At 42.9% G+C, this 144,179-nt stretch overlaps 3 protein-coding genes across 3 annotated transcripts; all 3 read left to right on the top strand.

Moving 5' to 3' along the window:
• The first annotated feature begins 35,858 nt into the window (after positions 1–35,858).
• Positions 35,859–63,744, top strand: PRPS2 (phosphoribosyl pyrophosphate synthetase 2). The gene is made up of 7 exons (XM_081126478.1): positions 35,859–36,080; positions 41,972–42,155; positions 50,976–51,074; positions 51,755–51,879; positions 59,855–60,028; positions 60,744–60,903; positions 61,014–63,744. The coding sequence occupies exons 1-7, from the start codon at positions 35,959–35,961 to the stop codon at positions 61,104–61,106; spliced, it is 957 nt and encodes a 318-aa protein (XP_080982604.1). The 5' UTR covers positions 35,859–35,958; the 3' UTR covers positions 61,107–63,744.
• A 12,088-nt stretch (positions 63,745–75,832) lies between these two features.
• On the top strand, positions 75,833–99,510 carry TLR7 (toll like receptor 7). The gene is made up of 3 exons (XM_081125349.1): positions 75,833–75,917; positions 76,261–76,361; positions 96,310–99,510. Exons 2-3 carry the CDS (start codon positions 76,359–76,361, stop codon positions 99,454–99,456), a joined length of 3,150 nt encoding a protein of 1,049 aa, XP_080981475.1. The 5' UTR covers positions 75,833–75,917; positions 76,261–76,358; the 3' UTR covers positions 99,457–99,510.
• A 31,024-nt stretch (positions 99,511–130,534) lies between these two features.
• Positions 130,535–144,058, top strand: TLR8 (toll like receptor 8). Its single transcript, XM_081125335.1, has 2 exons — positions 130,535–130,591; positions 137,066–144,058. Exon 2 carries the CDS (start codon positions 137,072–137,074, stop codon positions 140,186–140,188), a length of 3,117 nt encoding a protein of 1,038 aa, XP_080981461.1. The 5' UTR covers positions 130,535–130,591; positions 137,066–137,071; the 3' UTR covers positions 140,189–144,058.
• The last annotated feature ends 121 nt before the right edge of the window (positions 144,059–144,179 follow it).

Raw genomic sequence — 144,179 nt, 5'->3', positions numbered from 1 at the left:
CAGGTGTGATTAATGGGTAAGCATCTTACTGGGGAGGTGTCTAAACTACCTTTGTCTAGTCCCTTCCCCCATCAATCATCAGGGAACAGACTTGGAAAGTGTTAAATGCAGGCTTTTTGGCAAAGATGTATAAATGGCATGTCTATATCTGGTCTTCCCCTTCTTTCCTATTAAATAGTAAACAGGTTACTGCAATGGCATCAATAACATGTGGGCAAATGATGGATGTAAACATGTTTCCCAATGTAAAAATTCACATATTGACTAATATCCCTCATTTGAATCCACCAAAATTTCCTCTGTAGTTTTCTTCACTTACTGCATGGTAAGAGGCAAGTGGGGAGAGGAGAGAGGAAGGTCAGGAAGCCAGGCTGGGTAGAATGGAATTAAGGACTAAAGGGGGTGGTTGCAGCTAACCTAATAGTCAGTCTGAGCCCCACAAATTAAGGGAAGTGGGTAGCCTTGTAGCCTGCAGGTTGGGGCTTTGGCTACACTTGTGTGGCTAGGTGGTGTTGGCTTCCGTCATTAGGAACACTGCCTCCTGGGGCTGCATGGCTTAAGGCCAGGAGCAGTTGCCAAAAGTGCACAGGCAGACAAAGGAAGGAAAACCAGCTAGAAGCACATGCTGCCTGAAAACGCTGTATCCTGCAGGTCAGATGTGTTTTTCAGATTCAAGGGGTTGCCATGGTGGGTAATTAGATAATGAAGAAATGAAGCTAATGGAAAACCAGAGATGAAGACCCAGGAGACAGCAGTGACAACAGAGAAGAGAAGGCTGCCCGCAGGCTAAATAGTTAGGGCATGGGAAATCTCAGACAAGCCTGCTAGGTGAGGGGACTCAGGGCCTAGTTGCCCCCAACACCCCACCCAGCTCATGGCCAGGCAACCTGCAGAACCAGAAAGGCCCAGCCGACCTGTGGCTGACCAAAGCTTCACGAGAGAACCCAACTGAAGCCATAACTGCCCAGCCCAGCCTACAGCGCGAAACTGGAGACTCATGAGCTAAGTAAACAACTGTGACGTGAACACACTAAATTTTGGGGTGGGCAACTTATACAGGGAATAGTTATGGTAATTCACATACGGACTAGATATAATATATTAGGATGTTATTAATTTTAAGTGTGATAATGCTATTGTGATTACATATAAATATGTTCTTATTTTCAGAAGATATAGATGTTATAACATTTGCAACTTTCAAAAGATTCAGCAAAATATGTAGGTAGCTTGATAAATAGATAAAGCAAACATGAAAAAATGTGATCAATTGTTGAATCTAGATGATGAGTATAATGGTGATCATTGCACTATTTTTTCAAGTTTCCTATATATTTGAAAATTTCATAGTAAAAGTTGGAAAATTTTTAAAAATTACCCAGAGGAAACAAGATGGCAGCGTAGGTCACAGCCGCACCCGCCGCCTCCCGCAACCGCATCACAATCACAACTAAAACCCAGAACCACCATCGCTCAGAGCCTCCTGAGATCCGGCTGCACAGAAGCCCCGCAACCAGGGAGCTGAGGCAGCACCGAGACGGGAGGAGGGGGAGACGCGGGCGGGTCGGGGCTGATTCAGAGACACGGCCGGGCCCACACCCGGGGCCGCGGGGAAACCCGGGAGGGAATCTCGGCGGCGGGGGTTTCCCGGAGGAGCAGGGGTCCCAGCCCCACAGCAGGCCCCAGCCCAGGGCTCCAGGCCGGGAAGAGACGTCCCCACAACTCCGGGCTGTGAAACCAGCGGGGACTGTCCCTGAGGGTCGCGGAGGCCGCGGGAGCCCCAGCAGCTCCTCTCAAGGGCCCGGCGCGGACTCACTCGGACGCTCCCTCTGAGCCCAGCGCCGGGCAGCAGCCGGAAAGGACCTGGGACACTCGGGGAGGGACTGACCTGCCTGAGATCCGGGCGACAGGCGGAGGGCGGCTTCCTCCCGGGCAGAAGGGCTGGCAGAGGCCATGGCTCCTGTGGCGAGTCCTCCCCACAGCCGACAGGCGCCATGTTTGAATCGCCAGCACCTGACTCACCTTTGGCCCCGCCCCGTGATTCCCGGAGGCCCCGCCCTCCCCGCCTGCAGCTCATCCGGGCCCTTTCCAGGGGCTTTTCTGTGCAAGTGGCCTCTCCAGCCTCATGCTTAGGACTTTCCTAAAATCTCTCAGACAAGCAGCAGCTGCCCCATGCGGCTTGATAAGCGGCCCCAGGCCTGGCTCTAGCGGCAGCTGCACTGGCTCATAGCTGGGCCTCTCCTGGGCTCCTCCAAGCCCAGCACAAGGAGCAGCCAACTACGGTTTGCTGAGTAGCTCATGCTGGGTGGCCCTGGGCAAGGCACTGGCACAGGCTGACTGTGCACCTCCCGGGAGGCCCCAGGGACAGTGCACCTGGTGGTCAGACTCGACCACGCTGGATTACAATCCTACCACATCCACGAGTGACACTCAAGGGGCGCCCTTGGTGAACACCAAAGCCCCACTGAAGTAAATCCTGCTCCATGGGGGTGTCTCCGGCACAGCAGCTCTCTGGCTGTAGTTGCAGCGGGTCCTCACAGCCGATTGTCCTGGGGGTCAGTTCCTCCCAGGGACACCAACAGCAACCAAGGCTCAACTACAACAGGACAGTGCACAGCCCACACAGGGGAGCCCCTAGAAGGCCCAGCTCAGGGGACTGGGGAGGCTGAGCCACCGCACCCTACAGGACACCTACTACACAAAGCCACTATACAAATTCCAGGAGACATAGCAGCTCTACCTAATACATAGAAACAAACACCTGGAAGCAGCCAAAATGGGGAGGCAAAGAAACATGTCACAAAGGAAAGAACAGGAGAAATCTCTAGAAGAGGAACTAAATGAAATAGATCCAAGCAAGCTAACAGATACAGAGTTCAGAATAATGGTTATAAGGATGCTCAAGGATATTAGTAAGAGTATGACGAAAATAATTGAGAAAATCGATGACATAATAAAGTACCAATTTGAAATGAAGGCTACACGAACTGAAATGAAGAATAATTTATAGGGAATCAACAGTAGAATAGAGAACGCTGAGAATCAAATCAGCAATTTGGAACATGAGGAAACAAAAAACACCCAACCAGAAGAGCAAAAAGAAAAAAGAATCCAGAAATATGAAGATAGCATAAGGAGCCTCGGGGACAACTTCAAGAGGCCCAACATTCGTATTATTGGGGTGCCAGAAGGAGAGGAAAGAGACCAAGAAGTTGAAAACCTATTTGAATAAACAATGACAGAAAACTTCCCCTACCTGGGGAAAGAAATGGACTTACAGTAAAGGAAGCACAGAGGGTCCCAAACAAGAGGAACCCAAAGAGGCCCACAGCAAGACACATCATAATTAAAATGACAAAGGTGAAAGACAAAGAGAGAATCTTAAAAGCAGCAGGAAAAAAGCAGTTAGTTCCCTACAAGGGAGCCCCCATACGACTGTCAGCTGATTTCTCAACAGAAACCTTGCAGGCCGGAAGGGAGTGGCAAGAAATATTCAAAGTGATGAAAAACATGGAACTACAACCAAGATTGCTCTACCCAGCAAAGCTATCATTTAGAATTGAAGGTCAGATAAAGAGCTTCTCAGACAAGGAAAAGCTAGAGTTCATCACCACCAGACCAGCACTACAGGAAATGTTGAAGGGTCTTCTTTAAGAAGAAGCTAATGAGGAAAAGAATCTGATGAACTAAATAGATCCAAAGACATTGACACAGGCAACAGATGATCATATTTCAGAGGGAAGAGGGAAGGGGGTGGAGGGTGGGAAGAGATTAACCAAAGAAGTTATATGCATATATGCATAACCCATGGACACAGACAATGATGGGGTGAAGGCCTGGGGAGGGGATGGGAGCGAGGTGAAGGGGGTCAATTGGGAGGAAAAAAATGGGACATCTGTAATACTTTCAACAATAAAGGTAAATTTTTAAAAATTACCCATATCCCACAGTAAACATATATTTATATTTAAAATAACATTTTTAATAATTTTCTTTTGAAATTAATTAGCTATGAGTAATCATTTAATCAGCTTTTGGCTATGACTTCTTGACTCTTCTCATGAACATGCAGGAGTTTCATGAAGAATAAAATTCAATTTATAAATTGTTTCCAAATATATAGGAATTTCTACAAAATATATGAATTTTTATGAATTTTTGAGCTCTAAATTTGTTTACCAAGTTTAACAATGTATAAAGTTAGCATATTAAATCTCACAGCCATTTAACAAGACACTTATTGATGAATTAAATTTTTTTTTGGCAGCTTTGTTTTTCCATTTATGGCCCAGTAATTTTCCCTCAGACCTCTAATGCTTTCATAGGCTATGTATGAATAGTGGTTAAAGGATAAATAAAACAACCAGTTCTGCTCCTTCATCTTGACCCAGGTAGTAAAGAGAGTCATTCCTTGTCGGGGAACTGTGGTCATGGGAATTTGGTCGTGGGAGCCAGAGAGACCTGAGTTCAAATCCCAGTGATGACATTTTTCAAGCAACCACTCAACTACTCTGAGCCTCAACCACTCTGAAGTTTGGAATGGAGATACTATTGACTATGTGACTAGATTGTCATGATGACAAAATGAGGGAATCACATGTAATCCTGGTGCCACTGTTATTGGACCTCATGGTTTTATTCCTCTGAAATCAAATGACTGCAGAGAAGGAAGGCATCAGGTAGGGCTTTCAGCTTGGCCCTACATGGGTCTTGGTGAGCTTGCCGCAGAGCCCAGCAAGAGGATGTGCGACTTTGCCTTCCAGGTCACTGCATGTCCAACTCAGAACAGTGGGCCCACTCCTTGGGAGAACCTCAATAAATGGGTGTAAAAGAAATTAATGGGACTTGTCGCTATACTCTACATTCCTTAGAGGGAGTGTCGTATTTGAGGGATGATCGAGAGGCAAGAGCAGAAGTAGCTAAAGCACAACCACTTAATTAACCCAGTGACCGCTAAAATTGCCATTAGTCCATATGACATCTTTGTGCAAATTAGAAAAAGGTATTACCTCCTGAGATACTTTAGGTGTTGGAAATTTGCTGAAATATACTGAATTTTTTTTTTTTAGACCAAGACAATTTATTATTGTCTGCTGGAAAATTGTCATAATAAATATACAAATTAATTATATCCATCTCGTGAGTTATACATAGAAATGATGCTTACTTTTTTGTGGCAATTACTAGGTATTCAAAGTTGGAACACACACACACACACACACACCCCACTATGCTCAAGAGTGAAAGTGAAATTTAATTCATGGTCAGCTCTTCCCTGAGCAGCTGGGAAAGTATAAAAAGCTCAATCTCAGTAAAAGAGGTTTGGGGTACTAAATCCAGAGTAAAAAAAAACAAAATCAATTTTTAAAAAAATACTGCATTTGTTATGAAATTATTCTTTGTTGAACATTTTTGAGCACAGACCAGCATTTGTTCCTGGTTTTATTTTTAACCTTCCTGAAAAAATATGTTTTAGTTTTCATTCCTATTAAGCTGTGATCATTCACAAAAAACATCAGAAAGCAGTCTAATCTAGGCCAGTAGTTTTCCAAAGTGACTAAACATCATAATCACCTGGAAAAGTATAGAAGAAAAAAAAAAAGGTACAGCAAAGAAAGAAATACATACACACAAAAAGAAAGAAATACACAGGCCCAAGCTTCTCACTTCAGCTAGGTTTGGGACCCATTGGTCTCATCAAAGAATAAAATATGAAGAGATAAGATGGTGATGTCAACTGGAGACCCCGAGTCCTTCCTCTCCCAATTCTCATTCAGTTTCCTCTCTAGATCCAGCAGGCTGCTGTAGAATCAGGAGGAGCCAATGTCCAGTTCAAAGGCCAGCAGGCAGAAAGAGCCCCTGTTCTAGTTTGAAGACCATCAGGAGAGAGAGGTCTCTCTTATTTGGGGTGGGTCAGCCTTTTGTTCCATTCAGGCCTTCAACTGATTAGATGAAGTGCACCCGCATTAGGGAGGACAATCCGCTTTACTTAGTCTACCCATTCAAATGTTAATGTCACCCCAAAAACACCTACACAAAAACACCCAGAATAATGTCTGACCAAAGGTCTGGGCACTGCATGGCTCAGTCTGGTTGACACATTAAAATAACCATCATAGGACGCTGCAGGGATGGGCTGAGCCCTTCCAATGGGGTTGCTTCCAGTTATGGCACTTCCATTCCCAAGTACCAATTTAAGCTTCTGTGATCATCATTGTTTTAATCCTCACCTGAGGAGTGAGGATATTTTTCCATTGGTTTTTAGAGCGAGTGGAAGGGAAGTGGGAGGGGGAGAGAGAGAGGAGAGAGAGAGAGAGAACATCATTGTTGAGAGACACATTGACTGGTTGCCTCCCACTTGTGCCCTGACCAGGGCCAGGGGATGAAGCCTGCAACCCAGGTACATGCCCTTGAACAAGAATCGAACCCAAGACCCTTAGGTGCCTGGGTTGAGGCTCTAACCACTGAGCCACACAGGCCAGGGTGTGATCACCATTTTTAATTGCTTCTGCCATTGTTAGTCCTACTCCTTTTCAGCCCCCCAAGTGGCCACAGTTCAAGTCCTGCTGTCTCTCACTGAAAAGTGAGACTAAAGAGAACTTATCCATAAACAATGGGTTAAATTTTTGAATTGCCTAAAGGTTTTAGCTTATTTTAGAGCCAGCTTTTGCAGCATTTCACACAACTTTTCTTATCAGGAACAGAATGAGCACAATATGTTCTAACGGAGAATGCAGAGGTAGTAAATGTAACTAAATCTTCTACAGTTGCTGGTGCGTGGATCCCCCCAGTAAGCGTGTTATCTGCCTCTGCGTATTAACCTAGAGAGGCCTCTGGCCCTTCTCCCAAAGGCACAGCCGGTGCTAGCTGCGCAGTTGAGCCTGTGTGCCCCTATTTCTGAGCTGAGGAAAACAACGAAACAATCGGCAGAAAGACCGCAACAGCAGCAACTGGAAAGAGCTGGGAACAGAAAGGCTTTCTCTCCCAGTGGCTGACCTGAGGGTCAGCATTATCCCGAAAGAGCGGAGGCTTGGCTGCATGACCTGAGCTCTCGGCAACTGGAGCCCAGTAGCCAGGGAGAGGGAAGCCAAGCAGACATCCTAGAACAGGGAGCTTCTGGGGAACAATAATAGGTGGGAGAGACACCACCTCCAACCGAAAAGAAAAGGAAAGCGAAGGCCTAAGGAAATTCAATTTCAGCATTAGAAAAAGACTTTCTGGAGCTAAAATTAAACAAAACAAATGACTTCCAAGTTTTAAAAGAGAATCTGTAGGTTTTATTCACTGCTCCATGTCCTTATTCATTACACATTCACACAAATATTCAATGAATAGATAAAATTCAAAGGATAAAATAGAAGAGGCAATGGGAACCGATGATCACAGAATTAGTGGCCTCGAAGTGGACTAAAGATACTAAAACAATTAAGGAAACAAAAATCAAAACCACAATGAGATACCACTTCATACCCATTAGGATGATGGCTATTATTAAAAAATAAAACAAGACAGAAGACACCAAGTATTGATGAGGATATGGATAAATTGGAATCCTTCTGCATTGATGGTGGGAACATAAAATGGCACAGCTACTGTGGAAAACAGCAGGGGGTTCCTTAAAAAACTAAACATAGAAATACCATATGATCCAGCAATTCCACTTCTGGGTATGCAACCAAAATAAATAAAGGCAGGGACTCAAACAGGTATATGTACACCAATGTTCAAAGCAGTGTTATTCACAATAGTCCAATGGTGGAAACAACACAACTGTCTGTGGACAGACAAATGGATAACCAGGTGTTATCTGATTGTATGAGGCCCACCCAGATTAGGGAGGACAATCTGTGTGCATCCTATCAATACAGTGGAATATTGCTCTGTTTTAAAAAGGAGGGAAATATAACACATGCTACTACATGGATGAACCATGAGGATGTTACACTAATCAAAATAAGCAGACACAAAAGGACAAATACTGTATGATTCCACTTAACATGAGGTATCAAGAATAGTCAAATTCATAGAGACAGAAAGTAGAATAGGGCTGGAGGTGCAGGGGATTGTTCAATGGGCATAGAGTTTCAGTTTGGGAAGATTAAATCATTCTCCAGAAAAGGTATCAAAGCAGAATTTATGAGGAACAAAATAAGACACATGAAGACAAGAGATTGGGAAAACAATATGTAAGTAACAGGAGTTCTGAAGGAGAAAAAGAACAAAAGGAAGGTGAATAATTAAAGATATAATAGAAGGATGGCTTTCCTTGTCTGAAGAAAGACAAGTCTGAAGATTGAAAGGGCCCAGGGGGTCCAGGTAGGATTAATGAAAAATCAAAGGTCCTTGCTTCCTGGACTTGTAAGTCAATTTCTTTCCCCAGGTAGGGGAAGTTTCCTGTCATTATTTTTTTAAATTGGTTTTTGATTTCTTGGTCTCTTTCCTCTCCTTCTGGCACCCCAATAATACAAATGCTGGGCCTCTTCTTGAAGTTGTCCCCGAGGCTCCTTATGCTATCTTCATATTTCTGGATTCTTTTTTCTTTTTGCTCTTCTGGTTGGGTGTTTTTTGTTTCTTCATGTTCCAAATTGCTGATTTGATTCTCAGCGTCCTCTACTCTGCAGTTGATTCCCTGTAAATTATTCTTCATTTCAGTTCATGTAGCCTTCATTTCAAATTGGTCCTTTATTATATCCTCGATTTTCTCAATTATTTTCATCATACTCTTACTAATGTCCTTGAGCATCCTTATAACCATTATTCTGAACTCTGTATCTGTTAGCTTGCTTGGATCTATTTCATTTAGTTCCTCTTCTAGAGATTTCTCCTGTTCTTTCCTTTGTGACATGTTTCTTTGCCTCCGCATTTTGGCTGCTTCCAGGTGTTTGTTTCTATGCATTAGGTAGAGCTGCTATGTCTCCTGGAATTTGTAGAGTGGCTTTGTGTAGTAGGTGTCCCGTAGGGTGCAGTGGCTCAGCCTCCCCAGTCCCCTGAGCTGGGCCCTCTACGGGCTCCCCTGTGTGGGCTGTGTGCACTGTCCTGTTGTAGTTGAGCCTTGGTTGCTGTTGGTGTCCCTGGGAGGAACTGACCCCCAGGACAATCGGCTGTGAGGACCCGCTGCAACTACAGCCAGAGAGCTGCTGTGCCGGAGACACCCCCATGGAGCAGGATTTACTTCAGTGGGGCTTGGTGTTCACCAAGGGCGCCCCTTGAGTGTCACTCGTGGCTGTGGCAGGGTTGTAATCCAGGGTGGTCGAGTCTGACCACCAGGTGCACTGTCCCTGGGGCCTCCCGGGAGGGCACAGTCAGCCTGTGCCAGTGCCTTGCCCGGGGCCACCCAGCATGAGCTACTCAGCAAACCGTAGTTGGCTGCTCCTTGTGCTGGGCCTGGAGGTGCCCAGGAGAGGCCCAGCTATGAGCCAGTGCAGCTGCCGCTAGTGCCAGGCCTGGGGCCGCTTATCAAGCCGCATGGGGCAGCTGCTGCTTGTTTGAGAGATTTTAGGAGAGTCCTAAGCATGAGGCTGGAGAGGCCACTTGCACAGAAAAGCCCCTGGAAAGGGCCCGGATGAGCTGCAGGCGGGGGGGCGGGGCCTCCGGGAATCACGGGGCGGGGCCAAGGGTGTGGGTCAGGTGCTGGCGATTCAAACATGGCGCCTGCCTGCGGGCTGTGCGGGGAGGACTCGCCACAGGAGCCATGGCCTCCGCCAGCCCTTCTGCCCGGGAGGAAGCCGCCCTCCGCCTGTCGCCCGGATCTCAGGCAGGTCAGTCCCTCCCCGAGTGTCCCGGGTCCTTTCAGGCTGCTGCCCGGCGCTGGGCTCAGAGGGAGCGTCCGAGTGAGTCCGCGCCGGGCCCTTGAGAGGAGCTGCCGGGGCTCCCGCGGCCTCCGCGACCCTCAGGGACAGTCCCCGCTGGTTTCACAGCCCGGAGTGTGGGGACGTCTCTTCCCGGCCTGGAGCCCTGGGCTGGGGCCTGCTGTGGGGCTGGGACCCCTGCTCCTCCGGGAAACCCCTGCCGCCGAGATTCCCTCCCGGGTTTCCCCGCGGAATCGGGTGTGGGCCCGGCCGCGTCTCTGATTCAGCCCCGCCCCGCCCGCGTCTCCCCCTCCTCCCGTCTCGGTGCTGCCTCAGCTCCCTGGTTGCGGGGCTTCTGTGCAGCCAGATCTCAGGAGGCTCTGAGGGATGGTGGTTCTGGGTTTTAGCTGTGATTGTGATGCGGTTGCGGGAGGCGGCGGGGCAGCTGTTTCCGGCGCCGCCATCTTGTTTCTCCCTTAATATCTTGATACTCTGAGTTCCAGAGGTACAGAGAAAATCTTATAAGCATTGTTCTGACTGAAATAATACATTACTTACAAAGGCAAAAGAATCAGACAAGCATCAGACTTCTCATAAACATTAAAAATTAGAAGGAAGTGAAATAGTGTCCATAAACCACTAATGAAATGGAAGGAAGGGGGGGAAGGGAGGGAGGGAGGGAGGGAGGGCTGTAGTTGAAGAACCCAATAGCCAGCCAAGATTGCACTGAACTGTCAGGGTGAAATATACATAGCAATAGGTAATATATAAATAGCAAGTGCACTGAGCACTTCCTATGTTCCAGGTACTCTTGCATCAGCAGTATAGATGATACTCATTTCAGTCTCAGAACAATCCTATGAGGTAAACACTTTTATAATGATCCCAATATTACAGATGAGGAAATGGAAAAGGAATGAAGTAAGTTGCCTGAGATCACACAAGCCCAGAAGTAGCAGAGCTAAAACTCAAATTCTGGTTTTCACGTGCTCACAGCATTGTACCATTTCTAAAATTAGTTGTCTTCATGAGAGGTAGAGAAAGGGCAGAAAAAGGAAGATTTGCAGAGTTGAGGATTGTGAGAGAAGACCAGCAGATGGAAGAAAATGCATGTTGTAATGCACATAGTATATATCAAACATAAAATGTTATAAGGCATTTTATTGCAAATATATAAAAATTGCATGTACATATTGAGAAGTAGAAGGTAATAAGGCATATGAAGACATGGATTTGATCCTGACCAGTCAATGAGTCATTTAATTCTTGGATTTCTGTTATTTCAATATTTTGTCTATAATCAAGAGTTCAGAAAGAATCGAGTGCTGACTTGGGGGACAGGCTACCTGGGTTCCAATTCTCATTCTAGTTCCTTAGTTGCTGAGTGATCTTGGGGGAGCTCTGGGGTATAAATATCACCTTGGGGTTTGTTCCACTTTGAGGGAAAGGCGTTAGGTCCTCAGACTCCTGCTGCCACCCATCACTCATTAGCTGTGGCTGCCCGAGAGGCATGTCTGTTATAATGTCTCTTGTGGTCAAGCTGCTAGGGCTCCAGTAGCCTTATTGGTAGACATCAAAAAGAGGTCACAGGTATGAATAGTGAGAGGCAACGTGCACCAAAACTGGAGAAGTAGCCTTAGAACCAAGAAAGTGTATCCAAGGAAATATGAGCAGAATACTATAGCATCCATATGCTGTTTATTTTTCTCCCATAGCAAAAACGACAGAGGGAAGCAGTTGGAAGAGTGGGATTAGGGGGGTGGTAATGCTAGCAAGAAACAAAGCGCTTTTAATGTGGTGGTTCCCCCATGCTTAGTATGTTGGCGTTTTGCTTTAGGGGTTGAGATGCTGCTCAACCTCCAGACATAATGTGCATGTTTCAAGCAGGAAAAAGTGAGAAAGAGTGACAGCCTTTTAAAAGGTCTTCCCTGCTAAGGCTTTTACATTTTTGTAATTTCTTTATATGGAAAGGAAAGCTCCCCGCTTCAGCTCATTAGCCAGAACTGGGAGAAAAGCTTACCCCAAAGCAATCACTGGCCAAAGGAATGAGAACCCATTTTGATTTAGACTAATCATGATCAGTCCCTGGTTCAGGGGTAGGAACCCACCCTCATTGAGATCAAGGGCTGCCACCAGCAACCTGAACATGTCACTGTTCTATCAGCACCACTGATGGCCAATGGGTTGGCTCTCAGCAGTACCTGCCACCACCCTGTACCTTAATTGAGGTCATGTGAGTCATGGGAATTACCCAATCCAGGGAAAGGGCAAAGAGTGGAAAGAATAGAAGATGGGAGCTTGAAGAAGCAGGCTATGGAGAGACTGGCAGAGGAAGAAGTACCCATAGAGGAGTCTGGAAGAGGAGCCACACGGAGGAGGAGAACCCGAGGAGTCTGATCTCACACGAGGCAAGAGACAAAAAATGTCCCACTCATGCTGCACTTATGCCACGTAACAGACCACCCAAACTTTGTGCCTCAGTCAGCACCCACGTATTATTACAATCTCTCATGGTCAGGGGGACTGACTGGGTTCAGCTGGGTGATTCTAGCTGAGGTTTCCCATGTTGTTACCAGGAAGCCCCCGGTGGGGCTGGGGGCTGCCTGTCGCTGTGTCCAATTCAGTGGAGGCAGGGTTGAATCATATAAGGTGTTTATTGAGAAGGCCAGCCAACCAAGAAGACAGAGAGCATATGAGCATCCAAACTCTGTCTTAGGGAGTGGCCTGAGGGATCAGGTTATATGGGGCAAACTGAGGCTGGGAATGGATTGCAGCTACGTGCAATCCTGGAAGTCATTCTTTTGATCCTGGTGTCTGGGGATGTCTTGATAAGGTGATATCTTAACCCATTGTTCACAGCTTCCCCACCTCCTTAATTGCTTCAGTCCTGGATCAAGGGGAGTGCAGGGTGCAAAGGCCTAGGAGAAAGAAGCCTAAGGAAAAATTAATTTAAATCCTTGTTTACATAACTATATGTGTTGTACAATTTTATAAGTAATATAATTATATTTCGGATTTATTCAGGTACTCAATCTTTAAAATTATAAGTGCCCCTATCAGTGTGACTTCAGTCAGCCAGTGGCTGAGGCTGGAGTTGTCTCAAAGGCTTCCTCACTCCCACATCTGGTGCTGGGGCTGGGAAGATGCAAACAGTTGGAGCCTGGAAAAGCTGAGCAAGCATCTCTGTCTCTGTGGTCTTTCTGCAGTCTCCTCCCCGTGACTGCTTCACAGTAGCCCAACCTCTGACACCTTCCTAAAGTGTGGGGTCCAAGGACAGAACCGGGTAGAGGTAGTATCAAGTTTTATGACCTAGCCTCAGAAATCATGAAGCGTCACCTCCTGTTGCATTCTTACGAGAGGCAAGTGGCAAAGGCCCACCTCTATTCAGTGGCTCTTGATGGGAACCAAAACCAAGAATTTCCAGGTGTGTTTTAAAACCCCATCTCAGTCATTTTTGTTTTAAACTACTGCTTGCTTATCACAAGAGGACAAAGATACAATTGCTGGAAAGGTCCCAGGCCAAGGATACAAGTTTCTTCAATGTAGCTACAGGATATAAAAAAATCCAAGAGTAATCTACCCACAGGAGCCCGGGCACACCTCCCCCTGGAGGGACGAGTGTCTCACTAAGCTTTCCAGTCCCCAAGTCGCCCAGCTGATCACGTGCTCATGAAGTTCAGGTTTGCCATTCCCTCAAGGATTTTCATGCTCTCTTGCTTGCACCCCTGTCTCACCAAACCTTCTGGAGTCCTAGCCAAGCTGCCCAGCTCTCAGATGCAAGCTACTGATAATAACCCCACACATTGCTTTCTTGTCAGTGCTTACAGCAAGCCTGAGTGATCAAAGGTTACTTCTCCAGTCCGGCTTCCACTAGCTTCCCCTGGTGTGCAGCCCTCCTAGCCCCTTCTTATCTAAAATCTCTACCCTGCCTGATTCCAAAGGTTCACGCTACTCCCATGATCAAGCAAAAGGCAAGTGGGATAATTAGTGAGCAAAGACGCCCAAGTGAAGAGCACAAAGCGAGCAGAGAATCACCTGCAGCTCTCAGCTTCCTGATAGTGAAGCCAAAAGGCAAATCTTGCCTTGTGTGTGTTTTTCATTCCTCTGCAAAGACACACTTTTTCCTAAAGTAAGCTCATTTATCATAGCATGGTCATGAATAAGTGGACACTTGGTTACTAAGTCCATGTAACACCTTTAACTACAGTTATGCAAGAGTCATTGGCTGTCCGAATGACAGATTCTTCTATTGATCCTTTATAAAGATTAAAGATATACCATGTCCATTAGGCTGTCTTTTCCAATATTAAGTGTCTTAAGTAAGTCTTTTTTGGTTCCTTCTCTGAAAAATTGACTGAGTGTCTTCAATATGTCAGAAACGGTGCCCGGTGCTAAAAAGGCAGTCAATTTATTCTGAGGTCCTTCTGCCAGGACAGTACTTCTCAAACTTGAGTGGGCAGCACCATCTCCTGGGGAGCTTGCTAAAACTCTAGGCCCCACCCCCAAGGTTTCTGATTCCCTCGGTCTGGGCAAGGCCCAGGAATAAGCATTTCTTTTTTAAAAAATATGTTTTTATTGATTTTAGAGAGAAAGGAAGGGAAAGGGATAGAGAGATAGAAATATTGATTGGTTGCACACCCCCTACTGGGGATTGAGCCCACAACCCAAGCATATGCCCTAACCGGGAATCAAACCGGTAACCTCTTGGTTCATGGGTCAACGTTCAACCACCGAGCCACACTGGCTGGGCTGGAATTTGCATTTCTAACACATTCCCAGGGCCCACATTTGAGAACCACTACTCTAAGAGTCACTGTACAGATAGGTATTCTAAAATGGGTTTATGTTTGTTTCATGCTTTGGATGTGAGATTTGAGAGGGAAGGAGTGGTAGAATACACATGCATCTGAGAAAGATTAAGAATCAGGCTTTATTTCCAGCTACAAGGAATAGCAATTCACTTCATGAAAAGCATAGGAAATAGTAGGGCACTTTATAAGAGCTGCAGGAATTTTTCTCAACCAAGAACTTGGGATCTTTTTAAAAAATAAGTAAGGCCCTAAAGTTACTGCCAAACAGAATGGAAGAGATGCTATTTGGGCAGAAAAGCATTTGAAACATCTGTTTCCTTCTCATAGCTTGGTCCATACAAGAACCCCAGTGTTACCTGTAAGAATATTCTAGCTTTTTGGAGAGTATCATCTTGATGAATTTGTGAGACTGAATTAAGTGCAAAATGCTATCTGAAGCATGTGAAATTGTCATCCTAGGGTCAAAGACAAGCTTTCAGAGAGGGAAAGCAGAGAAGAAGCAACCTCATACAAAAGAATAGGAATTGAAATAATTTGAATATCTAACAGAGTAATGAAAGCTAGAAGTATATAGAATAAAGCCTTTAAAATGTTGAGACAAAACGATTTCCAATTAGGAATTCTGCAACCAGCCAAGTCGAAGTTAAGTGTAAATGTATAGTAAAGACATTTATAGACTTCAGAACTGCAAAATTGTTCTTCCTATACCCCATTTCTCAGGAAGTGCCTGGAAGAGGGACTCCCCCCAAATGAGGGAGTGAGTCCAAAAGAAAAACAGATGTGGTTCCAGGAAAATGTTGAACTGGTGGTAAAGGTGAGGCTGGGAACAGGAAGACTGTGCTTAAGACAAAGCAAATATATTTTAAAATAATATTCTTCATATATTTTAAGTAACAGAGAAAATCCTCTGGAGCCAGGGTCTCAAACTTTAATGTGAATCACCTAGAGGGCTAGTTGAATCAGTGCAGGCTTACTGGGCCGAAATTGTTCAGTATCACATTGTTGTGAGATATAGAGGTTAATTCTGAAAAAAGGGAAGTGCTGAAAGGTGTATTGAAGGAGGAAAAACTGGGGCCACAGGTGGTGGGGACTTGGGGGAGGGGTGTCCGGTGCAGGATGCTATTGTAACTAACCATTGTAGGCAATTGCAGAAAAAGATTTTGCCCTAGCCCTGGCCAGTGTGGCTCAGTGGTAGAGCAATGGCCTATGCACTGAAGGGTCTTGGGTTGGATTTCTGGTCAAGGACACCTACCTGGGTTGCGGGTTCACTCCCTGTCCCTGGTCAGGGCTCATGTGGGAGGCAACCAATCAATGTGTCTCTCTCACATCTCTCTCTCCCTCTCCCTCTCCCTCTCCCTCTCCCTCTCCCTCTCCCTCTCCCTCTCCCTCTCCCTCTCCCTCTCCCTCTCCCTCTCCCTCTCCCTCTCCCTCTCCCTCCCCCTCCCCCTCCCCCTCCCCCTCCCCCTCCCCCCCTCCCCCTCCCCCTCCCCCTCCCTCCCCCTCCCCCTCCCCCTCCCTCCCTCTCCCTTCCCCCTCCCTCCCTTTCTTCTACTCTCTCTGAAAAGCAACGGAGGGAATATCCTCTGGTGAGGTTTAACCTAAATAAATTAATTAATTAAAGATTTGGCCCTTTAAAGCAGGCATCAGCAATTATGACCAGACAGCCAGCTGCTTATTATTGTAAATAAGGTGGGATTTTTTTGTTAATCCTACCCAAGGATATTTTTTCCATTGATTTTTAGAGAGACTGGAAGGGATAGAGGGAGGGAGAGAGAGAGAAACATCGATGTGAGAGAGACACACATCAATTGGCTGCCTCCCGCACACAGCCCAACTGGAGCCTGGGATTGAACCTGCAACCCAGGTACACGCCCTTGACAAGTAATCCAGCCCACGACCCTTTGGTGCGCAGGCTCATGCTCTAACCACTGAGCAACACTGGCCAGGGCTGTAAATAAGGTTTTATTGGCACGTTCTCTGGCTACTTTCCCACTACAAGGACAGAGTTAAGCAGTTGGGGCAGAGTCCCTGTGGCTCGCGAAGCCTAAAATATGTACTAGCTGGTCCTCTGCAGGAAAAGTTGGCCAAGCCCTGTTTTAAACCATCAGTGTTTAGCTGATAAAAATAAAAACTGAATGAAAAAAAAGTAAAACCCCAAAATGACTGACTATAGAATCATAAAATGTGAGAGCTAGGAAAGATCACCTGCAGTTGCATTGATTTACCGGTGAGGAGATAGGTTCAGGGAGGTGAACTAGCTTGTCCAAGGGCCAGAGATCACGGGAAATCTGGAGTATTCTCCAGGCCACTGATTCCCCTCTCAGAGCCATGCTGCTATCTCCCTCTAATCTAGTGCTGTGTTTCAATGTTTTCCATTAGGTGAGTCATAAAAAGTTAGTAAGGTAAGGTATTCATGAACTAAAATCAGCATGGGACTAGGCTTCACCAGGAGTTCTAATTCAGTATTCTACGGTGAAAGCTGTGGACCATACAGCTCCCATAGAGCTGAAATTCCCAAATAACTTTCAGGAACTTTGATTTGAGTCCACAGTGTTGCCTTGGGTATGACTTTCAATTGCTTTGCATAGTGAAACATTACTCTAGCTTGTGAGTTATTTCATCAACCCAAGCATATTTGCCAATTGGGGACCTATAATCTTCCCAAAGTAAGATTTAAGGTGCCTAAGATTGAGAGTTCATATATGAATCAGACACATGCTTTGTTATAAGCTAAACTGCTGTAACAGGTAGATCCAACAATGCAATGGCTCCCACTCAAATTTCTGATTCACATAACACTTTGAAGGCATAGGAGTTGGGGGGACACAGTATATAAGGTGAGTGAGGAGAGGAAGGAGGGGCTTTGCTCCACAGTCATTCAGGGACCCCGACTGATGGCAGCTCTGCCATCTTTCAACATTTGACTTCCAGTTGCACTCTATCACCATCATTCCAGCCAGCAGGAAGCAAGGAAGACCATGGAGGAGTATGTGAGGTTTCATGTCACTTCCACTCAAGTTCCACTGCTAGGACTCAGCCGCATGCCCACAAAGGCAACTGAGAAATTTATAGGTACCTGAAAAATCAGGAAACATATGATGAACTTATTTTAAAACAATGTTTTATATGCATTTTCAAATAACATGCTCAAACTCTTTTCTAACATCCAAACACCTTTTTATGTGTGTGGCCATGGGCCCGGGAAAGGATAGGTGGATTTTGGTGGTCTTCACCATTCCTGTCGCCAAACAGGAGGTTTATAGCCAAAACTGCTTATCAAGCCACATCCCATTGTCATCACTTAACATCTTTTCTCCATTGGAAAGTGGGATGAGTCAGACAGGTGTCCTCCAGGCATCTTTTGTCCCACCAACTATCCAAAACATTGCTATAGAAGAGCAGTTTCGGTCTATAATTCAGTGACTGAAAATTAGGTGGTGGGGATTTTAGTTGAGACCAAAAAAAGAAAGTCTCCCCAGGGACTTAGGTTTCAGGAGAGGGCCTATCTGACCTGAGGCTGAACAAAGCTCAAGCAGAAAAAGCCATATTCACCTGTGAGAACTAACAAGTAATAATTTGTAACAAGTAATATCTTATATAGCTGTTTCAACCTGGAGACAATCCATAATCCCAGCTAAAGCACCCAAGCCAGCACCCCTCATGGACTAGGGTCCCACAGGCCTGTGGTTTTGTCTGTGGATCAGGTCAACATGGGTCTTAAATCCTATAGCAGCATACCCACGTTTCCTTCCTTATTCCACCACATGCATTGTGGCCTGAAAGAAACTACGGACTGGGAAAAGGTAAAATCTCACTGTTCAGGTCTTGTATAAATGCGTCTGGGATTGGCATAATCCATATGGTCTGCCATTTAGTTTGCCCTCCCAGCCCTTCCTGATCACCCAGAGAGATGGAGCTCACAGTGGGAGCAGCAGAATAGGAATGCACACACCAAGGTGGGAGCTGGCAGTGCCTGATGGGAACAGAGCCACCCAAACAAATGGGGGAAGGCATAGGAATTGAAGAACATGGTGTACAGGAGTAGTGAAGAGAGGAAAAAGGGGCTCTGTCCAGGGGCATCAAAGATAAACTGCACTTCCCTTAACATACTACCTAAGCCTGTCCAATCCTCGCCTACGGGCCATTTATTTTTGTCGTCAGGATACATAGATTTAGTATGAGCGTTGGATTTGTATTCATTTTGATTTACAAATTCCTACCATCTAGTGGCAAAATTAAAATGTGTCTTCTCTTTTAACATGCCAATATTTGCTCAGGACTCAATGATCTGATCCTTAAAATGTGATTTTTTAAATAAATGCCTTATGCAGAGCAGATGTTTGAAAATACTTGATGCAAAAATGAAATATAATTTAACCAAAAGTTTCAAGATCTAGTATATGACACACACACGAGGAAATGAAAGAAAACACACCAGACAAAATTGATGGCTGAGCTCTATTGCCAGTGTGTTAAAATCTAGTCAGGCTCTCTCGTAAGAGTGGACAGCGAGTATCATGAATTATCTATGTACCATCATCACTGTGCCCATCTGACCAGCAGCAGGTTTGCCTGGAGCAAGGGGTGGAATGGACTACAGCAGTAGTTTTCACATCCATCTGCGCATTAGCATCACCTGGGGAGTTTTTTAAAAATGCTAAAGCCTAGTGACGTCCCAGACCAATGAACTACTCACCCCATCAGAATTTTGGAATCTCCCCCAGGGTTCTACTGTGCAGGCACACATGGGGACCACTAGCCTGTGGGTATTTAGCACTTAATTCCTGGTGCCTTAGGCAAGGTACTTCACAATTTACAAGACCACTTTGGCATAGATTATCTCATCTCATTCATGTGTAATCAGCCCGATCATCTCCTTGGCTGCTCTTAAGCTTCTGCAGAGGAAGGTGTAGGAGTGGCGAGCCAGATGGTGGGGACCTTGGGGCATGTGTGGAAGCTAAGTGTACAGAGCAAGCCCACTCCTTTTCCCTACACTGTGTGGTTATCCAGAGTGGCTGGGGGGTGGGGGTGGAGAGCTGGTGGAGAGTGTGGGAGCCTACGGTCTCCTCCCCAACTCCATGCCCCACTCAATGATTATCTCTACTTTCTAGACAAGGCAACAGAGAGTCCTGTTTCCTTAAAATCAGCACAAATGGTCCATTGCAGAACCAGCAGTGCGACAGGCTGAGAGAATGGGGGTGTGAGTGTGATCTTGGATGTAGAGGAAAGAGCACAGGGCTCATGTGTGTTTTACGCTCACAGAGCAGGTATGAGCATTTCAGTGTCCTTCATTTTAAGCAAATTAAATGTGGGAAAATATGATTGTTTTCTAACTATACAAGATGATTATTTACTTTGTGAAAGCCTTCTCTCTTTTTTAAAATTTTTTTAAAATTGATTTTAAAGAGAGGAAGGGAGAGGGAGAGAGAAATGGAAACATCAATGATGAGAGAGAGTCATTGATTGGCTGCCTCCTGTACACCCCCGACTGGGGATCGAGCCCGCAACCCGGCCATGTGCCCTGACTGGGAATCAAACCGAGATCTCCTTGATCATAGGGCAATGCTCAGCCACTGAACCATGCTGGCTGGGTGAAAGGCTTCCTCTCTTTATGAAAAAAATCACCCCAGGAGTTCTTAAGATAACTGACTCCTTTTCTATATTTTATTTATTTACTTATTTAAAATATTTTTTTGTTTTTAAATTATAGTTTATCTACAATATTATATTAGTTTCAGGTATACAATCCCATGATTAGACATTCATATAACTTAAGAAGTGATCACCCCAATAATCTAGTACCAATCTGACACCATATATACTTATTATAATATTATTGACTATATTCCATATGTTGCACTTTACATCCCATGACTATTTTGCAACAACAAATTTGTATTTCTTAATCCCTTTACCTTTTTCACCTAGCCCCCTTCAGTGCCTCCTCCCATCTGGCAAACCCCACTGTGTTCTCTGTCTCTAAGTGTTTCGGTTCTGCTTGTTCATTTATTTTGTTTTTTAGATTCCACATATAAGTAAAATCATCTAGCATTTGTCTTTCTGTCTGATATATTTCACTCAGCACAATACCCTCTAGGTCTATCCTTTTTTATGTTCATTCTTTTTTGTGGCTGAGTAATATTCCATTGTATATATGCACCACTTCTTTATTCATCTATCGATGATCACTTTGGTTGCTTCATATCTTGACTATTGAAAATAATGCTGCAATAAACATATGGATGTATATATCTTTTCAATTTAGTGTTTTGCGTTTCCAGAAGTGGAATTGCTGGGTTCTTATTTGTCTCTTCTTATAGCCTTTGTTTTAGGTCTGTTTTGTCTGGTATAAGTATTGCTACCCCAGATTTTTTTTTTCCAGTGCCATTTTCATGAAATATCTTTTTCCATCCCTTTACTTTCAGTCTGTGTGTGTCTTTTGTTCTGAAGTGATTCTCTTATAGACAGCATATGGAAGGGTCTTGTTTTCTTATCCATTCTTAGCCACTGTATGTCTTTTGATTACAGCATTTAATCCATTTGTATTTAAAGTAACTGTTGATAGATATGTATTTATTGTTGATAGATACGCCATTTTATTATTCATATTTATAATCTCTTCTCCTCCCCCTTCCCCTCCTCCTCCTCCTCCTCCTCCTCCTCCTCCTCCTCCTCCTCCTCCTTCTTCTTCTTCTTCTTCTTCTACAAGAAGACCCTTTAACATTTCTTGTCATACTGATTTGGTGGTGATGAACTTCATTAGCTTTTTCTTGTATGGGAAGTTCTTCCTTCAATTCTAAATGAAGGCCTTACTGGGTGGAGTAATCTTGGTTGTAGGTCCTTGCTTTTCATCACTTTGAATATTTTATACCAATTCCTTCTGGCCTGCAAAGTTTCTGTTGAGAAATCAGCTGACAGTCTTATGGGAGCTCCCTTGAAGGTAACTAACTGCTTCTCTCTTGCTGCTTTTAAGATTCTCTCTTTGTCTTTAACCTTTGGCATTTTAATTATGATGTATCTTGGTGTGGGCCTCTTTGGGTTCCTATTCTTTGAGATTCTCTGTGCTCTTGGACTTCCGTTCAGTTTCTTGCTCCCTCTCTTTTTCTTCCTGCTTCCCTATGATATGAATGTTGGTACACTTGACGTTATGCCAGGGATCCTTATACTATCCTCCTTTTTTTAGATTCCTTTTTCTTTTTGTTGTTCTGATTGGGAGTGTTCTGCTTCCTTATCATCCAAAATACTGATTTGATTCTCTGCTTCATCTATTCTACTGTTGATCCCCTCTAATGTATTCTTCATTTTAGTTAGTGTGTTCTTCATTTCTGACTGGTTCTTTTTATGTTTCTACCTCCATTTTTATGTTTCCTACGTCTTTGTTGAAGTTCTCACTAGGTTTCTCTACTCTTGCCCTAAGTTCATTGAACTCTGCATCTGGTAGGTTGCTTGTCTCCATTTTGTTTAGTTCTTCTTCTGGAGTTTTGTTCTGTTCTTTCATTTGGAACATGTTTGTTTGTCTCAATGTCTCTCAGTCTTGGTAGAGTAGCCTTATGTAGTAGGTGCTCTGTAGGGACCAGTGACACAGCCTCTCCATTCATCCAAGTTGGGCACTCCAGGTTTCCCCTCCCCCCCAATGTCAACTGTGTGCACCCTCCTGTTATAGCTGAGTCTTGATTGCTGTTGGTACATCAGTGGGAGGGATTGACTGTCAAGCTGATTGGCTGTGAGGACTGGCCTTGACCACTGTGAAGGATCTGCTGTGCAGGGGCTGACCCCACTGAGAAGAACTCACTTCAGTGGGACTCAGGTCCCCACCAAGTCCACCCCTTGAGTGTGTCACTTGTGGAGGTGGTTGGGTGGTGCTTTGGCATAGTCTGAATCTGTCTACTGGATGCACCAGCTCTGGTGTTTCCCAGGAAGTGCAGGCCAAGATCAGCCACCACCTGTGCCCTGCCCAGGAGCATCCAGCATGAGCTACACATGATCTGCAGATGGCTGCTACTTGTGCTGGACTTGGAGGTGCCTGGGAGAGGCCAAGTTGTGAATCAAGGCTGGCTGCTGCTAGTGCTAGGCCCGGGGCCATTTAGCAAAAGGTACAGGGCACGCTGACGCCAGATGCTGCTTGTCTGAGAGATTTTAGGAAAGTAAGCAGCATCAGTCAAGATAGGCTGTTTGTATAAAAAGCCAGTGGAAACAGCTTGGGTGGGCCCATAAGTTTGGGAGGTGTCTCGGGGAATCACTAGGGTGCGGTAAACAATGAGAGCCAGGTTGATGAGGACTTAGATATGGTTCCTGCTTACTGGCTTTGTGGGGGAAGTGCTTAGCCAAGGAACAATGACCTCTGCCAGCACATCTGTCTGGGAGAAAGCTGCCCCTCCTGCTCTCACCCTGGTGCCAAACAATTCAGTTCCTCCCTTTGTGTCCCTGGTGCCTTCTCAGCTCCTGCCCCAGTGCTGGAGCTTAGAGCAAGTGAGTCTGAGTAACTCTGTGTATGGGCCCTTTAAGAGGAAGCCTGAGGCTCCAGTAACTTCAGTCTTACTCAGCCTCAATCCCTGCGGGCTTTCACAGCCAGAAGTTGTGAGGACTTCTCTTCCCAGCCCTAGAATCCTGGGCTGGGAGTTCTGATTTGGGGCTGGGACCTCTCACTCTTCAGGCGGACCTCCACATCTGAGGTATCCCTCCTGATTTTTATCCACCAAATGTGAGTGTGGGACCAACACATTCCTCATCTCCCCCCTCCTACCAATTTTAATGTAACTTCTTCTTTATATCCTTGTTATAGGACTTCTGTGCAAGTAGAATTCAGGCAGTTCTGAATGATGGTTGTTCTGTAGTTTAGTTGTAATTTTGATGTGGTTGTGGGAAGATGCGAATATTGCATTTACCTATGCCACCAACTTGACTGGAAGCTTCTTGACTCCCTTTTTTATATTTTAAATTATGCAGTTAAAAAACCCAATTCTATATTCACCTACTTTGCAATCCTTTTTTTTTTTTTTTTTAGTTCAAGCTAAGCAAAGTGAAATATTTGTCCAAGTCATTTTTATACTTGTCCATCCAGCATACAGTAAAACAGAAAGGGAAACCTTGTAAAACCCAAAGAAATTCCTCTCTCTCAGGGCTGCCATGTATGGAAGCACAGATTATACACTGCACAACTGCAAGAGGTCAGGCCATGTGGACAGTGATATGAATCACAGCTCCTTGTTTGTGCAGCAGGGTGGGGCTGCTCTGATGCTAGGTGTTGCAGAAGAAATAGAGATCCCTGAGATGTGTTTGTGACATGAGAGGTGGTGCCCCACCAGCTCAGTCTCGAAAGACCCCACTGCCAAACCTAATGGTTGTCACTTCAAAGTCAGTGCTTTCTCCTGGGAAAGCTACATTCTGGTCCTTGGTTATTTCTCGGGCATCTGAAGAACATTTCTTTTTTTGTTTAATACATTCTCTGAGAACATCTTTTTTAAAAACATGTTTAGATTGATTTTTTTTTTTTTTTTTAGAGAGAGAGGAAGGGAGATGGAGAGAGAGAGAAATATCGATGATAGAGAAACATTGATCAGATGTCTCCTGTACACCCCCCACTGGAGACTGAGCCCACAACCCAGGCATGTGCCCTGACCAGGAATCGAACCAGTGACCTCTTGGTACATGAGATGATTCTCAACAAACTGAGCCACAATGGCCAGTCTCTGAGAATTTTTTTTAAAAAGATTTGTTCCAGCTCATTCATATTTAAGAGAACTTTATGCCTTGTATTCTAAACATGAAGAATTCAGAAAATAGAAATATCTTGTTTACTCCTCTGAACATATATCATGACTCTTTATGGACCTCCAGTGTCATTTTACCTTTATTCTCTTGAGCAAATGCTGATTCCCCTTGTATTCAAATGCAAGTTTGACCTCTTCTCAAATATATTATCAGTCTTGTGTTTCAAATGGCCTTTGAAGTATGTTTACTAGTGAGTGTAAGCCTCCCTCAGCTGGGCATCACAAAGCAGGTGCTTGGAGGAAAGATGGGGATTTTTCTTGATGGCATAGATAACCTGGCTGCAGGTATAACAGAGAACTCCTAAAATTGATATATTAAGAGCAGAGGTGCTGACCTCCTCCAGCTTCCAGACAATGGCCCTTTCATTTCTTCCTGCAACCAGGTCTTCAGTAAATGTCAAAATCCATCTTTCAGAATCCTGAGTCTGGGGCTCTCCCCTTACCCACCTAGTGTTCCCCTAGGAATCTTATAAACTACTTTGCCTTCTTTGCATCTCTTGGCTGCCTGGAAGCTCAGAGCTATTTGGAATTTCAAATGTTCTCTGTTAATTTGGCTTAGTAATACAATTCTTCCAGATCCATTAGGTCTTTTGAATCTTGTGTTTGGATGTTGGGTTTTATTATTTCTGTGCTTTTTCTCTTCAAACTGTCCCAAATCCCTCTAGGAAGACTAGAGTAAACAAACATGTGAATTGGACATATGCATTTCTAGCTCTGAGTCTGAGAGCTGGTCAGGAAGCAGGTGCTTGGAAAGCCAGAGGCCAGGTGACCCCTGAGCCCTGCTTCCTGCTCATGGAAATGGCTGTGGTGGCTGGGGACAAAAATCTGTGTTTGCTCTCCTTTTTCTTAACACCTAGGAATCACGGGACATAAAGCTGTAGCAGTAAGCAGGGACAGTGTGTACAGCAGTTCAGGTGACTGGCTCCGGAGATCAGATGCCTCTGAGTTCAAACCCCAGTTCTGCCACTTGCTGTTGTCCATTGTGGTACTTATTCTCTCCGCTCTTCGGTTTATTCCTTTGTAAAATGGGGATAGTAATTCATGCTTCTTCAGCTTTTGTAAGGAGTAATTGAAGTCATGAATGCAAATGCTTAGCACAGTGCTTGGAGAATACATCATATGGGCTTAGTATGTATTATAGCCAAATACAAAAAGTATAGTTTTAAAATTTTGTTTCCCATAGAAAGTGAGATAACAGTATATGACTGGCTAGTTCATTAGTCATCATTCTAAATAACAGGCAGAAGTCAAATTATTCTCCTTTTTAAAATGGTGGGGGAGCTATGGAAAGAAAAACTTCTAGGAAAAATCTTATTTCTCTCTTCAGAAGTTTCCCTAGGATTTTTTCCAAATTTTTATATCTTTATAAAGTAACTGTTTTCAAACATTAGTTTATTAAGATAGCTAAAGGTTTGATTTACACACAGTAATCTTTAATTCAAGACAACAAAATGCTGTTCCTTTGAAGTTTTTTCCAAATTTGAAAATTAACAATATATGATCTCAGCACACATGTCAATAAAATAACCAAGACCTTCATCAGTAAAATGGAAATAGCAGTAGTAGAATTTAAATGGAAAACAGTAATAAGTCAGGAAGCATTAGTTACTATTATTCAGGGCATGTCTGAATATTATTCTCACCAACTTCCTGCTGGCCTCCCTGCCTCTGGTCTTGCCTTTCTCCACATCACAGCCAGAGAATTTCTTCTCTAACATGCAAATCTGATCATGTCCTAAATTCTCTGTATCCAAACTCTACAGCCATGTGTGACCCTTTGCATGGATGTCAGTAAATGAGTCTTAATTGTCCTTCACTGTTAGAAAAGCAAGTTGCTCTCTTTCAGAAATGAAAATACTGAGTTCTAGTTCCTTTCTTTCTACTTGCTTCACCATGAGACCTATATAATATCCATATTTTATTTTTTTCAAATTGTATATAAAGTGCACAATAAAAAAACTGAAGTATTACCAAAACAATGATGATGCAATAACAGCCTTTCTCTGGAAAAGAATTAAAATAGAAACCTATTTCTAAAATAAGTACTAATGGGGGAGTTAAGCTAAACCTGCAAATCTCATGCTACATATGCATACAATTCAAATCAAAAGGAAAATTGCCGACCAGTAGTATCTGAAACAAAAATCTAAATTTAAATCTAAAAGTTCACTGTTACCTGTTGTATTAGGGATGCATCATTCATTGTAAAACCGGCTCTTTATTTATATTTCTAAAAGTACAAGGCAGGGTGCAGATTCTTTGTCATGAGAAGCACATGACCTCTGATCATTGGGGTCCCAATTCTCCCACCTCACCCCGACTACAGGGCTCTGTGAGGTGAGTGCAGACTCACCCACTTAACAATAGACTCCATACTAAGGCAACATTTACACAAACCTATTCGATGTAGTCTTTACTGTTTTTTTCTTCAACAGTGAAAGCACACTTCCTCTCCAGGAGGGTAATTAAATTTTTCTAGGTGCATGCACATCCTGAGCAGCAGGCCCAGGATAATTGGAGGCAGGTAGCTATTTGCCCTCCAATTTAAATGGGTTCTGAGGCTCCAAGGTAGACAAGTAAAAATCAGCCACCTGCAAGAGCTGAGGCAGCAATAGAAATGTGTGACTAGGGCATGTCGTAAGGACAATCAGAAGCACAATTGTGATGAAAAATTACACCTGAGCCCTGGCTGATGTGACTCACTGGTTAGAGCATCGGTCCGTGGACTAAAGGGCCATGGGCTTGATTCCCAGTCAAGGGCAAGTACCTGGGTTGCAGGTTCGATCCCCAGCCCCGGTCGGGGTGCGTTGCAGGAGGCAACCAATTGATATGTCTCTCTCACATCGATGTCTCCCTCTCTCTTGCTGTGTCTCCCCACTCCCTCCCTTCCTTCCACTCTCTCTTTAAAAAAAAAAAAAAGAAAGAAATCAATGGAAAAAATATCCTTGAGTGAGAACTAACAACAACAACAAAAGGCAGTTAATATTTGGCCTCCCTGAGAATAAAATAGAGGCTGCAGGGGCCTATGGCAGAGGGGAGATCATCGTCCTCCCAAAAGGGGGCAGCCTCAACATGGAGACAAACAGTGGTGTCTTGATGCAGTACTACCAGATATCTTCCAAGTTTTCAAGAGAAGTCAAAGATCTGGCTTTTATATGAAATATTCTATATATTTTTTTCAATGAAATCTTCAATGAATATTTTAAAAGTTATCAAGTCATTCAAGTGAAAGGCAACAACCCAACAACCTCACTAGGATAACACAGGGAAACAGGACTGCAAAATCCTAGTTTCCTCATTTTGGCTGAGAGCATGAAGTTTTCTTCAGGGCTACATTTTCTTTGAAATATAAATTGAGACAAATGCTATTCTTCTCTTCTGTCTAGAAGAGATGTGGGGGAAAAAAAAACAAAAAACCCACACTAACTGCAGTGTGGTATCCTGGCTTGGATCCTGGAACAGAAACAAACAACCCCCCCAAAACTATGGTGGTAAAGTAGTAAAATCAGATCAAGCCTGGAGCTTAGTTTGTAGCATTGGACCAATGTTAATTTCTTAGTTTTGACAAATGGATGGCGGTTCTGTAAGATCTGAATGTGAGGGGTATATAGGAACTTTCTGTAGGAGCTCGGCAACTTTTCTATAGATGTGAAATTATTCCACAGTACAAAGTTCACTTAAAAATAAATGCCCAGCCCTGGCCAGTGTGTCTCAGTGGCTGCGCATCGTCCCAAGCACTAAAGGGTTGCTGGTTCAATTCCAGGTCAGGGCGCATGCCCAGGTTGGGGGTTTGGTCCCCAGTGGAGGTACAGGAGGCAACCAATCAATGTTTCTCTCTCACATTGATGTTTCTCTCTCTCCCTCTCCCTTCCTCTCTCTAAAATCACTGAAAACATATTTAAAACAATAAAAAATGATTTAGAAATTATCAGAATATTCAATGAAAAATATGCTACCACTTAAATTACTTGGTAAGCAGTTTTGGATTGATGCATTTTAGTTTATTTAGAGCATAAAAGAGAGCACATTCATAATTTTACATATATATCAATTTTTATGTTCCCATTGCAATTGTAAATATATTTATTTCACTGGTGGTCTATCATCAAAAGTCTAGAATCCTACTGGTTGCCAAAGGAGAGCTCACCACATCCAGTATTGAAGTGTGAGCAATTATCTTCTGTGTTTCAACATCAAAAAATAAAAAAGGCATAAACAGAACAGAGAAGAGAGTTTAAATCCTTGCCTACCACTAACTTGGATGACTTACGAACTATCTCCGAGCCTCAGTTTTCTTATCTGTGCTATTTGGAGCCAGAGCCACCACCGTTGCTTTGAAAACTAAATATGACTCTGAGACAGATTGTGGCACACAGGAGGGACTCATATTCCCTTCCACACTTCCCACTAATGAATGAATGAATTAACGAGCAATTTTTTTTATATAAAACTATGATTTGTGCTTAATGCTTTGTATTTCACACAACAAGGATGTTTATTAAATGTATCTTATTGACTTGATTTAAAACACTGGGAATGTAAGGGCCTAAACACTCCAGAGGAGTGTGTTTGCACTAAAATTTCTGGTTGTGCCTTGTTACAGCTCTTCTCTTACCTATGATAGTATAACCTTGAATGAGTGCCAGTGGAGTTAATAATTTATAAAGTGTGGCTTTCCCCCCAAACACCCTTGAGCTGAGGCTTTTCCAAGTCTGAATAAGGTCACATTCTTATTATAAAGATCAAGAAAATCACAGCATGCTTTGTGAACTGATATGTAAGTTGACATTCAAGGAAATGAACTTTTTTTGTTAAAATGCTGTGCTTATAAATCAGATTCTTATATATGATAAATCTTCTGAAAGTACGTGCTGAACTCTTTTTACCTCCTTTACAGTTCTATACTGGAGAAAAAGTTTTCAAAATTTATTCATTTTATCTTTTTTAATAACATTTTTAAAATAAACAGTTTTTAAGAAACCACTAAGAAAACATCGATTTCATCATTTCCCTACGCCTTTGATAAATTAGTTAGGTGGCATAAACAGTTTGTATCTTTTTAACTGGCACCTCTGATCCTGAGGAACAAAAGTTCTTTAACACAGGAGAATAAATAGAAATTATGTTACCATCCCAGCCCTAACGACCTGAATAGTGATGGGAAAAGAGACCAGTGGCTTAAAGAACTAAGTCAAGGATAAAATGACCACAACTAAGAGCACACAGTCCACTAAGTTGGGTGATATTCTCAGGTTCATTACCAGTTCCCCCAATGAAAAGTGTGTCAATATTCTGGAGAAAGAGAAGAAAATGATGGAACAACTCAGAATCCAGAGGGACAAAACTGGAAAGATTAAGGGAGTATGTGTTCACCTCTGTGTGTGTGTGTGTCCCTCATACAATGATCAGTACAACAGACTTTGTTAGTTATTCCTCATGGCTCTAAGAAGTTTCTAGGGGTCACTTGATACTAATTCCTATTGTCACCACAATATCAGAGTGGCTGTGTCTGCACAGCATAAAGAGAAATGGATCCTTAGAAAGATAAAGGTACTTTTGGCTGCTGTCTACATTGATCATCTCAATTGCAAAATAATTGCATTTTCATTTAACCATGTGTTGTGCCCTTTCTGAATGCAAATTTAAAGAGTATTGGTTGGAGAACATTTCTCATTTTTAAGTTCTTCCCTCCATGTCTTCTTTATTTCAAAAAAAGGGGGGGGGGGAGAAAAAATTGTAAGAATTGGCCAAGCAATGTGCTGGATGAGGGATTGGCAAACTATTGATGGCTTACAGGCCAAATCTTAACCACCTCCCTGTTTCTGGAAAAAGAAAATACACACACACACACACACACACAAGAATATTATTCAGCCATGAGAAGAAAATCCTGCTGTTTGCAACAACTTGGATGAACTTTGAAGTGAAATAAGTCAGAGAAAGACAAATACTGTATGATCACACATACATGGAATCTAAAAAAGCTGAACTCTTACAGAGAGTAGAACAGTGGTTGCCAGGGACTGGGGGTAGGGAGTGGTAAATGGGGAGATATTGGTCAAAGGGTACAAAGTTCTAGTTATAAGATTAACAAGCTCTGGGGATCTAACATACAGCATGGTGATTATAGCTAACAATACTGTCTTGTATATTGAAAGTTGTCAAGAGAGTAGATCTTAATTATTTTCATTACAAAAAAAGACATGGTAATACTGTGAAGTGATGGAGTGTTAGCTAACGCTATGGTAGTATTTATTTTGCACTATGTGTGTATCAATTCAACACTTTGTCCGTCTTAAACTGACAATGTTATATGTCAATTATATCTCAATAAAGCTGAAAAAAGAAAGACTTCTCAATGGAGTAAATATTTAGGCTTTAAAGCCACATGCTCTCTGCCATAACTCCTCAACCCTGTGACACAGAGCAGCCATAGAGAGTGTATAAATGAATGGGCGTGTGAATGTGTAAAACTGTATTTCCAAAGCAGGCTGTGAACAGAATTTGGCCTTAGCTTAGTGAGCCAGGCCCTGAGCCAGGAGACAGGTCTGAACTGGAGATATAAACATGTAAACTATCAGGATTCAGTCACGGGCCTGGATGACAGCAAGGAGAGTTTGTAAAAAGAACAAAGATCCCGGCAGGTGTAGCTCAGCGGTTGAGCATCGACCTAGGATCCAGAAGATCGCTGTTTGATTCCTGGTCAGGGCATGTGCCTGGGTTGCGGGCAGATCCCCAGCAGGGGGCGTGCAGGAGGCAGCCGATCAATAACTCTCTCATCATTGACGTTTCTCTCTCCCTCCCTCTCCCTTCCTCTCTCTGAAATCAATAAAGACATATTTTTTAAAAAAAGAAAAAAGACAAGAAAGCCCAGGATCGTGTTTGGAGGCATTTCAACAACATTCCGAGAAATGTTGGGTGAGCGGGATAATCCTTATCCAAATCATAGGATTACTTAAAGGCGGGGAAACATTATCATAAGGAAGGAGAAATGCTCTTTTTATCCATCACATTAATCTCAAGTGGAAAGCCTTCTTCAACTGCTCCCAGTTCCATGGTGGAGTGAAGTAGGAGGCAGTGGTGCATCTGAACATAACCGCTCCTCCTCACAGCCATGCAGGTCCTCTGTCCCCTTTTCAGAACCCTGCAGGTTCGCGCTACAAAACTTCCTCAGGCTCCCATCTGTCCCTGGCTGGGACTTCCTACGCCGCTTGTCTTGTCTCCAGCCTCAGCTGGAATGATGCATGCCATCTCTGACTCTCAGATTCGCTGAGGGCCCGGGAGTCTGTCTGTGACCTAATTTCCAGAACTGACCAGTGTGGCCCACAGAAAAGGGACATTTCCCTGGGCAGTATCAGATTAGATGTAGTAACCCAAGAAATCTGTTAATTCCACCTTCACCTTGCCTATCAAGAAAATTTACTCTTTAGTGACTGATTTTCATGGGAAGGAGTTACTTTAATATCCATCTTCATTCGAGTCCAGTAAAGTTTGCTTCTGTTCCTGTTTTGTTCTGGTTTTCATTTTAGTGAGTATCATCAGGGACTCACTGATTTTATACATTTGGTGCATTTCCGGCAGTTATCGCTCCGTGGCTTTTTGATGGTCGCACTTCCCTATTTTTGATAAGCAGCAGGCGCTTTAAGCTGGCTGCTTTATACTGCAGGCGTCCGCCTCCTGCCCTTTGGTACAGCGGCACAAGAAGGCTCCCGTTGTTCGTTCCCACCCCAGAGCTTGGATCTGCCCCACCCCCAAGGAGCCCTGGATAACTTGTAGCGGGAGGTAGAATTTATACAAGCTCCCTATTCTGCAAATTGGTGATAAAAAAGAAAGAAAATGAGATTTCGTCCTGATTTCCAGTACAAAGTGCATTTGAGTAACCAAGTAGTTCCAGAAGATCACAGTGTGCTCTTCTTTACTGGAGAATTTGGCTAATATTTGTAGACAGCAAGGGTGACAGAACCAGAAAAGTTAGCATTTGCAAGGGTAGAAAACAGTCATAATGGAGGAATGAGACCATCACCACCTTAAATCAGTGACTGATCTCTATATCACTAATAGGAGGAGACCGTGACATGTTAATATCTTAGACATGATCGTGGTATTGGATTCAAGAAGAAAAAATTCTTTATCTTCTGTTAAAATAGCTCTTATTGAGATGTAATTCACTTACCATTCAATCCACCCATTTTAAGCATAGAATTCAATGGCTTTAGTGTATTAACAGAGTTGTGCCTCTGCCTCCACAATCAATTTGAGGACACTTTCACTACCCCCAAAGAAATTCCATACCCCTTAGCAGTTACCCTCTAGTCTCTCTACCCTCCCATCCCCCAGCCCCAGGCAACCCCTAACTTACTTTCTGTCTATAGATTTGTATGTTCTGAGCATGGAATCATGCAATATGTGGTCCTTTGTGACTGGCTTCTTTCACTTGGCATACTGTTTACAAGGTTCATCCATGTCATAGTATGTATCAGAACTTCATTCCTTTTTATGACTGAATAATATTCCATTGTGTGGAGCGACCACATTTTATTTATCCATCCATCAGTTGATGGACACCTGAGTTGTTTACATCTTTTGGCTATTGTGGATGATGCCACTATGAATATTCATGTAAACTATGCATTTGAATACCTGTTTTCAATTGTTTTGTCTATACATCTAGGAGTGGAATTGCTGGGTCATATGCTAATTCTATGTTTAACTGTTTTGAGGAACTGCCAGACTATTTTCCAAAGCAGCTGCACTATTTTAAATTCCCACCAGCAGTATATGAAGGTTCCAGTTTCTCTACATTCTCAACAACATGTCATTATGTCTTTTTAATGATAGCCATCAGAGTAGGTGTGAAGTGGTATCTCACTGTGGCTTTCATTTGCCTTTCCTTGATGGCTAATGATGCTGATCATATCTTCATGTGTTTATTAGCGATTTGTGTGTCTTCTTTGGAGAAATATATATTCAGATCCTTTGCCTCCTTTCTTTGTTTTTTAATGGACTTTATTTTTTTAGATCCATTTTGGGTTCTCAACAAAATTGAGTGGAATGTACAGAGCATTCTCACATACCCTCTACCTCCACATACACACAGTCTTCCCCACTATGAACATCCTGTACCAGTGGGGTACATTCTTTACTATTGATCAACCAAGATCGACACATCATATTGACCAAAGTTCATAGCTTACATTAGGGTTCACTGTTGGTGTTGTATATTCTATGGGTTTGGACAAGTGTATAATGACATGTATCCATCATTACAATATCATACAGAATAGCTTTATTGCCCTAAAAATCCTCTCTGTTCCCTTATTTGTCCCTCCCTCCCCACAACCCTTGGCAACCATTCATTTTTTTTACTGTCTCGGTAGTTTTACCTTTCCCAGAATGTCATAGAGTTGAAATCATATACTATGTAACCCTTTCATATTGGATTCTTTCACTTAACAATATGCATTTAAGGTTCCTGTGTGTCTTTTCATGGCTCCATAGCTCATTTCTTTTTAGCACTGCAAAATATTCCATTGTCTGGATGGACCACAGTTTATTTATCCATTCACCTATTGAAGGACATCTTGGTTGTTTCCAACAAACATCCACGTGCAGCTTCCTCCTTTGCCCATTTTAATGTTGCCTTTTTTTTTTTTTTTTTTTTTTTTTAGTTGTGGTCACTTATACACATTCTAAATATGAGTCCCTCGTCGGCTATATGAATTGCAAACATTTTCTCCCATGCTTTGTCTTTTCACTTTCTCATTGGTATCTTTCTTTTGAAACACAACATTTTTTCATTTTGATGTTTAGTTCATCTATTTTTGCTGTTGCTTGTGCTTTTGGTGTCATATTAAAGAAATCATTGTCTAATCCAAGGTCATGAAGATTTATACTGTGTTTCTTCTGAGAGTTTTATGGTTTTAGCTCTTACATTAAGGTCTTTCATCCATTTTGAATTTTTGTATATCCTTATGTTTTAATAGATGCAGACTAAAGAATTTAGGTGTGGATATATGTTGACTGTGATTCAAAATCCTTCAGAAAAATAGCTGAAGCAAATATGACAAAACTTTGACAGCTGCTAAGTCTAAAGTGATGGGTTTATGGGTGCTCATTATACACTCTGTGTTTGTTTGTTTTTTAATTGTCACCGGAGGACATGTTTTTCATTGATTTCAAAGAGAGAAAGGTGTGAGAGAGAGAAAAAGAGAGAGAGAGAGAGAGAGAGAGAGAGAGATCTGGTTGCCTCTCATGCTAACCCCTACTGTGCTGACCACGGATTGAAGCTGCAACCTTTCAGTGCATTGGATGATGCGCCAACCTACTGAGCCATACTGGCCGGGGCTCTGTATTTTTTTTAAATTCTTTAAATAGAAGCTAAAAGGAAAAGATATAGAAATAAAAATCAGAAAAAAATAATTTATTAGTGAAAATGTAACCATAGAAGCATAACTTGCATTTATTTTAACTTATATTTTAAAGTAAATCATTTATAAAGTTTAGCATTTTATAATTAGTTGTCAATTATTTATCGCATTGCTAATAAAAACACACAATAGAACGGATGACTCGGGGTGTCTTGGTACTGCTTTTAGGGTGCAGTGTTCTAGAGCTTCTTGCTCTACTATGGCAACTCCTAGCCACGTGTGGCTGTTGAGCACTTGAAACATGGAGAGTCCAAATTGAAATGTGTTGTAGGTATAAAGTATACATTGGCAAAATTGGTTTGGGACTAGATGGTAAATAATTCGGGCTTTGTGGGCCAATAGGCAAAATGGAGAGGAAATTATGTAGATACTTATATAAGAAGAGAGAAACCAAATTTTCACGTTTTTGTTGATGAAATCGCAAATATAGTAATAATTGAGTACAATTTCTTGCAGTACCCACCTATGAGAGGAAAGGAGTTCTTTCCGGGGGATATACAGCATTTCTCTTAATGGGAGTTCAAAGTACTGTAGCCATGATCGCCTTGATTGCAAATGTTCATGTGTGCAAACAATGCTTGGCTCTGAGGTTCAAAGAGGCGGCGCTGTGGATCTGGCCCTGGACCACAGTTTGCAGACCCCTGTAGTGCAACAGCAGGCGCTGGTAATGAGTTTGGGGGTATTCCGGGTTGAGGGATCGCTCCAGGTTGCGGGGCACGTCCATCACCTCTACCAGTGCCCAGTTAACCTGGTTCGTTGCCTTTCCCCCACGAGGCAGGACCGCAAGGTCAAGATTTGTGGTCTGGAGCTCTCAGTGGGAGGAAACACCTGAGTGCTTCAGGACCACCCGGGGCTCCAGAGCCCACAGCCCTGGGGCAGCCCCTGCCTCCCAGCACCCTCCCGCTCCCGCCGCGCGGCCCCCCACCCTCTCCAGCTCCCTTTCTCCTCCCCTTCCCACGTTGCTCCTCCCCACCTCGCGGCCTCCGCCAACCGGGCCCCACCCCGCGCAGCTCCGCCCACCCCAGCTCCGCCTCCCGTGGCTCCGCCCCCGCGGCTACTCCCCGCCGGTTCGTCGGTAGCACGGCAGCGCGCTTTCCAGCTCCCGCCGCAGGCTCTGGTGCCAAGGCTGCCTCTGTCCCCGCCGCAACCGTCGAGCCTCAGGATGACCAACATCGTGCTGTTCAGCGGCAGCTCGCACCAAGACCTGTCCCAGCGTGTGGCCGACCGGCTGGGCCTGGAGCTGGGCAAGGTGGTCACCAAGAAGTTCAGCAACCAGGAGACCAGGTGGGGACCCCGCCAGGCCGGGGAGGGCGCCGGACGCTCGGCTGCGGGGCCCGGCCAGGCGCTCCCCCTTCCGGGGCGGGCAGGCCACGACGCGGCCTTCGCGCCACCGCCGCGGCGCCCCGGAAAACCGAGGAGGGCGGCCCCAGCCCGGAAGGGCGACCTGGGGGCGGTCACAGCGTCTCAGGGCGCGGTGGGCACCGCCGGCGGGAACCGCCCGGGTGCCGGGCACGCGGGGAGGGCCGCCCTGGCTCTGCTCGCCGGGTTCGTGACCCTGCCGGGCTAATCCCAAACCCCGCGTGCTCGGGAAGGTTCCGCTCCCGCCCCCCACCCGGGCTGCGCACCCGGTTCATCTAGGGCAGTGTAAAACGCCGCTTCCCCACCCTGTCCTGGGGGGTCTGAGCCCACGGTCTGTGGAGCAACGCGGTGAACGCTACCAGGTGACTCCCGAGCAGTCAGACTGCAACCCTTTGGGTTAACCAGCAGGTGCGGTTGTGCAAAGGGTTTAAAAAGCGTGGGAACTCCGAGTGCGCACGTGCTGGGTTTCCCTGTGCTTCCTCCAATTTTTCTGCCTCAGAGATGATGGACTTTCAGCCCCTTCACAGTTCTGAGACTTTGCTGTGTCCAGCAACCGTCCCTGGCTGGAGTGCAAGTGCCAACCTTGTCTCAGGTCCACCAGAAGCTGGCACCTCTGCTCAGTGAGGCCAGGGCCAGAGGCTCCCTTTTCCACTGCCCGAGTCCTCCTAGCTCTGTGAATTTCAAGTTGCTCTCATTCCCCCGCCCCTCCCTTTAAATGTCTAGCGCCCCACACGGTTACTGATCATTTCTTATCTTTGGCCAAGACCCACTTCAGCATTTTCAGCAAGTGGTACTGGAACAGTTGGTGCCAGCTGGGAAAAACAAAAAAAAAGAACCTCTATCCATACTTCCTGCTGTTTCAAAAAATTAACTTGAAATAGATCATAGATCTAAATGTAAAATCTAGAACTAAAATTTTCTAGCTGAAAACATGGGAGAAAATCTTGATGACCTTATGTTAGGCAAAATGTTTCTTAGATACTGAGGTGTTATATTAATACATTATGGGGAAGATGGTGTTTCTTGTCAGCTTTTTAGGAGAGGTGAACCCTTTCTTCCTGGTGGGAAATAATAATTACACAGCCCTGATGATAATATAAGTGAAGAAAGATTTGTGACTGAATAGCAGGTAGTATTAATGCTGGGATTCCTTCAGCTAAAGAATTCGTCTTTGCAGAGTTAATAAAGAGGACCAGGAGGATGTCAAGGGCTCAGGGGAAAGATAGTATAGCTAGGTTTGAATGTTGCAATATTTTGCCAATCCTATTCAAGTTGCAGTAGCATTAAGAATACAAGAAGAATGGGATAATAGGTTTTGTTCAGGAAGTGGCATCATACAAGTAAAGGAGAAATTTCTGAATGAAGTGAATTTTGAAAATGAATATGTCACTCTTACATGTTATCTCAGTACAGCCCAATCCTTTCCTGCTAAAGAACGTGGGTAATCTAGATCAGAAGTCCACTGTGAAGTCAGGGTTGGATTTCTGTTGAGTGACACTTACTCAGACATTTAAGTACTTATTAAAGCACACTCAATTTTATTTAGTTTTGAGTATTTTATAACTACCACTTGATAATTAGAAATCATGAAGTCTCAAAATGCACTCTACTTGAAGTCTTGGAATTGCTTATATAGTTACATTTTATGTTTTTTTAATATCTAGACTCTAAAAGGTTAACTTCTTGACTTTTCTCTCCTGTGAACTGTGTAGATCCAGAGATTGATTTCTACCAACAGCCCTCTCTGTACCAGGTACTGTGCTAGTGATCCAATTTTTACTGTGTGTTCCTAAGACCAGAAACAGAAGGGCAAAAGGAAGAGAGAATTGATTCAATTCATGTAAGGGGCCCCTTCCTGAATCTCTTACTTAGCCAGGACCAGAAACCTTGTTCACTGTCTCCTGGTCATCACTGCTCCCATTCCCCATTTTTCAAACACTACTGAATTGGACACAGAGCCTTTTAATTATACCTTCTCATCTCTAAATCATTTCACATGTGAGGGAGATGGCTGTCTCAGCTTTACTATAGGCCACTGAGATGCCATGATGACGTCCTAGGACAGCCCTGATGATGGTGTCTGAACGTCTGTTGTAACATTTTATCCTGGTCTGTTAAGCCCACAGAGTCGTTAGCTGTGTTGTAAGACACAAAGTTCCGGTTATCTCTTGTTGTGTAACAAATCACCCCAGAACTTCATGGCTTAAAACCATAATTATTTCTTTGACTCTCAAATCTGCAATTTGGGCAGGTTTCAGCAAGGAAGGCTTATTTCTGCCCCATGTGGCATCTGAGACAATCAACTGGGGCTGGAGGATTCACTTCTAAGATGGCTTACTCACGTGGCTGTTAATTTAGTACTAGTTTCTGCCTTGGAGGTTGGTTAGGAACCTCAGTACCTCTCCATGGGGCTGCTCGAGCTTCTTTCTCATGGCATGGAAGCCAGGTGCCAAGAGTGAGTATTCCAAAAGGCAGGATATGGGCATCCTCAACTTCTGTCACATTCTCTTGTCAAGCAGAATCCTCCCAGATCTAAGGGGAATCTTCTTGATGAGAAAAGTGCTAAAGAGTCTGAGGCCATCTTTTAATTAATACATCCATTTATTGTTGACTCAGATAAACTCATCAGCCTTCTTCTTTCAGGATCAGTAAAGATCCTTTATCTGAAGAGCAAATAGATGCTGCCTTCTGGCCACAATTTTTAAAAGTCCTAGAATAGCCTTGGCCAGTGTGGCTCAGTTGGTTGGGCGTCATCCTGTGCACTGAAAGGTTGCTGGTTCAATTCCTGGTCAGGGCTCATGCCTGGGTTATGAGCTCGATACCCAATAGGGGGCGTGCAGGAGGCAGCCAATCGATGTTTCGCTCTCACAATGATGTTTCTCCCTTCCTCTCTCTCTCTTAAAAAAAAAAAAAATCTTTAAAAGAAACCCTAGAATAAAGATCAGTCATGATGATCTTTATGAGTAGAAGCAGGAGTAGCTTTAGAGAAAAAGTTGCCATGGTAATAGTACTTTCTGTCCTTCTCTGGACTGCTAGTAATATGAGGTTTAGGTTCCTGAGGAAGATTAAGCCAAAGAGGCTAAAATTTGGGGATAAACAGTTATTACACCAGGAATTGGCAAACTTTTTCTTTCAAGGGCCAGATAGTGAATATTTTAGGCTTGCAGGCCCCTGTCGTGTCGGTAGCATGGTACCATTCTGTAGGCTAGAAGTCCATCATGGGTCACTACGTTCTTTCCGGAGGCTCTAGAGGAGAACTCATTCCCTGGCCTTTCCCAGCTTTTAGAGGCTGCCCACATTCCTTGCTCTTGGCCCCTTCTTCCATCTTCAAAGCCAGCAATGCAGTATCTCTTTGACCCCACTTTAGTCTTCACACCTTTCTCAGACCTCTTCTTTCTCTCTCTTCTATTTTCAAGGACCCTTGTGATTATATTGGTCAACTAGAACAATCCAGAATGGTCTCCCTATTTTAAGGTCAGCTAATTATTACCTTAATTTCATCAGCCACCTTGCTTCCCCTTTGCCATGTAAACTTACAGATTCAAAGGTTCAGGGGATTAAGATGAAGATGTCTTTAGGAGGCCATTGTTCTTCCTACCACATCATTCTCAGCCCATGAGCTGGAGATTCTCAGCCCATGAGCTATATAATACTGTGACTTCCTAAGTGACTTCATCCACAGTTGATGTGATATTCACAAAGGAATTCCATTTATCTCCTTTGTACTTGAGATCGGAGGGAGTACATAGAATTCTGCTGTTCCTCCCATCTTAAGGTTGTCATTGAACTGTTTTTATTCTATAGCCGAGCACATGCAAGAATATGACCCACTATTACCAAAACTCACTTTCAGATCATGTCAACTGGGAAAACTTCATTTTTGTCTTCTAATCACTTGAGGTTGGTAGAAGCTCCTGTTGATTCAGGTAGGCTACTATATGGTCTCCCAAAAGTCACTTGTTTAAAAAATGCATAAATACTACAATAAATATGACACTTTCTGTTGAAAAAGACCTTCAGCTTCCTTGATGAAGTGGGTCTTGGAAGGGTTGCAGCTTGAGTTGCGAGGAGCTCAAAGGAGGGTGGTAAGAATTGGCGGGGAAAGTTGTGACAGCAGATGTGGGTGGGTATGGCTGCTGTTGTTGTAAGGGGTATGGGGGGCGGGGGGTGTTTGAAGTATTTCTCAGTGTCTCCATTTAGCTGAGTGCAGTCTTTTGTATTATCTCAGGATGAGAAGTCATGGGAAAGCAATTGCAAAACTCATGTCATACTCAAATTGTTTCTCATATATCAATCACTGGAACAGATTTGCCTTTTGAAAACATTGCAGCAGAGCTGACGCTGTCCTGGGTTCTTGGCAGCACTCCATGAAGGATCAGCCTGAGCATGCAGCACCATTTTGCTTCCCTTCCCATGGAAGGCACGTGCGAGCGATGGGCAGGCTGCCTCTTCGGCTGAACACTCAGAATTCTGTACCCAAAATACAGACATTTTCCAACATTCAATTCTTTAAGACTTTCAAAGCTCCTATTTACTCTTCTCAAGAAACTACCAGAGAGTGCCAGTTAGCAAAACAAGGAAGTATACGCTGAGAAAGAGTACAGAAAGTGGGAAATGGGGAGTGGCAGAGGGGTGGAGGGAACCCCCTGGGGGCAGCTGAGCCCTGGCTGTGAGGCCCAGGTCTGACAGCCATGGGCGAGGCGAAGTAGGCCAACGAGTGGAGACTGACCTCGAGGCCTCTGACCTCATGGGATTTAGATTGTTAGCCAAGTGTTTAGGCTGGAATTTGTATTGAGTACTTAGAACACTTAGCAGATGAAAAGATAGGATAATTTCCTCCAAGGAGAACAAACCCCCAAAAACTGCATAAAAGGGAAATACTATAAACTGCTTTAAGTTTACTGGATGGGCTCAGCTCTGAGCAGCCTTTACACCGTTATGTAGTGCTCATGTTTGGTTAGAATATTGATCTATATTGGGACGACAGCTGGGGGAGGTGGGGAGGCTGCACATGAAGCTGGCGATGGGACAAGCAGGAAAGAGCTAAATCAGCGTCTTCACAGGGAGGAGTCACCACGTGAGGCCTAGAATAAAATGGAGTGAAGCAGCGCAAACATTAGCTAGAGGCTTGAAGATAAACATCAAAAAACATATCAAGAGTTGAAATTGGTAGCCTCTGGGCTATTTGTTACAAGCCTTACCGAATGATTTGAATTTTTTAAAGCAATGTGCATATGTAACTTTAATAAATATACATAATTAAATATATTTAGCAGAAAAGCGTTAACCTGGCAAGACCGAGACAAATTTCTAAGGAGCATGTAAGAGTCCCCTTATATATGTAAGAGGCCTGCTTGCAAGGTGGCCCTAGGCTGGCCTCTGGGAACTTAGCTTTTGCAAGGGTTCCCTCCATTCCCTGATAGGAAAGGTTTACAGCATGAACAGTGCGGTTAATGGTGAGTGCCTGGGAGCCTGGAATTTTTGTGTGTCAGACAGAAGGTGCCCACGTGACCAGCCCCCCCAGTAAAACCCCCCAGACACTGAGTCTCTAATGAGCCTCCTTGGTAGACAGCAAGCACTTCACACGTTGTCACAGCTCATTGCTGGGGGAATTAGGCTCAGCCTGTGTGACTCCACCGGGGCCATCTCTTGGAAGCTTGCACCGGGATTCGCCTGTGTTCTTTTCCCCTTGGCCCCCTGTGCTGTCTGCTCTTGCTGTAATACATCTTAGCCGTGAGTACACTGTCTGCTCAGTCCTGGCCAGTCTTCAGACACACATGCTTTCGGATTAATGGGTGGCATCTGTCCTCTCCTAGCGTGGAGATTGGTGAAAGTGTGAGAGGGGAAGATGTCTACATCATCCAGAGTGGCTGTGGAGAGATCAATGACAACTTGATGGAGCTTCTCATCATGATCAACGCCTGCAAGATTGCATCGTCTTCCAGGGTGACCGCGGTGATCCCGTGCTTTCCGTACGCCCGCCAGGATAAAAAGGACAGGGTACGAGCGCTGCGTCCTGCTGGGGGAACCTGCTCTGGGTGAACGTTGACTGTTTTCCTCATGTTACCTTAGAATATCTAGAAAATATTTGCCTTCTATTTTAATGATCGAGTAAACATGCTTTTTCACCTTGGCTTTTCCAAAGGTTTGTCTTTGAACCTGTCATCATGTTAATATTTATAGATATAGAAACAGATAAAGCATATTTTTGCAGGTATTAAAATAGCATTGTAGCCCTGGCTGGTGTGCTCAGTGGTTAGAGAGTCAGCCCACGCACTGAAGGGTTGCAGGTTTGATCCCCAGCCTTATTGGGACACATGTGGCAGGCAACCAATTGATGTGTCTCTCTTGTGTATGGCCATACCACCCTGAACACGCCTGATCTCGTCTGATGTTTCTCTCTCTCTCTCTCTTTCCCGCTTCCACTTTCTCTAAAAATCAATGGGAAAAATATCCTTGAGTGAGCACACACACACACATACACCATTATAGTCCTATAGCAGTGATTTTCAACCTTTTTTCATCTCTTGGCACACATAAACTAATTACTAAAATTCTGCAGCACACCAAAAAATATATTTTTTGCTGATCTGACAAAAAAAAAAGGCATAATTTTGATTCATTCACACCAAATGGCTGTTGTTGTGTTGGCTGTTGTCATTTTTTTGTTTGACAATCTAAGGGAAAAGAGGTCAGTGCCCGTGACTAAATAGTCAGGTATTGCAGGTTTTAAGTATTCTTGTGGCACACCACTTGAAGATCACTGTCCTATAGTGATGAAATGGTTGTGTATCTTTGTGGTGGTGGATAGAACTCAATACCCACTCCCTTGCTCACCTAGTGAGCACAGAAAACTGGAGGAGTGGGAATCAGGGCACTGGACTGTATCAGGGCCAGTATCCTGGCTGGGATATCGTACCGTAGTTTTTCAAAACGTTACCATGAGAAACTGGGTGAAGGACACACCAGATCTCTACATGTTTTTGGTTTTTGATTTTGGTTTTTTCTTCTCTTAATCCTCAGCCAAGGATATGTTTTTATTGATTTTTATAGAACATGGAAGGGGGAGAGAAAGAGAGAAACATCTATCAATTGCCTCCTGTATGTGCCCTGCCCAGGAGTTGAACCCACAACCTTTTGGTGCATGGGACAACACTCCAACCAGCTGAGCCACCCAGCCAGCGCTGCATTGTTTCTTCATCTTATCTCTTTTTAACCTTTCAAGAGAATGAAGCTAATGTTGAATTATTCTTTTAGCAACACTAGTATGATAGGAATGAAGATGGAGTTGGAGGGGAACTTTAAAGGGGATTGTATTAGTTTCCTAGGGCTGCCGTTGTGAATTGCCATAAACTGGGTAGCTTACAAGAACAGAAACGTAGTCTCTCCCTGTTCTGGAGGCCAGACGTCAGGAATCAAGGTGTGGGCAGGGCTGCACTTCCTCTCAAGATGCTAGGGGTTAGCCGCCTTTGCCTCTTCTGGTTTCTGATGGCTCCTGGCATTCCTTGGCTTCTCATAGCATCACTCCCATCTCTGCCTCTGTCTTCACATGGCTTTCTTCCCTGTGTCTCTGTGTGTCCCTGCCTGTTTTATAAAAGGACAGTCATTGGATTTAGGGCCCACCCTAATCCAGAATGATCTCATCTTGCTCTTTACCTTCATTATATCTATAAAGATCCCATTTCCAAATGAGGTCAAATCCTGAGGTTCTGGGTAGACATGAGTTTAGGGGGATACCATTCAGCCCACTACAGGGATCAACTTTTAAGCTGTTATCCACTCTACGTCCTATGAATGGCTGTTCGGTCAGGTTCCACATGAATCCGTCCACTTTATAAGAAACAGTGCTATTCAGTGATATGGTAACTGATTGTGAGAAAATTTTTCCCCAGTACACCTCCATTTATCTTCGTAATTCATTTTCTGAAACAACACAAATTTCTAAACACACAAGATCCCCTCATGTATGAAAAAATTTCCTTTATAAATTTGAATTCATATACCAAGGTAGTGTGGTTTCCCCATCCTATGCTGAACACAGCCTAATTAATATTCACTGGAATCTTGATCTCTGAAACTCCATTCTGCACTTGACATCTGATTAGATTAGAGGGGGTCAGCCAACTTTTTCTGTACAAGGCTGTATGTGTCTGTGGTAACTACTGAACTCTGGTTGTATATCAGACAGAGACAGACAATATATGATTGGTGTGGCTGGATTCCAATAAAACTTGTATTTATGGACACTGAAATGTGAATTTCATATAATTGTCACATGCCATAAAATGTCCTTGTTTTGATTTTGCTTTCAGTTATTTAGTCATATAAAAGCCATTAACTCACAAGCAATACAAAAACAAGTTGCTGGATTTTGCCAACAGCCCATAGTTTGCAGACCCTGGATTAGAGCATCCATTGGTTGTGTGTTTGTCTGTCACATCGTGACTTAGCTTTAGCTCAGGGCATCCAAAACCTTAAGTCACATATACTACTGTGGAGCCTATGACCTCCCACTTGTTATTTATGGAGCTTCTAGACTTTATTTGCAAGTTTCATGTGCATTTTTAGCTGCTACATTCTAATTTATTAATTTTGTCCCATCAATGTAGTCTGTTTACCTCTTCCTCCCATCTGTGCTTCCACGGGATGGTTTAGCACCACATCCTTGTCTGTATCATAAAGGAACTAATATTCTGCCACTGGTATCTTCCATGTGGCAAGCGGTTTAGTAAATTACATATTATGTAATTTGTAGTCTGGTCTCCTTTCACTTCTAGTAGCTTTTGCATTTGGGGCTAAGATATTTGATAATTGTATCTTCTTGAATAAATGGTTCCTTTTATTATTACAGGACCCTTTCCCACTGATTTGTAGCCTAACTTCCTCTTTAACTGATAAAAATATTGAGACTCCCACATTCTTTGTTTGCAGTATTCCATTGGCCACTGTTTCCAAAGTTGCATTTTCAGGCTTTGTTTCTTATGTGCATTGATAATGCAGTCTTTGTTGTATAGAGAAGCGAGCACTGGCTGGTCTCCTGTCTCACAGGGGATGTGACGTGCTCCTGGCCTCTGGTCTCTGATGGCCAGCAGTGGCCCTTGCCATTGTGCAGACAAAAAGAGCACCACAGAATTCTGAAAACCCTGGTGGCTTTAGCTGTTCTATGGAACTTCATCTTCTGTCAGTGCTTCCTCCCTCTTCCCATGGTGGGGCGTGTTCACAGTTTTGCTGTTTGGAGCCATTTCAAGCACCCATTTCTTTCCTCCCCTTCACCCTTTCTTCATCACTGTGTTATAATTGTGTTTCCTGTTAGAGAAACTGATAGAATAGAAGGACTCATGGAGGGCTGTATGAATTGCCTGTTGCTGCCATAATCAATTGCCACAAACTGAGTAGATTAAAACAACAGAAGTATATTCTCTCACACTTCTTTTTTTTTTTTTTTTAATGTGTTTTTATTGATTTCAGAGAGAAGGAAGAGAGATAGATATAGAAAATCATCAATGATGAGAGAGAGAGTCATTGATCGGCCGCCTCCTGCATGCCCCCTACTGGGGATGGAACCCACAACCCGGCATGTGTCCTGACCAGGAATCAAACCCTGACCACCTGGTTCATGGGTTGACGCTCAACCACTGAGCCACTCTGGTCAGGCTCTCTTAAACTTCTGAGGCTAGAAGTAAAAAATCAAGGTGGGACAGCGGTCTGTCCAGAAGCTCCAGGGGAGGGTCCTTCCTGACCTGTTCCAGCTCCTGGCTTGAGGCCACATCACTCACTCCTCTGCTTCCATGTTCACATGGCCTTCGTCTTATCTCCATCATATCTCCCTCTTTAAGGGTACATGTGATAGCATTCCGGCCCTCCAGGATAACTGCCATCTCAGAACCCTTCACTCAATCACATATGCAAAGACCCTCTTTCCAAATAATGTAGCAGTTACCCAGGTTCCAGGGATTAGGACCTGATGTCTTTGGGACATGTTGAAGGAAGTCATTGATGTGTTAATATGTGGACATTTTAAGGACAGTTCAAGCTTTGAGATAGTGTTATATATTTTATCATCTAAGCCAAGACACTCGAGCTTGAAGGGAGCTCTGTGAATAATTATATCAGGAAACAAGTGTCTACCCCGGCTGCCTGGGTGAATCTGACACACGGCCACCCTTTTGTAGGCCTTTAGCTTTGGGACTGACCTTGGAGCTGGCCAAGACATACAGATTGTTCTGGCACCATTAACTGTCATGTCTGTGTAGTCAGTGTGACTCATGTTATAATAAGTAGGAAAACAGTTTCATTCTTTCACCAAACTGGTCGAAAGGGCAATCCTTTTTTTTTCTTTTCAATTTATCTTTATTATTGAAAGTATTACAGATACCACCCCCTTTTTTCTCCATTGATCCCCTCTACCCTGCATCCGCCCCTCCCAGGCCTTCCCCACACTATTGTCTGTGTCCATGGGTTATGTATTTATGCATAGAAGTTCTTTGATTACTCTCTCCCACCCACTCCCCCACCCCCACCTTCCCTCTGAGATCCCTCAGTCTGTTCCATGCTTCTATGTCTCTGGATCTATTTTGTTCCTCAGTCTATTTTGTTTATTAGATTCCACATATGAGTGAGATTATATAAAACTAAATCAGGAAGAATCAGAAAACCTGAATAGGCCAATAAGAACTGATGAAATTGAAGCAGTAATAAAAAAAAAAAAAAAGCCTCTCAGCAAACAAAAGGAAAGGGCAATTCTTAATTTTGTCTGTCATTTGAGGTATACTTTTGTGTTTTTAATATTGCTGGTAATAGCTATGAATAATTTTTCTAATCATTTCTCAGATCAAATGGATTGGCTTTGTATTGGGAAACTGCATCAAAGTGGAGGTAACAAGGGCTTGAGAGAAATAGCCTGAGCCTCTGAGCAGACTTTACCTATAAGGGTGAGCGATGAGGAAACCCTGAGTGATGGGGGAAACACTTCTTCCTTTTTTTGGCTTCACTTAGGTAGGCTAAATGTCATGTGGTGTTTGAGGGCCATGGGAAAGCATGGGCCACACTTGCTCTCTGGGCTCAGAAAGAAAATTCTCCCGCTGGGTAGCCCTCCTCTTATCTTTTCCCTCCCAGAGAACTGTGTTGCCTGTGACATCTAAGCCAAAGAAGTTCCAAGTAATTGATCTACTTTGAGGTACCTGCAAAGGAGCCCAGAAAAAGCTAGAGCATTTTAACCATATTCAAAGCTTGTTTGTCATTTTTCAACCTCACTGGTTCTTTTTGAGCAAGCCCTGCATACCTGCAAAGTTTGATTTTTGGTTTTATTTATGTGTGCAAGAAACCAGGGCCAAGTTCTGACAGTGAAGGAAGGGTTTCATGAATTTGGCACTTTAGCACAATGTAACACCACCATGGGAAATGATGATGATACAGTATTAATTGTAGAAGGAGTAGTCTCAGCTCTGGGGTTCCAACTTCAGAATTGGGTGGACTTGGGTTTGAATTTCAGTGCCATTAGTCACTCAGTTTGTCCTTCGTAAGGGTAGCTGGAACTCTTTGTGCCCTTAGTTTCCTAATCCGTAAATTCAGGATAATATTTGCTACTATATATAAAGTGCTTAGCAGACATTTTCCAAAAAGAACCAGGTGTTGCCCTGGCCGGTTTGGCTCAGTGGTTAGAGCGTCAGCCTGCCCACCAAAGGGTCCTGGCTTTGATTTCGATCAAGGGCATGTGCTTCGGTTGCAGGCTCAGTCCCCCACCCCGGCCGGGCGCATTTGGGAGGAAACCAATCGATGTGTCTCTCTCATATCCATGTTTCTCTCTCTCTCCCCTTTCTCCCTCCCTTCTACTCTCTCTAAAAAAATCAATGGAAAAAATATCCTTGGGTGAGGATTTAAAAAAAAGAACCGGTATCAAATTTTTTAGGCTTTGTGGACCACAAGCGGCTCAACGCCACTGTTTTCCCATGGAAGCAGCCGTATATCATATGGCGCTGAAGGAGTGTGGCCATGTCCCAGTATAATTTTCTGGTCATAGAAATATGAATTGCGTATACTTTTCAAATGTCACCATCTATTGTTCTTTGTTTGCTTGTTTTTCAACCACTTAAAAATGTAAAATCCATCCTCAGCTCACAGGTTGTACAAAACCAGGTCACAGGGCCTTGGTTCGCTGGCGCCTGCTCTAGGGAACACTCGGTAATTGTTAGCTTCCTTTCCCAGCAAACGCGGCCTGACGCGGGCAAGGCTGCAGATAATTACTTTGCAGGTGATAGAAGACTTGTAGCTTTTTTCAAAACTATTTCCAAGGTTCCGTTCTCTTTTCAATTATGAAACTGTTTCTTTTTATTTCTTAACTGAAAAAATGAGGACTGTTGTCCTGACATGAATTTCTACAAACTTGTCCATTTTTCAAGGTTGTCAAATTTATACTTTTAGCAGGTTGGCATCTGCTACATTGAATAAGATCTGAAATAGCCAGAGAATCTTGGATGTGTTTTTTTATTAGGATAGGCGAATATTTTATTTTTGATGACTGGATTTTGACTCTACCTTTGTTGAAATGTCATACTAATTTTCCTTTTTATTGGCTGTAAAGACAGTTAACTTGTAAATCATTTTTCCTGCAAGATTCAGTTGGTTATTGAGCCAAATTATGAAATGCAGTGCAAAACCCAAATTTGTAAATGAGGTCCTGTGGTTTGGATCTGAAAAGTAACAAATGCTCGATGCCACTGAGAGAGATGAACAGAAGAATATTTTTGCCGGTTATAAAATTATAGGAAGAGCCCCAAATCAACTAGTGTTGCAAGTCAGATTCTATTACAATGAAGTCCCAGTGATCAGTTTACTATTTTAATTGTCCTGGGATTTTGTTAAGCTAAATAATTTTCACAGTATGTGAGGCTAATGATGAAATCTTGGATACTTGTTGTTATAGAGATTCTACTGTGAAATATTTATCAAACATAAATTTCGTATGCAAGGTGTGTGATATGAAAATCTCCAAAACCAATTCTTTGTCTTTGAGGACTGCATGGTCTGGTTGTGAACCCTGACATCCGTACATATAATATCTTCTCATGTCAGTCTTTCAGCAGGTGGTCCCAAATAGTGGGGGCCAGATGCTCAGCCAGTGCCATGTCCCTTTAGAAGGGACAGATCATTTAGTTCTGGAGTTCTCAGAGTGCCTTAAAGTTTGGAGATTTGAACCAGATCTGGAGGGTCAGACACATTGGCTCAGTGGAGATGGAGTGGAATGGAGGTGTGGTGGGTGTATGGGTGTAGACAGCACTGAGGTGTCCTCCAGAAGAGAGAGAGGCCCAGGACAGAGTGCAGGAGGACCCATGTGGCAGAGGCACGTGTGTGCGAGGACCAGCTCTCGGTAGCTAGAGCCAGGCTGACCGGCGGGCTTCTTAACCCGAAGGTAATGTGGAACAGAACAGGGGAGTAAACAGTGAAAACATGAGTGATAATATATAGTTAGTTGAGAAGATTGAAAATTTTAAAGAAATGAGAAAAAGATTTTCCCATTATCTCACTATCTAGAAAAATCTATTAAAATTATGGGGTAGTTCTTCTAATTCTTTGTTGAAAAAAATTTGTGTGTGTGTATATTTGCATATATATTTATATTGTTTTAAAGTAATGTTTCTTTTTTAAAAACAATAATAGTGTATTAGAGAAAATACAAATTATCTGTTGACATTGTGATGTAATTCCTTTGTGTTTTACATGAATATGTATGTGTGTATGTGTATTTAACAGGGATCATTGATTTTTTTTTTACTCTTGTGAATGAAGTCTTTTTCAGCTTTATTGAGAGATAAATGACATATAATATTGTCTAAGTTTGAATGAAATCTTTTAAGCTTATATTTTCTTTTTTGTGGCTGGTATATTGGAATACTATTGTTTACAGCAAAATACTGAACTTTTTTCCTAGGGTCTAATCATGTCTGTATAATCTCTTGGATTTTTTTTTTTAATGTGGGCAGAGTTACTATCCATAGTTAATGATGTGGAAGCTGAAGCTCTAGAGAAGTTAGCTCACTTTAAGGAGGACACACAGTCAGTAAACAACAATGCATCTGCTTCTCTAAATGTTGTCAATCACCTTAAGGTGTTCTTTCTTCAACCTGTTTTCTGTTTAATTTGTAACATTAAACATTAGCTCCCAGCTGCAGAACATAAACTCTTCTTTGAGAGCTGGCCTTGGCCTTCGAGGCTGTGCAGGAGGTAGCCCTACCTCCCCGTGCAGCGTTTACACTCTCCCCTGGGCCACTGCCTGTGACCACACTGGACTTAGTTCAGTTCCTGGGTGTGATATCTCAGCCCGGTGATGTCACACATGCTGCTCTTTCCGGAACGCTGGTCTCCCTGCCTCTGCCCGTCTTAGAGCCGCTTCCTCGGAGGGCCTCTGACAACCAGCCTGTTTCAACTTGATGTCCCCCGTGCTGTTGCCTCTCTCGGTATCTATTCCACACACTGGTCACGATGTGAATTGCTCAAATAGTGCTGTTACACGTCAACAGGTTAATTATTGGCTTCTTTAACATTTGTCCTCTACACCCAGTGTCAAGCACATTATTTTGCAATAGTATATGTAAATGGTAAATATTTGGTGAATAAAATGGAATGGATACTTTTTGTTGTTATAACATGTAACTTTCTTCATTATTATTAAATAATACTTTACAATTATTGTTAATTTTCTTTATGAACATGTTGTAAATCAGCTGTGATTTATCTTTCTCATGTAAACCTTAGTGGGAAGAACCTGAAGGTATCCATCTCTTCCCTTTTCCCTCTTATAAAATCCATGTCTTTATGTTTTAGAGTCGTGCTCCAATTTCTGCGAAACTTGTGGCCAATATGCTCTCGGTCGCTGGCGCAGATCACATCATCACCATGGACCTGCATGCCTCTCAGATCCAGGTGCTGGCATTTTCTTTCTTGCCCTCGGTTGTCATTGGGGGCTTAATGCAAGTTAAATCCTAACTGTTAAGTTAAATAATTTGTGAAAGAGGTAATGTGACTCGTGTTTGAATTTGTATATGACGACTCTCCTGGCTTTTCATCTTGACTGAACTTGGAAATGTAATTTCATGTTGATATTGCCTACCCCCAGCCCCCCCCCCCCCGTGTCCAGTCAGTTTTGGAGGAGTGGGAATATCTTCCTGGTAGTAAATGCTATAATGCCATTGCAACTTTGGTAAAATAATTAGAATGGCAGAGTCGTAATGTCTTAACCTCTTCGTAACTTAGCTCCTTCATCTAGCAAACAGGCCCAATTATCCTGTGCCTACTCTGTGGTACAGTGAATGTGAGGTATTTTGGGCTTATCATAAGAAGCAACAAATCTCCCCCACTGCTCTGTACCCATTCTGTATTCCTTAGAATATAGGTGATCATAAGGTAATAGAATGTGTCCCCACAGATAACAGATGGAACTGAAATATGCTCCTAGAACATATGTGTCTTTTTATTTAATTCTGTTAAAATTAAGAAAAAGGAGTCTGTTGAAAAGGCTTCCTTTGGATAAAAAAGTCAAATTTTTTTAACGAAAGATCATCTTTTCAAAAAGCATGCAGCATGACACTGACTTCTCCCCGCAGGGGTTCTTCGACATTCCTGTGGATAATTTGTACGCGGAGCCGGCGGTCCTGCAGTGGATTCGGGAGAACATCACAGATTGGAAGAATTGTATCATTGTTTCCCCCGACGCGGGCGGAGCCAAAAGGTAGGCACCTGCCACACCAAGCAGATTAGGAAGGGATGCCCTGGCCGTTGTGACTCTGGTTGGGTGTCGACCTGTGCACCGAAAGGCTGCTGGTTCGATTCCCGGGCAGGGCACATGCCCAGGTTGCAGGCTCAGTCCCCAGTAGGAGGCGTGCAGGAGGCAGCTGATAGATGTTTCTCTCTCATCATTGATGTTCCTGTCTCTCTTTCTCTCCCTCTCCTTTCCTCTCTCTGAAATCAATAAAGAGATATTAAAAAAAAAAAAAAGGAAGGGAGGAAGGGAGGAAGGGAGCTATCTGGGGCCAAGAAATAAAGAAGGGCTGAAAGCCATGCTCTGGTGACTGGGGGGGGGGGGTGTGTGTCATGTGTCAGATCCAGGAAGAAGCTCGTGGCTGGGGTGTTAGCACCCACATAGGAGCCTCCAGAGAGAAGGGGGTGAAAGGGGGACCTCTCCCCTACAGTCCAGGGAGAATGCCAGGCTTTACCAGGGCCTTCGAATGGGAAAAAATAGGCATCCTCAAGATATCAAACTGAAGGCCTATGCCACGTGTAAATGTACAATGGGATATCTACTCTGTCCCCATGGTGCGGGAACCCTTACGGTGCGAAAATTCCCATTAAAATTGGTCCCGGACTGCAAAGCAACAATTCCACAGGTCCTGCTGTGCCGTCAGCACTCCCCGCTGAAGTCGGCCTCATTGTGCCTGCTGATCCAGGTCACCGGGCAGCAGTCAGCCAGCTCCGTGGGGTGACAGAAAAGTTACTAGCTCTAACATGAGTAAGTTGCACAGAGACTGGCATGGCACTGATAGCATCAGAGTGGAGCACACTGAATGGCATAGGAAAATGGTACCAAGCAGCAAGTCAGGAAGGCTTTGCAGGGACTCGAGGAACTAAGGAGCAATAGGTACAGGTAGTGCTCTACTGCATGCTGGGGCGTGGTGACTCAGAGTGACCTTGTAGAACTGTGCAGCTGCTGTCTGGGAAGGAAGAAAACATGGAATGGAGTTTTAATGCCCAGGTAGGTGCCTCCATCTGGAAGGGAGAGGTAAAAGAGACCTCTGTCCACCAGCCCAGTGAGAAAGCAAGGAAGCTAAACCAGTGACCATCAAGCTTTGGGACATCTTTAAAATGCAAATGCTTGTCACCTCATTTGGCTCCCTCATCCACCTACAGCCCAGCTAGGGACCTAGAATTGAACTTAAAATCTGAGTAGCCCAGAAAGTGAGGTCCTGATTCTTACAAGAGCCCCGTTGTGCGCTCAGCTGCTGTGTGCTGTCGATACTGCTTAGGTTCCTAGCACAGAAAAGGAGGAAGAGTGGGGCACAGCTGGAGATGGGTCTCTGACAGCAGCAGGAAACGGCCATTGAAGGACGTCACAAATATATAAAAGAGAGAAACAGAAAGTTAACTTGCAAAGACCCCAGCTGGGCAGCAACAGGGCGAGGAGCAGCACCGTGTCAGCCCAGCACAGAGTGTGATGCTCCCAAATGTGCCCGCAGCCAGGCCCTCCAGGGGCAAGATACTCTAAGTGTTGTGGGTAAGAAGACGGAAATGTGAGCAACATACTGGAATAATTTCTAGTGTAAATGCTTGTAACTTACTTGGAATTTACTTAAGTCACACAGTGGAATCTGTATTCAATATGGCAAGTCCATTTGCGCTGGCTGGTTTGGCTCAGTGGTTAGAGCCTTGGCCTGTGCACCAAAGGGTTACAGGTTCGATCCCCAGCCCCAGTCAGGGCGCAAACAGGAGGCAACTAATTGATGTCTTTCTGTTCCATGTCTCTCTCTCTCTCTCTCTCTCTCTCTCTCTCTCTCTCTCCCCCCCCCTCCCCCCCCTCCCCCCCTTCCCACCCCTCCTCCCTCCCTTTCACTCTCTCTAAAAACAATGGAAAAAATATCCTCAGGTGAGGATTAAAAAAAAAAACCCTTAAATTTGTTCCATTGTTTTTTTACAGCTGGGTTACATTCCATTGTATGTGTATGTTCTGGTTCCTTTAACCAGTTCCCTTTCCTCACTCATGTGCACTGTTGTTTGTACTGTCACGGTTGCTTACCGGTGGGAATATGTTCTGAGAAATACGTCCTTAGGCAATGTTGTCACTGTGTGAACATCGCAGAATGCGCTTGCAGGAACCTAGATGGCGCAGCCTCCTGCACACCCGCTTACGCGCTGTAGCCCGGTGCTCCTAAGCTGCAAGCCTGGGCGGCATGTTAGTGTACTGAGCGCTGCAGGCAACTGCAACACAACGGTGAGTGTTTACATATCTAAACGCAGAGAAGACACAGTGAAAACACAGCATGAGAGATACAGGACAGACCCCTGGACAGGGCGCTTCCCGTGGATGGGCTTGCAGGCCCAGCAGCTGTTCTGGCGACTCGGGGAGGGAGGGGTAGTGCGTGAGGAGGCCTCGGACGTTACTGGACACTACCGTGGTCCACTGCACACCTACATTTATTGTAACAATATCTTCAATAATAAATTAACCTTAGCTTAGTTAACTTGCTGTTTTTTTCTTTATAAACTTTAAAATTCTTTTTAACTACTTGACTTTTTTATATTAACACTTAGCTTAAAACAAACACATTATACAGGTGTACAAAAATATAGGATGCCCCCCAAAATGTACACACACCTTGAATAATTATAAAGGCAGGGTTTATTAAAATACATTTCATTTTCAAAATTGAGCTATCAACTGTTAGTGTGTGTACATTTTTTGGGACACCGTATATTTTTTTACAACCTTATTCTATGAGGATTTTACTACTTTAATTTTTTCTTTTACCTTTTAAACTTTTTTGTTAAAAACTGAGACACACACACACACACACACACACACACATTAGCTTAGGCCTGCACAGGGTCAGGATCATCAATATCACTGTCTTCCACCTTCACATCCTGCTCCACTACTGGAAGGTCTTCATCTCTCATGATAACAATGCCTTCTTCTGGAACACCTCCTGAATGGCCTGCCTGAGGCTCTTCTTGAGGCTCAGAGACATGTTCCAGGCTGTTTGCTTTGGTTTGTTTCCTCTTTTTCATCATAGACTTACTTGTGAGCGCCTAAAACCGCATGAACATTCGTCTCGATCAATGAAAACCTTTTGATGTTGGGTTGCTGTGTATAAGGTCGAGCACTCTTTCAGGCATGTTTATTTTCCATGAAGGTCTTCTATTCTTACCTTTTGCCTATTGTTCTGTTGGCTAGAGGCCTTTTAGTTTGGATTGTAAGGAGTGGCACCCAGGCAAGAGGTCACACCTTCCTTTCTCGTGTGCTTGGGGGGGGGGGTGCAGAAATTTCCCCAAGTTTTTCATTTCTTCCCTTTGTATATTTTGATTCTCTGCAGGACTTTTAAAACATTCTTATATAATCCTATCTATCTATCCTTCACATTATGACTTCTTGGTTTCTGAAGGATTCACCTTCTCTCAACATTTTTCTTCTCTCATGATTTTGTTTATTTTCAGGATTGCTCTTTTCTTTTTTTTCTTTTTTATTGAATTTATTGGAGTGACATTGGTTAATAAAATTATATAGGTTTCAGGTGTACAATTCTAGAATACATCATCTGAATATTGTACTGTGTGTTCACCACCCCAAGTTGTTCTTTTCTTTTGTAATGTTCCAATTTTCTTTGACATGAAAATTGTTTTGGAATAAAGACTAAAATAAGAGTCCACTCTTTTCCCCTCAGCCACCTAGTCATTCCAAAACTACTTATTAAATAATTCATCTCCCCCTTATTTACACAAAATACCATCTTTTATGAAAAGTTTCCCTGTCAACTCCTGCTTTAAAAAGTACAGAATCGACTGTCAGAGTAAGTTGTTGGCATTGAGATGCTATTTGCTCAGAGCCCCTTGGCATTGAAATGCTGTTTGCTCAGAGCCCTTTCGGAGCAGTCCCACCCCTGCTCCCTCTGCCAGGAAAGTCAGAGGTTTTCAGGGGTGTTCCTTTTGAAATTTTTGCCACTCCTTTTTCCCTTTCCCCAGTTTCTGCTACACTTTCACATCCTCATATTCTAGAATTCAGCTACTTCCCAACTGACAGAACAGTGTCATAGGTAACACATGATATGTGTAGTTTACATTATCTGTGACTTCTTTGCTTGATACAAAAAGTCATATTTCACTAAAGAATATATTATTTATCTCACAAATTGGAGCTTGCTGCCTTAGAAAAAGCTTTGAGACTTGACTCATTCCCAGTCCAAAAAATGCTTAATGTCGCCACAAGAGGTCACTCTTGGGTAGTTTTTGAAGCTTGATTGGGTTGACAGCTAAGAGCAAATAAACCTTAGAAGGAAACACACCTGCCACTGTTGAGATAGTCAATATTAACCAAAACTGGCACAAGAAGTTGGTGAAACTACGTAATTCAGATTTAATTTTTATTGGTTTTCTATTGGAAAGAATGTAAACGTGTCCTGAAGAAATGGAAATCAAACTATGTACTATTTTCCTTCTAGCTTTTTCTTCTTAAGATTTCTGTGTGATACATTGTCTCAACATTATTAGTTAGGATTATATATTACGTCTCAGTTATATACATGCAAAGGAAGAGTTGTAGACTATTTAGGAATAGGAATGTTTTGTCAACCCAGGGGGATTTTTGCATGGGTATTTTCCTTTATTTCCTGCTTCTGGCATTAACATTGGGTACCTGAAGTGATTGGGGTTCCCCACTCATGTCCCATGCTCAACCCCACCCCCACAAAGCCACATAGCTCAGTTTCTTTTCCACCCCACCTCTGGGCCCCCCTGCTGGTCTGCTTGTTCACAGTAGATGAGTGGGATCACCTGGTAGAGGTGTGCCTGCAGGTTATACTTGGACTTCACAACTGCGCACACATGGAACTTAGGCCACATTGGTGGTGGCTGTGGCCCAGAGCCCTGCCATGCTGAAATCTTCCTGGTCCTTACAAATAAACCAATGCTGTAATATACATACACATTGTATATAAGGTGTTCAAGAGTCTTTTCTTGGGAAAATCTGTCTTGTTTTCTGAGAAACTAGCTTTCTTGAATTAGAGCTTAAATGGCTTCTCCTTTATGAAACTGGCATATAGATAGTAGATGTGTTTTAAGGTGATTATGAGGCAAAATTTTTGTCAGTATTCAAAATTATTATTATTATTTTTTTGCTCAGTTCCTTAAGTTGGGAAACCAGTGATAAATAGATTTAGAAATGAAGGGTGGAGCTAGAGCAGCTTGGTTTTGGTTGGAGGCGGAAGGATGCATATTTTGGTGGTAGGAAGAACATTGACCTCATCATAGTAACACTTCCCTTTGCTTCATGGACTTTGGAGATCTGAAGTTGGTGTCTTCTCTTAGCACATCTAACAGCCTTTGTCTTTAACTGGAAAATTCGGTCCTTTTTTTGTTACGATTACTGACATTTTGATTTGTGACCACCATCTTTTGTGCTTTAAAGCTGTTGTCCAGTGTAGTTTTTTCTTTTCCACAAGTTAGATATTATCATTGTAGTTTTATGTAATCAACATTTATTTACATTTGTCCACATACTGCCTGACGTCTTTGCTTGCCTTTCTCCACCCCCTCTCCCCACGGCATCCCAATGCATCTCTTATCATTTCCCTTTTCCTTGGAGTGCCTGCCCAAAGTATCACTTTGAATTAAATTCTCCACTTGGGGGTGTTCATCATACACAATGTAGGGGTTTGGACGAATAACCCTCAGGAGCACCTACATGTAGTTTGCAGCTCTTGAGAGAGAACTAACCCCCTCCACTAAGCATGGAGCTTGCTGCAGACACATGTGCCCCTGCCCCGCCTGGGCAGCAGATTTACTTTTCACTCACTGTTCTGAAGAGCGAGCCTTCAGCATCCCTGTTACACTCTGGTCCCAGCTGGGCCCAGCTTCCTCCCATCCCCCAGATCTCCGCCATCATGTAAGGCCCTTGGAAACCCTCAGGGCAAGAACTTAGCTGCATACCAGCTTCTACTTTTACACCCTGCCTCTGAAGATTCCTGCTGCTCCTGCAGCTCAGTGATGCATTTATAAAGATATTTCCCTTTGTCACCGAGCATTGCAGCTGTTTCCATCATGGAGTAAAGGTGGCCTTGCCTTAGGTTCATTTATGTTCCTTGCTTGAGGCAACTGATGTCCCTGCTAATTTCAGTATAGAAAAAATATTACGATCTGAAACAGTTGGCTGTAGTCTTTGACCAAGTTGGAAGCTGGTAAAATACTGGCCAAATAAGTTATACACAGACTTACCATGTGACCCAGCAATTCTTCCCCTACGTATGTACCCAAAAGACTTGAAAGCAGGGATTCAAACATACTTGTGTGCCACCATTCATAGCAGCACAGTTCACAAGAGCCAAAAGGCGAAAGCAACCCAAGTGCCCATCAGCACATGAGTAGATAGTCAGAATGTGCTATATCCTTACAATGGAATATTATTCATCCATAAAAAGGAATAAAATACTGACACATGCTACAATATGGACAAACCTAGTAAACATCATGCTACGTGAAAGAAGCCAGCTATAAAAGGCCACACGTTGTATGATTCCATTCCTATGAAAATTTCCGAATAGGTAAATGCATAGAGATAAAGTAGGTTCATAGTTGCCAGGGCCAGGACTGGGGCTGGGGGGAGTGGGGAGTCACAGCTTAATGGGTACAGGGTTTCCTTTTGGGGTGATGAACATGGTCTGTAAGTTAGAGGTGGTGGTTGTATAATAGGATGTGTGCATTTAATGCCACTGAATTGTATACTTTAAAATGGTTAAATTGATAAATTCAATTTTATATGTATTTTACCACAATTAAAAAATTCTGGTCATTAAACATTCTCAGAAACAGGCAAGGGAATCCTGGGGCATAGAGACTTGCCTACTCTGTCCTTGATCAGAGCACCCATGAGCACCATTCCTGGTTGCCATCTGCCATCTGAGGATAGTGCAGTGAACAGGATCAGGACTTTACCAATTTACGGAGCTAGGGTCCTCCATTCACTGCATACTAGATTGGGGTGGGGGGGTGAGTGTATGTGAATTCTTCCATCAGTAGTATTTTTTCAACTGAATTGCATAATGATTGATTGTTACTCTAAAAACTAAAATAGTAAAATCTTATTTCATGTCACATTATATCTATGGCATTATTTTGTGGTCAGTTTTCATCATTTAAGCCCACTTTTCCTGGGAAAAATCCAGAATGTCCCGGGCTTACTGATAGCCTGGGCCTGTCACCTTCTCTTTCTGTGACCAGCTCAGCCCTTTCTGAGCTGATGGCTTTTAAGCATTCTCAGTTGATGGGCAGAGAAGCCAGACCCATGATTTACAGTCTCCCAAGGCCTCGAGTGTAGTGGAGCCCATTTTCCTAAGCCTGTGTGTTCCATGGCTGCATAAACCAGGACTTTGTCCCCACCAGCTGCACCCAATGTGCAAATGGCAGTTTCCAAGTAACTTGCTTTAACTTGTGCCTGTGATTTTATTTTATTTTTAAATGTTTTTATTGATTTTTAGAGAGAGGAAAAGGAGAGGAAGAGAGAGAAACATTAATGAGAGTCATTGATCTGCTACCTCCTGCATGCCCCCTACTGGGGATTAAGCCCACAACCTGGGCATGTGCCCTGATCAGGAATCGAACCGGCAACCATGGTGCATGGGACAACACTCAGCCAACTGAGCCACACTGGCCAAGACTGTGCCTGTGATTTTAAACATTACCATGTAACACTAACAAATTGAATATCAGTTTCTTATCCAGTAGTTTTATCCAGTGATCAGGCACCCTGACATTCATCACCAGCTGCCACAAATGCAGGGCCACGTCACTAGCACATTTCTCCCAGCGGTTGCTCAGGCATATCCCAGACCAGGCGTGGCCTTACCAGTGAGACCTGATTCTCTCATTGTCTCGAGTGTGGTTGGTTACTATATTCCTAACATACAACTTGAACATATTTAACAAGCCCTTTTGTGTCTGCGCAGGGTCACGTCGATAGCGGACAGGTTGAATGTGGAATTTGCCTTGATTCACAAAGAGAGGAAGAAGGCGAATGAAGTGGACCGGATGGTCCTGGTGGGCGACGTGAAGAACCGTGTGGCCATCCTCGTGGATGACATGGCTGACACGTGTGGTACCATCTGCCATGCTGCCGACAAGTACGAGGGACAGTTTGGGAAAGTGTTAGGATATCATTAAGAAGGGGAAAATGTCAGCATTTAAAAACGGGGCCTATTTTTCCTCATTATTGCTGTTTGCTTAGCAGTTGCTTTTCAGACCAAAGGCAGTTGTAGCCCATTTATTTTTCCTTGGTAGGAAGAAAACCATGGTCCTTTATGGCCTGATTGTCATTTTCAAGGTTGAACTGTCAGTGGATTTTATAAAGGGTCCAAGGAAGAGTGTTCCCTGAAACTGAGCACAGAAGGGAAGGGACCATCTTGCGGGCTTCCTTCTGTTCGGCCTTCACTCCAGCCTTCAAAGACAGTATAAAACAAAGAACATAAAAATCTATCAATGATTTTTTTCTATTGATATGTCAGAATGATTGTCTTCTGGCTGTTTTGGTTTAAAGCAGTGGCTCTCAACCAAGGGCAGCTTTGCTTCCTGGGGGGACATTGGACAGTATTTGGAGACATTTTGGGTCATCACAGCTGAGGGGAGGGAGGAATTGCCACAGCACAATAAAGAATGCCCTGCACCCGGGGCCAAAGTCAGTGGTCCTGGATTTAATGGCGTACAGAGTATGCTGGCAGCGCGTACCTTAAAGATCCTGGTTTTGGCTAATGAACGTGAGTGGAATTGGCTTCGTGTTTTCCTTTTAAATTCACACTAAGAGGAGACTGATTTGTTTTTGTTTTCTCTTCTGTTTTACAGGCTTATCTCAGCCGGAGCCACCAAAGTTTATGCTATCCTTACCCATGGGATCTTCTCGGGGCCAGCTATTTCCAGGATAAATAGTGCCTCCTTTGAGGCTGTTGTTGTCACAAACACAATTCCACAAGAAGACAAAATGATTCACTGCTCCAAGATCCAGGTACCGTCTACACTCCAGGCAGAGCCAAGCAGTGAGGCTTTTATGTTTTTAATTAAATATCATTAAGATGCCTCACTTTCCTCACCCCTTTTCTATTTTCTGGCGTTTAGGTGATTGACATTTCGATGATCTTGGCCGAGGCGATCCGCAGGACCCACAACGGTGAATCCGTGTCTTACCTGTTCAGCCACGTCCCACTGTAAACCCAGGATCCCGGTGCGGAGCAAGCCTGCTGGCTTCTGACTAGTGTGTTTTTATCTGATTTTTTAGCTTTAGGACTCAGTAATTAGAATGCAAAAGCATCAGATCTTTGTATCCTCCAAGATCCACTGTTTCCCCCTTCTATAGCTCGAGTCCATTTATTTCCAGTTTGCGGGGAGGGTGGTGGTTATTTAATCTGTGAACTGTTATAAGTCAGAAATAGTTTTGTCATCTTGACCGGTTCTGATAGGTGACTTTGTCCTTTGGCCTGTCAGTATTTTGAGGCTACTACTTTCAAGTATATAATTCCAATGTGGAAGTTCCTAATTTATATATTTCAGGGTTGCCAAAGGTGACTTTAGGATAAAGACTTCTATGTAGATATATAATGATAATGCCTATGGACATTTGGGTAAAACCTTGTATAGATTGAGCCCTTCTAAGAAAACTTTAGAAAATTAATAATACCATGATATATATATATTTTTTTGGTTATTGTACTTAATTTTTTTTTTTAATCCTAACCCAATATTTTTTCCATTGATTTTTTTTAGAGAGACTGGAAGGGAGGGAGGGTAGAGGGAGAGAGAGAAATATCACCGTGAGAGACACATCGATTGGTTGCCTCCCACACGCGCCCCAACCAGGGCCAGGGATTGAACCCAAGACCCTTTGGGCTTCAGGCTGATGCTCTAACCACTGAGCAAAACTGGTTAGGGCTGTGCTTAATTTGGACCAAATTTTATGTAGTTTAAGATGGCCACTCACACATTTTTGGGTAAACAGTAGACATATTAGATGCCATATAGTTCAGTATTTTTTTATTACCACTTCTGAAAAAACTTTATAACTATCACTTCCATGAAATGTCATGTTCTAAAATTCCAAAATGATGTTCAGTGATAGATCTGATTTAGAAACTGTTTTGTAGATCAAGTCTCTGCTCACTGTCATATTCATGCTTGCCCCTGTCCATCCCAGATGGACAGTTCGTAGGGCACTTTTTGTCCCGTCTCCTTGGTTTAGCTCTAGCTTTTATTTTGCCTTTTTTCCAATAATTTTATGTTGGGGATTTCCACCAAAATGAAACTTCTAAGTCCCTCAAATTGACTAATCTGATCATAATTTTGCTTTTCACGTAAATAAAAAAGTGGATTTTGGTGAGTTAACACCAAATGCATATTTAAACATCATTTAGCTTTGAGCTTTAATGTTCTTTTGCTTTTTGTAATCAGAAGTAGCAAGTCTAGGCAACTGATTTTTTCAGCTAAAGCCACTACATGAAAAATGTGGTTAAGAAAGGCCTACAAAAAAAGTGCAAATAATTAAGCATTAGCTGCTTCATTAAAATAATATTCAAATAGGGGCCCCAGAGTGATCATGGAGGGAAGACTGCTTTCTCCACCCTTGATAGCACCCTCCCGTGTGAGGTGCCTCCCTGACTATGGCAGAGGGCATGCCTTAATTCTTTGTGAATTTTATTATATGCACCTTGGTGCACAATCAACTGAATTCTTCAGCCCGAGAAGAGGAGAATTTGCCTGCATAGAATAATCAGCAATATCTCTCCCTTCTGCTGAATCTTAAAACTTGAAGGTCAGAATAAATTCCTTAAATTCTGCAGGTGCAAAAGTAAAATCTATTGAAGTCATTAATGAATAGGACAGTGTTGAAGGTCTCAAGCTTCACTACAGCAGAGGTGGAATGGAAGTTAAAAAGTGTCACTTGGTCATTGTAGAAATGAGCATTTTGTTGTACCTTAAAATGGTTTTGGAGATAAAATGATATGGCCTGGTCAAACCAGCTATGCAATACAGATTGACTTGTATCTAAAAAGAGCTGACTTGAGATATGTAAAGGGTTTATTTAGATGGTATGTAATTTTAATTTTTGATAAATGAGTGATACCTGTATTTCTTGGAATTTCTATGCATAGAGAAATGGAAATGTAGTTTTGAACACACATAGACAGCTTGGCATACAAGTGTAGACACACTGACATGACTAAAACCAATTGATTTAAAAGGGATCATTTCATCTAACATTTATAGTAAAATAGAGATGATTTTAAAATAATGATCTGAAGATAAAAAATGACAGAAAATTTATTGTAATGCTCTGAATTAAGAACTGATTGTTACATTACTTAGCACCACATGTGTTGTTTTTAAAGTACTTCTAATACGTTGATTAACTTATTAGACTAGACTCAGCCAGACACAGTGGCGGTGTGGACCTGAGCTATTTGGTTTCAGTTCAACGAACATGAGGAAGACAGTGTCTGAGCAGCTTCATCCCACACCTCGAGCTTTTATTGCTGCTGGTGTGGAAACATTTAAGCAAAACCACTGAAGACGTTGGTCCTGTCCAGTTCTGCTGAATGGAAGCAGACTTGGTGTACATCTAGCCAAAAAGGGAGCCAGAGAAATGTGAACATACCAAAAGCACTCAGCCTCCAAATTAATTTATACTAATCAACTTACAGATATTCAGATGATAACTGTTCTTTTTTAGGAAAGATGTCAACTAGATTCAGGAATGTGTCACTTACAGTGCTTGTATTGGTTTAGAATATAAGATCTTAAGATCTTCCAACACTGTACTAAAACATTTCAATAAAGTCATACTACTTCTTTCTTTTGTAGTGCGTGTCATCATTGTGGAGTAGTGTGTTTTGATGGAGTGATGTGTTTTGTGGGGTACCTGAAAGTGTGTGCTACTCCCCGACTATAGCCCGCCATAGAAAATCACAGAAAAGCCAGAAGTTTTCTGAAGTCAGCTCTTCTCCATTTGGAAGGTATTTCTGATGGACTAATTAGCAGTCTCCTTGCCCCGAAGCATGACAGCTGTGCCTCAGAAGGCATCCAAGTTGATCATTCTAGATGTTTCTGTAAAATTGAAGATCACACAGCGTTTACCCAGCAAAGCAGTACTGTTCACTGTCCAGAGGTGGAGCAGCCCAAATTTAAGTGTAGGCCCCGTACAAGTTTTTCACGTGTGTTCATTTCACAAGTGCCAAGAGTTTCCTCCCAAGAAACAACTACCTATTCAGTGATGTTTTAAGTTACCCTTGTGGGGACAAAGTACATTTATCATTATGTTTGCCCAGGCATGCTCATCTTTAAAGTGTGGATAACTGAGAGTGGCAGCCTTTTGTCTTAAAGTCCCAGTGAAATATAAAGAGCTAAAACCAGGTCTGTCGGGGAAGATCTGTTTAAGAGAGAGTGTGATAGAGCCCTGGGCGGTGTTGCCCAGTGGCTAGAGCCTCCCGCTTCACTGGTTATCCTCGCTCAAACGTACTACATACTAAACACCTTGTGCTGTCCTGTTTCAGTCCTTGCTGGAATAGAGCCATCTGGCTCTGGAAAATTCTGCCCTGAAGTACCACCAGTAAGCAGTCCCTTCACAAAGCCCTTTCTGATTGATCCTCTGAACCTCTGTGTCATCTTTCCCGGACACTTAGCCTGTCCATCCTGTAGCTCGGCTGGATTTGGTAAGACCTGTCACATGAAACAAAACACCCCCAAAGTGGTGTGACAGCATTATTAGGTGGAATTGAAGTGCTTTTGGTGTTGCCACCATTCCCTTCTAGTACATTCTATCACATTCTTTCTCTTTTTTCATTTGAGGATATATTTTCCATTGACTTTTAGAGAGAGCGGAAGGGATGGAGGGAGTGAGAGAGAGAGAGAAACATCGATGTGAGAGAGAGACAGCCATTGGCTGCTGCCTGCACAGGCCCAGTGGGGGCCGGGGATCCAGCCTGCATCCCAGGTACGTGCCCGTGACTGGGAATCAAACCTGAGAGCCTTCAGTGCCAGCTGCAACAAAAACACGTTACATGACATGCCCCACAATGTGCCAACCATCTGGGGCCTCTCAGTTCTTTTTAAGTCCCTTGTCAAGTAACTAAAACCTGAAGAGCTGTAGTCAAAAATAAAAGGAAAAAAGCGAGACACTTTTGAAAAATGCATTCAAGACCTGACTTGATTGCCAGTCTTCACCACAGCTGCCTCTAGTGCCATAAGTGGTCTTTGAGACCCCAGGGGACTGTCCGGACAGGTGGCAGAGTGCCCGAATGTCCACTGATGGACATTGCCCTTCTGTGTGTTGGTTCTTACATCATTTTTAAGCAGCTTACTTTGGCTGTCCTTCAAACATTGAACTGTCTCTTCTTATACTCATATTTAATTGAGCTATAATATTACAATTAAAAACATAACTGGCATAAAAAGGTTCAGAAATAACTGAATCTTGGAAATCAACAGGCCGATGCAGAGGGCATATGTACTAGTACCCTACCGACCTGAGATGTTAAATAGGTCCTGAAGATCTGTCAACATTTTTTTTTTACAGAAGGAAAGGAGAATGCAGGTTAACCGATCGGATTTTAAATAGAGGTCAAGTCAAGAGAGCTTCCACTGTTTCTGTTGGTCTCAAGCTTGTCTGTCAATTGGAACCAATTCAGCAGTATTGAAAACTCCCAATACCCAAGCCTCACCCAAGAGTGGTTAAATCAGAATCTTTGAGTGCCGGACACCAAGATGCCTTTCCAATGTGCCACCAAGATTCAGAACTTCGGGTTTAGGTCATGGCCACAAAGCTCTCAAGGTCTGCTGTCCCCCTCCCAACATGTAAGTATATACATTTAGAAAGCAAAAGAGTGCCCTGGCCAGTGTGGCTCAGTTGATTGGAACATCACCCCCTACACCATAAGGTGGTAAGTTTGATTCCCAGTCATGGCACATACCCGGGTTGCAGATTTGATCCCTGCTCAGGGCGAGTGCAGGAGGCAACTGATGAATGTTTCTCTCTCTCTCTCTTCTTTCTTCTCTCTGAAAATCAATAAAAAAATTTTTTAAAGTTTAGAAAGCAAAAGAGCAAAGAAAAGTATATACAGGAAGAAAGTGTTACAGGGCAGTAAGGAGGTAGGAAAATTCCAGTGCAAGTGGAATAGGAAAACTGAGACAAAGTTAAAGCAAGGCCAGGCAGCCCAGGCAGTGTTGCTCAGTAGTTGAGATCAACCTATAATCCAGGAGGTTATGGTTCAATTCCCGGCTGCCCGGTAACACCTCTCTGGGGTCAGTGCCTTTAACAAAAGGACCATAATTAATTCCATAAATCAAAACAAGCGAGCACCTACATTTTGGAGAATTTAAAAACATTCTTCTTAGTTAGAATTCCTACATGTGGAATTGCTCCATTGGAGCAATGCCCATTTTAAATTCTGGTATATTTTAATTGCTCACCAGAAAGGTGGTATCAATTTGCCCTCCCACTCAAAGTCCCTAAATCCTGGCCAACACTGAATTGACAGTCTTTCCCCCTTTTTTCCAATCTGATAATTTTAAAATACTGAGATGTCATTTTATTTGCATTTCTGTAAGAACTTTATTTTATTGACTGCAAATATTTATTTTATAGGATCTATTAGGTAATATAGTAATAGAAATATTATATAGGTATACCCAAACCTTGTTCATCTATCATCTATTACTGCAATAATATTTTAATCTTTTTCTTCAGTTATAAAAACACTTTATTACTGATTATAAAATAATATATATCCATTGAAGAAATTTTGGTAAATACAGGGACAAGAAATTTAAAAAAAAAAAAGTATTCATAATTACTTGACAGTGACAATGGTTAAAAGTGTATGTGACCAAGCAAGTGGTAATTTTTAAATATTTTTTGTTTACACTTTGCCTATTATCTTTGCCCATGTCATTCAGTATTCTAATATGTGACTTTCAAAGGCTGCATAGTCATCTAAAGTAATGTGTTTTAAATCCAATATCCTTCAAAGAATCGGAAACAGCAGATCTTGGCTTAAATACTAACCCATTTACTTCTATATGTCACAAGTGGTAAACTTACTTTGGTGGCTCCCAGTGACCATGGCCCCCAGTATCCATGCTCATGTGCAGTGCCTCCCTTACTGACCCTTGGCTTAGCCACAAATAGGGCCTTAGCAAGGATGACGCAAGCAAGGGCTTGTCAGAGCTTGCGCACTGGGGCCTGTCTTACTGAAATGCTCACCCTTAGTGTCTAACCACTAGGAGGAGAAGCCCAAGCTAGCCACATGGAAAGAAAAGCGCTAGAGGTCACAGCCTCCCAACCCTCCCCACCAGGTACCAGAATTGTGAACAAAGACATCTGACTGCAGCCTCATGAGGGACCCCAGTTAGACCAACAGAAGAACAGCTCTGCAGAGCCCCTGCCAACCCACAGAGCGATGAACACATAAAATGGTAGCTATTTTAAGGCGACAAGTCTCAGCATGGTTTGTTACACAGCAGTGGGTAATTGAAACATGGCAGCATCTAATATGAATAGTTGTATCAGATACGGGAAGTAAATCTTTAGAATTATAAACTCAAAAGGACCTTTTGTTATTATTTGGTTAAATGGTTGAGGACCTGGCTGATTAGATGACTTGCGGAAAGAACATGGGCAGTGGAGTAAAAAAAACAAACATGAACTGTAATCCAGTTTTGCATTACTAGATTTATGACTTCTTAGAGTATTAGCTTGCATGTGGGCAAATCAGGTTTTAACACTAGCTACCTCGCAGGTGTTTTATTCTTCAGCTTTGTGAGTGATGGTATTTCTAACCTAATGGAATTATTAACAGGATGAAGGGATATACAGGCATGAGTTAGCATTTTTATTAGGAAGCCATGTCTCCTGAACACAAGAGACTGTTCTTTCCACTATACCTTACTACTAATGAATTTACTTCGTGGGTCTACGAAAACCAGATGGCGAGGCAGATTCTCTGTAATGCCCACCTGGCAGAACTGCTTCAGATTTTTCGAGGCAGCAGGCAGGCTGCTTGGAGACCATTACATCCATAAATAGCCTTTTCTTTTTTTAGCCAAGTCATCTATTCAATTATTTGTATCAGGGGCTTTTTTTTTTTTCAAAGCATCTGACCATTTGGACTCTTCTGAAGAACTCTAATACTCACATGGGACCAGTCCTCAAAAGGAAAGAAGATTTTTGTCACCTGAATTTGCATATCCTGTCAAGGACATCTTCAGAACACTTTCATTTCAAGGTAAAATGAAACTTACAGGACCGAGCAGAGAGGGGCTTCACGGTTCAGTTTAAAGGGGGGATGAGAAACGAAAGTCCAGGTTAATAGGGGCATGGGGCTTTGCAATGCTAAAAACATACTATAGGGTGTTCCAGAAGAAGTGTACACACACTTTGAATAATTACAAAGGCAGTGTTTATTAACATACGTTTCATTTTCAAAATGGAGCTATCAGCTGTTAAAGTGTATATACAGATTTTTGGGACACCCTGTATATACAAAGAAACTATGTAGCCTGTGTTCTATTTCCACAGGCCATTTACAAAGAGCAGGATCAAGATATCTGCAAATTTCTACTAAAGAATATGATTTGAAAAATGTTCGTGGTTGTATTTAACTGAAAGGCTTAAAACTTCAGCCTTGTTATAAAAGAACCTTTAAAGTCCTATCCCCTTTTCATGAAGCAGAGCCTGACTTTCAGCATCTAAGGGTGGAGACAGGCCGCAGAAACTGAGGAAGCAGTGGGGTTAATACCTACTTCTCATGTTCACCCAAATCAAGCAACTTGCGGAGAGAAACAATAAGGCATATTGTCCCCCATGCTGGAAGCGCAGCGTTGGGTGGACTGGAGCAATGTGCTTCAGGGATTTATTTAGGTTCTCATCAGCTGTAGGAGAGCATGGGTGATGCTAAGTTTCTCCTGAACCACTTTGATGGCTATGCTGGGGTCAAATGGCAGAGCTGGGACTCAAACTTAGACTTCCGTACCCAGCTGTGGACTTGTTCACCACTGTGGATGCGGCTCAAGCCTGGGCTTCCTTTTAATTTCAGAGACTTAATCCCAAGAGTCCTTCGATGTTTAAATCTCTAAATTAGCGTGACGTTAAAGTAAGGCTGCCAGATTATATACAGGATAGCCAATTAAATTTGAATTTTAGATAAACAACAAATAATGTTTTAGTATAAGCATGTCCCAGTTTGCCAAATTTAGCAACCCTACGCTAAACCTTAGCTATCCACCAAGGCAGTTCCTGATCCACCAAAAGGAAAAAATGAAATGCAATGAAACTTAGAAAAAACCAAGCATGAGGCAGCCCAGCCAATGAGAGGCCCGTTTTCACTCAATACATAGGACTCTATCCTCTCCATCCAATAACTGCTCTGGAGCTAAGTAACCTGCAGGAGACTGGGCCCACCATGTGGCCATGTGGGTCATCACTCAGACTGGCTGGGGCCACCGTGAACCCTTCAGCAGAAGGTCTTCCATAGAGTCGAGGTCAGTCATTGCACTACTCCTTGGAACACCAAAGATCCGAAACAGCCCAGCTGCCCAGCAGCGGGGGATGGTGGAGCGAAGTGGGGCACATCCAGGCAACCAAGGCCTTCCGCCTGAGAGAATGCCGATGCCCTTCTGCCAAGGTGAAGGGTGGAAGGAGCTCCACATGGAAGGCCAAGTGAGAAGCGAAGTGCATGCTAACGAAGTAGACCGAAGGGGGAAAGGGGGAGGGAAGTTTCTAAAGACTCTGGAAAGATAAATAGGAACTGAGAAAAATGGTATCTTGTGGGCATGGGGCGGGGGTGGAGTTGGAAAAATAGCACATGATGAGACGAAGATGTGTTTATTCTGTGGCCATCAGTGCATGCGTGTCCGTGTCTGAGCAGGCAGGAGTCAACAGCGAGCCTGAGGCTGTTGTCATTAGGAAACGCTGCTTCCGAGCCTAGCCTTTGACCTGCAGCTGGAAACTTGGATTTCTAGTGGGTTCTCCCATTCCCAGAGCTGGGAAGCGAGTGGCTCACTGAGGCTAAAATGTGTTTGTAAACGGTGTGATTTATACTGATCGCCTGCTTTCCTTCTGGGAGCCTGGAAGCTGGGTATGTGCTAGGCAGAGGGTGCCTGCGTGACCGGCCCCGCGAAAAGCCCTGGGCTCGGGGTCCCTATGAGCGACCCTGGTCGGCAGCATTTTGTGTGTGTTTTCTCAGTTGGTTGCCGGGGGTTAAGCGTGTCCTGAGCTTGTGCGTGGCTCCTTCGCTCATTGCTCCGTGGATCTTTCCCACGTCCTCATTTTGGCTTGTAGCTTTTCACTGTAACGGATCATAGCTGGGAGTAAACTATATGCAGAGTCCTGTGAGCCCCCTAGTGAATCACTAAACTAGGGATGCTTTGGGGTGTCCCTGGCACCTCTCTCTCTGTCTCTGTCTCGCTCGCTCTGTGTGTGTGTGTGTGTGTGTGTGTGTGTGTGTATATTTCTGTATCATGTGAGTATATTTTATCTATGAAAATAAAAGAGAAATGAAAGTCCTTTACTTTTTATTTGCCTCCTAACTAAAAGCCCCATTCAAAATGTTTTCAGAGAGAGAAATAGAAACAGAGACAGAGAGTGAGACGGGGAGGGGGGGGGAGAGAGAGGGGAGGAAGGAACAGAGAATGCAACAAATTTCACTGCCTTGACCTATAAAAAGACAAAATTATTGTAGCTTTTAAATGGCAGTGTTAGTTGTATTTTTTTTCAAACTTTTTTCAGCTTTTACACATTAATGTTTCAAAATCTTAAGGCTTTGTTCTAGAAGAATATGTCCCTCTTTGTACATATAGAACAATCCAGCACATAACTGGAAATATAGGTCTGCCATTTAGGAGAACATTTTTGTCACAGAGCTTTAAGTCACCTTTGGGAGGGTGGATATCACACATTTTAAAAGTTTTTATATAAAGAAAGATTGTAAAGAGATTACAGACACACCAAGTAGCTGCTGAATCAGAAAAAAGCTATAAAAGATAGTTTGGGGATAAATTGAGGAAATCTGAATATAAAATCGGTATGAGATGATATTATGGGCATTGTATAATTCTTTCAACTTTTCTATATATCTAAAGTTTTTCAAAATAAAGTTGGTAAGTAAAAGATTTTTTAAATAAACAGGCTGTTAATATAATTGAAGTTAAAATGGAATGATATGATATAATTTATTAGAAAATCAATAACCACTCTGCTATTGAATTTACCACATTGATTTAAGGACTTGGAATCTCTTCCAATAAGAAAACAAAAGGCTTTATTGATGCTCGACTACTAGGCAAGTTTCACTTGACTAAACTCCCAGTTAATTCAAACAGCTAGTGAAACTAGTCAGATGACTGGTCACTTTAATTGATTAATCAGTATAATGACCTTCCTCTCAAAATTGACCTCATTGATTGACTTGTTCTTATTTTTGTGATCACTTTCATTTTTATGATAAAAAAGAATGATTTTTTTTAAGCACCTACTATGGATAAGATTCGGGGGACAATGCATTCTTAACTCAATGGGCTTATAATATCATTGGGGAGGTAGGAGTTATGAATCAGATAAATAACAAGACAAAGAATAATCAATAACCTAAGTGCACAGTATCATAACCCCTTAGAATACTATCATAGAAAACCTGGATGTGTCTTTACTGATCACACAACCTCATTCCTCACTTTATGGATGAGTGAGCAGATAAATTATAGTTCACATACAATATTATATTATTTTCATGTGTACAACATAGTGGTTAGATATTTATATACTTTACAAAGTGATCACCACAATAAGCCTAGTAACAGATTTTTTTTTTATTGTAAAATAAAACATAGAAAATTCCATACAAACAAAATGTATAGTTGATTGATTATTTTAAGGCAAAACCACCCAGGTCAAAACATAATTTTTTTTTAATTTATCTTTATTGTTGAAAGTATTACAGATGTCCCCTTTTCCCCCCATTGATCCCCTCCACCACCACCCCACTACCCCCCAGGCCTTCCCCACACTATTGTCTGTGTCCATGGGTTATGCATAAAAGCATAGAAGTTCTTTGACTAATCTCTCCCCACCCACTCCCCCACCCCCGCCTTCCCTCTGAGATCCCTCAGTCTGTTCCATGCTTTTATGTCTCTGGATCTGTTTTATTCCTCAGTCTATTTTGTTCATTAGATTCCACATATGAGCGAAATCATGTAAAACTGAATCAAGAAGAATTCAGAAAACTGAATAGGCCAACAAAAACTGTTGAAATCAAAGCAGTATCAAAAAACTCCCAGCAAACAAAAGCCCTGGTCCAGACAGCTTCACAGGGAGTTTTACCAAGCATTCTACTTCTTTTTTTTTTTTAAATATGTTTTTATTGATTTCAGAGAGAGAGGAAGGAAGAGGGAGAAAGAGGGAGAAACATCAATGATGAGAGATTCATTGATTGGCTGCCTCCTGCATGCCCCCTGCTGGGGATCGAGCCTGCAACCCGGTCATGTGCCCTGACCGGGAACTGAACTGGAATCTTCTGGATCATAGGTCAATGCTCAACCACTGAGCCATGCCAGCTGGATGCATTCTACTTCTTATTCAGTCCCTTTAACATTTCTTGCAATGCTGGTTTGGTGGTGATAAATCCCTTTAGCCTTTTTTTGTCTGGGAAGCTCTTTATTTTACATCTATCTTGAATGATAGTCTTGATGGATAGAGTAGTCTTGGTTTCAGATTCTTGCTTTTCATTTCCTTGAATACATGCCATTCCCTTCTTGCCTGTAGATTTTCTGATGAGAAATCACCTGACAGCCTTATGGGAGCTCCTTTGTTGGTTACAGATTGCTTTTCTCTTACTGCCTTTAAGATTTTCTCTTTGTCTTGAATTCTTGGCATTTTAATTATGATGTGTGGGTGGGGGCCTCTTTGGATTCTTCTTGCTTGGGACTCTCTGTGTCTCCTGAACTTGTGTGACTTTTCCATTAAACAGGTTAGGGAAGCTTTCTGCCATTATTTCTTCAAGCAGGTGCTCACTTTCTTTACCTTCTGTTACTCCTATGATGCAAATATTATTATGTTTCATGTTGTCCCACAGCTCCCTGAGACTGTCCTCTCGTTTTTGTTTTTTTTTGGATCTCTGATTGAGTGATTTTTTTTCTACCCTGTCTTCTAATTTGTTGATCCAGTCCTCAGCTTCCTCTGATCTGCTGTTTATTCCTTCCAATGTATTCTTTATTTCTGCTATGTCATTCTTAATTTCCTTCATAGTTTCCATATCTTTTCTCATGCTGTTGAGCATCCTTACAATCAGTATTCTGTACTCTATAGCTGATAGATTGCCTATCTCCATTTCATTTAGCTCTTCCCCTAGTGAATTCTCTTTTTCTTTCATTTGGGGCTTGTTTTTTTCTCCCCATCTTGGCTGCCTCTTTGGGTTTGTTTCTATGTATTAGGTAGGTCTGCTAGGACTCCCAGTCTTTTTGGAGGGTCTCTGGTGCAGGCCAATGTCAGATGCTGTTTGTGACTTGCCTTGGGTACCCTGTTCAGAGCTACCAGTGACCCACAGTTTGTGGCTCCCTCTGCTGGAGCTGGGTGCATTTGGAAACAACAAAAATGAGCACCAAGTTCTGCTTTTCCAATCCCTGGGTCCAGAAGCAAATCAGGCAAAGATTCAGAGTTCTATCTGTGCCTGCAGGCTGATTGTTATTCTTAATCCAACAGATTTATTTTTATGTAGCCAAATTTTTCGGTGTTTTCTTTCAGACTCTGGGTTGTCACTGTTGGTGTTTTGTTGTGATCATAATTAGAACAATTTTCCCACTTCAAGATTATAAAAATATTCATCTATGGTTTCTTCTAGTACTTTGAATGTTGAATGTTTTCCATTTAAATTTTTGAATTATATGAAATTATTTTTCCTGTAAGAAACAAGGTAGGACTACAGCTTAATTTTTTCTAAAATTTAGCCAGTTCCCCAACATTATTTTAATTCCTTTTGTCATTGATGTGACTTTAAACTAAAGTGCCATTAATTTTGAGATCTCCTCTTTCATTGATGTGCTGGTACTATGCCATTGTAGGCAATGCAGCACTATAACACCTTTATAGATCTGGAGGAGAAATCCTCCCCTTGTCACTTTTTTTAAAAAAATACATTTTTATTGATTTCAGAGAGAGAAAGGGAGAGGGAGAGGGAGAGGGAGATCGAAACATCAATGATGAGAAAGTCATTGATCGGCTGCCTCTTGCACGCCCCTCTTGCTGGGGATCGAGCCTGCAGCCCTGGCATGTGCCCTGGCTGGGAATTGAACCAGAATATCCTGAATCATAGGTCAATGCTCCACCACTGAACCACGCCAGCCAGGCGCCTTGTTACTTTTTTATTCAGAAATTTCCTGACTATTCTCACATTTGGTCTTAACTCAGATCCAGTGCCTCATTTTTATAACAAATAGTTGGTAATATGCCCTTTACTATATGAAAGGAGATGCCATTTATGGATATCACAGCCTCAGTCTTCATGCCAAACAAAAATGCCCAACTGATTTCCAAAATGACCCCAGTTGAGAATCAATCTGGTAAGTTACTCATGAAATCCTGTTAGAATTTGGGATTTTACAGCATTTACAAATCAATTTAAGCAACATTTCCTTTTTTTACAGTGTTGTACCCTCTAACCCTAATAATGATGCATTTCTTTTCCTTCATCTATTTAGGTCTTCTTTGCATCTTCTTGGGTCCTGGCAAGAAACAGGTGGCACACTCAAGGAAGAAATTGATAACTTTAGCAAAGTGACTATTAATGGCAGTTTGGACAGGATTTAGGGAAATCAGAAAGGATGGTAGAGCAGTTCACAGGGGAGTCTTTACAACCACAGAGCTAAAATGGCAAGTAGAAGGAATGATTAGTGGAATTTGGGAAGAGTAGCCACTAGGAGAGCATCACCTGACAAGAGTGATGCCAGTGTGAATATCACATGGTATGTGACCTGGAGAAATTCCATTATTTGTTAATATAACAAATATATCTTATTTGTTAATAAGATATCTACTTTATTTTTAAGTTTTTAATGAGATAATGCATATAAAGCAGTTAAAACAGTATCTGACTCATAACAAACCTAGGAAGGATCACCTATTATTGTAGCTAATAGTTTTTCAGCTGATCTGGGGCACCAATGGCTTTTCAATTCAGCATATTAACCCTGGTCATTATCAGCTGATTTCCCACACCAAACTCTCTGGGTCGACTAAGTGAAGAATTCTAAACATAGCTGGATATTTTGACTCTACCTACAAAATGCCCAATAATCAGTTAAGAAGGCAACAGTTCTCTTGGGGACCCCACTTTGAGAGGCAAGGCTTTCTATGACACTAGACTGCAAGCACAGCTGACCTTTTTTAACTGGTGAGGGAGCCAACTGGAAGCTTTGCCACTGCTTAAAACCCAGAGTTCCTTTCAGCTGGGTCTCAGACAGAACAAGGTCAATTTGAACACATCTCTAAGATACCTATAGAACAGTGGTTTTCAACCTGGAGTGCTTTTGCCCTCCGGGGGATATTCTGCAATGTCTAGAGACATTTGTGGTTATTACAACTGGAAGCGAGTAAGGCTACTAGCATCTAATGGGTATAGGTCGGGGATGCTGCTAAGCATCTTACAATGCAACAGAGAATGATCTCGCAGAAAATGCCCATAGTGCTGAGGGTGAGACACTCTCTCATGAAAAAGAAGAACAATCAGTGCCTCAGGAAGTTCGGATTTAGACAAGACCTTGCCCCAGTTAGAGGTAGAAATAAGAGGAACCTGATATTTCTGCAAACCTCATGTCTGGGGTGGCTTGAATAGTCATGCTCCTCCCCCAGCTATGCTCCTGGCAACCTTGTCTTTGCACTTGGAAACTCTAGGCTTGGCAGCCTCGAGTCTCTGTGACTTTACACCTCCTGCATCTCCTTGTCTCAGAAGACTCCAGACAGAGAACCACTCCATGTAACCAAGCAAGGTATTTTAAACATTGGGATAATTAAAGTAACTGGATATATGAACCGCTCTCAGAGATTGGGGAGGAGAGGGAACCTGATAATAGGCCAAAAAAAATTTTTAGAACTTAAAGAAAAATGTTGGTAGTCTAAAATATCAATTCTTCAAAGATAAAGTCAGATTTTTAATAATATTAGAAATAGTTCTCTGGAATATGTCTCTCATCTATATAACTTCGAGGAAGTAAGTACCATTAATAGGTATTCTCAGCAACACACTTTAAAGCAATGTTCCCAGCATGGTTTGAAGCTACAGTACTTGCTGTTTGTTTTTTAATGCATTTTGGTGTTTTCTCTTTCTCTTAGTTGAAGCTGTGGGGCCCATCTCAGGCTGACTGTGACACCTCTCCTGCCCTGCTCTCTTCAACCAGACGTCTAGACTTCATTTTGGAAGAAGAGTAAAAATGGTAAGAACAGCTATGAGGTCCCTAAAAAGTGTTATCTGTAATCTTTGTGGGAAGAACTGACACTGGCTGGCAAGAGCTACATTTAAGAATCTGTACTTTGGCTATTTGCTCAGGGAAAGTTCTGGGCGATATTTCATAATCAATATTAATCATGGGGGTATGTTGTAATTTCAGCTTAATCAACACTTGCTCTGTCCAGTTTTCTACAAGAGTCAATGTGTGCTGTAGTGAGGAGGAGCAGATGTTGGAATTGGGGAAATAGCTTCTGTGGGTCCAGTTTTTTTCATCCTATGGTTTGGCTTTAAAGCCATACAAATCACTGAGGTTACTGTGTGCTTTCCCAGCATATAGTATCATCTGAGTGAGCATATTATAGGGGCACACAAGGACTAAGACTATAGGAGAGCTGGGCTTGCAGGCTGTCTGAGAAAACCAGGGCTGCGCTGTGGTAGCACCCCAAAAGAAGGAACAGCAGTGTAAGATTGTTGGGTCACCCAACCTGAAAAATCACCATGGTCACCCTGGCTAGTTTTCTCAGTGGTTAGAGCATTGGCCTCTGCACCTAAGTGTCTCGGGTTTGATTTCGGGTCAAGGGCACATACCTGGGTTGCAAGTTGATCCCGGCACTGGTCAGGGCATGTGCAGGAGGCAAGCAATCGATGTGTCTCTCTCACACGTCGATGTTTCTCTCTCCCTCCCTTCCACTCTCTCTAAAAAGCAATGGAAACAAATATCCTCAGGGGAGGATTAACAACAACGACAAAACACCCACAATGGTCATGACAAGTTTGTAGGACGAGTTGCATTCAAAAGCACAATCCCTGCATAGCAGGAGTCAGGCTATCTGCACAGTCGCAGGGTGAAGGCTGTGTTGTGTCTGCATTCTGTATCAGCCGGCCCTGGCATTTTGGAATTACGAGACCCCCTGAGCGGGGCGGGGTGGTACCCGATGCTGGTAACGTCGTCACGGGCTTCCTGGTCACAGCCTTCAATGTCCTCTGAAGTAGCTGCCTGTCGTTGCCTCTGCTGCCTGATACGGTCACCAGGTAGGGGCCGTGAACACCTGCTCTGAACCTGGAGAATGGGGCTTGTCTATTTTGATGTGGTCTCATGGCCGAGTATGTAAGCTTAATGTGCTATGCTAGGTAAACATTTTATACATTTAACACTGGTAATTGTCATATTTTGATGCCAGCAAAGTTTTAGGGGCAACATGGTACCTGATCCATATGAAGTGACTTGATAGCTGCAGAAAATGTGGTATGCGGAGAAGTTCTGTATGTGAGGAGGAAAAAAGAAAAGAAAAGTGGATTTGAGCCCTGGCTGGTGGGACTCAGTGGCAGAGCACCAGCCCAAGCACCCCAGGGTCGCAGGTTTGATTCTGGTCAAGGGCAGGTACCTGGACTGCAGGTTCACTCCCCAGCCCAGGTTGGGGCGCATGTGGGAGGCAGTCAATTGATGTGCTTCTCTCACATCGCTGTTTCCCTCTCCCCTTCCATCCCTCTCTCTCTCCCTTCCACTCTCTCTGAAAAACAATGGAAAAAATATCTTCAGGTGAGGATTTAAAAAAAAAAAGTGGATTTGAAAAATTAAAAAAAGAAAAAAAATCAGAGCTGGGCAGTAGTTAAAGCTATAAAAACAGACTTTCTGCAAGAACTATGGCAATAAGGGAAGAGAGAGCTCGACATAGAATTGGGCTCACTTCCAAATATAGCAAAGACAAGTGGAGATTTACAGGCAAGGAGCAGAGCGAGGGTCAGTGGGTGGAAAATTACTAGGAGGAATCATCAGGGTTGAGGGTATTTGGGATAAACTTATTTGACAGGGGCCTTGCTGGCCAGAGAGATCAGATATCACCTGGGAGGTGCCAGAGGATGAGGTATGTGACCAGATATCAAGGGTGATCCGATATCGAGGGTAAGGACTTCTCCCTAGACTGATTTAGCACGAATCTCGTGAAAATGAGGCAGATGGACACCGATGCCCAAAAGCGAAGGTCTGGTGGCTCAGAGGAGCCTGCCTGAAGTTTAGTTGACTAGTGAGTCTTTTTCAGTGCTGGCTGTCTCAGTCACTAGCTGGGGGACCTTGGTCCTATCCCCCAAGCCCGCTGAAACTCATCTTCTCTGATTATAAAATGGGCATTATAATACCTTTCTGGTTGCCTTTTAGGGCCATTGTGAGACTCAAATAACAGAGTATAGGTTCAAGTATTTTGCAAGCAGTGTGAATTATTAGGTATGCCAAATATTATCAGAAAATACATCAATGTCCTTTTTCTGAAATTATTTTGTCACCCAAATTAGACATGATAGGGCACATTCACCAGGAACCCACTCCGACTTGCAGATCTTAATGTTGGTGCCAGGGCGCATTTTGTGTCTAAGGTCTCATGAAGAGTTAACCATGGGTGTATTATGTTACAAAGGAAACAGCTGCTTATAGTTTCGTTTCCTAGAAACTCAGATGTCTATTTTTATGCAAACCCATGCCCACATCAGCCTTTGCCCCTTGACGGATGCCACCTAGGATTGATAATAGAGACAGCTCACATTTGTTGACCACTTACTACAAGTCAAGCATTGTGCTGAGGGCTTCATGTCTATGAACCTATGCTGGCTTCAAAGCAGCCTTTTGGGGCACTGATGAGGGGACTGAGGCTTTGACTGGTCTTGACTGGGCACCTCACTCTGGAAGCCATGCCAGGGACCCCTCTGCTCTACCTAGACCAAGCCCAGCGCAGTTACCCAGGAGACAGTGAATGCAAGCTTAGATTATGATATCTTACTACGTACTTAAAAAAAAGAAAGGAGAAGTTGGTATATCTCTTAGAAGAAAAGACATGGAAAATTTTTTCAAGAGAAATACAAAGGCCTAAAGGCATGGGGAAATTATTCAACCTTATTCATAATTAAAGGTCTGATCTTTTGATATGGAAATTTGACTTCTAGAAAATCTTCTTAAAGAAATGATCAGGGATGTGGCTAACTATTTACAAAGATAGTCTATGCAGCATGGCAAAGAGTATCTCTTATGCCCAGTGTTGGGAAGGGCTTCACCATTTAACGGAATATTATGTAGTCATCCAATCATTTTAAAAAATAATACTGAATGGCATAAGCATATATGCATGATATAATGGTAAATGAAAAAAAGCAAGCTAGAAATGGAGAAGTATCGTATATTCCTGATGTTTCTCGTGCACATGCTAGATGCTTACTAAATGTCAGTTAATCAAATAGTAAAGCTATGATTAGGGGAAGGGAACATCCGGCCTGTGGGCTGTATACAGCCTGTGAAATCATTTGGTCTGGCCCTGCCAAGGCAACTGCAGGAGGGACTTGAAATTCAATAAATCTAAGAGCTTTTTTCATAGCTAATTTTTAAGTTGATAATTTTGTATGGCCCGTGAATGATGTTATAAATATCCAAATCGCCCTTGGCAGAAAAAAGGTTCCCCACCCCTGGTTTACATGAATAACTGTGTTACCTAGTTTTCTTAATAGTTTCACAAAAGAGCCCTTCATTCTAACCATTTTACAATAGAGAAATCTGAGGCTTAAGTGGCAAATCAGAGAGCTCTTATGTGGCAGAAATAAAAATTTTAAATCAAGTCTTTCCACTGACAAAGACCTAGCTAGTACTAAAATGCTTCTCACCATGTGAAATAAATACAGGAACAGAAAGATCAGTAATAGAAGGAAACATACGAAAATGTAGCAGTAGTTACACAATTTTTAAAATAAAAACATTATTCTGCTCTTAACTGTAGCAAATTTCTTCATGGCTAAACAAAGGAATAATAAGGAACCCACTTACTAAATTAATCAAATCCAATTATTTAAAAATTTGGAAGATGGTACTCAAACTACAATCATTACAGATAAACCAACCAGTGTCTTAGGGGAAAAAAAATTCAACTGAGTAAATTTGAAGATCTAATTGGCTTTATTAAGCAATTCATGAATCAGGCAGCATCTCATCTAGCAACTAGAAGGATGCTCCTAGGGGCTGTAGTGGGAGGTTATAGGAAGAAGGGTAGGGCATGGGAGCTATTAACAAAAAAAGAAAAGAAAAGAAAAAAGAAAGGATTATTCATTTTTAATTTATTTTTGAGTGAGAGAAAGACATTGATTTGTTGTTCCATTTATTTATGCATTCATTCATTGGTTGCTTCTTGTATGTGCCCTGACCAGGGATCGAGCCTGCAACCTGGGTGTATTGGGACCATGCTCCAACCAACTGAACTACCCAGCCACGATGAAAGGATTAGTCTTTTTTTTTTTTTTTTAATATATGTTTATTGATTTCAAAGAGAGGAAAGGACAGGGAGAGAGAGAGATAGAAACATCAATGATGAGAGTCATGGATCGGCTGCCTCCTGCAGGCCCCCAACTAGGGATTGAGCCCACAACCCGGGCATGTGCCCTGACCGGGAATCGAACCCCGATCGCCTGGATCCCAGGTCAATGCTCAACCGCTGAGCCACGCCGGCCGGGCAAGGATTATTCTTGAGTCCAGACATCTTTCCTTAGGGGAAGAGAACCAGAAGGGTTTTTACTAGTAAATGCTCCCTTCTTCCTGTGGGGGATAGCGAGGGCCCACCATCACAAATTACCTTACTGGTGTTTGACCAGAAACTTCCAGACTGGTTGATTAAGATGTTTCTGGGAGAGGCTGAAACCGCAGTTAGATCAGGTGTGAAATCTAGCTTCAGTATCATGGGCTTTTAGCATAAGTTAGGTCATTTAGGACCTGCGGCTTTTCTCTTTAACACTTAGAACCTCAAGAATAGATCATTTCTGTCATAGCAGCCCTCCAAAGTTAAGGGCTGGGCTTGGCGCATACGGCTGTGGGCCCTATCCAGCCTGCCACCAGTCTGTAGCCCACAGGTAAGCATGTTTTCTTATGTTTTCAAATGATTGAAAAAGTTAAAGGAATAATACTGTTTCTTGATATGTAAAAGTTATCTTAAAATCAAATTTTAGCCCTAGCCGGTTTGGCTCAGCGGGTAGAGCGTCGGCACGCAGGCTGAAGGGTCTTGGGTTTGACTCTGCTCAAGGGCACGCACCTCGGTTGCAGGTGCATGTGGGAGGCAAGCAATCTGTGTGTCTCTCTCACATCAATGTTTCTCCCTCTCTCTCCTTTCCACTCTCTGTGAAAAGCAATAGAAAACATATCCTCAGGTGAGAATTAAAAAGAAAATCAAATTTCAGTGTCCATAGCTGGTTGGATTATTTGTGTCTTTGCTTATACATCGTCTGTAACTGCTTTTGCGCTACAATGGCAAAATGACTTCTGGAAGAGTCAAGTAATTGTGACAGAGACCAATTGCCTACAAAGCATAAACTGTTTGCTAAGTGGCCCTTACAGGAAACAGTGTGCCGCTCATGGTTTATGGAAAATGAGTGGATAAGTTGTAAGGTCCAATAAGTTTGGAAATATTATGCTCTTTGCTGCCTGTGATGCATAATAGCTATTGAGTTCTTAATTCATATAAGACTGCTTTATATCATTTTATTCTTTTATTTTGAAAACTAAGTCTGTTGGGCTACAATAGTAGGAAGTAAATAACAAGTCTCTTTTTTTCACAGTAAGTGGGTAATATTCTTGTACTTAAATTGTTTTGTTATAGAATGAGACTTTGACATTTATGGTAATTACACTTTACAGAGATTACTTGTAATGAGAAATATTTCAAAATTTGCAAAAAGACGATATTTGGTTATAAATTTATTAGGGAAATTTCCAGCGGATGTTTGGTCTATAAAATAAATAGCACTTAAGTAACTTCCCTTATTCTCGGTGCTCGGTTAGACCCTAGGGGCATGTACTCAACGCACATCTAGTTCTCAAGAAGCTCGGTGCCAGATCAATATGGCAAAAGGCTAGTGAATTCAAATGTAAGGGTTTCCAACAATTGTTCCCCCTCCCTACCTCCTCCCTGTGCTTTCCTCACTATTCTCCAGCCAGCCATCACCTCTAGTTCAGCCCATCCGTCTGCGGGCTCCCCGCCATGACAGAATCTCTTGCTCCCACAGTTTGGCTCAAGTGACTTCCTCCACCGAAAATGCATATTCCAGCACTTCCTTTTTCAACTCAGGCAGCTTGGCTTTTATCTGCTCTGTGATCTTGACAATAAACCAGAGGAACAGCTAAGTGCAAGGAGCTGTTGTCCCCTGAAGCCTGACACATAGTAGCCCCCCCCCGTGGGGTGCCCAGTGGCCTTCTGACTGGTTGGTTGGATGAACGAGTGGAGGAAGAAGGGCCAACTCTCTCTAAACTGAGCCTAACATCTCAAGATGAATTTCCATTTGTGAAGAATTTTGCAGAAAGTAATGAAATCTGGCCAGATAGTGGCTATGCAAAGAGTATATGATAAAGACGGGGAATGCAAGTTAAATGCGGGAAGGTGGGGGCTGGGGGGTTCCTTATTGCTACCAGGTGATCACACTCGACTCCCTCGTCCCCTCCCGGGCCCTCCTGGAGGACTCGCCACGTCTCTGCCTGAACGGCCAGCGCCTCCCGCCGCCTCCTGGCTGCCGCCCTCGCTGCCTGCTTGGCGGGGCCTCGCAGCCGCGGGGAGGCTCCCGCGCGCCCCCCCCCCCCCCGTGTGCCGCCTCCGGCTCCTGCACCGTGTGCCTGCCCGGCTCCTATCCAGCCACCTGTCACTGCGGGGACGGAGCATCCCAAAACTCGGCGACTGAAACAGCAGGAGCCACATACTGTTCTGCGTTGCGGGCCGGGGAGTGACTGGCTCAGGTGGCTCTGGCCCCGGGCCCGGGCTGGGCTCCCCTGGCCTCGCCCCGAGGGCTGCTGGGCCTGAGAAACAGCAGCCGCCCGGGCGTCCGCGCGTGACCTCTCCGATACAGTGGCTCTGGTGTAACCAGACTTCTTTTCTTTTTTTTTTTTTTAAATTTTATTTTTGTTTAAAATATTACAGATGTCCCTTTTTCTCCCCAATGACCCGTTCCACCCCGTCCCTTCCAGACTTCTTAGAAGTGAAGAGAGAGGAAGCCAGAGAGAAGGAACGCTAGGTGAGGTGGAAACTCGGTCATCTTTTCTGCCCTAGCCTTGGAAGTCCTGTAGCTTCACTGCTGCTGCTGTTCCTCAAAACACTCACAGAAGCCCGCCCAGCTTCAGAGGCAGGTGGGAGTTGCTCAGAAACTCTGTGGCCTCTTCAACTAAGGATGACACTTCTGTGCTCCTAGCTAGGGCCCACCTCCCACGGGCGCGCTGGGTTTCCTCCCTGCTCGCCCCCTCGGGGCCACGGCCCCAGCCTTCTTCCCTTTCTTTCCTACAGCATCAGCATCATTATTATTAATTTGGGGGAGATTATTTTGCTCTCATGGCCTGAAGGGTGTCATTCTCACCAGCATTACAACATGCTGTTATTTTCCCCGTCCTAAAATAAATTCAGTTGACCCTACTGGCCCTGCGCACCACTGCCAGTGTCTTTGTTCCCCCTTTCAGGAAACTTCCCAGAAATGTTTGCTGTCTCTAACCCTTCTCACAGTCTTCCAAGAACTTTGAAGTTATATTTTATTTGGCGTCACATTAAAATATATCCAGGGTCTGGCAAGTTCTCACCACCTCCCCCCCTGCCAGATGGGTCTTTTGCTTGAATTACTGTAATAGTCTCTTGACTAGTTTCCAGGCCTGCCCCTCATCATTTCTTCTCAACACAGCCACCAGCATGATCCTTCTAAAATCTAAGTCACACCATGTCACTCTTCAGCTCAAAAACTTGCAATGGATCCTCATGCCACGCATAGTAAAAGCCACCATCCTGGAACGGCCGAGAAGGCTCTGCATGCTCAGTGGTGGTGCCGGAGGCCCTCCCTGTTTACTTCATCTCCTATCATTCTTCTCCTCATCCTGGTCCAGGCACACTGGCCTTGTTGCCATGTTCGTGAATGTTCCAGCAGTTTCCACCTTGGGACCTTTGCATTAGGCTCTTCCCTCTGCTTGGAATGCCTCCCCACTGGATAGATCTGAGGCCACCTTCCTCCTTTCCTTGAGCTCTTTGCTCAGATGTCAACTTCTCAGCAATGCCCCCCCTACTCACCCTATTTATAGTCACAACCCCATCTCACGTTCCTGACCCCGTTCACCCTGCGCTACTTTTTCTCTTTCTAGAACACTTACCACCTAATATCTAATATAATTGATTACAGTTGTATATTTTTGAGTTTAGTATTTGGAGAACATAAACTCCAGAAGAGCAGGAATCTTGTCTGTTCGGTCCACTGATGCAACCTAACAGAAGCAGATACCTGGCACATAGCAAGTAATAAATACTTGTTGAATTTTTTGTTTTTCACAATTTCCTTCCACATTATTATGATGAGGTGAAGTTTTAGTACTTCCTCTGTAATTTTAGAATGTTTTAAAAAAACACATATTCTTTGTAAAAAATAAACCTCATAGTAAAGTTTCTAATGTGTTCTTCCATAGTTTTCTCTGCAAACACAAATCAAATATATGTACATATATATGTATTCATTATAAAGGGATCATACACTATATGTTATTATAATGCTCCTTTTAAAATGGATTTTAACTTTTGACAACATAATAGTATATCTTACATAGCTTTTCATGTCAATACCTAGAGCTCCACCATCTTTTTTACAGGTATGTTCCACTATTGGTGGTTTCCCATTTTTAACCATTTCCCCAAATCAAGGGATCGTCATCTAGTTCTTCCCATTCTTACTACTTCAGAGAGCTCAATAAAATAGTTTTATCTGAAGATGTGCTGTTTATTATTATAAAAAGATGTACTATGATTTTTTGTTTCCCCTTTCTGTGAAATCCTTAGAAGGTTCACAGTGGTTGGAAGCTTTGCTTAAACCCTTTTGAAACACTGGCAGCCTGAGGTTCTGGGTGGCTAGGAAGAGTCCCAGCTGAGGTCAGATCCTGACAGATAAGTTTCAGGGGGCTCCCGGGCAAGCCTCAGGATCATCGAATAACTATAGTAGAAAAGGAGCGTTGAGGTCAGTTAGCTCACCCCCACCATTTGTGGATGGGAAAGTCAAGACTTAGTCGGTAGCCCTGCCTCACGCAGAGTGGCTGACCCCTGATCTGACTTTCACAGGGTGCTAACCCCCAGAAAAAATAAACATGAGAAGTCACACTAATCCTGAGCTTCCTCTAACTCATCGCAAGAAGCAAACCACTTAAACTCACTTCCTCACTCTTGCCATCTGTCCTTCTGAGCCCTCAGATTGCATCTGTGCATCTGTTACAAACTTGCCAAGTCTTGAAGATAAAAATACTATCTGCAAAGCCCGAACTTAGAAACATCTTGGTGAATGTGTTTTCCTATTAGTCATCACAGCTCTCTAACCATAGACATTCTGGTGGAAATCTAATATGGATCTAAAATCAGGAGAATTCCATTCAAAATACAGGCTCGAATCCTGCCCCAAAGGGATGCATCCAAAAAGATACGTTTTGCCACTTTGAAGGGTTGTTTATTCAAGCTGTTGTTTGAAGGGTGGGAAGGCACATTCATTACCTTTAGGCCCCGCCAGCCCTTGTCCTGCAACTTCTTGTTCCCACCGTGGATTTCCCTGGCAGCAGAGAGCCCTGCGCACAGAGACACATACAGCTTCTGAGATGTAGCAACAGAGGCATTTCATTCCTAAGTGGTCAGGAATGGTGCCTGACTCAGTTCCCCTGCTTTGTCTAGCACAGTGCTGTGCATAGAGTACATTCCCAGTAACGGTTGTTGAATGACTAAGTCAGCATGTAATTCTTTATCATGGAGGTAAAGCTCAGCACACCTTTAAATGTGCAAATTCATAAACTATCCTAATATAGCATTGCTGGACATCAGACGTGATTCAGAAGAAATAGACCATCCCAAAAGTATCTTTCTCTTTTTCCCACTCAAATCATAAATATCTTTTTTAACATTTGGAAACTTTTCTTATAAAAACTCTAACACAATATCAAAACATTACAGTGCCAGGAACCCTTTCATGGCAAAGGAAATTAACCAAGATGCGGACACACATTATACCATGTGCGTTGGCTGTATCTACATGAGACAACTTGAAGATGATTGGTCAAAAAGGAGCTCGAATCTGGGTTCAAAATTGTCCCTCCAATCTGTGCTTCCTCATCAGTAAAATGGAGATATTTATATGTTCTTTAATTTCTTTGTCAGGGCTCGGTGATGTAATATAAACAGTGTGTCTACCTCAGCACCTGGCACATAGTAAGTACATGATCAAAGGCAGCCCATATAAAGAAACAAAAACATGAATGACTAATGACTGTTCAGTGTGAATTCTACATTTTCCATTTTAACACAAAGAGGTGATTTACTGAAAGAATCAAACACCTGGGCATACAAAATCAAACATCCTCATTTTTACCATAATTAGCTTGCTAATTGAGCATCCAAATTTACCCAGTGTGTTTGCATTTGTAATTAGCTATGATTCATTACCAAAGCCAGGCCTATGTCATGGTGTATTGTGCTGTTTTACACATCATATTCTTGAAAGACAATCGTTGCCCAAAAAAGCAAGCAGAAACACAATCACGTAGATTATTTGTATCAAATGACAAAATAGACCTGGCTCAATGCTGAATGAACTCTTAGATCTCAAAATAATGTTGGTTGAAGCTCAGGACCCAGCTTCAGTCTGAAGCAGGTAGTTCCCAATGGTTTGAACGGGGAAATTTCCACACTTAAGAAAATTTCCATTGGAATAAAGAAATATTTCCCAATTTTCCAGCATCTTCTCAAGACTATCTTTTAAATTAGGAAGCCTCAAAGGTATCACGTCTCTTTAAATAACATATTTAGAAAGGCTGTCCACTGAGTCAGTTTTTCCCCCTCACCTGCTTAATCAGAGCCCAGCCATCTCCTTGCAGTTAATCTTTCCTTTGGCGCAGATCTTGGAATGCAGGCTTGCTCTTATCTCAGAGATCCAGGCTTCCACATAGCTGGCAAAAAGCCAGGAGACATCTTGTCTGCATAGAGCATTTCAAGGGCCACTTGGGCTGGGGCTCAACTATTGTGCACAGGACAGGGACAGTCCCATTCTAGCTGTGTCTGCTCCTAGGACAGACGAATGAGCTCTGTGCTCTCACTGGGGTTTCAGGTTTAAGTGGACAGTTCTTCTGAGAAAGCTGATCATGCAGGAGTCTTTCTGCAGCTCCACTTCCCATGGCCTTCCTCTGACACCCCCTTTCCTTCTGTGGCACTTTTCCCATTTCAACCCTTCTCTTTTTTTAAAAATATGTTTTTATTGATTTTTTTGAGAGAGAGGAAGGGAGAGGGAGAGAGAGAAGCAGCAATGATGAGAGAGAATCATTGATCAGCTGCCTCCTGCACGCCCCCTGCTGGGGATCAGGCCCGAAACCGGGGCATGTGCCCTGGCCGGGAATCCAACCAGCAACCTCTTGGTGCCTGGGACAACACGCAACCAACTGAGCCACACTGGCTGAGCTCAACCCTTCTTTGGGAGGCTCCAAGCCCTCCTGGTTTCTCCTCATGCCCTTGTCAAGAAGCTGATTCTTGGAAAAAGTTAACTACTTGTGATCGTTCAATGTGAGTCTTCCATGGGACACGAAGGAAGTTCAAAGCCTTGATTTATTTAGTGAATATTTATCACGCGCTCAGTGTGTGGCCAGCCTTATAATGCTAGGGTGCATATAAAGACAAGCCAGGGCCTGGATCCAGGAGAAATGGGGGAGCTGCCAGGGAGACTTCTGAAGGGTAGTCTGGCAGAGCTGCTGAGAGTGCGCCTCTATCTCAATTGCCCGGGTCCCCCCTTCAGCCAGCTCCATAGCCTCGGTGTCTGTCTCCTCGCTGCAAGCAAACCTCTCAGAGTTGGGCTGGCTTATTTCGCTTAGCATGACATTCTCGAGGAGCGTGCGTGCTCTTGCGGGGGAGCATCTCGCCCTTCCTCGTGGCCGAGTAGTGTCCGCCGCGTGCATGTCCCACATCTCCTCTGTGCAGGCCTCTGTCGCGGGACACTTGGGCTGTCTCCATGGCTTGGCCACAGTGAATAATGTTGCCATGAACATAGGGGTGCATAAATCTTTGCGAATACTGTCACCCCAATAATTTTTTTTTTTAAACGGGGAAAAAGAATTACAATAAGGATGAAATACTTTGCTAAATGCTTTTGGTTGAAGTTAGCGGCATGTGAACTGACTTACAGGCTTTTCAGGTAATAGAATTTCTTCTCCTATTTGGCAGTCCTCGACTGACTTAGCCTACAGTTCATCCCATGGATAAGTTTAACGCAGCCTGAGATTTTTGCCTGCACGCCGTAGCCTGTGGGCCAAATCTGTCTGGCCACCTGCTTTTGTATGGCTTGTGAGCTAAGAGTGGTTTTTATGACTTTAATTAGTTACATCCTAAAGATTATTTAAGTACTCATAGCATTTGGCCTAAAATATTTACTGTGCAGCCCTTTACAGAAAAAGTTGGCCAGCCCCGGTCTAGATCGATGCTCTCTAATAGAACTGTCTGCAGTGATAAACAAATGTTCCATATCTACGTGCTCGAACACTGCAGCCTCCAGCCCCATGTGGCTTTTGAGCACTTGAAATATAGTTAGTATAACTGAGAAAGTGAATTTTAAAATTGCATTTAGTTTTCATTAATTGAAATAGCCACGTGACTGGTGGCTGTCCTATGAGACAGAACAACTCTAGACAACTTTAAGTGTAAAGACTCTGTATTCTTTCAATGTTCCTCTCTCTCAGTTTAATCAGCCTCCAGAGGCTGTCTGGGTCAAGGCGAAGGCAGCACTCTTAATCAGATTATCTGTCCTGGGCTAGCTTTCATTGTCTGCTAGAAAATGCTTAATGGGAAGTGCTTCAAAAGTGCATGCTTGTGTCCTCTTAAGGCTGCACCTTTGACTCTGTCCATTACATCCGCTTTAGTTTGGGGTAAAGCAGTTGGCTTTTTCAACCCCCCCTTTTTTTAAGGCCCCCAATTAAAGAGTTTAATCAAATCAGCCTGAGTTCAAGCTGCAGGCAGAGAAAAGCTCACTTAGCAAAGCTGTATTTTCTTCCGTCCCTGCTTGCAGAGTAGCTAACTGCAGCCTGAGTTCATTTCTCTCGAGAAACTTAAAAACGGCGAGAAGCCATCAGCGTGCACCATCATCATGAATACAGTTGGCCCTTGAACAACTCGGGCTGAAATGCGCCAACCCGATGCACAGGTGAAGATCCGTGCATAGCTGCACTCGACCCTCTGCATACTTGGATTCCTATCCGCACGTTGGAAATTCTGTGTTTGATCTGTGGCTGGCTGAATCATCAGATGTGAAACCCAGGGATATGGAGGGCTAACTGTATATTTATTTTTAAAAATCCACATGTAAGTGGACCGCTGCAGCTCAAACCCATGTTATTCAAGAGCTAATGGTATTGCCAAACCATTTCCCCTGAGCAGTGACAGGTGGCATTCTAAGGATGCAATGTACAGCGTGGTGACTATAGTTGCGAAGACAGTAGATCTTAAAAGTTCTCGTCACCAGAAAAAAACTGTAACTACTTGAGGTAATAGATATTAAATAGACTTATTGTGGTAATCATTTCATATATATATATATATATATATATATATATATATATACACACACACACACACACACGCACATATATATATAATCATTATGTTGTACATCTTAAACTAATACAATGTTATATGTCAATTATACCTAAATGAAACTGGAATAACAAAAGTCACAGTTGATAGATGTTCTGCCTTCCAAAATAGCATAGGTAATTGTTGTGTCAAGTGTTTTGAGATGGTATAATAGGGGGTCCCAACTTTCCAGCCTCCAATATCCGAGTCTTCCTTGCTCATAGACTGATGACATCAATGTCATATATTTTAGGTTCTGTCATGGCAGCAATTTATTTTCCAGTTCTAAATTCTACACTGCCTAAAATTAGGTATTTAAATCCAATAGAAATAGAATTTCTAATTAAAAATAGAGATAGAAATAGAAAGTGCCATAGAAAATCGAATTAGCACTGGCTTAGCATAACAATGATTTTATGGATTTCTTATAAACCCCTGAAAGTCAGAAGTTCACAGCCTTTATTTCTTCTTTGCTCTGTGAGGTCATGCAAGGATCTGGATACTCTGGATCATCTATTTTGTTGCTCCATGATCCCTAGCATGTTTTCCTCATTTGCATTGTCCACGATGGCTGGCTACAGCATCCATATTCTAAGAAGCTAGATGGAAATAGATAAGAGGAAAGGGAACAGACCCACTGTTTAAGAACATGTCCCAGAAATTGCACATTTCACTTCCTCTCATTTCACATTGGCTATAATTTAGTCTCATGGCCTAACTTAGCTGCAAAGGAGTCTGGGAAATAGAATATTTTTGCAGAGTGGCATGTGCCCAACTACAAATGGAGACTTTATCACTAGGAGATGAGAGAAAAGGGGAAAAGATTTTGGGAGATATATAACAATATCTGGACTCTATGCGGATAATAAAAAGAATTAATTGGAAGTATCAGAAAATACTGCATGGAATAAAAACAACATACAGTTAAGCTACATGCATGTAAGTGTTAGCATCGTATCTGGAAAGAATTAATGGTCTTTCCACACTGTTTTAAATCTATTTTTTTTCCTCTCCTTTACTAGATTTTGAGCTCCTTAAGAGCAGACACTGTGTCTGCTACCCCTAGTAGGTATTCAATAAGTATTTGTCAAATGAAAGAATGAATATGAGTCAGCAGAATTCTGATTTTTTAAAATAAATTCTTTTTCACAGATACTTGGTACAATTCCTAGCTAGGGAATTATTGGAGAACTTTCTGGTCTTGGTTGGGTTGTCTGGGTCCTTGGTCTATCCCATATTGTTGTTTCTGTGTCTGTCATTTTCTAATAGGGGGTGATCTCCTGAGCACAGGGCCTGCCTCAGAAGGGTACAAGGGTAGTGAACTACCGAGCCAGGACTAGGATCCAGTTCTTCTTCCAACCCTCAATCCCGAGTACTTTCCCCAAGCTCATGTGTGATCAATGCAATAGGAGATGGGGGAGGGGGTGCAGATTCATTCTGTCTGTGTTGATCCCAGAAGGCTTCTTGAAGACTGGTTTGAACTGGGCATTATAAAAGCAGACATTCTTAAATCTCTCCTCCAAGGAATCCTGGGGCAAATAGAAGAAGCAGAACATGACCCTGGGGAGTCTGGGGGTGTAGCCTGAAGGAACCTTCTTCAAGGAGAACTTTCTTTTAAGTATTTTGCTTTATTTCACTGTTCATTTACTCATGCATTTAGCACACATAATGGAGCACTAATTAATTGCTAGGTATTGTTTCACACAATATGCACAGCCCTGCTCTCTCTCTCTCAGCTTATGTTCTCATGCAGAATGGACATTAAAGAAATAAGCACATCAATCATAAGCACATAAATGATCAGCAAGTCAATTTCTGATTGTGCTAAGGTATATAAGGGAAATCAAGTACAGAGTACCTATACCTCTCTGTGCCTCAGATGACTCACCTGTAAAATGGATATAATGGTAGAGGTCTGTGATTCCAAAATCCCCAGACTGAAAGCTGTGTCCTAACTCACTTGATGGCAATCACAACATGATCTAACTCATTTGAAGGCGAATGTTGACCTGAACTGAATGAGCTAGTTCTTTCTTTCTTTTTTAAAAATCCCACTTAAGTGGCAATCTTGTGCTTCCTTGAACAAATTGTTGTGTGTCTGATTAGTGAATGCTGTCCCAGGCTCCAGCAGGAGTAGTACATATTATGGGGTACATGCATCATATTACCTTCTAAAATCTGAAAAATTCTGAATTCCAAAACACACATAGCCCCAAAATTTGGGAATAAGGATTGAAGACCTTTAGTACCACCTCCTGTGGTTATAATGAAGATTAAATGAGTCAACATATGTAAAGCACTGAAAGTGATGCCCAGCATATAGTAAGTGCTACCTAAGTTAACAAATGTCACTGTCATTACCACTATTATTACATGGGGAGGGGGTTTTTTGATAAATTGGCGAAAGAAAGCCTCTCTGGCAGGGATGTGTTACTGAAGCAGACACCTAAAAGATGACAATGGCCTGGCTGTGGGAAGAGGAAGAGAATGATTTCAGGAAGAGGGAACAGCAAGTGTCATGACGGGCCTGAATGCAGAACAGAAAACAGACCAGATGTCTGGTGGGTAGTCAAAGGAAGGGCAAAGATGGTTCAAGGTCAGAGAGGTAGGCTGGGGTCAAGACGTTCATGATATAAGCAATGGTAAAGACTTGAGTTTCATTCAAAGTGTAATAGGAAGTCATTGTACTTGATCCGATCCGTGTTCACAAAGAATGCTCTGATGCCGTTTGGTGATGGGTAAACTGTAGAGGAGAAAGGGAATCAGGGAGCCAGACCAATTGGGAGCATAGTGCAGCAGTCCGGATGGAAGCTAATGGCTAACTGGAGCAGGGAGGTGGTGGTAGACGAGGAGAAAAGCAGACAGGTGCAAGAAAAGTTTAGTAATAAGGGAGAGAAAAACACTCTCTGATTAATTTTTTACTCTGATTTATAATGTGTCCATTTGTAGAGGCTAAAATTGCCAGTGTTTGTCTCAGGTGTGTTATGGTCGGTGGTTTGCTGGACCCAGGTCACAGAGGCTTGCCAGAGCAATTCTGCGCATCTCTTCCCAACTCTGCGTTTAGTGCTATCACACAGGCAGCTCAAAATGGCACGGCGGGAGTATTTACACTACAGAAATTGGCAAGTGCCACAAATTAGGACTTAAAAAATCGAAGATTGGTGGTTGGGGGGAGGAAGAAAGCTGGTTGTTAAACATTTACCAGCACACCATTGTTAATTTTTTTCTATAACTCAATTTCCTTCATCTTAGAAACTCCATTTCTGCTGATCACAAAAATACTTCAACTAGGTATGTCTTAGAAAACTCAATTTGATGATCATTGTCTTGATCACTTCATATTTGTAATTCAGTTAATTAGGGGATCCTCCCACTTCTTCCCAGAGTGTCATCTAAGTTCATGGGAAGAGGATCGGAAGAGGGCATCTGGTTCATGACTTGTATTTTATCCATTTTGGCCCTCTCTATAATACCTCACATCCCTGGTCCTCAATATCACTCTTAGCATCATTACTTATTGACTTCTGATGATGGGAATCATGAACCCATTATGTCTTCTGACAGAAGTATAGCTGGTGTGGGATCCTATTATTAGGGACCACACAAATAGCTTATTCCACTTCTCTCCTTTCCCTCTTCTAAAGCCCTTCCCCACATCTTGACTTACCCCTCCTCCCTACATGAACATTTTCCCTAAATCTTTGAGTAAGATTGATGCTCAAGGAAGATATACCATATTTATCTAAGGGCTTCTTCTATCCTCTGGCTGATTGCCATACCATCCCAGGGATCTGAGAGCTCAGATTGAGAAGTAGAGTCTTAAAGGATAACTAGAATTTGGGTGGGTGGGAATGGTAGGAAAGAGTATTTCAGGGCAGGGATTTGTGGCTCAGGGGACTGTAAGCTGGGTTTGGATTTAGTGATCAGAGGAGCTGTAGGGGAGTAAAATTGGGTAAGCCTAGACAAATTGATAGGGAGCAAATTATGGAAGACTTTGGATGCCATGATATAAAGTTAGGGCTCATTTTGTAAAATTGAAAACCACATTAAAAATTTGAGGGCAATATATTATGATTAATGTTTGAGAAGCTCAGTGGATAGGGTGGATTGGAAGAGTGAGAGCCTGCGGACTAGAATGAGGCTTTGGAGCTGACCAAGGGTAGAATCGTATCAGCTGAAATTCTGTCAGTTAAAATGGCAAAGCAAGGAGGATGTCAGGAATGTGGTGAAGGCCAACTGGACTCAGTGAATGGTTTCAATGATGGGGAGGAATAGACATGGTGGTGAAAGAGAAAAAACAAAGACAACCTTGTACCTCTAATTCCAATAAATTTTAGGCATGTAAGGATGTGTGAAGCTCTTTGAGATCTTTTTGAACCATATTGCACTAGAAAAAAAGAAAAGCTGAGAGAAAACTTGCCAATTTACCTCCTGTTAGAGGAATTAAGGGAAGTAGGCATTTGGTTTCTTAGATATCAACATGATCGGTTGATTCATTTAACTGGGAGGACAAAACAATCATTGAGCTGGAAGCCTGTTGTAGAAACACAGACTGGGTCATTCCACAGATAAGCACCGGTTAAATGAAACCAATGTTCTGGAGTAAGATATTGATAGAAATCCTAAAGCTTGAGAGCAAGTCCTTAGTTCAACGACCCTCAAAGGCAGGGCAGCTTCAAGGTAATATGGTGATTAGTAAAATTCTTCTCTGCTTCCCGTATTCCTGTTTAAGATCTTTCTCCCCAGGGTCCAAGTGTCTCTGGTGTTAAACCCAAATGCCCAAGAATCACCATTAAGGGTAGGTTCCAAAATGTCCTAGTTTTCCTGAGAGAGTCTTGGTTTATGTCTATAGTCTTGGCATAATTATTAACAGCTCCCACTGCTTTCACTCACATAAGTACCCACCCTGTTCAATCAGTTAGGGGTCACCTAGGCAGTGCCCTGGCTCTCTACTCCTTTCCAAATTTATATAATGTAAACTCAATGTGTAGGGAAAACGTCTACCCCAGAATCATCTTGGAGATGATTTGCAGAAAATCCAAGAAGGTCCCTGGCTGGGTGACTCAGTTGGAACATCGTCCTGTACACCAAAGGGTTGCGGGTTCAATTCCCAGTCAGGGCACATACCTAGGTTGTGTGTTGGATCCCCAGTCAGGGTGCAAGCGGGAGGCAACCAATCGATGTTTCTCTCACATCAATGTTTCTCTCTCTCTCTCCCTTCCTCTCTCTCTAAAAAATCAATAAAAACATATCCTCAGGTGAGGATTAAAAAAATTTTTTTTAATCCAAGTGGAAATCCAGCATGTAGAATGGCAGTGCCAAAATGGCAGGAGTTGGGGGACCTTAGGCAAATCAGCTAATATGGCTGAGCTATGTCTTAATCTATAAAATGATGCTAGTGGATCTCCTGTGTTTCCCTACTTAAAATATTAAGAGGCTCAAATATTAAGAAAGATTCTTGTAATGTGTACCAGAGCAGGCCTAGCTAGCAAACATTCATTGCACTAAAGTCTTTTTTAAAAATTTATTGATTTTAGAGAGAGGGAGGAAGGGAGACAGAGACAGAGACAGAGAGAGAAACATTGACTTGTTGTTCCATTTATTTTTTATGCATTCATTGATTGCTTCTTATATGTCCCCTGACTGGGGATTGAACCCATAACCTGGGCATGTTGGGATGACGCTCTAACCAACTGAGCTACCTAGCCAGGGCTGCACTAAAGTCTTAATGTGTTTTTCTTCCCAGATGTATTTGCATCTTAACATTACTTCACCCCCCAAATTTCAGACTTTGACAGCTAATTGATTTCTCTTCCATTGTAGCACTTGGACAACGGTGAATAGGAAATTGCTGTTTCTGACATCTTAAAAGCTATGTAACTGAAAAGCTAAGACGCTAAAAGCTAAATATATAACTAAATTATTATGAACCTCAGTGACTGACAAATACAGTCATGGGTGAGGGGTGCTGTTTACACAGTTGAGAAAATACCTGAGTTGTTTATTTTTTATTTTTTATTTTTTTAAATAATAGTTTATTGATTTTTAGAGAGAGGGGAAGGGAGAGGAAGACAGAAACATCCACGGTCTGCCTCCTGCACGCCTCCTACTGGGGACTGAGCACGCAACCCGGGCATGTGCCTGCCCGGGAATGGAACAGTCAAACTCCTGGTATGCGGGGCGATGCTCAACCAACCGAGCCACACCGGCCAAGGCTAAGTTGTTTATTTTAAAATGTAGCAAAGAGAGGCAGCAAATGGGAATTTTCTATTCTGATTCTTGTTATATTTTAGAATGGTGATTTGTTCTTTCTTAAACTTCCAGGTGTTTCCAGTGTGGACCTTGAAGAGACAATTTCTCATCCTTTTTAACATGATCCTAATCTCCAAACTTGGGGCCAGATGGTTTCCTAAAACTCTGCCCTGTGATGTCAGTCTGAACAATTCAAATGCCCAAGTTATTGTGGACTGCACGGACAAGCATTTGACGGGAATTCCTGAAGGTATTCCCACCAACACCACCAACCTCACCCTCACCATTAACCACATACCAGACATCTCTCCGGCCTCCTTCCGCCAGCTGGACCAGCTGGTAGAGATTGACTTCAGATGCAACTGTGTCCCTATTCGACTGGGGCCCAAAGACAACATTTGCACCAGGAGGCTGCAGATTAAACCTGGAAGTTTTAATAGACTCACTAACTTAAAATCCCTTTACCTGGATGGAAACCAGCTTCTAGAAATACCGCCGGGTCTTCCTCCCAACTTACAGCTGCTGAGCCTCGAAGCCAACAACATCTTTTCCATCAACACAAGTAATCTAACAGAACTGGCCAACATAGAAAAACTCTTCCTGGGCCAAAACTGTTACTATCGCAATCCTTGTAATGTTTCCTTTTTCATCGAAAAAGATGCCTTCCGAAAACTGCTGAATTTAAAGTTGCTCTCCCTAAAAGATAACAATATTACAGCTGTTCCCACTGTTTTGCCATCTTCTTTGACAGAACTCTATCTTTACAACAACATCATTGCAGAAATCCAAGAAGATGATTTTAATAACCTCAATCAACTGCAAATTCTTGACCTAAGTGGAAACTGCCCTCGTTGTTATAATGCCCCATTTCCTTGTACACCCTGTGAAAATAATGCTCCCCTACGCATCCATGTAAATGCTTTTGATGCATTGACAGAATTACAAGTTTTACATCTACACAGTAACTCTCTTCGGTCTGTGCCCCAAAGATGGTTTAAAAACCTTAACAAACTTAAGGAGCTAGATCTTTCCAGAAACTTCTTGGCCAAAGAAATTGAGAATGCCAAATTTTTGCTTTTTCTTCACAACCTTGTCCAATTGGATCTGTCTTTCAATTATGAACTTCAGGTCTATCATGCATATATGAAACTGTCGAATGCATTTTCATCACTGAAAAACCTGAAAGTTTTGCGGATCAGAGGATATGTCTTTAAGGAGCTGAACCCCTTTACCCTCTCCCCATTACATAACCTTACCAACCTTGAAGTTCTTGATCTTGGCACTAACTTTATAAAAATTGCTGACCTCAGCATGTTTGAACAATTTAAAACATTGAAAGTGATAGATCTTTCAGTGAATAAAATATCACCTTCAGGAGATTCAAATGAAGTTGGCTTCTGTTCTAACGCCAGAAATTCTGTAGCACCTTATGGGGCCCAGGTCTCCAAAGCATTACATTATTTCAGATATGATGAAGACGCAAGGAGTTGCAGATTCAAAAACAAAGAACCTCCTTCTTTCTTGAGTTTTAATGAAGAGTGTTCCATGTATGGGCAGACCTTGGACCTAAGTGATAATGACATATTTTTTATCAAGTCCTCTGATTTTCAGCATCTTTCTTTCCTCAGGTGCCTAAACTTGTCAGGAAATAGCGTTGGCCAAGCTCTTAATGGCAGTGAATTTCAGCCTTTAGTGGAGTTGAGATACTTGGATTTCTCTAACAACCGGCTTGATTTACTCTACTCAACAGCATTTGAGGGGCTACACAACCTGAATGTTCTAGATATTAGTAGTAACAGCCATTATTTTCAATCAGAAGGAATTACTCACATGCTAAACTTTACTAAGAACCTCAAGTTTCTCAAGAAACTGATGATGAATGACAATGACATCTCTACCTCCACTAGCAGGACCATGGAGAGCGAATCTCTCAAAACTCTGGAATTCAGAGGAAATCATTTGGATGTTTTATGGAGAGATGGTGATGACAGATACTTAAATTTCTTCAAGAATTTGATAAACTTAGAGGAATTAGACATCTCTGAAAATTCCCTGAGTTTCTTGCCCCCTGGAGTTTTTGATGGTATGCCTCCACATCTAAAGACTCTCCTTTTGGTCAAAAATGGGCTCAAGTCTTTCATCTGGGAACGACTCTCGTATCTGAAGAATCTAGAAACTTTGGACCTCAGCTACAACCAGCTGAAGACTGTCCCTGAGAGATTATCCAACTGTTCCAGCAGCCTCAAGAAACTAATTCTTCACAATAATCAAATCAGGCGCCTGACCAAGTATTTTCTACAAGGTGCTTTCCAGTTGCGATATTTGGACCTTAGCTCAAATAAAATCCAGATTATCCAAAAGACTAGCTTTCCAGAAAATGTCCTCAATAATCTGGAGATGTTGCTTTTGCATCATAATCGGTTTTTGTGCACCTGTGATGCTGTGTGGTTTGTCTGGTGGGTGAACCATACAGAGGTGACTATTCCTCACTTGGCCACAGATGTGACTTGTGTGGGGCCAGGAGCACACAAGGGCCAAAGTGTGGTGTCTCTGGATCTGTATACCTGTGAGTTAGATCTGACCAACTTGATTCTGTTCTCTCTCTCCATATCAGCAGCTCTCTTTCTGATGGTGGTTATGACAGCAAGCCACCTCTATTTCTGGGATGTGTGGTACAGTTACCATTTCTGTAAGGCCAAAATAAAGGGGTATCAACGTCTGATATCCCCCGACTCTTGCTATGACGCTTTTATTGTGTATGACACTAAAGACCCAGCAGTGACAGAGTGGGTTTTGGATGAGCTGGTGGCCAAATTGGAAGACCCAAAAGAGAAACATTTTAATTTATGTCTTGAGGAAAGGGACTGGTTACCAGGGCAGCCGGTTCTGGAAAACCTGTCCCAGAGCATACAGCTTAGCAAAAAGACGGTGTTTGTGATGACAGACAAGTATGCAAAGACTGAGAATTTTAAGATAGCCTTTTACTTGTCCCATCAGAGGCTCATGGATGAAAAAATGGATGTAATTATCTTGGTATTCCTTGAGAAACCCCTTCAGAAGTCCAAGTTCCTCCAGCTCCGGAAGAGGCTCTGTGGGAGTTCTGTCCTTGAGTGGCCAACAAACCCACAGGCTCACCCATACTTCTGGCAGTGTCTGAAAAATGCCCTGGCCACAGACAATCATGTGACCTATAGCAGGGTGTTCAAAGAAACAGTCTAGCTCTTCTTTGCAAGATGTGACTGACCCCCTAATTTAGGAAGGGGAAGCTTGGCTGCCTAGACTTTCTCAAAGACGTCTCACCAAGAGTGGATTTAAATTCTCCAATACTTGGGATTACCAAAATCAGAAAGGTGTCACGAATATATGACAAAGGAATTGGAAAATGGAATTTATAGAATGCATTGACTCATCTTTCTCATTTCTCTGTGCCTCCACTGGCACTTGAATCTCTCTATTCTGCTCCTGTGTAAAATCTTATTGGGAGAAGGGTGGCAACTAGAGGAGATAGGGCTCTGATTCTCCTATAACTGTGATTATTAAATATACACGCAATCATGAAATTAAGAACTACATTCCACCCTTAAAAAGTACTGGTATGTATATAAATAGGGTAAAAAATGCTCGGGGTCTGTCCATATGACATCAGATTGTACCAGAGTTAATTAGTGAGATAAAAACCTGGTTAATCTCAGAGGGAAGGCAGGGGTGGGGGAGTGGGTGGGGAGAGATTAATCAAAGAAGTTATATGTATATATACATAACCCATGGACACAGGCAGGGGTGTGGAGAAGGCTGGGGGGGGGCAGGGGTGGATGCCAGGTGGAGGGGATCAATGGAGAAAAAAATGGGACGTCTGTAATACTTTCAAGAATAAAGATAAATTTTAAAAAAAACAGCACACGGTTAACTCCTCAACTAATTACTTCAGTGTCATCTAACACCCCTTTCTGTGCAGGTGGAGTGTTGGCTGCCTGTCAAAATGCCACTGGCTTTTTTCCCTTGGGCCTGTTGCTTGGTTCCATGGGGAAATAGTGAGAGACATCTTTACCATTGATGGACATAATCTATTTACAAATGGAAAACAAAGTGATCTGTTTTCATACAAAGTGATGTTCTTTACCTTTGATGATAATTTACCTGCTTAAATATTGTATGGACTTTTTGTTTGCTTCCCCCCAAATTCACGTCACAATCCCAACCCTCAATGTGATGGTGTTAGGAGGCAGGGCCTTTGGGAGGTGATAAGGTCCTGCAAGTGGAGTCTTCATGATGGGATTAGCGCCTTTATAAGAAGAAGCCAAAGAACTAGCTTGCAGTCTTTCCATCATGTACGGATACGAAGAGAAGTCAACGGTCTGCAACCAGAAGAGGGTCCTCCCCAGAACCAGACCATACTGGCACTCTGACCTTGGACTTCCACCCTCCAAAACTGTGAGAAATAAATGTTTGTTGTTTAAGCCACCCAGTTTACGGTATTTTATTATAGTAGCCCAAGCTGCCTAAGACAAATATTTTTATTTGTATTGCAAAGTACTGTGTCCAAAGTAAAATTGCCCCATCCAATGATCTTTCAAATTGCTTTGTTAACTACTATTGTATATTTATTCTGCAACTTTGATCTATCAACATTCAGTGGTTTTGATGGTAAACTCTAAAAGAGGACCCAAGAGTATTATTTATTTATAGTTATCAGGCAGAGATGACAATGGTATAGCTTCCTTTAAATTTGGGAGGAACAGAGAAGGGAAAACAGATTTAAAAACCTTAACACTGAGAAAGCTTCAAACTTGAACTTCAGCTTCACATCTCAAAAACAACAGAAAGGACCAAGACATTATGAAGACACACATACTTTCCACTGGCTTGAAAGTCACGAGTTCATTAGTTTCATATTTTCCTTATAGATGGAAATGCCAAAAGTTTAACTTTAAGTATGGTTGTAAATACATAATATATGAATTACTTCCAAAGGACATGCAATTAATTACTAAGGTTCATGGACTCCCAAATTAATCTCTAGAATGGAGAAATGGTTAAGTTGCCAGAGCGAGCCATTTGACAACTCCTGTACTTAATAGATGCCTTCCTTCTTCAGTGAAAACAAAGATAGTAACATAGAAAATTGGCTTTTGGCCATCATAAATTTCTTCCTTTAAAATACATAAAGTTTAAGCTATTTTGGCAATTTATAAACCATAAAGTACTTGAAGACAACTTAAACATTTTCTGAAATGCATCAAGAGGAAGGGAAACTGAGAAGCATGCAACTTAGAAACCACAGTGTATTTTGACATGAGGTTACAAGTACAGTGGTTTGTTGTAGGAAACAACCAAAAGCACATAAACAGATGGTTTTAGATTTAATTCCTTTGTCATCTTGACAAGTCACTCTTTTAACCTGCTGAGGGCCCTCTGTGGAGCTCTGTACGACTGGAGCCATTCATAGATGGCTCAGATCAAAAGCCACCAACTCAGGCTACCAGGAGAGTGTAACTGCCAGGTCACCTGCAAAGCTCTGAATTTTCTGCTTCTCCTCTGACTCGCTTCTGGTTGGCTCTTCTCTGGAACAGACTCCTGATTCTCCATAAATCCCACTCCACCATCAAGGCTTGGCCCCCAGCCCCTTTCACGCCTGAACCTGGCTAGAGTGTGTCCTTCCTCCTCAGATAGACACTGTACCTCAGGAAGACTTGGGCGTTTTTAGGATGCAAGACAAGGGAGACATTAGGCAGGGCAAATGTTATGGCTGATAACAAGGCAAAGCACGTGTCTGCCATCTATAGAGGAGGAGGAGCAGCAGTCTGATCATAGCCTTGTTCCTGAGTCAGGTTCTCCTGGCCCCATCCTCACGTCTGCTTCCAGCTCTATCTGCCTGAACACTCTTAGGTCTAGATGGTCCCTTAAATGTAGTCAGGGAATACACAGTACTAACTTAAGAACCGGGGCATCTTGTTCCCCAGTCTCCAAGGAAACTAATGTGGATAGCAAACACACACTTCTTTTTCGTGAGGATGTCCGTCCCCCATCCCCATAAGACAGGCTTTTTATTTACTCCCACTTTTTCATCCTAACCAAGGAGAACCAGGTTGAATGCCCTGCAAGGTATTTATGTCCCAATTTTTAAAACGTATGTTTTTTATTGATTTCAGAGAAAGGAAGGGAGAGGGCGAGAGAGAAACATCAGTGATGAGTCATTGATCGGCTGCCTCCTGCGCGCCCCCTACTGGGGATCGAGCCCACAACCCGGGCATGTGCCCTGACCAGGAACAGAACTGACCTCCTGATTCATAGGTCGACGCTCAAGCCACTGAGCCAGGCTATGACCCAATTTTTTTTTTAAATTTATCTTTATTGTTGGGAGTATTACAGGTGTCCCATCCCCCCCATCATGACCCCCTCCACCTCGCTCCCACCCCCTCCCCAGGCCTCCACCCCTTCATTGTCTGTGTCCATGGGTTGTGCATATATGCATATAACTTCTTTGGTTAATCTCTTCGCACTCTCCACCTCCCTTCCCTCTTTCCTCTGAGATATGACTGTCTGTTGTCTGTGTCAATGTCTCTGGATCTATGTAGTTCATCAGATTCTTTTGTTCATTAGCTTCTTCTTAAAGAAGACCCGTCAAATTTTCCTGTAGTGCTGCTCTGGTGGTGATGAACTCCTTTAGCTTTTCCTTACCTATGAAGCTCTTTATCTGACCTTCAGTTCTAAATGATAGCTTTGCTGGGAAGAGCAATCTTGGTTGTAGTTCCATGTTTTTCGTCACTTTGAATATTTCCTGCCACTCCCTTCTGGCCTGCAAGGTTTCTGTTGAGAAATCAGGTGACAGTCGCATGGGTGCTCCCTTGTATGTAATTAACTGCTTTTCTCTTGCTGCTTTTAAGATTCTATCTCTAACCTTTGGCATTTTAATTGTGATGTGTCTTGCTGTGGGCCTCTTTGGGTTCCTCTTGTTTGGGACCCTCTGTGCTTCCTGAACTTGTAAGTCTATTTCTTTCCCCAGGTAGGGGAAGTTTTCTGTCATTGTTTTTTCAAATAGGTTTTCAACTTCTTGGTCTCTTTCCTCTCCTTCTGGATCCCAATAATACCAATGTTGGGCCTCTTGAAGTTGTCCCAGAGGCTCCTTATGCTATCTTCATATTTCTGGATTCTTTTTTCTTTTTGCTCTTCTGGTTGGGTGTTTTTTGTTTCCTCATGTTCCAAATTGCTGATTTGATTCTCAGCGTCCTCTCTTCTACTGTTGATTCCCTGTAAATTATTCTTCATTTCAGTTCATGTAGCCTTCATTTCAAATTGGTCCTTTATGATGTCATCGATTTTCTTAATTATTTTCGTCATACTCTTACTAATATCCTTGAGCATCTTTATAACCATTATTCTGAACTCTGTATCTGTTAGCTTGCTTGGTTCTATTTCATTTAGTTCCTCTTCTAGAGATTTCTCCTGTTCTTTCCTTTGTGACATGTTTCTTTGCCTCTGCATTTTGGCTGCTTCCTGGTGTTTGTTTCTATGTATTAGGTAGAGCTGCTGTCTCCTGGAATTTGTAGAGTGGCTTTGTGTAGTAGGTGTCCAGGAGGGTCCAGTGGCTCCGCCTCCCCAGTCCCCTGAGCTGGGCCTTCTAGGTGCTCCCCTGTGTGGGCTGTGCACTGTCCTGTTGTCGTTGAGCCTTGGTTGCTGTTGGCGTCCCTGGGAGGAACTGACCCCCAGGCCAATCGGCTGTGAGGACCCGCTGCAGCTACAGCCAGAGAGCTGCTGTGCTGGAGACACCCCCATGGAGCAGGATTTACTTCAGTGGGGCTTTGGTGTTCACCAAGTGCGCCCCTTGAGTGTCACTCGTGGATGTGGCAGGGTTGTAATCCAGCGTGGTCGAGTCTGCCCACCAGGTGCACTGTCCCTGGGGCCTCCCGGGAGGTGCACAGTCAGCCTGTGCCAGTGCCTTGCCCAGGGCCCCCCAGCATGAGCTACTCAGCAAACCGTAGTTGGCTGCTCCTTGTGCTGGGCCTGGAGGTGCCCAGGAGAGGCCCAGCTATGAGCCAGTGCAGCTGCCGCTAGTGCCAGGCCTGGGGCCGCTTATCAAGCCGCATGGGGCAGCTGCTGCTTGTCTGAGAGATTTTAGGAGAGTCCTAAGCATGAGGCTCGAGAGGGCACTTGGACAGAAAAGCCCCTGGAAATGTCCCGGATGAGCTGCAGGCGGGGAGGGCGGGGCCTCCGGGAATCACGGGGCGGGGCCAAAGGTGAGTCAGGCGCTGGCGACTCAAACATGGCGCCTGCCCGCCGGCTGTGCGGGGAGGACTCGCCACAGGAGCCATGGCCTCCGCCAGCCCTTCTGCCTGGGAGGAAGCCGCCCTCCGCCTCTCGCCCGGATCTCAGGCAGGTTAGTCCCTCCCCGAGTGTCCCAGGTCCTTTCCGGCCGCTGCCCGGCGCTGGGCTCAGAGGGAGCGTCCGAGTGAGTCCGCGCCGGGCCCTTGAGAGGAGCTGCTGGGGCTCCCGCGGCCTCCGCGACCCTCAGGGACAGTCCCCGCTGGTTTCACAGCCCGGAGTTGTGGGGACGTCTCTTCCCGGCCTGGAGCCCTGGGCTGGGGGCTGCTGTGGGGCTGGGACCCCTGCTCCTCCGGGAAACCCCCGCCGCCGAGATTCCCTCCCGGGTTTCCCCGCGGCACCGGGTCTGGGCCCGGCCGCGTCTCCGGGATTCATCCCCGCCCCGCCCGCGTCTCCCCCTCCTCCCGTCTCGGTGCTGCCTCAGCTCCCTGGTTGCGGGGCTTCTGTGCAGCCGGATCTCAGGAGGCTCTGAGGGATGGTGGTTCTGGGTTTTAGCTGTGATTTTGACACATTTGCGGGAGGCGGCGGGGCAGCTGTCGCCCGCCCGCCATCTTGTTTCTCCCTCTGGCCCAGTTTCTGGACGGGCGGGGATAAAGTTTGATTTGCCCTCCGCCTCTTGCGCATGTACTAAAATGAGCAGAGCACACCGGTGATGGAGCAGATTTACTAGACAGACTGTGGGAGCATCCCCTTCCTTGGAGCTTTGGGGTGCCAGGCCTCAGGAGTAGTTAGTAATGGGACAGGCCACCAGCTGTGTCTGGTGGAAGACTGAGCCCTTGACCCTAAGGAACACCGAGAATTATCCGTATCTTCTGAATACAAATAACAGTGTGGGAGGGAGAGGGCCAGAGAACACGATTGAGGGGAACTCAGAAGGTCACATGCTTTGGAGAACACCAGGACCGAAAATGAATCCATTTCACTGAGTTAATGTAATAAAGGAGAACAGGCAACCAACCCACTAACATAGTGAGGGGGAAGGCTAAAAAAGAGAAAAGTCCAGCTGGCGTGGCTCAGTGGTTGAGCATTGACCTGTGAACCAGGAAGTCAGGTTCAATTCCCGGTCAGGGCACAGGCCCGGGTTGCGGGCTCCATCCCCAGTAGGGGGCGTGCAGGAGGCAGCCGATCAGTGACTCTCATCATTGATGTTTCTATCTCCCTTCCTGTCTGAAATCAATAAAACATTTAAAAGGAGAGAGAGAGAATAAAAGTCTCAAACTCATGATGGGACTGTATGGAAAAAGGCTCGGTGACATAGGTGCCATCCATGCTGGTGACAATGAAATGACAATAGGGGAGTTTCACACTGTTTTAGGTTTTATATATTTTCCATCTTGGTTTGCCTCCCCCTCCCTGTCAGTTTCCTTTTTGGCTTTAGACACCATGGTTAATCTCATGTAATCACAAGAATGAAAAGAAAGCTATTGTTGCAGGTGGAGTCTTCTGTTAGGAAGCAGTGGTTTTGTGTGAACTTCAGTTTAAAACTGATCTCTTTCCCACACACAGACTAACTCCCCACCTGCTTCAGTGAGCACCACCTTCTATAATGGGCTCAGTGAAACCTTCCCTGGGTGGCTCTGGCCGGACTCTCCACCACACTCAAATTCGTATTCTTTCTCCTTTACCTCAATTTTTAAGCAGGTGAGTTAAGACCTGGTGCACTGCCTTGAAGATGACCCTAATTTCCGGTTGTAATGAATTTCTAACATGTTTGTCATGACATTTTGGTGGTGATGTTTATTTATATATATACCCCTTCTCCCTCTTGGTGATTTATATTATTGTTTTGGAAGAGCCCAGACTTAAACTGACAAGAGGCTTGAGTCACAGTGTCTCACAACGAGCACCCTTCGGAAATGTCTGGTAGGATCTTGAGGGGAAACAGAAATCATGGTGGCCTTGTGGTAGTTTTTGGACATCCCTAGAGCCCGCCAGTGGGCAGGGTGAGGTGGGCAGTTGCTTCCATACACAGAAAATGGCTCTCAGTGTTAGTCTGGCCAGTGGCAACCCCTAAGTCTAAGGCCAGACAGCAACAGCCAACTAGGGTGCCACACTTGTATGATACCGCTTCACTCCTCAGCAGCCGGGAAGATGCAGTGGTTCATGGATTCGCCGGCTTTCATAATAGTGAGTTGCATGAGTTGATATCTTGAGCAATGGACGTTTATCTCCATGAACCCATATCTAAGGCCCATGGTCCAGGGGGGCCAGGCTGGTAAGAAGAGTGCATGGGCTGTTTTGGAAATTAGAACTAGTCTGTTGTCCAGTAGCTACCAGGGTAACACTCCTGGGCCAGGTCCACATGGAGGCCCACCAAAAAGGATAAAAGGATTTTGTAACCAGATGGGAGTCATTAAATAAACTGTTTACAGTGCCCATCTTCCTCTCCTAGGTCTGCATGTCCCATGATTTCTTGTCTTTTGATTGAAGCATAGTAATTGAAACACCTAGTTAATTTATAACCTGCCAGGGATTGTTTTAACACATTGCTCTTGTCCATTAACACATCATGATGGTTTAATTTGTGAGATGATCAGCTCTCCAGAACAAGCCACCTAAGTAGGGAAAACACAGGCAGCGTATTCCGAATAGAGAGGATGGATTTTAAAATAATCACATGTTTGGCTCCTACTCCTGGGAGCAGGTTCCCAAAGGGAATGACAGGGCAAGAAGAGAGTGAGGAGGATCACAGGAAGAAGAGTGTAAGATGAAGTCACTGGTACTGAACAATGTTATTGAGTGGGGTGTGGTGGATAAAGAAGAAAGGAAATCATATTTATTAAGCAGCAAATGCAAATTAAATGATTCATTTATTCCATTAGATTTTCACATCACTTCTATGAGGCTGGTATAGGAGCTCCATCTTAAAGATGATGGGTCAACTCAAAGTTGAAGGTGGGATCAAAAGGGTTAAGTCAAATGCCCAAGGCCACAGAGGAATTAAATGGCCCTGCCCAAAACTGACCCTGTTCTGTGCAATCAATTCAATTATTTCTCCAGTTTTCCTGGGGACTAGAATAACCTAGGGAGCTTGGAAACCATGGAGATTCCAGGTCCACACACCAGAGATCCTGGTCTCTGGGGCCCACAAATTTGCATTTCTGGAAATAGCCCACGTGCTTCTGAAGCAGATGGTCTACAGACTCCAGTTGGGAAAGCACCGTGTCTTCCTTTGGGGTTCCAGAGACTGCTAATACAGGGATCACTTTAGCAAGGAAAGGCTGGGCCCCCAAGTGGCGCTCAATTTCTCTTTCTCCTTCTGTGTATAACCCTCAGTGCTCTTAACTCAGTGCTAGGGAGTGGAGCTGCACTTCAACTCAAATTGCTTCCCACTTGGCACTTGTTTTAGAGGGCTATAATTAACTCTATAGAATTGGCAGTTTTGTTCAGGGCTGGAATGTGAAGGCAGCTTGGACAAGTACACTGGGCAGATTTAGGTAGAGACAGGGGCACATGGCCAACTGATTTTCAATCCCATTAGTCCTGGTTATAGTTATGGTTTTCAGGATGTCTTTAGTGTAATTTTCTTAGTGTCTGAATTTGACCCTGACTGTTGTTACAGGTGTGAGAAGAAAATATAATAGATATAGTCATCTTTTAAAAAGAGTGTTTGTGGCTATTTTACCACATGCCTAGTGTGCTAATACAGATATATGTAGGGGTGTATGTTAAATGTTGTTTATTGATGAGAGGGCAATATAAAAAAAGGTTGAAGATCAGACACTATCAAATCTTTGTTTCGACCATTTATTTGCATTGCTTTTGTTTGGTGTCTCAAGAAGGGGCTGGCCATGCCTTGCCCTTTGCACATGTAGGTGCAGATCAGGGGTGTGGAAGATCCAGCCCTCGGGATCATGTGATCTGTCCCTGCCAAGGCAACCACAGGCAGAACTCAAAATTCAGTAAATGTAGGAGCTTTTTTCATAGCTAATTTTTAAGTTGATAATTTTGTATGGCCCGAGAATGATGTTTTAAATATCCAAATGCCCCTTGGCAGAAAAAAGGTTTCCCACCCTGGTGTAGATGAAAAACTGTGAGCAGCCCAGTGCTGCATTGTGTGTGCTAAATGCATGAGTAAATGAGCAGCTTTTTCCCCCCTGACATAATGACACATTTCCTCTTTTCATAGAACATGCCCCCAAAGTTAAACTGTTCTAAGTAGCAATGGAATCTCCCTTGGTTTCTCTCTCCCCTCCCCTCCCTCTCTCCCTCTCTCTTTCTCTCTCTCTCCCTCTTCCTCTCTCTCCCTCTTCCTCTCTCTCTCCTCTTCTCTCTCTCTCTCTGTCTCTCTCTCTCTCTCTTCTCCTCTCTTCTCTCTTCTCTCTTCTCTCTCCTCTCTTCTCTCATCTTCATCATCTCTGCCTCTGTCAGATTTCTGAATAATCTAACCACTAACTATTCTCTCCTGCCACCCCCCTCCCTCTGCAGCACATAAATGGTATCTTTAAATCTCACTGTGCCTTGGTAGCTTGAGGGTTAGCAGTCTTTTTAATCTTACTTTAACTGTGAACTCATGAAAACTGTTGTTGGGTGTGCATGATGTTTGGGTGTTTCCTGCCGGCTTCCCACAGACAAAGTTAACCAAGTCAAAGATGATGCAACACTATATAAAACATTCCACATACAGTGAATATTTTTAATCTTTTTCTTTTAGCATACAGTATCTGGGAATTTTCCTCTCCTAACCATTTTTGCTTTGTATAAAGTTTTTGCTCAACATTTCATGTGCTACCTTTATATTTTAAATATTTTTTTTTATTTAAAGGGTGACACTCAATTTGTTAGCTCTTCCATTCATTACATAGTCTCAATCATTGCTTGGCCTACTTTTGTTTTCTTTGGATTTAAGCCCATCTTACTTTCCAGAAATGTCTCAAATACCCAGAGCTCATTTCTGCAGGCTTTTTAAAAATATGATTTTTTATTTTCCACAATATTCTTGCTACCATGAGAATGCTGACCATTTCCTGCTTAAAATTTGTGAGGAAAGTCCCTTTTTGTTGTTCCAAGTTCTCACATATCCCCAGTTCTGCTTTTTCTATAATCCTGCAAGAAGAAAATCCAGAAGTATGGAGTGTTGCCAAATGTTGGTTTGCATGAAACTGTGTGATGGTTCTTAACCTGTAAGAATCAGAATTTAGTTCTTCCCATGCTTACCCCCCTCCTCTTTGATATTTCTACTGACTCTGGGTATAATTGGTCTCCACTGTCACACATAAGTTTATATTTTTCCAGATATGGCCTGCATCCCTGGCCTCTACCCTCTAGATGCCAGGAGTAACCCCCACCCCCAAGTTGTGACAACCAAAATATATGCCAAATGTCCGTTGGGGGACAAAATACATTGCTTCCTAGTTGGGAACCAGTGACCTAGGTGCAGGGTATGGATAAAAAGGAAAGATAATGGGAATTAAGCTTTGAATACTTCTAACCTTTTACAGCTGGTACAGGAAGGGTCTGAAAACAAAAAGAAGGAGATAGACAAGAAAACTAGGACTGCAGTGTCTAAGAAGCCCAGGAAGCAAGGAGCTTGAGGACAGCATCACATGCTGCTGAGAGGGAGATGAAGGCTTGCAAAGTTCCCATTTAATTTACAGAAATGGAAGTTACTGGTGGTCTGAGAATGAGCTCTGTTGGTAGAGGGGAAAGGCTAAATTCAGACTGGAGAAGGTTAGGAGGTGAGGAAACCCAGACAGTGTGTAGAGTTTTTGTTACTCAGAGTGGCCCACAGACCAGCAGTATCAGCACCTCTGGAAGCTTGTTAGAAATGCAGAATCTCAGTCCTACCCTAGACCTGCTGAATCAGAGCCTGCATTTGTATAAAGGCCCCGGGTTCCCAGGTGATTCCTACATACATTAAAATTTGAGAAACACTGCTGAAAGGAAAGTCTTTAAACCAGCTTGGTAGGGGAGGAGAGGAAACTTACATTGTGTATACAACGGGTTGCTACATGTGACTGCCTTAAATATATTTACATTCTATAAATATATTTACAAGAAGCTCATATAGTTGAACATTGTGGATATTTAAACAGGAAAATGGGCAATTTACAAACTAAGAAATCGGAACTCAGGTTGCACTCCTATTTTCCAGACACTTGGTAGATTCAAAATTTCATGATTTTATTAAAGTTTCAAGTACAATTGTTACTTTATACTTTTATCCAAGCAGTTAGTGCCCATGAACAGATGAAAATGTGTTACCACTAATTGGCTTTCATAAAAGAATATCTAGTATAATTTAGTGTAAACAGAATCTTAATGTTTATGTTAATGATTTTTATGCCAGTGGACATATATTACTCAACTACTGATTTTCATTTTTTCTCTCCCCCCAACTTTATTGAGGTATAACTGACAAATAAAAATTGTATATATTTAAGGTGTGCAATGTGATGGTTTGATATATGTCTACATTGTGAAATGATTACCACAATCAACTTCATTAACATATCCATCACCTCACACAATTACCTTTTTTTTCACGTGATGAGAACTACTATCTTAGTAAATTTCAAATATACAATACAGTATTATTCACTATAATTACCATTTTGTACATTAGATCCTCAGAATTTATTCATCTTATAACTGAAAGTTTGTACCCTTTGACCGATATCTCCCAATTTTCCTCATCCCCCCACCCCCAGTACCTACTAACCACCATTCTACTCTCTGGTTCTATGAGCTTCACTTTTTTCGATTCCACATATAAGTGAAATCATACAGTATTTGTCTTTCTCTGTCTGGCTTTTTCACTCAGCATAATGTCCTCCAGGTTCATCGATCTTGTTGCAAATGGCAGGATTTTCTTTTTGTGGTTGAATAATAATCCATTGTATATATACCACATTTTCTTAATTCATTCATCCATTAATAGACACTTAGGTTGTTTCCATATATCTTGGCTACTGTGAATAATGCTACAATAAACCAGGAGTGTGGATATCTCTACAAGATACTGATTTCATTTCTTTTGTATATATAACTTGTAATGAGATTGCTGAATCATATGATAGTTCCATTTTTAAATTTTTGAGAACTTCCATACTGTTTTCCCTAATGTCTATACCAAACTACATTTCCACTAACAGTGCAGGAGTGTTCCCTTTCCTCTACAACCTCACCTACACTTGATATCTCTTGTCTTTTTTATAATAGCCATGCTAACAGGTTTGAGGTGATATCTCCCTGTGGTTTTGATTTGCATTTTTGTGGTGATTAGTGATGTTAAGCATCTTTTCATATATTTGTTGGCCCTTTGTATATCTTCTTTGGGAAAATGTCTATTCAGTTGCTGTGCCCATTTTTTTTTTTTTTTTTTTTTTTTTGCTATTGTGCTGTATGAGTTCCTTACATATTTTGGACATTAACCCCTAATCAGATATGGTTTGCAAATCTTTTCTCTCATTCTGTCAGTTGCCTTTACATTTTGTTATTGTTTACTTTGCTGTGCAGAAGCTTTTCAGCATGATGTAGTCCCACTTGTTTATTTTTGCTTTTGTTGCCTGTGCTTTTGGTGTCATATCCAAGTGAAATAATTGCCAGGATCAATGTCAGTGAGCTTTCCCCCTGTTTTCTTCAAGGGGTTTTATGGTTTCAAGTCCTACAATTAAGCCTTTGATCCATGTAAACACACAGATGGGAGAAAACCCTATGCCATCAGTAACAAGGGTTGCAACCACAGACACAGATTCTCAGGCTGTGGATAATACCAGGATACCCCAGAAGGGAGAATATATTTATTGTGAGACAGTCCCAGAGATTCGGAGATCAGCTCCGCCACCTGTTACAGTGGTTCTTAACTTTGGTTGCACATTAAATTACCTGGGAAGGTGTAAAATCCCCATGACTGGGCCCCACCCATGCAGATTCTGATGTAATTGATCTGGGGTGTATGTAGCCTGGGCTTTCAGATTTTTTTAAAAAATATATCTTTATTGATTTCAGAGAGAGGAAAGGAGAGGGAGAGAGAGAGATAGAAACATCAACGACAAGAGAGTCATTGATCGGCTGCAGCCCGCAACCCGGGCATGTGCCCTGACCGGGGAATCGAACCCTGATCGCCTGGATCCTAGGACAACGCTCAACCTCTGAGCCACGCCCGGCCGGGCATGGGCTTTCAGATTTTAAAGTGCACACGTACATCCAATATGGGGGCAAAGTTGAGAACTCGATCTCTGCTGAGTGGTCTCAACCTTCATTGGCTTCACTGGCCCTGCCCTGAGCTCCTGGGTCAATATATATGAGTCCTGAATTTTAAATGAGAACCAGATGATCCCTATGCAAATAATCTAAAGACAAACTGTTGCAAAACCCTGCCCTTGACACAATTTATATTTATGTTTCTTAAATTAGGTGCTCAGTTGACTCTGGGAGGCAGAGTAATCTCTGAGAATGTCATCTCCTCTTTCCCTTTTCCTTTGCTCCCATTCAAACTGACATCAAGCTCTTCGCACATTGACTTAGGAGACAGTTGCAGGGCAAGTTCCTTGGATTTTGTCTTCTAAAGGCCTAATGGGATCAGGGAGTGGGAGGCTTGTGGAGGTAAAAGGACACCTGGGTCTCCAGGAAGGGCAAAGCGAGAGGCTGCTCCTCCACCCCTTTTGGGGAGAGGTGAAGAGGAAAGGGAGGAAAGGTAATAAGGGGGCTGCGCGGGTCTGTTGGTTCCGAGGGAAGAGGGAACCTGCCAACTTTATGTGGAAAATAATTAAGAAATGGATTGTGTATGTTCATGGGCGCACACACACGCACACCACCCTGGTGTGTCACTACATCAAACTGAGAACCTGCACCACCCATGGGAGACAAGGATCCTCAGTTCCCTGAAGGTCTGGGCGAAGCCTCAGGAGAGCCAGGTAAGAGGAAAGCTCAAAGACAGACAGGAAACTGAGTTATACAAAATAAAGCAGTCTTTCTGCACATTGCAGTTGGCTGTATTTCTTGGGTAATCTGGTTTTGTTTTGTTTTGTTTTCTCAAAATGTAACTCGGTAACAGGATATAGAATATACATGGGGCAGTCTGGGCTTTATTTCATATCACTTATAATTTTATGAAATTGACCCTTCTCTAGCTCATTTCTTAGTTAAAATTATCTATTCCCAAATGGGGGAGCAAAAGCTTATTGTTTCACGGTGTTTTCTTAAATCTTAAACACTTTGAGACCCATAAGGCAAATTATAAGTAAAAATTGCTTTTATTTGGAAACTGGGGCTGCCTTAAATGAAACTGCCCCCAAACCAGGAATAAAGCTTCTGTGCATGTGTAGATTTTATGAACTTTTACAGTAATTTAATATTTTGTGCTCCTTTAATCCTGTTCGAAATGCTGGACAGAGATCGCCACCTGGTGGCAGGATGGTTATTGACTCCTTTGCCTTTGGCCGGATCTTCCAAAAGTAATTTATGACCCTGAAGGCGTTTCTGAAGTTCCTTGGGGTGCAGGTGCAGAAAGGAAGAAACAAACACGGTTTCCTCCAACTCTAAAAGCACCATTTTGAGAGATGCTGAGATTGGGAAAAGAGGTTTAGAAGAAAAGAGGAATAGTGTGTTGGGGTGGGCCCAGGGAAGAGGGACACTGGGATTGTGGCAAATCAAATGAAGATCTCATTCCTCTCTTCCCTGGGCCTCAGACCTCCCAGATTGTTATGCTTTCAGCGTGCCCTCTTGTATTTGAATTAAGTGGCTGTCCCCCAAATCTTCTGCACATTTTCAACCTCTGGTATTGACACCACCCACCCCCACCAGATGTTCTCTCCCTCAGTACACAACCTCACCATCTACATCACAAAGAAATTGGAGGCCCTCCTATGAGCACATCTTCAAAGCCCCACCCCTCGACATCAAAATATGTTTTTTGTGACCATCCCTTGCACTGTCTCACAAAAACAAGATTCTTACCCCAAAGCCCCTATCCACCAAGAAATCTATCCTATTCTGCAAGGAAAGGTGGCCCTTCCTTAGGTGTCTCTTCCCCTCTGAAAGTTAAAACTCCACCCACCCCTGCTCCTGGGGTCATTCCCTTTCACCAAGTTGGGAAGTGCACTTCATCTGCTGCATAATCAGTCTCTTCCACTCTGCCGGTGTTCCTCCTCACCTGAACACACTTCTTTTAAAATTATTTTCTCTCCAAAGGTGTTTGTTGCAGCATTGTTTGTAATTTCAAAGAATTAGGCCAACCCCAATGTCAGCCAATAGGAGATTCATTAAATAAAATGTTACATCCATACAATGTATGCAACATAGCCCTTAAGAATAAGACAGATGTACACATACAAAACAGAATGCCAGGTGGAAAAAAGTGGTGCACAAAAGCACGTATATGATCCCATTTTTGTCAGAGGATTCTGTTTGTAATGGTATATCGGTATATACACAGGAAGAATCTTGAACATACACCAAATTGTTTAATATTGGTTACCTTTATTTTTTTTAAGAATTGTTTTTTTAAGAGATAGAGGAAGGGAGAGGTAAAAACAGAGAAACATCAATCGGCTGCCTCCTGCATGCCCCCTACCAAGGACTGAGCCTACAGCCTGGGCATGTGCCCTGACCAGGAATCAAACCGGCAACCTTTCGGTGCATGGGACAATACCCAACACTGAGCCACACCGGCCAGGACAATAATGGTTACCTTTGAAGAGTGGAAGTTGGACATTGTTCATCTTTTATGTTCCTCAATTTAGAAATACGTAATAATATTATAATCATGAAACATTTACATATAAAAAACTTCCCTTAATTCTACCAACATCAAATTTCGTGTCTTCCTTTTGTTTTCACCAGCATTTATTGACTGATAAATGCACAGGACCATGCTGGATGAATAAAACACCCCTTGGACACAAAAGGTTTATGGTCTGTAGAAAATGTAAGATGGACCCACCAAAATATAATCCAGGGCAGGATGTGACAAGTTCAGCAGAGCTTTTGGTTCAATGTGGGCAAATTACTGAACCTTTGCAAGCCTGCTTCCTCCTCTGAAAACAAAGATTATAATAACCACCCAAGATGAATGTGAGATGTAAAGGGGTACAGCCTTCGATGGGTGCCTGGCACAGCGGAGATCAAATACCACAAGAGGCATGGAGGGGCCCGGGGACTGAGAGAGCTCACATCTTCTGCAAAGTGGTGCCAGTTGAGATGGTCAGAACATACCAGCTGCATCCTACATGCTCACAAGATCACAGAATGCAAGCTCCCATGATTTACAAAGGCAGGGTGAAGTGGGGTCCAGCAGAGGCTTCTCCAAGAAGCATGGAGAAGATTGCAGAGTGGGGAACAGTTCAGGGCATTGTCAAGGAGCAAAGGGCAGTCATGTCAACTGAAGGGCAGGACTGAGGTCCAAGAGTTTTGAGAGGGAGGGTTGGAAAAGGATTGGATCTAAATCACAGGGAAACTTGCATTCCGGCTCAGGATCCATGCTTAGGGTGGTGGCTTGAGCCAAGATAATGGTATTCAGTGCACTCATTAAGGAAAGTGAATCTTTCGTCTTGAGGCTGGTGCTGAGTGGGGGGTGAGCCTGTCTGATCTCATCCCCCACTGCTGTTTAACCTTTATAACCTAGCTTTTGCCTCTACCACACTGTCAAAACTAGTCTCTTGAATGTCACCAGTCACCTTCTCTTTCCCAAAATTAAGAGACTTTTTATAGGTCCCTGTGATCATTCCATTGTTGGAATGTTGGATAGTGGTCAAGAGGACAGCTCTGGAGCCAAAGTAACCTGACAGTTTTAACCTCTTTGTGCCTTAGGTTCCTCTCATGAAAAATGGGAATCACCATAGTCCCTACATCATAGGGTTCCTGGGAGAGGTAAATAAGTTAATAAAGGAAAGGGCCTGAAACATAGTAAGTTAGCTCTACTTTAAGGGTCATCTGTGGCTATGCAATACTTCCTTTCTTCTCCCACTCCCTCCCTTGGTAAATCTTTTTACCAAAACATTTACCAAGTTTCTCCTATCCCACAGCCAGTGGGCTGGGAGCATGGGGATAAAAGGAAAAAGTGCCTGCCCTCAGGGAGCACCCAATCCAGAGTGGGTCACATGGTACTCACTTAATGAATGATGACGGTATTGAAAGAGGGATGCAAAGGATGGCTTGGCCTTTTGGGAGCACAGAACAGGAGGCCCAACCAAGCCAAGAGTGGGGCTGGTTCAGACCCAGCACCTCAGAGCTGATAAAGTCCAAACTGAGTCCTGGAGGAATCGAAGAAGGTAGCCACATTTGTGTGGAGGGGTGAGATGGGGTAATGTGAGTGATCAGAGGTGTGTGTGAGTGGGACTTGGAAGGGGAAATTTTAAAGACTGGAGTGTTGGGTCAGAAGGGGGACTTGGTTTTTGAAGAGCTGAGAAGGGAGACAGAGCTCATCAGAAAGTGACTTGTTCATAATCCTAAGAAAGTTAGACTCTATCCTGCAGGCAATGGAAAATCCTCTGAAGAACTATTGTAAAGGGAGGGTGGTGATGAGGTGCTGAGAGCTGCATTCTGGAAAAACCAGCTTCTTCCCCCTAGCCTTTGCCATACTGTTCAGTCCTGATTTGCCCCTTTCTCAGGTCACTCTTTCTCTGGCTCCTTTGGCAGCTCTATTTCTATCACCCTCATTAACAATGAATTTTCATAGAGCCCTCACTGTAGGCCATGCCCTGTGCAAGGCATCACTTCCAAAAATTCAGGTTGGTGGACCCAATGCACTAGTAGGTCAAAACATTGAGACACCGGTGCTCGGAGACACAGAAAGATTTATTCGATTTAGATGGGAGTACAAGATCTCTTATTCTTCTCTCTTAAAAAGCAAAAGTGGAGAGTTTTTATGTAGCTAGGGAGTAGGGGAGGGGAAGTTCCAGGGAACTGAAAGAGAAGTCTGTGTTTCTTTAGTCCTAAAATAATGCTTTTTTGTATCAGGTTCCTTGTGGCCCTGGAGTTATCTCCTCCTGCTTGACAAAGAAACAGTACATCAGCAACACAAAATTCTATCGTGAGAGCAAAGGGTGCTGGGTGGAAGAACCAAGATTCTGCAAAATATGTCATAATTGTATGTCAGTGATGTTATCTTTAAAGCAGAAAGCAGAAACCAGACATCTTGTGACTATTACCATTGTTTAAGCTATCATGGTTTTGTACTTAACTAGCTATATTTTTCTATTATCTCAGACCAAGTATACCTGTAAACATTTCTCCTGGAACTTGCTTTACAGGCAGGCCTGCAGAACATGACTAATATACTTTCTTAATCTTTGGCTATAAGCTATGTGACAACCAAAGCAATTGAAACATTCAGTTAAAGCCTATACTATGTCCTAGTTAAGGATTAAATTATTGAATTTTAGCTTCCAGAAATAGTAGGGGCATTAAAATCATAAGGAGCTCAGCTGCATGAATACTTCCTGAATGTTCATACCTTCTGCCTTTGTTCTTCCCTAGAAAAAGCTTTATCTCTCTTTTTGTTTTAAGCAAGAACATTCACGTTTTATTTTACATGCATTTGCATATATATGCATATAGAGAGAATCTTAACCTTTCTCAGTTTACATAGTCATTTATTTTATTTTTAATTTTTAAATAAACCTTTTATTTTAGAATAGTTTTAGACTTACAGAAAAGTTGCAAAGACAGAACAATGTATTCCCCACACCCAGTGTCCCCTATTTGAGCATCTTATATTACTGTGATACATATGTCACAACTAATAAACCAGCACAGCTACATTATTATTGGTTAAACTTCATACTTTATTCAGTGTTCATTAGGCTGCTATGACCTGTGACAGTTACTCAGATTTTCCTTGTTTTTTGAAGACCTTGACAGTTTTGAGGAGTACTGGTCAGATGTTTTGTAGTGTGCCTCTCAATTTGGATTTTTCCAATGATTTTCTTCTTCTCTTTTTTTCTTTTTTTTTAATCCTCACCCAAGGATATTTTTTCCATTGCTTTTCAGAGAGAGTGGAAGGGGGGGAGAGAGAGAGAGAGAAATGTCAGTGTGAGCGAGACACATCGATTGGTTGCCTCCCACATGCACCCGGACCAGGGCTGGGGAAGGAGCCTGCAACCCAGGTACGTGCCCTTGGCCCGTCTGCAGGCCGATGCTCTAACGACTGAGCCAAACTGGCCAGGGCTGATGACTGTCTTATGATGTTATGGGTTTTGAGGAAGAAGACCACAGAAGCGAAGTCCCATTTTTGACACATCATATCAGAGGTGCCTGTTATCAGCAAAATTGTCTATATTCATCCATCAGTATGTATATTAAGCTAAATATGGTTTATACTGATGTCTCCAACTCCAACCCAATGCTACGTGGTTTATTCTGGCCTTCCCCCTCATATAAGCTCCATTTTTGATCAAGCCCCATTGTAGCTTTATAAATATTTTCTCTGCCCCCCTGGTCTCTACCTGCTGATAAGGATGGCTGATGCTTAAAGCTTTACAAGTTATAAGATCATTTCCATCTGACTGTGGGCGCAATGGAACAATCACACAGGATGGTCTTGCTTTATCAGCCAGCTCATTCAACTGTGGCCTGTTAGTTTACACTGTCATCCACTGTCCCCTCAACCTGACCTTGAAACCCTGCCAGAGTCTCAGCCAATTTTCAGTCCCTCTTTGAAGTGTTTCCCTCCATGATACTCTGGGGCTCAGTGAAAACCAGGTCAGCTGTCCAGGCCCTCTTTGCCTCAACATTCTAATGTAGGAGAGGGCCATGAGAACTATATAAATTAACTACAGTCAGACAAAGTGAAGTCAAGGGCCTGCTCCGTGCTGCCTGGCACAGAACTCCACAGACCCGAGATGCAAGCAGACCATGAGGAGCCTCCAGACAAAGAAAATTCTTGCAAAGATCGATTAACAGCTCCTCACCGGTACCTTCTCATTTACCCAGACCTTCTCATTTACCCAGACCATAAAGGGAAAACAGACCACAAATATACCTTGTAAAGGTTAAAGTTAATTCTGACATTATCCACCCTATTTCCCCATACCAGCAATTTTCCATAGACACTACTAACCTATAAGTTGAACCTCTAGAGATGGTTGGGATCTTTCCTCTCTTCTGAGGAGAGTCTGCCGTTCTGTCTGTGGAGTGGCTTTTCCTTCTTGTCCTCTCTGCTCAATAAACCTGTGTTCCCACTTTAACTCTTGTCTGGCTCGCATCTTGAATTCTTTCCTGTGCGAAGCCAAGAACCCTCCTGGCTCGGGGCTCTAGTTCCTACTAGGGACTTGCCCTTCTGGCATCAGTTCTATGCTGCTCTCATGCATGGCAGTGAGGAAAATTCTAGACATTGCCCCTTCTTACAGTTCCAGATGGAGTATGAGGAATAGGTTTTCTCTACTCCCAGTTCCCAGAACTTGTCTGAGGGCTCTAAGTTTCCTCTGCCCCTGAATTTCCCACAGTCCAACCCAACTAGCATCTCTCTCCATTGCACTCTTCTCTGACCAGCTCATGATCTCCAGCCTGGATGAGTGTTATCTTGTCCAAGGAAAGGAAATACTGTTGTGTGTGTTGTTTCATATATTTCATACATTTAGAACTGGCCTGCAGCTTTTGAGACCACTCCTTTTTTTCAGTTCTGCTGAGCCAACCCTTTTCTGGAGCAGCAACTGCCTTCTAGCCCACTTCCGGTTGGGAGTGGTCAGGGCGGAGGATCCCTACATCTGTGTGTGGTGAGGGTGCTGCCATCGCTAAACAGCTTGCAGTGCTTCTTTGTTCCACTAATCTCATCTGGTCTCAGGACATCTGTCAACACCTAAATTTGCTTTGGTGACTTGGAGCAGCAGGTGTTAATGGTAGCATATATGCATTCCATCATTGAACAGATGAACCTGATGATTACTTGGAGATTTTAATAAAAGAGGTGGGGAGTAAGAACAAAGGGTTGATGGGAGCCAGAAAGCCCAACCTCATCTTCTCAAAATGCTGATTGAATGCTCCATTCTGCTGGGCTTTTCACTTATGGCATCTGTGAAGGCAGAAGTCAAGAGAACAGCAGAGTGCAAGTGCAGCAGTGAGAGTTCTGGGTACTCCTTCCTACCACTATTGTATTCTTGACCTCTGGCTTCAGTTCCCTCGTCCATGAAATAAGGCGGCACTTCCAGCTCTAGAGTGCTATGTGGTTTTTTGTTTTGGAGGGGAGAGAGGCGCTGTGTGTTGTATCTTGGCCAATTAGTTAAGAGACACTGACCTCAGGAAATATAGGAATGAGTTGCAACTGATGGACAGACCCAGATTTTCAGATAATTGCTCTGCAACCTGGAACTGACTCAAAAAGGGAATTTGCAGAGGACTGCAGGGACCTTGCCTTGTCCCTGTATCTGTGCACTCAAACATCCCATTGAAAGGCAATGGTCCCATTCATCATGATGAAATGAGCTTCCAATTGCTTTAGCTGAGCCACTATGCACAGTTGCACAGGTTGGCCACAGCTGAAGGTTAGTTGGCACATGGCCACATGAGGCTGTAGTCCCTCCCTCCCTCCTCTTTCCTAACTCTGTGCTCTGATTTGAGGCTACTCAGCCCTCAGGAAGAGTACCTTTGGCTGACTTGTTCATCCAGGGGGCCACCATTTTTCCAATGAGCACTTAAGCATTGTGTAGACTAGCACATTAAGCTCTGTTTGAAATGAGAAATAATAATACAAATGGAGAAGAACCAGCTGCTGTTGAGAATGACTATAATAAGTGCCAAGACAGAGAGGGTTCAGAAAGACGGGGTTAAGGCATCCAGGAGGGAGGGAGGAAGGGAAAGGGGAGAATGAGGACCATGAGATCGATAATAACTGCTACCTGTGGCTGAGTCCTGCAGCCTATCTCACCTGTGTCTGTGCTGACCAGAGAAGGGCACCTTGCTGTCCCCTCTAGAGCTCTGTACGTCAATTTAAAACCAAGATGGGCTCATGTCAGATCTGGCCTTGTGTAAAGGAATCCTCTTGTGTATTTCTTCATCTAATCTTCAACCAAATCCTTTTCTCAAAAAATGTTTCTTTTACATGACTCCTTCTACTTGAGACTTTTCTATATTTAATGGTGGTGGTGTTGTTGTTTTGGATAAACAACTGATTCTCAGCACCTGGTATTGTCTTAGGTCTTGCAGTGTCTCCAGAGCTCCATGGTATTTCCATCCATGGCACTTTGTTGCAGCCTTGGTGTGAAGAATCCATCTGCTGCCCTATGGGTGCTCTGTTACTCATCAACACCATAAGAAAGGATTGTGGCCAGCACCCTGAGAGTGGTTCTCCTGGTCTACTGTGGGCAACAGCCAGTAGATGAGTGAATTCCACAACCAGAGTAACAATAACACTAGCTCTACTTGCTGAGTGCTTACTCTGTGCCAGGGACTGTTCTAAGGCTTCCACATGCATGAACACATGTAATCTTCAAAGCTACTATAGGAGGAGGGTTGTGTTATTCTTCTCCCATTTGAGAGATGAGACTGAGGCTCAGAAGGCTTATCTGCTCCAGCTGGTGATTGTGTGTCTGGACATCCATGCTGCCTAATAGGCTTGCCTGGCAGGGGGCTTAATGACAGGTCATCTTCATTTTGAAATAAAGATCTGTGTCAGCATAAATGGCAAGGGGAAGAACAAGGAAGGAAGTGCCCAAAGCCACTAAGGGCCAGTTTTGGGGCTCAGGCAGAAGGCTGGATCCTCTGGCCACTTTCCCTGGAAGACTAAACTTCTGGTTTGCAGTGACTGTCCTGCCCTGGTATTGATTCAATTTTCATGTTTTATGGTTACTGGTTGTGTGAAAAAACCTGGGAAGGCCTATTTGATTTAAGTCAGTAGTTCATTTTTATGAGTTTGCTGGGCATAGGCACTAGACTGTAAGTATAACCCTGTGTGTGCCATGCTCTATGAGATCCCAATTAACTGGTCTATAATTGGATGACACATTGTGTCCCAGAAGCCAGGGCATGTGTGTCTGGCTTTTCTAGAAAGGCTGACCGATGCTCCAGCCTTAAGGGGTCTTCCTCAGTACAGACTGGCAGTCATTTTTACTTACCTCTTTTGTTGTTGTTAATCCTCACCTGAGGATATTTTTTTCCATTGATTTTTAGAGATTAGTAGAAGGGAAGGAGGGAAGGGGAGAGAGACAGACAGACAGACATCAATGTGAGAGAGACACCTTGATTGTTTGCTTCCCGCATGAGCCCTGACGAGGGCCAGGGATGGAACCTGCAACCCAGGTACATGTCCTTGACTGGGAATCGAACCTGAGACCCTCCAGTGCATGGGCTGAATTTCTAACCACTGAGCAACATCAGCCAGGGCTTTACTTCCCTTTTTAAACTTTATTTCTGAGCAAATGTTTCAAGGGAAACCAAGAAACCTGGTGGCAGCCAAATGAGGTCTTCGAGCTCAGTATCACAAAGGATATTGGTGAGCCCACAAAGCCATGAGCTGTGTTTACTGATGTCATGGCAATCCCTTCTCAAACTATGCACCAGGCCCTGAATTGCCTGAGGAACCAGTCATCACAGGTCAGTTTAGGAATGGCCACCCAAGCAGATGACTTCTGAGAGGCATTCCTTCATAGCAAATTTTCCAAAGTCCATATGTTGTCATAGAGGTTATGGGAGGGAGGGAAACCAGAAGCCTGGAGAAAAGTAATAATAATTGTGTGTGTGTGTGTGTGTGTGCGCGCGCGCAAATGTCACTCCCTACCAACTCTGTCCCCAATGTGGTTTCCTCCAAATGAAGGAGTGTAAAGCAAGACGAAGCATATTCTCTTCCATTCCAAACTATTCCTTTGGCCAGGGGTCAGCAAATGTTTTCTGTAAGGTAAATACTTTAGCTTTGTGGGCCAAGAGACAAATTGATATCACACAATTATTTAATTATGAAATTGAAAATATACTAATCAAGTGGAGCTTTGTGTGATATAGGTCTAATAATGAGAAGAATGAAATTCTTTCATAATAGTTTGCCTAGCTGGAGTTTAAAGTTAGTGTTTTTTATCATCAGATTGATAGCAATGTTCCTCTGTAAAAGTCTGCTGACCTGTGCTCTTGGTTAAACCTCTGAGGCCCTGTCCCTGAGAGTTTACAATCCAATTCACTTACCAGGCCAAATCCGGAAATTAAATTTCCCTGCCTCATGAATGAATGCTCACGCTCATCCCTTCACGCACTTGTTCATTCCATGAATGGTTACGGAGCTTATACTATGTGCCAGGTGCCCGGTGGAGGACCCACACCCACCTTGCTTGTGCTGTCTTGGAAATGTGTGGAACAAAGATGAAGCAATGCAAATGTTATTTACATCTGTGATTTATGTAACAAAAGATGAGTTTGGGTAATCCTAAACTGAGTACAAATTTGTGGCAAACTTAAAAAAAAACCCTAAAGTTTTCTAAGTAAAAGGGAACCTTTCCTCATTTCTGTCCCTCATTTCCCCCCAGTCCTGCTCTCTGGAACGAACTGCTGTTAATATTTTGGTAGGAATCCTTGCAGCATCCTGCCCCCACCTATACATACACACAACTCACAAAAATACACAGTATATGTCTAGCTTGGGTAATATTTAAATCATTTTATAAATGACTACACCCAATTTCAGTTTTGAAATTTTAAAGCACAGTCAATAAATGATTTCGCAACAGTTAAGAAATCACTAGTTCCCCTCCACCCATATAAACTTCTGCAAACTACACGCCGGGCTCGGCCGGTGGTAAAGCGGCCGTTTTCGGGAAGCTACCAGCGTCCCTGCGTGGAGGGCGCCACTCTGCGGGCCGCGCTGCGGGGGGAGATGCGGAGGGCTGGCGACGGAAGAGCGGTAAGCTGCCCGCGTCCCTCTAACGCGGCTTTCCTTCCAAACGTGGGATTTCGGCCCCCGAAGTACGGTTTGGCGGCCAACGGTGTGAACAGGAAAAGCAATAAGTGAGCAAAGGAGCATCAAAGGGCTTTGTGTTGAAACAGCTCTAACGTAGGCATGGTGGCCTGGCGTGGAGGACATTTTAAAATCAAATGCACTGCTCTTATTATTCTGGACAGGAGAAGCAAATTCCAACTTAGGAATTGAACTGCAACATGACTTTCTGGGGGTTCTTTGTTTGTTTTGTTGTTGTTAATCCTTACCCGAGAATTGATTTTTTTTTTAGAAAGAGTAGAAGGGATGGGGGCGGGGGGGGGGGGCATAAAGAGAGAGAAACATCACACATGGAGACAAACCTGCAACCCAGGTACGTGCCCTAGACAGGGAATCAAACCTGCAACCCTTGGGTGCACAGGCCAATGCTCTACCACTGAGCAACACCAGCCAGGGCTCTCCTTTGCTATCTCTACAGAGAAGGTCAAACTCTGTTCCCTCACATACATGTGTCACTTGCCAGTGCCTAGGCAAGGCCTGAAATGAATATACTAAGAGGAGCTTAATGTTCAATATTAATTGTTACTTTTCTTGTTCAGAAAGTTTAAGGAACATGTTACTATTTCTGTAATTATATCTTCTAGTGTTTAGGTGTAGCAAGTGGTCAGATTTTGTTATTGTCAAGAATTGCCAGATTGAAAAACAAACTTTATAATTTAAAAAAATATGTTTTCTAGAAAATTCAATGAGAGCTAAGAACAACTGAAGAGTCTGATTTCAAGAAAAGCTCATCTGAAATTTACCTTATTTTTTTCCACACCCATTAAATGCTTACTAAAGATCTTGGAGTCATTTTTTCTTACCACCATTTAATGTATAGTTAAGTTATAAGTTAATTTTTGCATCCATTTAATGCCATTATAGAACTTGAACGTAAATTAATTCTGCACTAAAATTTTATAATGCTTTACAAATGACTGAAATGGCCCATAAAGAATTGTGCCAATGGGGCCGATGACATGTATGGAATGGCAATTGAAGTTAATTTCTACTTGGTATTTGTAAAGTGCCTTGACTATGTATTACAATCACAGAGGGAGATTTAGAAAGTTCTGCTACCAGACTGAACCCCAGACCAATGAAATCAGAATCTTGGGGTGGGGTTGTGGCTGAGCATTATAGCTTTCCAGCTTCCTGGGTTTCTCAATGTGCAGCCACAGTTGAGAACCACAGGCTAGAGCAGCACCTGAATAGCCCTTTCACTAAAAGAGCACAGTCTTTCTGAGGGAGTGACAAGGCTCTGGAAAGTCCTGAAGCTTATTCATTAGCCCCTTGGTTTGATTTCAGAAAGCAAAATAAAAGTTCTGGATATGCCTTATCTGAAAAGCCGAGGCTGTGGATCAGGGTAAGGGCAGTTGAATTTCATTCTCTCCTTTAGCCATGGCTGCTCATCCTTTCATGGAATAACCCTAAAATGGCATGGGGGTCTATGAGACAGGAGCTGCCTCATGGAAACCGCAGACTGACGGAGTATTGGGTGTGTCTCATAGGGGAGGATATCAATACCTGGGGTTAGTCTTTGAAACTCCGTTGGACGTTTGTAAGTGTGTCTTAGTGTTGCCTCCAGAGTCTATTGAGGGGAATGTCATTCCAATGGAATGTGTTTGAGTTCAACTGAGTTATCAAATGGACTTGAGAGATTTGTTATTTTAAACTATTGTCCCCAATTTATGACTATTCAGGGCTATAAGGACACAGTAAATTTAAATGCATAACCCATGGTTCTGGGTCAGCATTAGCAAATACAGGCTGTGTTGACTTTTCAGATGGTTACAGAGGGCTGCTAGTTGGTGCAGACATCTAACATCAGTGCATTTCCAGGTGTTCTATGGGATTACAGAGCGCTCTGTGATAGACCGATCCATGCAGAAAGGCAAGGTGGGTAATCCACCCCGGCATTTGAATCTTTAAGGTTCCAGGGATGACTGATCATCAAAACCAGGTCATTGCCAACTAGCCTCTTGGTTCCAGCCTTACCAATTCATTAACTACTCAGGTACATGTAGGCTCAGTTTCAGTTCTGCCACCTACTGTCCGAGTGACCTTGGGTAAATTAGCCTCTCTGAGCCTCAAGTTCCCCGTCTGTAAATTGGGGGCTTATAATAGCACCCACCTCACTGATTTGTTGGAGGATTAAACAGGAAAATGCATGACTCGAACTCAACCCAGCATTTGCCTTATGGCAAAGCAGTCACCAAATGCTCCCTACCATATTTCCTGGAATTCAAATAGCATTATTTTTCATATTTTTTATGTATGTAAAATCGGGACCCATATGTTAATTGATATGTGCATTTAATGTGGTAGTGGTTTCTTTCGTTTTTCAAAGCTGTTAATGAGTCCACCAAATTTGGATAAAATATGGTATCTGTTATTGGATAAAATTAAGTATTATTATAAATTTCAGCTGAGGTGACAAATCCTATCTGTCCAACATTTCTTTACTAATTTACTTTCATAATATATCAGTGGTCAACACGGTCAACTACAAACAAATTGGTACCTATTAAAAATTAGAAATATTTCTAGGTTGGCAAAAATTCAGTTCTGGTTGAATCCCACATCATGCCTAAAAGTTAAGTAATTCAGTTGGAGTGATTAATCACATCTTATAATCAATAGGTTCTCTTGACACTGTAGTATTAGGGGGCATCAGCAGGACCCATGCTGAGAAAGGGGTACAGCTGGGGAGATGGGCAAATCACATCTTGGTAAAGGAAGCCTTTGAAGAGAGAGAACATTGCAAAATCTCTGCTTGCAACCTAGGAAATGGGTGTGAAAAGATAAAAAGCCCTTCATTTCCAAAAGGCAGCTTTAGGCATCTGGTAGACCACCTTCACCTTAGATTGTGTAGGGAAACCTGCAGGATTTATTTTGAAATTGCCTGGTGGGGTGAGTCTTTATGAACCCTGTCTCTGCCCTGCCTACATCCCTCCCCCCCCCTTCCCCTCCCAGGGTGGGTCCTGGGTGTGGCCCCTTGGCTCACTCTGACTCCCAGAGTTCCTCAGCTGAGGCAAACTTTTATGAGCTGTTCTTCAAACTGCACTAGTCTTTTAAAATTGTGTTTTGGGGGTTCAAGTTGAGAAGGAAGATTTAGGTGAGGACTGAGGTCAGTTTCATTGTACTATCTGGCACCTTCAGAACCCGAAGGAGAGAACTGGCTTTTCATGTGCCATGGACCCAACCAAAGAACTGACTCTGCTCGGAAAATAGGAAAACTGTTGGGAAATTGCTTCCTCAATAGCTAGCAACAGCTGTATTTGGCAGGGAGGGGGAAGTTAAACAGATTTCTCTGTGTGTGTGATTCATATGCTTTCTCGAAAGAAATGGGTCTTGATTTTTTCTGGGTATTCCCAGGCAACACCCAGTGAAAGCTTCAGACCACACAGACATGGTCATCCTCATCAGGGTGTTCTATGCAGTGAGCTCACTGGCTTGTCCAGACCAAGGGCTTTGTTTTGGCAGCTTGAACTTGTCTTGACAGTGGGTTCCATTGAACAACTCCTATTTACCTGCTTCCCACTCTCACTCTCTGTTTCCTGCAGCTGCCATAACAGAGTCCTACAAACTTTGTGGCTTGAAACAACAGAAATGTATCCTCTCCCAATTCTGGAGGCCAGAAGTCCACAATCTAGGTGTTATCAACAGAGTTGGTTCCTTTTGGGGGACTCAGAGGGGAAACCTGTCTCATGCCTTTCTCCTGGCTTCTGGTGGTGACGGGCAGTCCTTGGAGCTCCTTGGTTTGTAACTACATGACTCTAATCTCTGCCTCCATCTTCACGTGGTCTTCTTTCCTGCATTTGTCTGTGTCCAAATATCCCTCTTCTTAGAAGGATATCAGTCCTTGGATTAGGGCCCACACTAACCCAGTATGATCCCATCTGCAAAGACTCTATTTCCAAATAAGGTCACATTCACATGTCCAAAGCTTAAAACTACTTCAACATATCTTTTTGGGAGTACACAATTCAACCTACAACACTTTCCTTTTTGATCCTGTATTCTGCCACTTGCACTCAATGCTAGTCCTTTACTTCGTCCGCTCCCAATCTAATACTTAATTTACTTTCCAGGAAGTATCTCCTACTTATCTTGGGGAGCCTGATCTGAGCCCCATTATACACCATCATTGACAACACAGGGCCAACTTCTCCTTAGGCACAGGGCCCAGGGCTCATGATACTTTATTGTTGTTGTTGTTGTTAATCCTCGCCCAAGAATATTTTTTCCATTGATTTTTAGAGAGAGTGGAAGGCAAGGAGGGAAGGAGAAGGGGGCGGGGAGAGAGAGAGAGAGAAAGAGAGAGAGAGAGACATCGATGTGAGAGACACACATCACTTGGTTGCCTCCTGCATGCACCCTGACAGGGGCTTGGATCAAACCTGCAACCCAGGTACGTGCCCTTAACCAGGAATCGAACCCACGACCATTTGGTGCTTGGGCTGATGCTCTAACCACTGAGAACACCAGCCAGGGCAGGCTCATGATACTTTAAGCAAAGATTGTAATTTCTTTAAAAGTCAGCAAAATAATCCAGCCTGTATTATATTCAGTTTTATACCAAAGGGATCATAAAACATAATATTCACTATTTTTTTAATGGAGGAAGGGGCCCATGAAGGCCAGCGTGCCTAGGGCCCATGAATGCCATAACTTGGCCCCACTGACAACCACATTCTATTTCCTGATTTAACGTACCAAGGAAGTTTCAGGAATTGCTAATGGGTCCACAGCAAAGGAGATTTTAATACTGATCCACAGTCCCTTATCTGAAACCTGTCGGCCAGAATAGTGTGAGAGTTCAGAATTCATATTAGCAAGATAATATGTTACCCATATGATACATTACAAAATACTTCCAGTGGGTCTGGGCCACTCATGTGGTGGTTTCTGCTGTGAAACCAGATACTCATGCTAAGTGGATAAATAAAGATGATAGTAGCCTCGGGTCCATTCACATCAGGTTTTGCTGCCAAATATGTTACAAAAACAAAACAAAATCTTCTGGTGCTCAGATCTTTTGGGATTTCAGAAATGCAGAGAGGGAATTGAGAACCTGTGCAAGACAGGGCCTGCATTAATAAAAGAAACCACACACCACTGTCCTGGCTGCTGAGGCCTGATTTGACTAATTATTGGGTCTCTGATTTTCTTTTATTTTTCTTGTGTTGACCTTCCTTTCATACTGGTGAATTCCCAGGTTACTGTTGCTGGCTGTTATTTCATACTGAAGAGAGGGGGACTGAAGAGCTGATTAGAGGCTCCAATTGCAAGGACGGGCCGAGTGGGTGTGATCAGCTTTGGAGTAAGGGTGTGCCAGTGTCACTGGAGATCTTTTCTGCGGTGCCAGACCAGGACTAGGGTAGGGAGAGTGAGGCACTCACTTTGAGTGCAAAATTTAAGAGAGAAAGGATGCCAAAAAACTCAGTGATCAAGATCAATAATATTTTACTGTTATATTTTTTAAAAATCAAACTGGCAAACTCGGACCCCAGGCTGGTTGCGTGTTTTAGTAAATCGAGTTTTATCGGAGCCAGAACCAGGCCAGGCAGATGGAGCAGAGCCTTGCAAGTGCAGGGTCTGAGTCTGTCCGTGTGTAAAGTGTTGATATCTGGCCCTGGCCGGTGTGCACAGTGGTTAGAGCATCGGCCCGTGCACCAAAGGGTCCTGGGTCAGCTCCCCAGCCCTGGTCAGGGTGCATGCAGGAGGCAAACAATCAATGTGTCTCTCTCACATTGATGTTTCTCTTGTTTTCCCTCTCTCCCCCTTCATCCCTCCCTTCCATTCTCTCTAAAAGTCAATGGAAAAAATACACTCAGGTGAGGATTAACAAAAAATGTTGATATCTTGTCCCTCAGGGATTTTAATTTTTTTAAATAGTCTTCATTTTGATGACTAAGTTTTTGGGTGCCCCTTTAAATGTTGTACTCATGGCCCTGCTACTGTGCCTGTCTGTTTTCCCGGCGAGATCCTCCAATTTGCTGCCTGGGCTGCTAGAATGGGGTGTTCATAAGCCATGGCTGTCAGAGTTCCCAGAGCCTGGGGAGGGAGGAAGTTGGGGTTCTGGGCTCCAGACACTGACTTTTCTTTAACACTAGTGTTTTGTCTTTGACAGTTGCCTGGGCCTTTACTCTTCCTGGAGGCTTGAACCCAAGGCTCTGGATTCAACCTTTCGAGATAGTAAGTCTCAGGGAGGGGACCAGGAGAGGTCTAACTTCTCATGAAGACCCTCAGTCAGTCTGCTGTGCAGTCCCACGTGGCATCCCACCTGCCATGACTGCTACCGCCATTTCCAGAGTCTTTTCAGGCTTCCGTGTTGTGAATGGGCTTCACTTTGGTTGACCTTGAGGCTTCTTGGCTCTGTCACCTATTATTCAACCACTTGTACTCAGCATCTCCCTCACCTTCCTCCATGTTCCTTGCCTGCTGTAGTCTTCTCTTATGCCTTCTCTGATCTTGGAGGGGTCCTAGTCCTTTACTGTCACTTTAATGGGAACCTTTAACTGTCAGGCTCAAACAACAGAAGTGTCCTCCTCTCTCTTTCTCTCTCTCTCTCCCCCATCCCCCCCTTTTCTCCCTCTCAGGTTCTCTGTTTTATTTGCATAGTTTCACTGTACATCTTATTTGCATAACTGCTCTTTCCCCCTCTATTTTATTTGTAGTGTTGCCAGTTCTCTGTGTTTTTTTTCATCGTTGCTATTTCTCTAACTTATTTGCAGAGTTGCCATTTCTCCTCTGCCAGGCTGAGAAGGATAAGTACCATATGATTTCACTCATATGTAGAATTTAATGAACAAACCGAACTACCAAGCAAAATGGATGGTTACATCTTAATGAGAGTAAATTCTCCCTGGCTCCCTTCTCACTGTGTCTGTGACCTGGTCTCCTCTGAAGTCATTTTGGAGCCACAATTTTTGGTAGCTAGAGAGACACGCATGTGTCCAAGGGAAGAACTTGACTGGGGAGGCATAGCTCTTGCTGGGGCCCCGGGTCTGTGCTCTCTCTCCTCAGATCCAGCTGAATGAGATGAGGCAGGGTTCACTCTGAATGAGGAGCCCTGCAGTCCATTTGCCCTTGTGAGACCCTGACGTGGATGGAAAGGCTTGAACACTCAGGCTTATCTCCTCAATTTCTTTGATAGCTGCCTGTTCACCATTTCTTATTCCTCTCACCCATGTACTTCTCTTCACATTGAGGTTATTTGGAACTTGTCAACTCGAGTTCTTACTCAGGACTCTTTCTGGAGGGTAAAGTTAGAAACCTCAAGCTCTTCACTCACAACTCCCCCCTGGAATGTTCTGATTATTCCCTTGGCCCAACATTTACTTTAAATTGCCCAGAACTCTCTGGGAGACCATTTTCATTGTGAAAATACAGTGAATTTCTAAAGGCACCCCTCCTGGTCTCTAGCGTCCTGTAGAGGCTGTTCTCAGTTGCTCACCATTGCATGAGAGACAGTTGCATTTGAAATTGGATGTTGAAGCCTTAAACTTGAGGCTAGTGAGGCGACACAGGATGACCCTGTCCTCTGGACTTGCTGGAGTGACAACCTAAAAATGTCTCACCAACCAACAGTGCTCTGTTTACCACGCAAAAGGTCTGCAGTCTGGCTTCACCCTGCCACCTATTCCCTATGGGCCTTTTTATAAATTAATTTTTTATTTTTTATTAATCTATAATTACAAATTATTAGGAACCTGACAAACACTACCTTGGCCAGGTGATCAAGGTTCACGTCAACAAAGTCATGCTGCTGGCATGTGCCCTTAGTGTGATGTGACCAGAGCGACACTTTACCCTGTGTGGCCCTCCTCCCCCAAACCCATTACCCCAGTCTAATAATGATGAAAGACCAAACAAATCCCAACTGAGGGACAGTCTGCACATCCCCTTTTCCATATTTATTTTTCTCCATAGTACTTTCCGCCATCTAACATACTATTTAGTAATGTAAGCTCCAGATGGGCAGGTATTTTAATCTGTTTTGTTCATTGCTATATTCCCTTCTTAAAGACAGTTCCTGAAATAGAGTATATGCTTAATAAATATTTTATTTATTTGTTTGTTTGTTTGTTTGTTTATTTTAAGTTTTATTATTGTTTAAAATATTACAGATGTCCGTTTTTCTCCCCAATGACCCGTTCCACCCCATTCCTTCCCCCTCCCCAGTCCCTCTCCCCACCATTGTCCATGTCCTTGGGTTGTGCATATATGCACATAAATTCTTTGGTTACTCTCTCCCCCTCACCCACCCGCCCTCCTCCATCCCTCTGACATTCATCAGTCTCATCTATGCTTCCATGTCATTGAATCTATTCTGTTCATCAGTTTATTAAGTTCTTTAGATTCCACGTATAAGCGAGATCATGTGATGTTTGTCTTTCGCCACCTGGCTTATTTCACTTAGCATAATATCCTCCAGGTCCATCCATACTGTCCCAAAGGGTACGAGATTCTTCTTCTTTACAGCTGCATAGTATTCCATGGTGTAAATGTCCCACAGCTTTTTTATCCACTCATCTACTGATGGGCACTTGGGCTGTTTCCAGATCTTAGCTATTGTGAACTGTGCTGCTATGAACATCGGGGTACATATATCCTTTCTGATGAATGTTTCAGAATTCTTAGGATACATTCCTAGGAGTGGAGTCACTGGGTCGAACGGCAGCTCCATTTTTAATTTTTTGAGGAACCTGCATACTGCTTCCCATAGTGGCTGCACCAGTCTGCATTCCCCCCAGTCTGCAGTGTACCAGGGCTCCCCTTTCTCCACACCCTTGCCAGCACATGTTGTTTGTTGATTTGTTGATGGAGCCATTCTGGCAGGTGTGAAGTGATAGCTCATTGTGGTTTTAATTTGCATCTCTCTGATGATTAGTGACGTTGAGCATTTTCTCATGTGTCTCTTGGCCATCCGTATGTCCTCTTTGGAGAAGTGTCTATTTAAGTCCTTTGCCCATTTCTTAATTGGGTTGTTTGTCTTCCTCTTGCTGAGTGCTATGAGTTCTTTGTACACTTTGGAAATTAGCCCCTTATCAGATACATCCTTGGCAAATATGTTTTCCCAGACCGTGGGGTTCCTTTGTATTTTGAGGCTGTTTTCTTTTGCTGTGCAGAAGCTTTTCAGTTTGATGTAGTCCCATATGTTTATTTTTTCCTTTGTTTCTCTTGCCCTAGGAGATGTATCAGTGAAAAGTCCACTACGTGGGATGTCTGTGACTTTACTGCCTATGTTTTCTTCCAGGATTTTTACGGTTTCGTGACTTACATTTAAGTCTTTTATCCATTTTGAGTTTATTTTTGTGTATGGTGAAAGTTGGTGGTCTAGTTTCATTTTTTGCATGTATCTGTCCAATTTTCCCAGCACCACTTACTGAAGAGACTGTCTTTACTGCATTGGATACTCTTGCCTTCTTTGTCAAATACTAACTGACCATAGTGGCGTGGGTCTATTTCTGGGGTCTCTGTTCTGTTCCATTGATCTATATGCCTGTTGTTGTACCAATACCAGGCCGTTTTGATTACAGTGGCTTTGTAATATAGTTTGAAGTCTGGTAATGTGATCCCTCCCACTCCGTTCTTTTTTCTCAAGATGGCTGCAGCTATTCGGGGTCTTTTTTGGTTCCATATAAATTTTCGAAATGTTTGTTCTAGGTCTGTGGTTAATAAATATTTTTGAGTAAAAGAATAGAGCTGCCTTCTCATTTTTAATTGCTGCATAGGATTTCATTATATGAGTATAACATAATTTTTTAAGCAGACCACTACTCATAGGCATTTAAATTATTTCCAATCTTTTGCTATTGCTAACAGCCCTACCTTGAACATCCCTGTACATAATCATTTGCACACATGACGATCTACTTCATCTTTAGGACCTACTTCTAGAATCAAAATTGCTGAGGCTAAGTATGTTTCCAATGTTTATAGATATTACAGATTGTTCTCTGTCTTAGAGGTGGCCTTAATTGAGACTCCTATCAGCAAGATATGAGAGTGGCCGTTTCTCCACTCCTCACCTACACAGTAGAACCTGTGAAAAAATGCTACCTCAGTGGAGTTTTTTGGAGTGAAGCTGAGTATATCTTCCTACGTTTAAGAGATATTTGTGTTTCCTTTTTCTGTGAACTGTGTGTTAATATATTATTTTCCATTTTTCTATTGGGTTGTCTTCTTATACATAAAGAGTCTTTTACATATCAAATATATTACACCCATATCTGTGATAGCAATTGCAAATATTTTCTCCTAACTTATTGTTTCACTTTTGGCATTGTTTACATGTTTTTTGTGAGGCAGAATTTTTATTTGAATGTAGTTTGGTTTAATGAGTCAGGGATTTTTTGTTTGTTTGCCTCTGCTCTATTATTTTTTTCATTGTTCTGGAGTAACTAGGCGATGCAGTTAGACCATTAAAATAAGTTAGACTGCATAAAGGGTTATAGGAAGATCATCGTTATTTGTAGGTGGTTTAATTGCTTACCCAAAAAAATCACATGGAGAAACAACTATTCCAAATAATTTGTTATAAGATTAATATATAGAAATCAATAGTTTGAGTGTACACCAGCAAGACCTGTTAGAAGGTAAGATAGAAATGATCCATTCACAAAAGAAGAAGGAGCAGAAATTGCCCTATCAAATACTAGCATACCTGAAAACTATAACTATTATTTTTTTAATGTTTTTATTGATTTTAGAGAGAGAGGAAGGGAGAAAGAGAGAAACATCGATATGAGAGATTAACATCAATTGGCTGCCTCCTGCACGTCCCCCAATGGGGATCCAGCTTGCAACCTGGGCATGTGCCCTGGCCAGGAATCCTACCTGTGATCTTTTGGTCCATGGAATGATACTCAACCAGATGAGCCACACCTGCCAGGGCAAAAACTGTAATTATTAAAATGTGGTACCAGCACGTGAATGATAAATAGATTCACGAAGCCCCCTTCATCTTCAAGTCAGCAGTAGTGCATCACATTTTTCTCCTGCTTCCAATCTCTCTGACTCCCTTCTGCTACTAGCTGGAGAAAACGGACTGCTTTTAAAGGTGCATATGATTGGATTAGGCCCATCTAGATAATTTCCATTTTGCCACACAGTGTAACATAATTATAAGAGAAACATCAGGGGACAAAAGTCATAGGGGCCATCTTAAAATTTTGTCTACCACATCAGCTAAAAGTTAAGCATTAAGCATTAAGTAAAGAAGACTTTGAGAGACCGGTGTGAATGCCCTGTTTTGAACCATAAATATATAGGTCATATAATAAAGTTGCATTTTATTGCTCACATCGCATATAAGGTTGCGTCTGATTGGCTAATTCTAGTACCAGAAATCCTTATATAAAAGTACAGGAACTTGATTTTTTTAAAGTCACTTTGGAGCAAAAGGGTAGGTAATTACTATTTATTATTATTATTATTATTAGGTAGATCAATCAAAGTTATACCTATTTTTTGTCAAATCCGAAAAAGATATTTTTTGGTGTGCCGCAGAACTTTAGTAGTTTGTGTGCCATGAGATGAAAAAGGCTGGAAATCACTGGTCTGCATTTAATGCATTGTTCTGGCGGGAAGATTTCAAACTGAGATTCCAAGCATGGTGGCTAGTGGTTAAAACAGGGCGCTGGACTCTTCCTGTCGCAAGTCCCAGTTCCACCGTGTATCGCCCTTGCACAAGGTACTTAAGCCTCCAGGTTTGCTGCTTCATTTACAAAGTGTGGATAATAATAGAACCTGTCTTGCTGTGTTGTGAGCATTGACACAGGTGAGAAAATGTTTATGTTTAGCACCATAACTGGTACTTCGTTGTTATCATTATCAACAGAAGGTATCCACTGTCCTGTCATGTAAGGAGATAAGAGAACTTCATAGGTGCCATCATGGAGGTGTGGGAAAATTGTGGAAAATGCCAACAATGAGGCATGGTTGTGCAGATAAGGTAGAATAGCTCTTGCCTGGAGATCATGATGATACTGGAATAGAAGTTGGATCTGAACTCTGCTTGGGACTGACCAAAGTTTCATCTAGTGTTATATTAGTAGGTTGAAACTATAGATATTTAGCTTGTTGTGCTATACATCTAGCATGAACCATACAATTGTTCGGCATCAGCCCCATCACGGTGGTGGGAGCATCTTGATTAATGCCTCTGCAAAAGTTTCCCAGGTTTTCTCATCATCAAAACTGGCCAGTTTGGCTCAGTTGTTAGAGCGTCAGCCCACAGACTAAAGGGTCTTGGGTTCGATTCTAGTCAAGGGCACATACCTCAGTTGCAGGCTCGATCCCTGGCCTCAGTCGGGACACGTGTGGGAGGCAACCAATTGATGTGTCTCTCTCACATCGATGTCTCTCTCTCTCTCTCTCTTCCTTCCACTCTCTCTGAAAAGCAATGGAAAAAATATCCTTGGGTGAGGATTTTAAAAAAAATCTCAGATAACTCCATCTTAACATCTTTTAGCACCATGAAACTGAACACAGTGAAAACTTAAAATCGTTCTGAACCTAATTCAATGCAACTTATTTCATTGTTAAGAGAACTCCCACTTCAAAACTCATACAAAGTATGGTGAAACACTGTTGATTTCATCACGAAATACCTGGCAGATATTACTGCTCTAATATTGTGCCTCCACTTTTGATTTTCCTTAGGAAAACATGACCCTTCAGTCTTTGCTTCTGACCTGCCTTTTCCTGCTAATCTCCGATTCCTGTGAGTTCTTCACTGAAACAAATTATTCTAGAAGAAGTTTTCCTTGTGATGAGAGAATACAAGGTGCCGCTGTTATTGCCGAGTGCAACAATCGTCGACTGCAAGAAGTTCCCCAAACTGTGGGCCAAGATGTCACGGAACTAGACCTGTCTGATAATTTAATAACACACGTAACGAATGAATCATTTCAAAGGCTGCAAAATCTTACTGAGATCAATCTAAACCGCAATGCGATGGTACAGCCCTACTCTGAAAATTATTCTAGAAATAAAAAAGGCATGAATATTACAGATGGGGCATTCCTCAACTTGCAAAACCTAGTGGTGTTACTACTTGAAAACAACCAGTTAAACAAAATACCCTCTGATTTGCCAGGGTCTTTGAGATATCTTAGTCTAATTCAAAACAACATAATTTCTGTAACTAAAAACAACACTTCTGGACTTAAGAATTTGGAAAGGCTCAACTTGGGCTGGAACTGCTATTTTGGCAATGTTTGTAATAAAACTTTTATTGACAAGAGAGCATTCAAAGAGATTACAAATTTGAAGGAGCTAACACTATCCTTTAATAACCTTTTCAGCGTGCCACTCAACCTGCCAAGCTCCTTAACAAAACTGTATCTTAGCAACACCAAAATCAACACCATTCGTAAAGACGACTTCAAGAACCTGGGAAATTTAACAGTACTAGATTTAAGTGGGAACTGTCCAAGGTGTTTCAATGCACCGTTTCCCTGTACACCTTGTGCAGGAGATGCTCCCATTTCTATAGATGGTAATGCTTTTGATAGCTTGACCAAACTTGAATACCTCAACTTGTCTAGCACTTCTCTCCGGAAGATTAATTCAAGCTGGTTTGACAAGATGCCTTATCTGAAGGAGCTGCATCTTGAATTCAACTACTTGGTACAAGAAATAGCCTCTGGGGAATTTTTAACAAAACTGCCCCACTTAGAAATACTTGACTTATCTTATAACTATGTAAAGACACAATATCCCATATATGTTAATCTTTCCCGAAACTTCTCTAAGCTTAGATCTCTCCGGACTTTGCACTTAAGAGGATATGTGTTCCAAAACCTTAGATATAAAGATTTCCAGCCCCTGATGAATCTCTCACATTTAAACACTATCAACTTGGGAGTTAATTTTATTAATCAAATTGATTTTACCATTTTCCAACATTTCCGCAACCTGTCAGTCATTTACTTGTCAGTAAACAGAATATCACCCTTGGTAAATGGTAACAGGCAAAGTGGTGCAAATTTCTCCACTGGCCAAGGCCATGTCATTAAACCACGCTCAGCAGATAGTGAGTTTGACCCACATTCGAATTTTTATCACAGCACCAATCCTTTAATAAAGCCAGAATGTGCAAATTATGGCACTGCCATAGATTTAAGCTTGAACAATATTTTCTTTATTGGGCAAAAGCAATTTGAAGCTTTTCCTAACATTTCCTGCTTAAATCTGACTTCCAATGGCAATGCTCAAGCATTAAATGGAAGTGAATTTTCAGCACTGCCTCGTATCAAATATTTGGATTTTACAAACAATAAACTGGACTTTGATTGTGATAGTGCTTTCAATGAATTGCCTGAGTTAGAAGTTCTAGATCTCAGCCACAATGAGCACTATTTCCAAATAGCAGGGGTAACACACCGTCTAGGATTTATTAAAAATTTAACAAAGCTGAACACTTTAAATCTGAGCCACAACAATATTTATACATTAACAGAGTACAATCTGAGTAGCATGTCCCTGACAAATTTAGTTTTCAGTGGAAATCGCCTTGACATTTTGTGGAAGGCTGCAGATAAGAGGTACATGTACATTTTTAGAAATCTCAAGATACTGAAACGGCTTGATTTGTCCTTTAACAACCTTGAGCATATCCCAGACGAAGCGTTCATTAACTTGCCCAGGACACTCACCTGCCTGTATATAAATGATAATAAGTTACATTTCTTTAACTGGACGTTACTCCAGCACTTTCCTGTTCTCACAATGCTGGACTTAAGTAGAAACCAGCTACATTATCTAACTTACAGCCTGTCTAAATTCACACAATCTCTTGAGACGCTACTATTGAGTGACAACAGGATTTTGCACCTGCCCTCCGGCTTTGTTTCCGAAAACAGCAGTCTGGTAAACCTTGATTTAAGTTCCAACCAGCTAAAAATGATCAACAGATCCACATTTCAAACGAACAACGCCACCAAGCTAGCCCTGTTGAAACTCCATGGAAACCCTTTTGACTGTACCTGTGACATGGGAGACTTTCTACGTTGGATGGATGAAAATTCGCATGTCATAATTCCTAGGCTGATAGATGTCATGTGTGCCAGTCCCGGGGATCAAAAAGGGAAGAGTATTGTGAGTCTAGAGCTAACCACGTGTGTTTCAGACACCATTGCGGCCATACTGTGTTTCTTCACATCCTTCATCACCATCACGGTTATGTTGGCTGCCCTGGCTCACCACTGGTTTTACTGGGATGTTTGGTATATTTATCACGTGTGTTTAGCTAAGGTAAAAGGCTACCGGTCTCTTTCTACATCGCAAACTTTCTATGATGCTTATGTTTCTTATGACACCAAAGATGCCTCTGTAACGGACTGGGTGATCAACGAGCTGCGCTTCCACCTGGAGGAGAGTGAAGAGAAAAATGTGCTCCTCTGTTTAGAAGAGAGGGATTGGGACCCAGGGTTGGCCATCATTGATAACCTCATGCAGAGCATCAACCAGAGCAAGAAAACAATATTTGTTTTAACCAGGAAATATGCAAGAAGCTGGAGCTTTAAAACAGCATTCTACTTGGCCTTGCAGAGGCTGATGGATGAGAACATGGATGTGATTGTATTCATTCTGCTGGAGCCAGTGTTGCAGCATTCTCAGTATTTGAGGCTACGGCAGAGAATCTGCAAGAGTTCCATCCTCCAGTGGCCCGACAACCCCAAGGCAGAAGGCTTGTTTTGGCAAACTCTGAAAAACGTGGTCTTAACAGAAAACGATTCACGGTATAACAATTTGTATGTTGATTCTATTAAGCAATACTAACTGATGTTAAATCGTGGTTTACCAACATAATACAAAGGCAAAGCAATGAGCCTTCTGCCTTTGTAATCTATTGCTGTGTAACAAATTACCCCCAAATTTAGTGGCTTAAAATGACACAACTTGTCATCTCATAGTCTCTCTGAGTCAAGAGTCCAGTATGGCTTAGCTAGGTGCTCTGCTCAGGGTCTCTCAAAGACTGCCATCTAGGTGTTAGCCAGGGCCACAGGCATCTCCTGGGGTTAAGATTGCAGCCTTTGGGAGACCCCCAAACTCCCACTCATGTGGTTGTTTTCAGGATTCGCTTCCTTCTGGGCTGTTGACCAAAGGCTGCTCTCAGTTCTCAGCCACGTGGACCTCTCCCACATGGCAGTTTGCTTCATCAAAGCCAGCAAGAGAGAGAGTTTGCTGGTAAGACAGAAGGCACCATTTCTTGTAATCTAATCAGGGAAGTGATATACCATTACTCTGTCCATTTTCTCTTTGTTAGAAGTAAATCACAGGCCCCACCAGCTCAGTGAGAATGATCGTCTCAGTCCAGGGAAACTAGTCTGACACTGGTGAGTGGTTGTGATGGCCTCAGTCAGAGACTGTGAATATCAGGAGGCGGGATCATTGCGAGCCATCTAAGCAGTGGCCTACTCCACCTTCCTTTCAATATCTAAGAACTTTTGAAACTGTAACTAATAGTTCTGATGTTAAGTTGCTGTTTAGATTTATCATACATCCATGGCTACATGATTATATTATGCTGTGGTTGCATTAGTCTTTCTTTTAGAGTTACTTTTATAAATATTGGCTATAATATTTCCTTCTAAGGTATAGATGCCATTTAAAGGTTGATATAGATAGCTTTTAAGTGGTTTTTTTTTTATTTCTTAACTATTAGAGTATGCAGCTAAATAGGAAGCATTTGGAGCATCTGTCAATTGTCATCACTGTAAATCTTGAATAATTAAAAATGCTTCATTTCACATGAGGAGCATGTGATAAACATACAGTAGGGAAACAGATCTATAATATAAAAGAAATTGGCATCTACACTGGGTTTTCTGAGAATACTTTTAAAAAATATTTGGTAGAAATCAAAGGGGAAACAGTTTTCGTGACATTTGTAAGTTCCCATCATTATTAACAGAAAAGTTAATTCTCTCTTTACCTCCTACTCAGAAGACAAAGTCAAAATGCCTACCTGCGGGCACCCTTTATGCTTTTCTCCCAAATGAAACAACTTGGGCGCTCCCCACTGCCTCTGCCGGCCCCTTGGCTCTTCTACATCGGTCCATAGCGCCCTCTCTCTAGCACAGGGAGGGATCCTGGAGAGGCGCCTTAGGAAATTTACGGGCATAAGACAGTAAAGTCTCTTCAGAATGAAAAGAAGAAAAATCTCTAATGCACCATCCTTCCTTAAGTACATGCAGTCTCTTATTAATCTTGAAGGATGAGTTTGTTTAAATATGTGTTTCTAAGGAACTGAACAAAATGGTGTGTCCTAGTGTCATTTAATGTGGACAAAGTGGATGTCAGCATGAGTTTGCCAAGGGCAATTTTAGCTTTAACGTTGAACCCCATTTTGTGACCATGGTGTTTATAGGAAGATATTTGTGCTGGTGTTTGTTGTTTTTTAAGTCTTTTGATTTCAGAGAGAGAAACATCAATGATGAGAGTCATTGATCGTCTGCCTCCTACACGTCCCTTACTGGGGATCGAGCCCGCAACCCGGGCATGTGTCCTGACTGGGAATGGAACTGTGACCTCCTGGTTTATAGGTCAATGCTCAAACCCTGAGCCACACCAGCTGTGCCGTGCTGGTGTTTGTTGAAGCATGGGAACAACTATCTACAAGCAGGGTCATTCCAGGAAGGGACACCCTAAAAAAATGGTCAGGGGCAGTTACATCTCATCTCTGTTAATGCCAAAGTTATTTGTGGTCTGGTAGAAGCTCATCACTGTTCCTTGATTGTTTTGGTAAAACAGAATTATAAATTTTTGACTAGCATTAGTGATTAGGGAAGTATGGTAAGCTCAAACACTTTAGCAGTGTCTGTTGACAGAATCAAAAGTTAGTGAACGTCATAGACAATTTTACCTTCCTTGCAAATATCTTCATAAAGTGAAGATAGCGAAATCTGTGGTTAATAACATTTGTTTCTGAAACTCACTTATGCCTCATTTAAGATACTGGTATGGGAAAATCAGACCTATAATTTGTTAAAGAGAAAGTCAGCATTGTTCTCTTTTTCTGTTATTTTTAAATGTACGTATGCTAATACCTGATTTTAAGTTCTTAAAGTTCAAATTTTACAAAAGGATGTACAGTGAAATTTAACCTCCCTCCCAACACAACTTCGCTTCCTAGAGACAATCACTAGTAAAGATTCTTGTGTATTCTTTTGTATTATAGTGTAAAGGCTCAGCTGCCTTAACAAAGAGACCCAACAATACAGAAGTTTATTTCTCTATCCTATATGCTATGGCCTGAATATTTGTGTCCTCCCAAAATTCATGTTGAAACCTACCTGCCAAGGTGATAGTATTAGGAGGTGGGCCTTTGGGAAGTGATTAGGTCATAAGAGCAGAGCCCTCAAGAGTGGAATTGGTGCCCGTATGAAACTGACCCAAGAATGTTCCCTTGCTCTTCTGCCATGTGACATTATAGGATGTGGGCTGTCACCAAACACCAAATCTGCCAGCACCATGATCTTGGACTTCCAGCCTCCAGAACTGTGAAAGAAATTTTTGTTTTTTATAAGCCACCCCATCTCTGGTATTTTGTGACAGGAAGGTGTTCTGGGACATATTCCCAGTGAGAAGTTTATAATTGTGGCAGAAAAGGAGAAGAGATTTGGTAGACAGCTAGAAGTATCTGTTACAACTTCTGGAAGTTTTCCACTTGCACATTTGAGCCTTCAATTGCTCATCTACTCTAAAGGAGCAGACTTTATAACAATGTTCTACATTTTTTTCTTTTCACCTAACATTTCTCAGAGTGTATATATTTTTTAATGACTGCATAGTACTGCTTTATATGAAGGAACCATAGGTTATTTTCCCAGTCCTTCATTGATGAACATTTTGATTGCTTCTAATCTTTTGGTATTACAAATAATTCTATAATACTATGTCTTCATGTTGACATAGACATATCTCTAGAGAATAAAATAAGTTTAGTACAGCGATACTGAAAGTGTTCTGCAGACTGACGCTGGGCTGCAACTGGGTGTTACTGGTCTGTGATGAGATAAATACAACATTCTAGAGTTTTCAAATTCACATGGCCGTGACTTCCATGATCAGTGGAAATTTTTTTTAAATCTTCTATTTTGCCCCAGATGGTTTCAGAAGTACAGATCCAGAAGTGGAATTACTGTGTCAGAGGGCTTCTGAATTTTAAATGCTTATAGACACTACCCAATTTGTCCTGCAAAGTGGCTGTTCAAATGTACACTTCCACTAAGAGTCTTGGCAGAAAGATATAAAGAATACAGAGTCAGAGAAGAGTTGATGGTTGTCATTTCCCAAAATACAACGGACCGTGCTCAGAGTCCATCTTGAGGTTCCTTGTTGAGAACTAGTAAAAGTGATGAATTTGGTTTGGATTTGGGAAGCCAATCAAAACATACTATTAGCACAGGTGTGATGTAAAAGTCTAGAGCACTCCTGGCAGTGGGCAGTCTGTTGGGAAGGAGGAGGGAGGGTTAGGAAAGCATATTTAGCATATGTATTGCTTTAGCTCAGTTGGCTGGAGTGTCCCCATTTGCCAAGGTTTTGGGTTCGATCCCCCATGAGGGCAAATACAAGAATCAATCAATCAATGAATCAATAAAATGGAACAACAAATTAATGTTTCTCTTTCTGTCTCCTTTCCTCTCTCTCTCTAAAATCAATAAATAAAAAATTTTAAAAACTACACAATACAAATTTTCATACAATGTTATTGACTGATGGTGATCATGGGGTGAAGAGTGAGAAACCCCATGGGGAGGATGGGTGA

Source organism: Miniopterus schreibersii, assembly GCF_964146895.1.
Source record: "Miniopterus schreibersii genome assembly, chromosome: X".
NCBI classification, from domain to species: Eukaryota; Metazoa; Chordata; class Mammalia; order Chiroptera; family Miniopteridae; genus Miniopterus; species Miniopterus schreibersii.
Note: the sequence above shows the minus strand (reverse complement) of the source record. Positions and strands in the feature narration are given on the sequence as shown.

Bases quoted from the DNA above. Each gene is read 5' to 3' on its own strand.
- PRPS2 (XM_081126478.1), top strand. From the start codon at position 35,959: ATGACCAACATCGTGCTGTTCAGCGGCAGCTCGCACCAAGACCTGTCC. The intron at 60,029-60,743 runs GTACGAGGGACA...TCTGTTTTACAG, and splicing joins ATCTGCCATGCTGCCGACAA to GCTTATCTCAGCCGGAGCCA. The intron at 60,904-61,013 runs GTACCGTCTACA...TCTGGCGTTTAG, and splicing joins TTCACTGCTCCAAGATCCAG to GTGATTGACATTTCGATGAT.
- TLR8 (XM_081125335.1), top strand. From the start codon at position 137,072: ATGACCCTTCAGTCTTTGCTTCTGACCTGCCTTTTCCTGCTAATCTCC.